At 42.9% G+C, this 144,179-nt stretch overlaps 5 protein-coding genes across 9 annotated transcripts; 1 reads left to right on the top strand and 4 right to left on the bottom strand.

Moving 5' to 3' along the window:
• Positions 1-34,773: 34,773 nt before the first annotated feature.
• LOC139402662 (vascular endothelial growth factor D-like) lies at positions 34,774-43,253 on the bottom strand. The gene is made up of 7 exons (XM_071146551.1): positions 41,941-43,253; positions 37,687-37,936; positions 37,067-37,257; positions 36,276-36,409; positions 36,062-36,180; positions 35,306-35,494; positions 34,774-35,097 (listed from the first exon to the last, which is right to left on the bottom strand). Exons 1-6 carry the CDS (start codon positions 42,040-42,042, stop codon positions 35,358-35,360), a joined length of 933 nt encoding a protein of 310 aa, XP_071002652.1. The 5' UTR covers positions 42,043-43,253; the 3' UTR covers positions 34,774-35,097; positions 35,306-35,357.
• A 1,288-nt stretch (positions 43,254-44,541) lies between these two features.
• Positions 44,542-68,284, bottom strand: LOC139402666 (pirin-like). 4 transcript variants are annotated; one of them, XM_071146556.1, is made up of 10 exons: positions 68,088-68,284; positions 67,631-67,787; positions 67,406-67,498; positions 62,283-62,363; positions 54,844-55,050; positions 50,708-50,792; positions 49,764-49,808; positions 45,177-45,259; positions 45,027-45,093; positions 44,542-44,923 (listed from the first exon to the last, which is right to left on the bottom strand). In XM_071146556.1, exons 2-10 carry the CDS (start codon positions 67,721-67,723, stop codon positions 44,805-44,807), a joined length of 873 nt encoding a protein of 290 aa, XP_071002657.1. In that variant the 5' UTR covers positions 67,724-67,787; positions 68,088-68,284; the 3' UTR covers positions 44,542-44,804. The 4 variants fall into 4 exon arrangements, with proteins under 4 accessions (XP_071002657.1, XP_071002658.1, XP_071002659.1 ...); XM_071146557.1 differs by lacking the exon at positions 49,764-49,808 and having other exon boundaries at positions 68,088-68,274; XM_071146558.1 differs by lacking the exon at positions 62,283-62,363 and having other exon boundaries at positions 68,088-68,263.
• Positions 68,285-68,950: 666 nt separating this feature from the next.
• On the bottom strand, positions 68,951-86,111 carry LOC139402664 (uncharacterized). 2 transcript variants are annotated; one of them, XM_071146553.1, is made up of 10 exons: positions 85,920-86,111; positions 84,641-84,828; positions 83,942-84,132; positions 83,308-83,523; positions 78,184-78,514; positions 77,511-77,647; positions 75,493-75,732; positions 74,998-75,168; positions 69,673-69,762; positions 68,951-69,227 (listed from the first exon to the last, which is right to left on the bottom strand). In XM_071146553.1, the coding sequence occupies exons 2-10, from the start codon at positions 84,819-84,821 to the stop codon at positions 69,051-69,053; spliced, it is 1,734 nt and encodes a 577-aa protein (XP_071002654.1). In that variant the 5' UTR covers positions 84,822-84,828; positions 85,920-86,111; the 3' UTR covers positions 68,951-69,050. The 2 variants fall into 2 exon arrangements, with proteins under 2 accessions (XP_071002654.1, XP_071002655.1); XM_071146554.1 differs by having other exon boundaries at positions 77,511-77,644.
• Positions 86,112-93,399: 7,288 nt separating this feature from the next.
• On the top strand, positions 93,400-121,766 carry LOC139402660 (uncharacterized). The gene is made up of 8 exons (XM_071146547.1): positions 93,400-93,641; positions 93,864-93,985; positions 97,964-98,060; positions 107,713-107,864; positions 108,598-108,815; positions 111,076-111,213; positions 111,445-111,584; positions 120,725-121,766. The coding sequence occupies exons 1-8, from the start codon at positions 93,630-93,632 to the stop codon at positions 120,944-120,946; spliced, it is 1,101 nt and encodes a 366-aa protein (XP_071002648.1). The 5' UTR covers positions 93,400-93,629; the 3' UTR covers positions 120,947-121,766.
• LOC139402659 (angiotensin-converting enzyme 2-like) lies at positions 121,559-138,332 on the bottom strand. Its single transcript, XM_071146546.1, has 18 exons — positions 138,141-138,332; positions 137,678-137,836; positions 136,797-136,890; positions 135,798-135,944; positions 134,093-134,205; positions 129,581-129,686; positions 129,307-129,404; positions 128,948-129,120; positions 127,100-127,326; positions 126,061-126,205; positions 125,739-125,837; positions 123,998-124,120; positions 123,715-123,893; positions 123,410-123,468; positions 123,201-123,301; positions 122,905-123,021; positions 122,427-122,621; positions 121,559-121,665 (listed from the first exon to the last, which is right to left on the bottom strand). Exons 1-18 carry the CDS (start codon positions 138,330-138,332, stop codon positions 121,569-121,571), a joined length of 2,424 nt encoding a protein of 807 aa, XP_071002647.1. The 3' UTR covers positions 121,559-121,568.
• Positions 138,333-144,179: the final 5,847 nt, after the last annotated feature.

Here is a 144,179-nt window from a genome sequence, read left to right as displayed (position 1 = left end):
CAGGTAGCAGGTAGCCTAACAGTTAAGAGCAATGAGCCAGTAGCCAAAAGGACGCTCGTTTGAATCCCGAGCTGGCAAGGTGGAAAAATCTGCCGTTCTGCCCTTGAGCAAGGCAACCCCAAATAACTGCTCCCTGGGCGCAGTTGACGTCAATTAAAGCAGCCCCCCGCACCTCTCAGAGAGTTTGGGTTAAATGCTGAAGACACATTTTAGTTGAATACATTGTTGTACAACTGACTAGGTATCCCCCTTTCCCTTTTATATACAGACCCCATTAATACCTGAGTCACATGATCTGATACAGACACCATGAATACCTGAGTCACATGATCTGATACAGACCCCATTAATACCTGAGTCACATGATCTGATACAGACCCCATTAATACCTGAGTCACATGATCTGATACAGACCCCATTAATACCTGAGTCACAGGATCTGATACAGACCCCATTAATACCTGAGTCACATGATCTGATACAGACCCCATTAATACCTGAGTCACATGATCTGATACAGACCCCATTAATACCTGAGTCACATGATCTGATACAGAAACCATTAATACCTGAGTCACAGGATCTGATACAGACCCCATTAATACCTGAGTCACATGATCTGATACAGACCCCATTAATACCTGAGTCACATGATCTGATACAGACCCCATTAATACCTGGATCACAGGATCTGATACAGACCCCATTAATACCTGAGTCACATGATCTGATACAGACCCCATTAATACCTGAGTCACATGATCTGATACAGACCCCATTAATACCTGAGTCACATGATCTGATACAGACCCCATTAATACCTGGATCACAGGATCTGATACAGACCCCATTAATACCTGAGTCACATGATCTGATACAGACCCCATTAATACCTGAGTCACATGATCTGATACAGACCCCATTAATACCTGAGTCACATGATCTGATACAGACCCCATTAATACCTGAGTCACATGATCTGATTCAGACCCCATTAATACCCGAGTCACATGATCTGATACAGACCCCATTAATACCTGAGTCACATGATCTGATACAGACCCCATTAATACCTGAGTCACATGATCTGATACAGACCCCATTAATACCTGAGTCACAGGATCTGATACAGACCCCATTAATACCTGAGTCACATGATCTGATACAGACCCCATTCATACCTGAGTCACATGATCTGCTACAGACCCCATTAATACCTGAGTCACATGATCTGATACAGACCCCATTCATACCTGAGTCACATGATCTGCTACAGACCCCATTAATACCTGAGTCACATGATCTGCCACAGACCCCATTAACACCTCAGTCACATGATCTGATACAGACCCCATTAATACCTGAGTCACTGTGTATAATGATTGGAGACAGGCGCAGGAATACGAAATAGTAATAAAAAAAAAATCACTACCCAAAATAGACCATAACAGGGATGTTAGCTGATAGGTAATCAGACTGTTGGATTTAAAGAGACACCGCTTCAATCTTCAATCATTTATTACGTTTTAAGAATTCTGAAGAATTATTCTCAGGAGAAGATATTTCTTCCAAATCTTGTATTTTGTTGATTTGTAATCTGGCACTCCAGGCCTGCTTTGAATCTAATGCACCTTGATAGGACACTCCAGGCCTGCTATGAATCTAATGCACCTTGATAGGACACTCCAGGCCTGCTATGAATCTAATGCACCTTGATAGGACACTCCAGACCTGCTATGAATCTAATGCACCTTGATAGGACACTCCAGGCCTGCTATGAATCTAATGCACCTTGATAGGACACTCCAGGCCTGCTATGAATCTAATGCACCTTGATAGGACACTCCAGGCCTGCTATGAATCTAATGCACCTTGATAGGACACTCCAGGCCTGCTATGAATCTAATGCACCTTGATAGGACACTCCAGGCCTGCTATGAATCTAATGCACCTTGATAGGACACTCCAGGCCTGCTATGAATCCAATGCACCTTGATATGACACTCCTTTCAGCATATGGTAGTGGCTGATTAGAGGTGATGCGTCTTATTTATACACAGCTGTCATAAATAGGACTAAACATATAGCTAGCTACATCAAGCATTAACACATTGTGGACATCTAATCTGGAATATATCTACTGCTGTACATATCATCAAATCTAGAATATATCTTCTGCTGTACATATAATCTAATCTAGAATATATCTACTGCTGTACATACCATGTTATCTAGAATATATCTACTGCTGTACATACCATGTTATCTAGAATATATCTACTGCTGTACATATCATGTTATCTATAATATATCTTCTGCTGTACATATAATCTAATCTAGAATATATCTACTGCTGTACATATCATGTTATCTATAATATATCTTCTGCTGTACATATCATCTAATCTAGAATATATCTACTGCTGTACATATCATGTTATCTATAATATATCTTCTGCTGTACATATCATATAATCTAGAATACATCTACTACTGTACATACCATGTTATCTAGAATATATCTACTGCTGTACATATCATGTTATCTATAATATATCTTCTGCTGTACATATAATCTAATCTAGAATATATCTACTGCTGTACATATCATGTTATCTATAATATATCTTCTGCTGTACATATCATGTTATCTATAATATATCTTCTGCTGTACATATCATCTAATCTAGAATATATATACTGCTGTACATATCATGTTATCTAGAATGCCTTAATGTAAGTACAGGGGAACCCTCCTCTCCTCTATTCTCTTCTCCTCAACCCCCTTCTCTCCTCTTAAAATCTTCATACCCTGTCTGTCCTGAAAGCAAGAAGCCTGAATGAACCCCTCATACTTAAGGACCAAATGTACTATAAATATACAGGGAGGGATTCAGGTAACGCTTTGGAAGAAGTAAAATATAGAATAAATTGTCTGAGTCAGTGAAGGAGCAGCAGAAATCTTTGTTTGTGCCAGAAAATGAACCAAATTGTAATTGTGTTCCCAATCAAAAATAAGAACCTGAGACAATGAGGAACGTGTTTCTCATCAGCAGGGACTCTTATACTTGGACAATAACATGCAGAAAACACAACCAGCTATTCAGATGGTGATACTGCACATGGGCAAAATAACCATAACTTGGAAGAGGCCATATCCAAAGTTTCATTATAAACTGGGTTGTATGAGTCCTGAATTCTGATTGGCTGACAGCCGTGGTATACCATAGATATGATAAAACATTTATTTTAACTGCTCTAATTACGTTGGTAGCCAGTGTATAATATCAATAAGGAACCTCGGGGGTTTGTGGTATATGGCCACTATACCACGGCTAAGAGCTGTGTCCAGGCACTCTGCGCTGCGTCGTACGTAAGAACAGCCCTTAGCCGTGGTATATTGGTCATCTACCACACCCCCTCAAGCCTTATTGCTTAACTATATCAGGGCTGTTTTGTTAGCTCAGATGAGATAGAATTAATTGTGTATAGGTATAGCTTGTCGTAAAGATAAATACGCATGTAGCTACATCAAGCATTAGCACATAGTGGACATCATATCTGGAATGCCTTCATGTCAACACAGAGGTAGAGTTAGGAGAAAACTGGGGTTATATAAAGTAACTCCCTTCAATGTGCTGATGTCATGACTCTAGGACCAAGAAAATGGATTCAAAATAGCTTCTGAAGTTGGGTAATTGTATGTTCGTTAATGGGAAAATATGGCCGTTTTTTTTCTCCATTCCCTGAAAAGTGGAGATAAGAGGTTTTCACCTGACAGGGTTGAATAAATGGTCTGTCTCTCTCAGTGAAGCAGTAGAGGAACCTCAGGATGTTAGTGCCAGAAAAGGAACAAAGTTGTAAATGTGTTCCCAATCAGGCAAGAGGCTACAGGGAAAGCAGTTGGAGAGGAAGGTGTGTTATATGGAATATGAGACAATAGGAAACAGATAGTACAGCATTTCAAGCTCAGACACAAGTAGGAAATATAAAGCTCTCCTTACCTATTCTCCTCTCCTCCTCTCATCTGCTCCTCTATTTTCCTCTCGTCTCCTCTTTTTTTCCCTCTCGTCTCCTCTTACACTCCTCTCGTCTTGTCTCCTCTATTTCCTTTCCTCTCCTCGTCTCCTCTATTTCCTTTCCTCTCCTCTCCTCCTGTCTCCACTATTTTCCTCTCTTATCTCCATACCTGTCTGTTCTGAAAGCATGGAGCCCGAACAAAACCTGTAAAACCTAGAAGTTGGCTGAAGGGCCTTGTGGACTAATATATATATATATATATATATATATATATATATATATATATATATATATATATATATATTAAAATGACCATCAGTCACTGTTGTGGGTTACAATAACTAATGGGGATGCTCACATCACATTTTCTGATGTATCAAATACTTATGTCATGCAATAAAATGCAAATTAATTACTTAAAAATCATACAATGTGATTTTCTGGATTTTTGTTTTAGATTCCGTCTCTCACAGTTGAAGTGTTCCTATGATAAAAACATTACAGACCTCTACATGCTTTGTAAGTAGGAAAACCTGCAAAATCGGCAGTGTATCAACTACTTGTTCTTCCCACTGTATATATACACAAACATTGATGATTTTCAGGTAACGTTTTCCAAGTAGGAAACTTTAGAAATGAATTGTCAGTCTCAGTGAAGGACAGCAGCAGAAGAGGTTCTTCGTGCCAGAAAATGAACCTAATTGTGTTCCCAACAAAAATAAGAACCTGAAAAGGGTTTGTCATCAGCATGGACTCTTATATTCATAACTGAATATATTTTATTTGTCGTCATGGTAGACCTTTGTTCCCCCAGTTTCCCTTAAAGAGAATGACTAATGGAACGTCGTCTCTTTGATTCAGTACCATTTGTAAAAAGAATAGTCTGTTGCTATAGCTACAGGTTTCCCATGAATGAACCTATCCAGGCAATAATGACTTCAAATGGAACGCACTGCTGGGCTTTTAATGGGAATAGGTCAGGGTCTAGTGGTTTTCAAGCACTGCTGGGCTTTTAATGGGAATAGGTCAGGGTCTAGTGGTTTTCAAGCGCTGCTGGGCTTTTAATGGGAATAGGTCAGGGTCTAGTGGTTTTCAAGCGCTGCTGGGCTTTTAATGGGAATAGGTCAGGGTCTAGTGGTTTTCAAGCGCTGCTGGGCTTTTAATGGGAATAGGTCAGGGTCTAGTGGTTTTCTAGCGCTGCTGGGCTTTTAATGGGAATAGGTCAGGGTCTAGTGGTTTTCAAGCACTGCTGGGCTTTTAATGGGAATAGGTCAGGGTCTAGTGGTTTTCAAGCACTGCTGGGCTTTTAATGGGAATAGGTCAGGGTCTAGTGGTTTTCAAGCACTGCTGGGCTTTTAATGGGAATAGGTCAGGGTCTAGTGGTTTTCAAGCACTGCTGGGCTTTTAATGGGAATAGGTCAGGGTCTAGTGGTTTTCAAGCACTGCTGGGCTTTTAATGGGAATAGGTCAGGGTCTAGTGGTTTTCAAGCACTACTGGCTTTTAATGGGAATAGGTCAGGGTCTAGTGGTTTACAAGCACTGCTGGGCTTTTAATGGGAATAGGTCAGGGTCTAGTGGTTTTCAAGCACTGCTGGGCTTTTAATGGGAATAGGTCAGTGTCTAGTGGTTTTCAAGCACTGCTGGGCTTTTAATGGGAATAGGTCAGGGTCTAGTGGTTTTCAAGCGCTGCTGGGCTTTTAATGGGAATAGGTCAGGGTCTAGTGGTTTTCAAGCGCTGCTGGGCTTTTAATGGGAATAGGTCAGGGTCTAGTGGTTTTCAAGCGCTGCTGGGCTTTTAATGGGAATAGGTCAGGGTCTAGTGGTTTTCTAGCGCTGCTGGGCTTTTAATGGGAATAGGTCAGGGTCTAGTGGTTTTCAAGCACTGCTGGGCTTTTAATGGGAATAGGTCAGGGTCTAGTGGTTTTCAAGCACTGCTGGGCTTTTAATGGGAATAGGTCAGGGTCTAGTGGTTTTCAAGCACTGCTGGGCTTTTAATGGGAATAGGTCAGGGTCTAGTGGTTTTCAAGCACTGCTGGGCTTTTAATGGGAATAGGTCAGGGTCTAGTGGTTTTCAAGCACTGCTGGGCTTTTAATGGGAATAGGTCAGGGTCTAGTGGTTTTCAAGCACTGCTGGGCTTTTAATGGGAATAGGTCAGGGTCTAGTGGTTTTCAAGCACTGCTGGGCTTTTAATGGGAATAGGTCAGGGTCTAGTGGTTTTCAAGCACTACTGGCTTTTAATGGGAATAGGTCAGGGTCTAGTGGTTTACAAGCACTGCTGGGCTTTTAATGGGAATAGGTCAGGGTCTAGTGGTTTTCAAGCACTACTGGGCTTTTGATGGGAATAGGTCAGGGTCTAGTGGTTTTCAAGCACTGCTGGGCTTTTAATGGGAATAGGTCAGGGTCTAGTGGTTTTCAAGCACTGCTGGGCTTTTAATGGGAATAGGTCAGGGTCTAGTGGTTTTCAAGCACTGAAAAACCTACAAAAAGAAATGCAAACTAAATATGAATTGAATGCCATTTTATTTGACAAGAATGAATCATTTTCATGTCTGAACTTCCTTTAACCAACCTAGAGTATAGAATCATCTCAGCAGATGGACTTCATTTAACCAACCTAGAGTACAGAATCATCTCAGCAGATGGACTTCATTTAACCAACCTAGAGTACAGAAACATCTCAGCAGATGGACTAGATTTAACCAACCTAGAGTACAGAATCATCTCAGCAGATGGACTAGATTTAACCAACCTAGAGTACAGAATCATCTCAGCAGATGGACTTCATTTAACCAACCTAGAGTACAGAATCATCTCAGCAGATGGACTACATTTAACCAACCTAGAGTACAGAATCATCTCAGCAGATGGACTACATTTAACCAACCTAGAGTACAGAATCATCTCAGCAGATGGACTACATTTAACCAACCTAGAGTACAGAATCATCTCAGCAGATGGACTACATTTAACCAACCTAGAGTACAGAATCATCTCAGCAGATGGACTAGATTTAACCAACCTAGAGTACAGAATCATCTCAGCAGATGGACTTCATTTAACCAACCTAGAGTACAGAATCATCTCAGCAGATGGACTACATTTAACCAACCTAGAGTACAGAATCATCTCAGCAGATGGACTAGATTTAACCAACCTAGATTTAACCAACCTAGAGTACAGAATCATCTCAGCAGATGGACTTCATTTAACCAACCTAGAGTACAGAATCATCTTAGCAGATGGACTAGATTTAACCAACCTAGAGTACAGAATCATCTCAGCAGATGGACTAGATTTAACCAACCTAGAGTACAGAATCATCTCAGCAGATGGACTAGATTTAACCAACCTAGAGTACAGAATCATCTCAGCAGATGGACTAGATTTAACCAACCTAGAGTACAGAAATCAGAATCTCAGCAGATGGACTACATTTAACCAACCTAGAGTACAGAATCATCTCAGCAGATGGACTAGATTTAACCAACCTAGAGTACAGAATCATCTCAGCAGATGGACTAGATTTAACCAACCTAGAGTACAGAATCATCTCAGCAGATGGACTAGATTTAACCAACCTAGAGTACAGAATCATCTCAGCAGATGGACTTCATTTAACCAACCTAGAGTACAGAATCATCTCAGCAGATGGACTACATTTAACCAACCTAGAGTACAGAATCATCTCAGCAGATGGACTAGATTTAACCAACCTAGAGTACAGAATCATCTCAGCAGATGGACTTCATTTAACCAACCTAGAGTACAGAATCATCTTAGCAGATGGACTAGATTTAACCAACCTAGAGTACAGAATCATCTCAGCAGATGGACTAGATTTAACCAACCTAGAGTACAGAATCATCTCAGCAGATGGACTAGATTTAACCAACCTAGAGTACAGAATCATCTCAGCAGATGGACTAGATTTAACCAACCTAGAGTACAGAAATCAGAATCTCAGCAGATGGACTACATTTAACCAACCTAGAGTACAGAATCATCTCAGCAGATGGACTAGATTTAACCAACCTAGAGTACAGAATCATCTCAGCAGATGGACTAGATTTAACCAACCTAGAGTACAGAATCATCTCAGCAGATGGACTAGATTTAACCAACCTAGAGTACAGAATCATCTCAGCAGATGGACTAGATTTAACCAACCTAGAGTACAGAATCATCTCAGCAGATGGACTAGATTTAACCAACCTAGAGTACAGAATCATCTCAGCAGATGGACTAGATTTAACCAACCTAGAGTACAGAATCATCTCAGCAGATGGACTTCATTTAACCAACCTAGAGTACAGAAACATCTCAGCAGATGGACTACATTTAACCAACCTAGAGTACAGAAACATCTCAGCAGATGGACTACATTTAACCAACCTAGAGTACAGAAACATCTCAGCAGATGGACTACATTTAACCAACCTAGAGTACAGAAACATCTCAGCAGATGGACTACATTTAACCAACCTAGAGTACAGAATCATCTCAGCAGATGGACTATTTAACCAACCTAGAGTACAGCATCTCAGCAGATGGACTAGATTTAACCAACCTAGAGTACAGAATCATCTCAGCAGATGGACTAGATTTAACCAACCTAGAGTACAGAATCATCTCAGCAGATGGACTAGATTTAACCAACCTAGAGTACAGAATCATCTCAGCAGATGGACTAGATTTAACCAACCTAGAGTACAGAATCATCTCAGCAGATGGACTAGATTTAACCAACCTAGAGTACAGAATCATCTCAGCAGATGGACTAGATTTAACCAACCTAGAGTACAGAATCATCTCAGCAGATGGACTAGATTTAACCAACCTAGAGTACAGAATCATCTCAGCAGATGGACTAGATTTAACCAACCTAGAGTACAGAATCATCTCAGCAGATGGACTAGATTTAACCAACCTAGAGTACAGAATCATCTCAGCAGATGGACTAGATTTAACCAACCTAGAGTACAGAATCATCTCAGCAGATGGACTAGATTTAACCAACCTAGAGTACAGAATCATCTCAGCAGATGGACTAGATTTAACCAACCTAGAGTACAGAATCATCTCAGCAGATGGACTAGATTTAACCAACCTAGAGTACAGAAACATCTCAGCAGATGGACCAACCTAGATTTAACCAACCTAGAGTACAGAATCATCTCAGCAGATGGACTAGATTTAACCAACCTAGAGTACAGAATCATCTCAGCAGATGGACTAGATTTAACCAACCTAGAGTACAGAAACATCTCAGCAGATGGACTAGATTTAACCAACCTAGAGTACAGAATCATCTCAGCAGATGGACTAGATTTAACCAACCTAGAGTACAGAAACATCTCAGCAGATGGACTAGCATTTAACCAACCTAGAGTACAGAATCATCTCAGCAGATGGACTAGATTTAACCAACCTAGAGTACAGAATCATCTCAGCAGATGGACTAGATTTAACCAACCTAGAGTACAGAATCATCTCAGCAGATGGACTAGATTTAACCAACCTAGAGTACAGAATCATCTCAGCAGATGGACTACATTTAACCAACCTAGATTTCTCAGCACCAACCAACCTAGAGTACAGAATCATCTCAGCAGATGGACTAGATTTAACCAACCTAGAGTACAGAATCATCTCAGCAGATGGACTAGATTTAACCAACCTAGAGTACAGAATCATCTCAGCAGATGGACTACATTTAACCAACCTAGAGTACAGAATCATCTCAGCAGATGGACTAGATTTAACCAACCTAGAGTACAGAATCATCTCAGCAGATGGACTAGATTTAACCAACCTAGAGTACAGAATCATCTCAGCAGATGGACTAGATTTAACCAACCTAGAGTACAGAATCATCTCAGCAGATGGACTAGATTTAACCAACCTAGAGTACAGAATCATCTCAGCAGATGGACTAGATTTAACCAACCTAGAGTACAGAATCATCTCAGCAGATGGACTAGATTTAACCAACCTAGAGTACAGAATCATCTCAGCAGATGGACTAGATTTAACCAACCTAGAGTACAGAATCATCTCAGCAGATGGACTAGATTTAACCAACCTAGAGTACAGAATCATCTCAGCAGATGGACTAGATTTAACCAACCTAGAGTACAGAATCATCTCAGCAGATGGACTAGATTTAACCAACCTAGAGTACAGAATCATCTCAGCAGATGGACTAGATTTAACCAACCTAGAGTACAGAATCAGCAGATCTCAGCAGATGGACTACATTTAACCAACCTAGAGTACAGAATCATCTCAGCAGATGGACTAGATTTAACCAACCTAGAGTACAGAATCATCTCAGCAGATGGACTAGATTTAACCAACCTAGAGTACAGAATCATCTCTAGATTTAACCAGCAGATGGACTAGATTTAACCAACCTAGAGTACAGAATCATCTCAGCAGATGGACTAGATTTAACCAACCTAGAGTACAGAATCATCTCAGCAGATGGACTAGATTTAACCAACCTAGAGTACAGAATCATCTCAGCAGATGGACTAGATTTAACCAACCTAGAGTACAGAATCATCTCAGCAGATGGACTAGATTTAACCAACCTAGAGTACAGAATCATCTCAGCAGATGGACTAGATTTAACCAACCTAGAGTACAGAATCATCTCAGCAGATGGACTAGATTTAACCAACCTAGAGTACAGAATCATCTCAGCAGATGGACTAGATTTAACCAACCTAGAGTACAGAATCATCTCAGCAGATGGACTAGATTTAACCAACCTAGAGTACAGAATCATCTCAGCAGATGGACTACATTTAACCAACCTAGAGTACAGAATCATCTCAGCAGATGGACTAGATTTAACCAACCTAGAGTACAGAATCATCTCAGCAGATGGACTAGATTTAACCAACCTAGAGTACAGAAACATCTCAGCAGATGGACTAGATTTAACCAACCTAGAGTACAGAATCATCTCAGCAGATGGACTAGATTTAACCAACCTAGAGTACAGAATCATCTCAGCAGATGGACTAGATTTAACCAACCTAGAGTACAGAATCATCTCAGCAGATGGACTAGATTTAACCAACCTAGAGTACAGAATCATCTCAGCAGATGGACTAGATTTAACCAACCTAGAGTACAGAATCATCTCAGCAGATGGACTAGATTTAACCAACCTAGAGTACAGAATCATCTCAGCAGATGGACTAGATTTAACCAACCTAGAGTACAGAATCATCTCAGCAGATGGACTAGATTTAACCAACCTAGAGTACAGAATCATCTCAGCAGATGGACTAGATTTAACCAACCTAGAGTACAGAATCATCTCAGCAGATGGACTAGATTTAACCAACCTAGAGTACAGAATCATCTCAGCAGATGGACTAGATTTAACCAACCTAGAGTACAGAATCATCTCAGCAGAATCATCTCAGCAGATGGACTAGATTTAACCAACCTAGAGTACAGAATCATCTCAGCAGATGGACTAGATTTAACCAACCTAGAGTACAGAATCATCTCAGCAGATGGACTAGATTTAACCAACCTAGAGTACAGAATCATCTCAGCAGATGGACTAGATTTAACCAACCTAGAGTACAGAATCATCTCAGCAGATGGACTAGATTTAACCAACCTAGAGTACAGAATCATCTCAGCAGATGGACTAGATTTAACCAACCTAGAGTACAGAATCATCTCAGCAGATGGACTAGATTTAACCAACCTAGAGTACAGAATCATCTCAGCAGATGGACTAGATTTAACCAACCTAGAGTACAGAATCATCTCAGCAGATGGACTAGATTTAACCAACCTAGAGTACAGAATCATCTCAGCAGATGGACTAGATTTAACCAACCTAGAGTACAGAATCATCTCAGCAGATGGACTAGATTTAACCAACCTAGAGTACAGAATCATCTCAGCAGATGGACTAGATTTAACCAACCTAGAGTACAGAATCATCTCAGCAGATGGACTAGATTTAACCAACCTAGAGTACAGAATCATCTCAGCAGATGGACTAGATTTAACCAACCTAGAGTACAGAATCATCTCAGCAGATGGACTAGATTTAACCAACCTAGAGTACAGAATCATCTCAGCAGATGGACTAGATTTAACCAACCTAGAGTACAGAATCATCTCAGCAGATGGACTAGATTTAACCAACCTAGAGTACAGAATCATCTCAGCAGATGGACTAGATTTAACCAACCTAGAGTACAGAATCATCTCAGCAGATGGACTAGATTTAACCAACCTAGAGTACAGAATCATCTCAGCAGATGGACTAGATTTAACCAACCTAGAGTACAGAATCATCTCAGCAGATGGACTAGATTTAACCAACCTAGAGTACAGAATCATCTCAGCAGATGGACTAGATTTAACCAACCTAGAGTACAGAAACATCTCAGCAGATGGACTAGATTTAACCAACCTAGAGTACAGAATCATCTCAGCAGATGGACTAGATTTAACCAACCTAGAGTACAGAATCATCTCAGCAGATGGACTAGATTTAACCAACCTAGAGTACAGAATCATCTCAGCAGATGGACTAGATTTAACCAACCTAGAGTACAGAATCATCTCAGCAGATGGACTAGATTTAACCAACCTAGAGTACAGAATCATCTCAGCAGATGGACTAGATTTAACCAACCTAGAGTACAGAATCATCTCAGCAGATGGACTAGATTTAACCAACCTAGAGTACAGAATCATCTCAGCAGATGGACTAGATTTAACCAACCTAGAGTACAGAATCATCTCAGCAGATGGACTAGATTTAACCAACCTAGAGTACAGAATCATCTCAGCAGATGGACTAGATTTAACCAACCTAGAGTACAGAATCATCTCAGCAGATGGACTAGATTTAACCAACCTAGAGTACAGAATCATCTCAGCAGATGGACTAGATTTAACCAACCTAGAGTACAGAATCATCTCAGCAGATGGACTAGATTTAACCAACCTAGAGTACAGAATCATCTCAGCAGATGGACTAGATTTAACCAACCTAGAGTACAGAATCATCTCAGCAGATGGACTAGATTTAACCAACCTAGAGTACAGAATCATCTCAGCAGATGGACTAGATTTAACCAACCTAGAGTACAGAATCATCTCAGCAGATGGACTAGATTTAACCAACCTAGAGTACAGAATCATCTCAGCAGATGGACTAGATTTAACCAACCTAGAGTACAGAATCATCTCAGCAGATGGACTAGATTTAACCAACCTAGAGTACAGAATCATCTCAGCAGATGGACTAGATTTAACCAACCTAGAGTACAGAATCATCTCAGCAGATGGACTAGATTTAACCAACCTAGAGTACAGAATCATCTCAGCAGATGGACTAGATTTAACCAACCTAGAGTACAGAATCATCTCAGCAGATGGACTAGATTTAACCAACCTAGAGTACAGAATCATCTCAGCAGATGGACTAGATTTAACCAACCTAGAGTACAGAATCATCTCAGCAGATGGACTAGAGTACAGAATTTAACCAACCTAGAGTACAGAATCATCTCAGCAGATGGACTAGATTTAACCAACCTAGAGTACAGAATCATCTCAGCAGATGGACTAGATTTAACCAACCTAGAGTACAGAATCATCTCAGCAGATGGACTAGATTTAACCAACCTAGAGTACAGAATCATCTCAGCAGATGGACTAGATTTAACCAACCTAGAGTACAGAATCATCTCAGCAGATGGACTAGATTTAACCAACCTAGAGTACAGAATCATCTCAGCAGATGGACTAGATTTAACCAACCTAGAGTACAGAATCATCTCAGCAGATGGACTAGATTTAACCAACCTAGAGTACAGAATCATCTCAGCAGATGGACTAGATTTAACCAACCTAGAGTACAGAATCATCTCAGCAGATGGACTAGATTTAACCAACCTAGAGTACAGAATCATCTCAGCAGATGGACTAGATTTAACCAACCTAGAGTACAGAATCATCTCAGCAGATGGACTAGATTTAACCAACCTAGAGTACAGAATCATCTCAGCAGATGGACTAGATTTAACCAACCTAGAGTACAGAATCATCTCAGCAGATGGACTAGATTTAACCAACCTAGAGTACAGAATCATCTCAGCAGATGGACTAGATTTAACCAACCTAGAGTACAGAATCATCTCAGCAGATGGACTAGATTTAACCAACCTAGAGTACAGAATCATCTCAGCAGATGGACTAGATTTAACCAACCTAGAGTACAGAATCATCTCAGCAGATGGACTAGATTTAACCAACCTAGAGTACAGAATCATCTCAGCAGATGGACTAGATTTAACCAACCTAGAGTACAGAATCATCTCAGCAGATGGACTAGATTTAACCAACCTAGAGTACAGAATCATCTCAGCAGATGGACTAGATTTAACCAACCTAGAGTACAGAATCATCTCAGCAGATGGACTAGATTTAACCAACCTAGAGTACAGAATCATCTCAGCAGATGGACTAGATTTAACCAACCTAGAGTACAGAATCATCTCAGCAGATGGACTAGATTTAACCAACCTAGAGTACAGAATCATCTCAGCAGATGGACTAGATTTAACCAACCTAGAGTACAGAATCATCTCAGCAGATGGACTAGATTTAACCAACCTAGAGTACAGAATCATCTCAGCAGATGGACTAGATTTAACCAACCTAGAGTACAGAATCATCTCAGCAGATGGACTAGATTTAACCAACCTAGAGTACAGAATCATCTCAGCAGATGGACTAGATTTAACCAACCTAGAGTACAGAATCATCTCAGCAGATGGACTAGATTTAACCAACCTAGAGTACAGAATCATCTCAGCAGATGGACTAGATTTAACCAACCTAGAGTACAGAATCATCTCAGCAGATGGACTAGATTTAACCAACCTAGAGTACAGAATCATCTCAGCAGATGGACTAGATTTAACCAACCTAGAGTACAGAATCATCTCAGCAGATGGACTAGATTTAACCAACCTAGAGTACAGAATCATCTCAGCAGATGGACTAGATTTAACCAACCTAGAGTACAGAATCATCTCAGCAGATGGACTAGATTTAACCAACCTAGAGTACAGAATCATCTCAGCAGATGGACTAGATTTAACCAACCTAGAGTACAGAATCATCTCAGCAGATGGACTAGATTTAACCAACCTAGAGTACAGAATCATCTCAGCAGATGGACTTCATTTAACCAACCTAGAGTACAGAATCATCTCAGCAGATGGACTAGATTTAACCAACCTAGAGTACAGAATCATCTCAGCAGATGGACTAGATTTAACCAACCTAGAGTACAGAATCATCTCAGCAGATGGACTAGATTTAACCAACCTAGAGTACAGAATCATCTCAGCAGATGGACTAGATTTAACCAACCTAGAGTACAGAATCATCTCAGCAGATGGACTAGATTTAACCAACCTAGAGTACAGAATCATCTCAGCAGATGGACTAGATTTAACCAACCTAGAGTACAGAATCATCTCAGCAGATGGACTAGATTTAACCAACCTAGAGTACAGAATCATCTCAGCAGATGGACTAGATTTAACCAACCTAGAGTACAGAATCATCTCAGCAGATGGACTAGATTTAACCAACCTAGAGTACAGAATCATCTCAGCAGATGGACTAGATTTAACCAACCTAGAGTACAGAATCATCTCAGCAGATGGACTAGATTTAACCAACCTAGAGTACAGAATCATCTCAGCAGATGGACTAGATTTAACCAACCTAGAGTACAGAATCATCTCAGCAGATGGACTAGATTTAACCAACCTAGAGTACAGAATCATCTCAGCAGATGGACTACATTTAACCAACCTAGAGTACAGAATCATCTCAGCAGATGGACTAGATTTAACCAACCTAGAGTACAGAATCATCTCAGCAGATGGACTAGATTTAACCAACCTAGAGTACAGAATCATCTCAGCAGATGGACTAGATTTAACCAACCTAGAGTACAGAATCATCTCAGCAGATGGACTAGATTTAACCAACCTAGAGTACAGAATCATCTCAGCAGATGGACTAGATTTAACCAACCTAGAGTACAGAATCATCTCAGCAGATGGACTAGATTTAACCAACCTAGAGTACAGAATCATCTCAGCAGATGGACTAGATTTAACCAACCTAGAGTACAGAATCATCTCAGCAGATGGACTAGATTTAACCAACCTAGAGTACAGAATCATCTCAGCAGATGGACTAGATTTAACCAACCTAGAGTACAGAATCATCTCAGCAGATGGACTAGATTTAACCAACCTAGAGTACAGAATCATCAGCAGATCTCAGCAGATGGACTAGATTTAACCAACCTAGAGTACAGAATCATCTCAGCAGATGGACTAGATTTAACCAACCTAGAGTACAGAATCATCTCAGCAGATGGACTAGATTTAACCAACCTAGAGTACAGAATCATCTCAGCAGATGGACTAGATTTAACCAACCTAGAGTACAGAATCATCTCAGCAGATGGACTAGATTTAACCAACCTAGAGTACAGAATCATCTCAGCAGATGGACTAGATTTAACCAACCTAGAGTACAGAATCATCTCAGCAGATGGACTAGATTTAACCAACCTAGAGTACAGAATCATCTCAGCAGATGGACTAGATTTAACCAACCTAGAGTACAGAATCATCTCAGCAGATGGACTAGATTTAACCAACCTAGAGTACAGAATCATCTCAGCAGATGGACTAGATTTAACCAACCTAGAGTACAGAATCATCTCAGCAGATGGACTAGATTTAACCAACCTAGAGTACAGAAATCATCTCAGCAGATGGACTAGATTTAACCAACCTAGAGTACAGAATCATCTCAGCAGATGGACTAGATTTAACCAACCTAGAGTACAGAATCATCTCAGCAGATGGACTAGATTTAACCAACCTAGAGTACAGAATCATCTCAGCAGATGGACTAGATTTAACCAACCTAGAGTACAGAATCATCTCAGCAGATGGACTAGATTTAACCAACCTAGAGTACAGAATCATCTCAGCAGATGGACTAGATTTAACCAACCTAGAGTACAGAATCATCTCAGCAGATGGACTAGATTTAACCAACCTAGAGTACAGAATCATCTCAGCAGATCTAGATTTAGCAGATGGACTAGATTTAACCAACCTAGAGTACAGAATCATCTCAGCAGATGGACTAGATTTAACCAACCTAGAGTACAGAATCATCTCAGCAGATGGACTAGATTTAACCAACCTAGAGTACAGAATCATCTCAGCAGATGGACTAGATTTAACCAACCTAGAGTACAGAAACATCTCAGCAGATGGACTAGATTTAACCAACCTAGAGTACAGAATCATCTCAGCAGATGGACTAGATTTAACCAACCTAGAGTACAGAATCATCTCAGCAGATGGACTAGATTTAACCAACCTAGAGTACAGAATCATCTCAGCAGATGGACTAGATTTAACCAACCTAGAGTACAGAATCATCTCAGCAGATGGACTAGATTTAACCAACCTAGAGTACAGAATCATCTCAGCAGATGGACTAGATTTAACCAACCTAGAGTACAGAATCATCTCAGCAGATGGACTAGATTTAACCAACCTAGAGTACAGAATCATCTCAGCAGATGGACTAGATTTAACCAACCTAGAGTACAGAATCATCTCAGCAGATGGACTAGATTTAACCAACCTAGAGTACAGAATCATCTCAGCAGATGGACTAGATTTAACCAACCTAGAGTACAGAATCATCTCAGCAGATGGACTAGATTTAACCAACCTAGAGTACAGAATCATCTCAGCAGATGGACTAGATTTAACCAACCTAGAGTACAGAATCATCTCAGCAGATGGACTAGATTTAACCAACCTAGAGTACAGAATCATCTCAGCAGATGGACTAGATTTAACCAACCTAGAGTACAGAATCATCTCAGCAGATGGACTAGATTTAACCAACCTAGAGTACAGAATCATCTCAGCAGATGGACTAGATTTAACCAACCTAGAGTACAGAATCATCTCAGCAGATGGACTAGATTTAACCAACCTAGAGTACAGAATCATCTCAGCAGATGGACTAGATTTAACCAACCTAGAGTACAGAATCATCTCAGCAGATGGACTAGATTTAACCAACCTAGAGTACAGAATCATCTCAGCAGATGGACTAGATTTAACCAACCTAGAGTACAGAATCATCTCAGCAGATGGACTAGATTTAACCAACCTAGAGTACAGAATCATCTCAGCAGATGGACTAGATTTAACCAACCTAGAGTACAGAAACATCTCAGCAGATGGACTAGATTTAACCAACCTAGAGTACAGAATCATCTCAGCAGATGGACTAGATTTAACCAACCTAGAGTACAGAAACATCTCAGCAGATGGACTAGATTTAACCAACCTAGAGTACAGAATCATCTCAGCAGATGGACTAGATTTAACCAACCTAGAGTACAGAATCATCTCAGCAGAATCATCTCAGCAGATGGACTAGATTTAACCAACCTAGAGTACAGAATCATCTCAGCAGATGGACTAGATTTAACCAACCTAGAGTACAGAATCATCTCAGCAGATGGACTAGATTTAACCAACCTAGAGTACAGAATCATCTCAGCAGATGGACTAGATTTAACCAACCTAGAGTACAGAATCATCTCAGCAGATGGACTAGATTTAACCAACCTAGAGTACAGAATCATCTCAGCAGATGGACTAGATTTAACCAACCTAGAGTACAGAATCATCTCAGCAGATGGACTAGATTTAACCAACCTAGAGTACAGAATCATCTCAGCAGATGGACTAGATTTAACCAACCTAGAGTACAGAATCATCTCAGCAGATGGACTAGATTTAACCAACCTAGAGTACAGAATCATCTCAGCAGATGGACTAGATTTAACCAACCTAGAGTACAGAATCATCTCAGCAGATGGACTAGATTTAACCAACCTAGAGTACAGAATCATCTCAGCAGATGGACTAGATTTAACCAACCTAGAGTACAGAATCATCTCAGCAGATGGACTAGATTTAACCAACCTAGAGTACAGAATCATCTCAGCAGATGGACTAGATTTAACCAACCTAGAGTACAGAATCATCTCAGCAGATGGACTAGATTTAACCAACCTAGAGTACAGAATCATCTCAGCAGATGGACTAGATTTAACCAACCTAGAGTACAGAATCATCTCAGCAGATGGACTAGATTTAACCAACCTAGAGTACAGAATCATCTCAGCAGATGGACTAGATTTAACCAACCTAGAGTACAGAATCATCTCAGCAGATGGACTAGATTTAACCAACCTAGAGTACAGAATGGACATCTCAGCAGATGGACTAGATTTAACCAACCTAGAGTACAGAATCATCTCAGCAGATGGACTAGATTTAACCAACCTAGAGTACAGAATCATCTCAGCAGATGGACTAGATTTAACCAACCTAGAGTACAGAATCATCTCAGCAGATGGACTAGATTTAACCAACCTAGAGTACAGAATCATCTCAGCAGATGGACTAGATTTAACCAACCTAGAGTACAGAATCATCTCAGCAGATGGACTAGATTTAACCAACCTAGAGTACAGAATCATCATCTCAGCAGATGGACTAGATTTAACCAACCTAGAGTACAGAATCATCTCAGCAGATGGACTAGATTTAACCAACCTAGAGTACAGAATCATCTCAGCAGATGGACTAGATTTAACCAACCTAGAGTACAGAATCATCTCAGCAGATGGACTAGATTTAACCAACCTAGAGTACAGAATCATCTCAGCAGATGGACTAGATTTAACCAACCTAGAGTACAGAATCATCTCAGCAGATGGACTAGATTTAACCAACCTAGAGTACAGAATCATCTCAGCAGATGGACTAGATTTAACCAACCTAGAGTACAGAATCATCTCAGCAGATGGACTAGATTTAACCAACCTAGAGTACAGAATCATCTCAGCAGATGGACTAGATTTAACCAACCTAGAGTACAGAATCATCTCAGCAGATGGACTAGATTTAACCAACCTAGAGTACAGAATCATCTCAGCAGATGGACTAGATTTAACCAACCTAGAGTACAGAATCATCTCAGCAGATGGACTAGATTTAACCAACCTAGAGTACAGAATCATCTCAGCAGATGGACTAGATTTAACCAACCTAGAGTACAGAATCATCTCAGCAGATGGACTAGATTTAACCAACCTAGAGTACAGAATCATCTCAGCAGATGGACTAGATTTAACCAACCTAGAGTACAGAATCATCTCAGCAGATGGACTAGATTTAACCAACCTAGAGTACAGAATCATCTCAGCAGATGGACTAGATTTAACCAACCTAGAGTACAGAATCATCTCAGCAGATGGACTAGATTTAACCAACCTAGAGTACAGAAACATCTCAGCAGATGGACTAGATTTAACCAACCTAGAGTACAGAATCATCTCAGCAGATGGACTAGATTTAACCAACCTAGAGTACAGAAACATCTCAGCAGATGGACTAGATTTAACCAACCTAGAGTACAGAATCATCTCAGCAGATGGACTAGATTTAACCAACCTAGAGTACAGAAACATCTCAGCAGATGGACTAGATTTAACCAACCTAGAGTACAGAATCATCTCAGCAGATGGACTAGATTTAACCAACCTAGAGTACAGAATCATCTCAGCAGATGGACTAGATTTAACCAACCTAGAGTACAGAATCATCTCAGCAGATGGACTAGATTTAACCAACCTAGAGTACAGAATCATCTCAGCAGATGGACTAGATTTAACCAACCTAGAGTACAGAATCATCTCAGCAGATGGACTAGATTTAACCAACCTAGAGTACAGAATCATCTCAGCAGATGGACTAGATTTAACCAACCTAGAGTACAGAATCATCTCAGCAGATGGACTAGATTTAACCAACCTAGAGTACAGAATCATCTCAGCAGATGGACTAGATTTAACCAACCTAGAGTACAGAATCATCTCAGCAGATGGACTAGATTTAACCAACCTAGAGTACAGAATCATCTCAGCAGATGGACTAGATTTAACCAACCTAGAGTACAGAAACATCTCAGCAGATGGACTTCATTTAACCAACCTAGAGTACAGAATCATCTCAGCAGATGGACTTCATTTAACCAACCTAGAGTACAGAATCATCTCAGCAGATGGACTAGATTTAACCAACCTAGAGTACAGAATCATCTCAGCAGATGGACTAGATTTAACCAACCTAGAGTACAGAAACATCTCAGCAGATGGACTAGATTTAACCAACCTAGAGTACAGAATCATCTCAGCAGATGGACTAGATTTAACCAACCTAGAGTACAGAATCATCTCAGCAGATGGACTAGATTTAACCAACCTAGAGTACAGAATCATCTCAGCAGATGGACTACATTTAACCAACCTAGCGTACAGAAACATCTCAGCAGATGGACTAGATTTAACCAACCTAGAGTACAGAATCATCTCAGCAGATGGACTAGATTTAACCAACCTAGAGTACAGAAACATCTCAGCAGATGGACTAGATTTAACCAACCTAGAGTACAGAATCATCTCAGCAGATGGACTAGATTTAACCAACCTAGCGTACAGAAACATCTCAGCAGATGGACTAGATTTAACCAACCTAGAGTACAGAATCATCTCAGCAGATGGACTAGATTTAACCAACCTAGAGTACAGAATCATCTCAGCAGATGGACTAGATTTAACCAACCTAGAGTACAGAATCATCTCAGCAGATGGACTAGATTTAACCAACCTAGAGTACAGAATCATCTCAGCAGATGGACTAGATTTAACCAACCTAGAGTACAGAATCATCTCAGCAGATGGACTAGATTTAACCAACCTAGAGTACAGAATCATCTCAGCAGATGGACTTCATTTAACCAACCTAGAGTACAGAAACATCTCAGCAGATGGACTAGATTTAACCAACCTAGAGTACAGAATCATCTCAGCAGATGGACTAGATTTAACCAACCTAGAGTACAGAATCATCTCAGCAGATGGACTAGATTTAACCAACCTAGAGTACAGAATCATCTCAGCAGATGGACTAGATTTAACCAACCTAGAGTACAGAATCATCTCAGCAGATGGACTAGATTTAACCAACCTAGAGTACAGAATCATCTCAGCAGATGGACTTCATTTAACCAACCTAGAGTACAGAAACATCTCAGCAGATGGACTAGATTTAACCAACCTAGAGTACAGAATCATCTCAGCAGATGGACTAGATTTAACCAACCTAGAGTACAGAATCATCTCAGCAGATGGACTAGATTTAACCAACCTAGAGTACAGAATCATCTCAGCAGATGGACTAGATTTAACCAACCTAGAGTACAGAATCATCTCAGCAGATGGACTAGATTTAACCAACCTAGAGTACAGAATCATCTCAGCAGATGGACTAGATTTAACCAACCTAGAGTACAGAATCATCTCAGCAGATGGACTAGATTTAACCAACCTAGAGTACAGAATCATCTCAGCAGATGGACTAGATTTAACCAACCTAGAGTACAGAATCATCTCAGCAGATGGACTAGATTTAACCAACCTAGAGTACAGAAACATCTCAGCAGATGGACTACATTTAACCAACCTAGAGTACAGAATCATCTCAGCAGATGGACTTCATTTAACCAACCTAGAGTACAGAAACATCTCAGCAGATGGACTAGATTTAACCAACCTAGAGTACAGAATCATCTCAGCAGATGGACTAGATTTAACCAACCTAGAGTACAGAATCATCTCAGCAGATGGACTAGATTTAACCAACCTAGAGTACAGAATCATCTCAGCAGATGGACTAGATTTAACCAACCTAGAGTACAGAATCATCTCAGCAGATGGACTAGATTTAACCAACCTAGAGTACAGAATCATCTCAGCAGATGGACTAGATTTAACCAACCTAGAGTACAGAATCATCTTAGCAGATGGACTAGATTTAACCAACCTAGAGTACAGAATCATCTCAGCAGATGGACTAGATTTAACCAACCTAGAGTACAGAATCATCTCAGCAGATGGACTAGATTTAACCAACCTAGAGTACAGAATCATCTCAGCAGATGGACTAGATTTAACCAACCTAGAGTACAGAATCATCTCAGCAGATGGACTAGATTTAACCAACCTAGAGTACAGAATCATCTCAGCAGATGGACTAGATTTAACCAACCTAGAGTACAGAATCATCTCAGCAGATGGACTAGATTTAACCAACCTAGAGTACAGAATCATCTCAGCAGATGGACTAGATTTAACCAACCTAGAGTACAGAATCATCTCAGCAGATGGACTAGATTTAACCAACCTAGAGTACAGAATCATCTCAGCAGATGGACTACATTTAACCAACCTAGAGTACAGAATCATCTCAGCAGATGGACTACATTTAACCAACCTAGAGTACAGAATCATCTCAGCAGATGGACTAGATTTAACCAACCTAGAGTACAGAATCATCTCAGCAGATGGACTAGATTTAACCAACCTAGAGTACAGAATCATCTCAGCAGATGGACTAGATTTAACCAACCTAGAGTACAGAATCATCTCAGCAGATGGACTAGATTTAACCAACCTAGAGTACAGAATCATCTCAGCAGATGGACTAGATTTAACCAACCTAGAGTACAGAATCATCTCAGCAGATGGACTAGATTTAACCAACCTAGAGTACAGAATCATCTCAGCAGATGGACTAGATTTAACCAACCTAGAGTACAGAATCATCTCAGCAGATGGACTAGATTTAACCAACCTAGAGTACAGAATCATCTCAGCAGATGGACTAGATTTAACCAACCTAGAGTACAGAATCATCTCAGCAGATGGACTAGATTTAACCAACCTAGAGTACAGAATCATCTCAGCAGATGGACTAGATTTAACCAACCTAGAGTACAGAATCATCTCAGCAGATGGACTAGATTTAACCAACCTAGAGTACAGAATCATCTCAGCAGATGGACTAGATTTAACCAACCTAGAGTACAGAATCATCTCAGCAGATGGACTAGATTTAACCAACCTAGAGTACAGAATCATCTCAGCAGATGGACTAGATTTAACCAACCTAGAGTACAGAATCATCTCAGCAGATGGACTAGATTTAACCAACCTAGAGTACAGAATCATCTCAGCAGATGGACTAGATTTAACCAACCTAGAGTACAGAATCATCTCAGCAGATGGACTAGATTTAACCAACCTAGAGTACAGAATCATCTCAGCAGATGGACTAGATTTAACCAACCTAGAGTACAGAATCATCTCAGCAGATGGACTACATTTAACCAACCTAGAGTACAGAATCATCTCAGCAGATGGACTAGATTTAACCAACCTAGAGTACAGAATCATCTCAGCAGATGGACTAGATTTAACCAACCTAGAGTACAGAATCATCTCAGCAGATGGACTACATTTAACCAACCTAGAGTACAGAATCATCTCAGCAGATGGACTAGATTTAACCAACCTAGAGTACAGAAACATCTCAGCAGATGGACTAGATTTAACCAACCTAGAGTACAGAATCATCTCAGCAGATGGACTAGATTTAACCAACCTAGAGTACAGAATCATCTCAGCAGATGGACTAGATTTAACCAACCTAGAGTACAGAATCATCTCAGCAGATGGACTAGATTTAACCAACCTAGAGTACAGAATCATCTCAGCAGATGGACTACATTTAACCAACCTAGAGTACAGAATCATCTCAGCAGATGGACTAGATTTAACCAACCTAGAGTACAGAAACATCTCAGCAGATGGACTAGATTTAACCAACCTAGAGTACAGAATCATCTCAGCAGATGGACTACATTTAACCAACCTAGAGTACAGAATCATCTCAGCAGATGGACTAGATTTAACCAACCTAGAGTACAGAATCATCTCAGCAGATGGACTAGATTTAACCAACCTAGAGTACAGAATCATCTCAGCAGATGGACTAGATTTAACCAACCTAGAGTACAGAAACATCTCAGCATACAAATTACTATTGTTGTCCATTGAATTTCAACTTGAACTCTATTATTAGCTGATTAAATGCACTGGAGGAGCAAATAAAAAGGACCATTTCAACGATATCCCAGATGTTGTCCATGATGCTCAGCTACCTCAGCACCAGAATGTAGAGAGACTGGACTAGATAGACCATGACCTTTTCACTTTCTCTTTGACAACTGGAGGAGTGGGGGCTAAAGACCCAGTCTCTTGTCACAGCGTGACAGAGAATAAAGATCACACAGTCCCTTGTCACAGCCCTCCTTCCCTCCCTCTCTCCCTCCCTCCATCCATCCCTCCAAAGTGACCTCTGCTACAGCCCATATTGTAATATCTCTGGTCAGGAACCAACAGAGGAAGGTGGCATGCATCTCATCATACCTCACACTCCTTTAGCAACAGCAGCCAAATCTTCATTTCCTTTCTTTCTTTCTTTCTTTATTTCATTTAATTTCCTTCATTCCTTCCTTCCTTCCTTCCTTCATTCCTTCCTTCTTTCCTTCCTTCCTTCCTTTTCATTTCATTTAATTTCCTTCCTTCCTTCCTTCGTTTCATTCCTGCCATCCTTCCCTCCCTTCAGACACGGGACCCCTGCAGTCCAAAATCACGCTCGTCTCATAAACATAGCCCACACCTCAAACCTAGCTGAATGTAACATAGCCCACACCTCAAACCTAGCTGAATGTAACATAGCCCACACCTCAAACCTAGCTGAATGTAACATAGCCCACACCTCAAACCTAGCTGAATGTAACATAGCCCACACCTCAAACCTAGCTGAATGTAACATAGCCCACACCTCAAACCTAGCTGAATGTAACATAGCCCACACCTCAAACCTAGCTGAATGTAACATAGCCCACACCTCAAACCTAGCTAAATGTAACATAGCCCACACCTCAAACCGAGCTGATTGTAACATAGCACACACCTCAAACCGAGCCGATTGTAACATAGCCCACACCTCAAACCTAGCCGAATGTAACATAGCCCACACCTCAAACCTAGCCGAATGTAACATAGCCCACACCTCAAACCTAGCTGAATGTAACATAGCCCACACCTCAAACCTAGCTGAATGTAACATAGCCCACACCTCAAACCTAGCCGATTGCTTTGGGGTGACTCAGATGCATGGAGGGAGGGTTTGACGTGAAGGATCTGACAGTGTTGGTGGTAGTGGTGTGAAGGCTCACCTCCCTCACACCATCTCCACTGCCCTCAGCGCCCAGCACATTAGTGCTGTCTGTCCTTCAGTCTGATTGGACCTCAAAGCACCCTCCCATGGCCAGCAGGGGTCTCCGGGCAGAGATGCAAGGGGCTTGTTAGGAGAAGGTCACTGACTCACTGCTCATTGGCTGACAGCTGGTCTCACAACAGAACAATAACCAGGGGAAAAGGAGGGAGATGGAGAGAGAGAGGGAGAAATGGCTGGAGGACGAGTCAACAGAACAACAGCTCTGATATCACTAACCCGCAGTGCGTGGCTGGTCTTAAAGCAGAACAGAGCAGCTGCTAATATTGCTCAATCTATCTGTGAGGAGCGTATAAAGCCACATAAGTTCACACAGGGAGTGTTTGAGAGGATGTTCTGGATGCTAAGGCATGTTCCATGCGACCCCAAACTGTTCACACCCCTCTTTGTTGGCGGAGAGAACATGTTGCAAGTTTTAAAGTTCCCGTAATTTGTTTGTTTTTGTTTTAAAGCACATTTCCTGCAATTCTACTCCTTCCTCCATGTCTTGTGTGTTTAAATGATCCGAGGGTGAGTCAATCGACTCCAGGGGGTTAAAGTCTTGACTTATAAGAATAACTAGTCTGGATAAAGCTTTAATTTTCCAAGACTGGTGAAAACAATGCACACCGCGAAAACCAAGAAATTAGCTTCCCAAATTATGTTCATTTATGACATACTGTAATTAAGACATGATTATGACTTAAACAAGAATCTCCTCACCAGGAATCTAAGGAAAAGAGAGCATGTCCAGGCTACCGTAAACATCAAGGTCTCCTCTGGTTCAGACAACTAAAACACATCAGTCGTATATGGTATAATACACACAATCTATACAGTAGAAATCCATGTGTTATCTGGTTTAGACAGCTGAACATATCAGTCATGTATAAATCAAATCAAATTTTATTTGTCACATACACATGGTTAGCAGATGTTAATGCGAGTGTAGCGAAATGCTTGTGCTTCTAGTTCCGACAATGCAGTAATAATTAGGAACATATCTACAATCTATACAGTAGAAATCCATGTGTTATCTGGTTTAGACAGCTGAACATATCAGTCATGTATAGGAACATATCTACAATCTATACAGTAGATACATGTATGTCTCCTACTCCCCTGTTGTAACCTCTAACACCATAACCAGCTATGGATGCTGGAAGTACAGTGGTTTCTCTAAGCTATCACAGACATTGGCTTGCTATAGGTGCGACTGAGCACAGACACATTCAGAAAACACACACACAGTGATTTTAATGCAGGGAAACTGAAATCCGTTTAACCTCATTTTGACCAGCATGTCACCTGTGCAACTAGAAGGAAAAAACTCTAGATCACTTTACTCCACACACAGAAATGCATAAACTCTAGATCACTTTTCTCCACACACAGAAATGCATAAACTCTAGATCACTTTTCTCCACACACAGAAATGCATAAACTCTAGATCACTTTACTCCACACACAGAAATGCATACAAGGCACTTCCTCACCCTCCCTTTGGCAAATTAGACCATAACTCCAGTTTACAAGAAAACTCTAATAGGAAGAACCAGTGACACGCTCAATATGAAAGTCTGATAAAGAAGGAAGCTTCAGGACTGTTTCGCTAGCACAGACTGGACCCGTAAGGAACCAATCACTGTTAGTCTACACCTGTTGTTTACCAAGCATGTGACACATACAGTTTGATTGGACCTAGCCATATCTGAACAGAGGGGGACTTTATATCTATATATTTCAACAGAGGGGGACATTAGTAGTCTGTACCAGTCTCTTCAGCTAACATTTCAGTCCTTGCTACTCCTTGTCATTGCCAATGAGACTGGCCTTTCGGCAATCTCAACGTTCAATATGCGCTGGATTTACCTCAGAGTTGCTCATTGGTTGATTGAAATAACATTCATATTTTCCAGGACAACATGTGGAGCTTCAAATATAATAAGAATTTATAACAATTTCAAAAACAAACATTTAGCTGTTAGCTAGGTAAGTTGTTGTATTTTGAGGCTTAACATTTTGTTCTGTGGTTGGAATTGCAATATGTATTTTGTTAGAGAATTTTAGATATGAGCTAGCAACTATTGATGTACTGGTTTTCTCTGGATCAAACAAAAAAATTGTTGCTGAGCAACCGGATACCAAGGTGTTCTGGGGAGAAAAAAAAAGGATAGAGTTCCAAAATTTGCATAAAATCATTGTGATTGGAGGATAGCTGTGAGGGTGATCAAATCAGGATCAACTCCTCTATTCTCCTCGAGCTCATTAATGATAAAATACTCATATTTCAAGATGGCAGTAAAGCCATTCACTTTGGCACAATGACACGGAGTACAGGGAGTGGATTAACTAAAGAGACTAGTACATTAGACCTATAGTTGAACAGAGTGGGACATTATTACTATATTTGGACAGATGAGATGACTAGGAGCAGAACAAAGTGTCTCCATCCTCGGTTTCTAGCTAGTCACGTTTGGCATAGGATAAAGAGTACAACGAGTGGAATGTTAGCACAAACAGACTGGTACCCAGGCTAGTTTCTAGATACCTGGAGCAACATTCCACAAATTTGTTCAGAGAAGTGGTGTGTTGGTAAATTCAATATGGAGTGCCAGAGTGCGCTCTGGACGTTTGTATATTCAGAGCGTTGTCAGATTGTCCATTTGGCTAGTTTGCGAGCTACTTCCAGACACAAATGAGAGAACACCTCACTCTGACCATGTTACTCATCGGCTGTTTTCGTGTTATCTAGAGCGTTGGTGACTGTAACCGCGCTGGCAACAATTTAATTACGCTTTTTTTTGCCAACGTTTACTGACACCGGCCATATTCGACAGGTGTTGAGCATTTGTAAATTCATAATTTATTCTGCACGTTGGCAGACAGACGAGAGTGCTCTGAAATCCTCTCTGTGAAATAATTGGTTGCCGTAGCAACATAAAAATGTTTATTCTATTTAAAAAAAATATATATTAAAAAATGCTGTATCGCGGAGGCATGAACAACACCATTGAATGGTTGTTATGTCATCTCTAAATCAGGGGTTCTTGAACTTTTTCAGCCTGGGACCCAATTTACGCTTATGAAAACATGCAACTATACATACTTATTGGTACTTTTCCCTGCCCTTATGCATACAACACATGCAATATAGACAAATAGCAAATAACAATTAAATAATTAAATATAATAATATAAATAGATATTCATGTTTATTTTTCCCCATTAAAAACACTCTTACAGCGCATTCTGAAATAATTCAGACCCCTTGACTTTTTCCACATTTGTTAAGTTACAACCTTATTCTAAAATGTATTACATTGTTTTTCCCCCTCATCATTCTACACACAATACCCCATAACGACAAAGCAAAAAAACGGTTTTAGAAATGTTAGCAAATGTTTTTAAAAATTACATAAGCATTCAGACCCTTTACTCAGTGCTTTGTTGAAGCACCTTTGGCAGCGATTACAGCCTCAAGTCTTTTTGGGTATGACGCTACAAGCTTGGCACACCTGTATTTGGGGAGTTTCTCCCATTCTTCTCTGCAGATCCTCTCAAGCTCTGTCAGGTTGGATGGGGAGCATCGCTGCACAGCTACAGTTGAATTCAGAAGTTTACATACACTTAGGTTGGAGTCATTAAAACTCGATTTTCAACCACTCCACAAACTTCAAATTATAGTTTTGGCAAGTCGGTTAGGACATCTTCGTTGTGCATGGCACAAGTACTTTTCCCAACAAATGTTACAGACAGATTATTTCACTTAGAATTCACTGTATCACAATTGCAGTGGGTCAGAAGTTTACATACACTAAGTTGACTGTGCCTTTAAACAGCTTGGAAAATTCCAGAAAATTATGTCATGGCTTTAGAAGCTTCTGATAGGCTAAGTGACATCATTTGAGTCAATTGGAGGTGTACCTGTGGATGTATTTCAAGGTCTACCTTCAAACTCAGTGCTTCTTTGCTTGACACCATGAGAAAATCAAAAGAAATCAGCCAAGACCTCAGAATATTTTTTTGTAGACCTCCACAAGTCTGGTCATCCTTGGGAGCAATTTACAAACACCTGAAGGTACCACCTTCATCTGAACAAACAATAGTACACAAGTATAAACACCATGGGACCATGCAGCCATCATACCGCTCAGGAAGAAGACACATTATTTATCCTAGAGATGAACACACTTTGGTGCAAAAAGTGCAAATCAATCCCAGAACAACAGCAAAGGACCTTGTGAAGATGCTGGAGGAAACAGGTACAAAAGTATCTATATCCACAGTAAAACGAGTCTTATATCAACATAACCTGAAAGGTCGCTCAGAAAGGAAGAAGCCACTGCTCCAAAACCGCCATAAAAAGCCGGACTACAGTTTGCAACTGCACATGGGGACAAAGATCGTACTTTTTGGAGAAATGTCCTCTCGTCTGATGAAACAAAAATTGAACTGTTTGGCCATAATGACCATTGTTATGTTTGAGGGAAGAAGGGGGAGGCTTGCAAGCCGAAGAACACCATCCCAACCGTGAAGCACGGGGGTGGCAGCATCATGTTGTGGGGTGATTTGCTGCAGGAGGGACTGGTGCCCTTCACAAAATAGATGGCATCATGAGGCAGGAAATGTATGTGGATATATTGAAGCAACATCTCAAGACATCAGTTACAGTTACAGCTTGGTCTTCCAAATGGACAATGACCCCAAGCATACTTCCAAAGTTGTGGCAAAATGGCTTAAGGACAACACAGTCAAGGTATTGGAGTGGCCATCACAAAGCCCTGACCTCAATCCTATAGAAAATGTGTGGCCAGAACTGAAAAAGCCTGTGCGAGCAAGGAGGCCTACAAACCTGACTCAGTTACACCAGCTCTGTCAGGCAGAATGGGACACAATTCACCCATCTTATTGTGGGAAGTTTGTGGAAGGCTACTCGAAACGTTTGACCCAAGTAAAAACATTTAAGGCAATGCTACCAAATACTAATTGAGTGTATGTACACTTCTGACCCACTGGGAATGTGTTGAAAGAAATAAAAGCTGAAATAAATCATTCTGTCTACTATTATTCTGACATTTCACATTCTTAAAATGAAGTGGTGATCCTAACTGACCTAAGACAGGTAATTTTTACTAGGATTAAATGTCAGGAATTGTGAATAACGGAGTTTAAATGTTTTTGGCTAAGGTGTGTGTAAACATCTGACTTCAACTGTATTTTCAGGTCTCTCCAGAGATGTTCAATCGGGTTCAAGTCAGAGCTCAGGCTGGGCCACTGAAGGACATTCAGAGACTTGCCCCGAAGCCACTCCTGCGTTGTCTTGGCTGTGTGGTTAGGGTTGTTGTCTTGTTGGAAGGTGAACCTTCGCCCCAGACTGAGTTCCTGAGCGTTCTGGAGCAGGTTTTCATCAAGGATCTCTCTGTACTTTCCTCTCTTTACCTTTGCCTTGATCCTGACTAGTCTCCCAGTCTCTGGGATGCTTCCACCACCATGCTTCACCGTAGGGATGGTGACGCTTGTCATTCAGGCCAAAGAGTTCAATCTTGGTTTCATCAGAGAATCTTGTTTCTCATGGTCACCTTTAGGTGCCTTTTGGCAAACTAAGCGAGCTGTCATGTGCATTTTACTGAGGAGTGGCTTCCGTCTGGCCACTCTACCATAAAGGCCTGATTGATGGAGTGCTGCAGATATGGTTGTCCTTCTGGAAGGTTCTCCCATCTCCACAGAGAAATTCTGAAGCTCTGTCAGAGTGACCATCGGGTTCTTGGTCACCTCCCTGACCAAAACCCTTCTCCCCTGAGGCGGCAGGTAGCCTGGCGGGTAGGAGCTTTGGGCCAGTAACAGAAAGGTTGCTGGATTGAATCCCAGAGCTGATGATATTCCCCAGGCACCGATGATGTGGATGTCGATTAAGGCAGTCCCCCCACACCTCTCCGATTCAAAGGGGTTGGGTTAAATGTGGAAGACACATTTCAGTTGAATGCATTCAATTGTTCAACTGACTATCCCCCTTTCCAAACTTCTTACATTTAAGAATGATGGAGGCCAATGTGTTCTTGTAAGGTGTACGTGTTGGTGGCAGGGAAGTCAGGTGCAGGAGAACAAACTTGGTATAAACAGAGTCATTTAATAAGAACTCACAAACAAACTCCAAAAACCAAAATATACAAAAATTAATAAAATGGGTACAAAACCCGTCGCGCACCAACACATACTAGCACCAACATACAATCAAACAATCTCCAACAAGGACATGAGGGGAAACAGAGGGTTAAATACACAACATGTAATTGATGTGATATGAACCAGGTGTGAAGGAAGACAAGACAAAACCAATGGAAAATGAAAAATGGATCAGTGATGGCTAGAAGATCGGTGACGTCGCCCGCCGAACACCGCCCGAACAAGGAGCGGGACCGACTTTGGCAGAAGTTGTGACAGTACCCCTCGCTGATGCCTGGACCGACTTCGGGGAAGCCCCTCAGGGCGAGGCGCAGGGCGATCCGGATGGAGACGGTGGAAATCTCGCAGCATAGAAGGATCCAACACGTCGTCCACCGGAACCCAACAGTTCTTGGGGACCTTCAATGCTGCAGACATTTTTTGGTACCTTTCCTCAGATCTGTGCCTCGACACAATCCTGTCTTGGAGTTCTACAGACAATTCCTTTGACCTCATGGTTTGGTTTTTGCTCTGACATGAACTGTGGGTCCTTAGATATAGACAATTGTCCAATCAATTGAATTTACCACAGGTGGACTCCAATCAAGTTGTAGAAACATCTCAAGGATGATCAATGGAAACAGGATGCAACTGAGCTCAATTTCGAGTCTCATCGCAAAGGGTCTGAATATTTATGCAAATAAGATATTTCCATTGGGTTTTTTTTATACCTTTGCAAAAACCTGCTTTTGCTTTGTCATTATGGGGTATTGGGTATAGATTGATGAGGATTTTTATTTATTTAATCAATTTTAGACTACGGCTGTAACTTAACAAAATGTGGAGAAAGGGAAGGGGTCTGAATACTTTCCGAATGCTCTGTACTCAACTGTCTAGGTTGGAACTGTTGCTGTTAAAATATAATAAATAATTGTAATTCTGAACTGGAATAAGCTGATTGATCACATCACACAGATGTAGAGCAGAAAACACACACAGTCCTAATGAGAGGTGTGTGGCTGGTTGATGCTTTCAACAAGCATTTCTATTCTGGGTTCAGTTTTTAACAGTGCAACCCTGAGGTCATGCTCAGCATGGAGTCTGTTTCTGTACTTGTTTTTTTTAAGTACGCCAGAGATACAAAACCTGACTCATATAGGTATGTGGTGCCAAACTGGACCAGAACATCTACTGCTTTCTCAGTCAGGCACGAGACCGCTTCCTGCTGTAGATGAGCAAAAAAAAAAAAAAAGAAGCAATCAATAATTTTATTCCAGTTCAGAATAAAAATGATAACTTGTATTTTAACAGCAACAGTTCCAACCTCGACTTGTTTTCAACAATCATTTCTACAGTAAGTTGTGCAGTAGGCCTGAATTTTATATTCTAAATATACAGTACTGTAACTTAAGGGTAGCACAGTAGCTAGCTAGCTTGCTTGCTTTGGCTAATATTAGCAATCTAACTAATGTTAATAGCTGTGTACAATGTAATTGTTTGAAAGGGAAACTCACATCTAAGTTACTACTTTGAGAGATTGTACTCCCTTATTTCTGCTTACCTATTATAAAATGACAACAAGCTAGTTAACTTACTTTTCCACTGTCAAAGCGATGTTTCCTGAAGCATTCAGCCCTGCTCTGAAAGAACTCCCTGGGTTTACCATCATGCTGTGGATGTTTGGTCAGAATGTGTTGTTTTAATGTGAGAGTCTCATTACTAAGCACTTCCCTGGACAAAAGACATTGTGTGCGCTCCTCGTTATTTCTCAAAGTTGGTATGAAACCAAGAGAAAGAAACGTATCGCTGTATTTCAGTTTAATGACGATTGAGCTGTCAGAATTTATGGCTAGCTTGACTACATTTGATGACAGCTGGCGAGTGAGAATACCGAGTCATTGGCTGACGGCGCATCATCTGCTGCTGAACTACAGCGCTGCATCGTTGTTGGTCGCGGAGTGATCTTCAATTAAAACTGCAGAAAAAAAGATCCGGTAAACCGCGAAGCACACAGGCTTCTCACTCTCAGTCGCGCAGCTGCCGAACTGACACGACTGCTTAGCAGACAGAGCGCAATGAACACAGACCATTTGTACTTGGCCAAATCAATTCCAGGAATTAATGAAATAATGATACATTTGCTCTAACACGTCGCGACCCGCCGTTAACAGGTCTGGTCGCGACCTATACTTTACAAGGTGAGAGAACTTTGAACAAAACGGTTAAAACTTTAATTATAAATATGAAGGATAGACACCGAAAGGACAAACTTCGATTATATTTACAAAATGTTGGCAGTAATTATTACAAAAATATTGTTCTTTAGCGTAAAATACATGTTCAGTGCATATAAATACTAATTATTTACATATGTAAATAAAACATGTAAAACGTCATGTATGTAGGTTATAAAGATAAACTATTTTATTTGAAGTTAGATATATAAATTAAATTATGAACTTTTTCACTGCTTCCAAACTTCAAAGCCAAGCAGATGTCAAAGGTTATATTCTTTTTAGTAATCACTGGCATCTGCGGATCAAAAGAATGAAAATATGTTATTACATGTGTTGTGGTATGGCTGTTCAACCACGGTCTCTGAGGACCCAAACATTCCTGATGTACATCAGGGACTGATTCATTCAGACCTTGAACGTCAGCTGATACATTTATCAATGAACTACTATCAAAACGATCAAACTAACTAGTCGAAAGGGGCGTGTCTCAAGTTGCATTCTACCTGCGAGAGGCTTGGTTGAAGTGCTGTTTGTTGTTAGCACGGGCAGTATGGTTCAGGTGACATGCAGGGTAGGATGGTCTGGGTCCTGGGTTAAGGTGGGCTGTGGGGACAGTGTAGTGCGGTCTGGGACACAGTCACACCTGTCAACATCTATGTCACAGTCCACCGTTCTCATACTGGGAGAGAAGTCTGGAACAAACAGAGAGAAAAACATAGGAATGACTTAATATTACTACAGGGACCAGACCAGGGAAAATGGAGCGAGAACAAAACATCAGAATAACCACTTCCTACAGAGGCTATATAATATCCTGAATAACACCCTGATTTAGCATCCCCAGCGCATTACAATGGAATGGTCCCCAAAGTGCAAACACTGCCCAAACCCGGTGCTGCATACCAGCTAAATCTAGTGCATCTACTGGGCTGGATAGTTGATACATCTACCAGTGGTAGACTAACCTGGTTGTTTAGTGGAGGGGTAGGATACAGTGGTAGACTAACCTGGTTGTTCAGTGGAGGGGTAGGACACAGTGGTAGACTAACCTGGTTGTTCAGTGGAGGGGTAGGACACAGTGGTAGACTAACCTGGTTGTTCAGTGGAGGGGTAGGACACAGTGGTAGACTAACCTGGTTGTTCAGTGGAGGGGTAGGACACAGTGGTAGACTAACCTGGCTGTTCAGTGGAGGGGTAGGACACAGTGGTAGACTAACCTGGTTGTTCAGTGGAGGGGTAGGACACAGTGGTAGACTAACCTGGTTGTTCAGTGGAGGGGTAGGACACACATCGGTCGGCCATGCAGTCCCAGATCAACCCACTGGCACACAGACGCCTGGAGTCCTCTGATTTAAAAAGCTGACGCATCGGAGAGCACCTGCAACCAAACACACAGCCTGGTTAGTGCTAAGGGTACGACTAGCGAGAGTGTGTGTGTGTGTGTTGTGTGTGTATCTGTACATCTGGACTCACCCGTTCCTCCTGTGAGAGCGTATATGGGCTTGCCGTCGGATCAGGGGTGGTTCCATACACTTACACTCTGTGTGATTGGCTACCTTTATCAACACCGGCTCAGGTCCGTATTTGAACGGTATCACACTCAGCAGCTGCAGGACGGAAAGTGTCAGAACACATTAGTCCGGTTCTGGAGTCAGAGATCCACTTTGTAGAGAGAGATGTATTTTATTTGACTCATTCATGGCCCAATGATGTGCATAGTGTACATTACGTAGTCTGGACGTTCTGTATATATTCACATTCTCCAAAATCCTTGTCATTTAGGAGCACTTATCATAATCACAATTGTCTTAAAACATAAATCAGGGGTCCCCAACTATAGCCGCAGGTGATTTTTGTTGGAGCGGATGGTCAGGGGGCCGGAACATTGTTACAATCATTTGTACACCGCAAACATCCAAAAAGAGGTTGTATTTGAAAATAGACATAATTTCATATATTGATTACACTGAGACATGATTAAATATCTCTTTTTTTAATTAGTAGTACTTGGGAACAGATTTACTAAATTAAACTCATTTTTAGCTGAATTCCTGGGGATTTTAAAGGTATTTTTTTGACCAAAAACTAAAATCATATTTAAAAAAAAATGATATTTATTTACTAAAAACTTTGGGCCCGCGGGGCTGCCTGTTGCCCTTTGCCGACCCCTGCCAGAAATGATTGCCATTTATTAAGAATAATATTAATAATGTGTATTATTTGTAATACACCTTCTAACAGATATTTAAAGAGGAAATGCTCACTGTTTTATTAACATAGGCAGTACTTGTGTTTCTGCACGATACACCCTCTTTGTTACAGCATCCGTTGCACCTGAAGACGGACACGCAGGGGGGCTTGAAGAACATGGAGGTCGTGGTGCCCAGTTCCTTTGCCACGTCTACACACGTCTCTCTGGGCGTGCACTGGGTCTTCTGCCATTCATCATCTATGGCTAATGATCACATACACACAACACCAACAGTTACACACAGAACAAAACTAATAGCAACCATAGAGACTTGCTTTGGCTACCGTCTGGGTACACTCACATTCTAACCACAAAACATGCATTAGCAACCTGGAATTAATGTCTTGGCTTTTGCTTGGAGGGTTAACACAGTCTCGAGAAGACCCAGGGTTCAAACCCGTCTGTCTCATACTTTATGACCATCTCCAGGGAGAACATTGAATAATGCCCAGCCTTTAGCTCAGAGGTCTAACACATTCTTGCAGTGCACAGTAGACGCAGATATCAAACCCACATACCTTTGAGTATCCCGAGGCTGTATGAGCCAGCAGCATAGCTCAACAAACAATACCAAAACTTTAGCTTAGAGAGCCAACACAGTTTTGAGGAGACCCAGGTTTCGAACCCACATACCTTTGAGTATCTCCAGGCTGTAGGATGCTACAGCGTAGCGCGTGGAGCGGTGTGACCCAGATCCAGCGGAGGAGGAGGAGGAACGGTAGTTGGGCTGCTGAGAGGAAGAGGATGAGGGAGACGTCTCCAGGTGTTTGAGTTTTAGACGACACTTCCACAGCTTCCAGTCAGGGAAATCTGTCAGCATGAGCAGCTCGTCCAGACTGGAGGCCGAACGCACATCCCTCTCCCACTTCTCCTGGTTGATCACCTGCAGGGAGCAGAGGAGGAGGACACAAAACATTTAATGGTATATGTTGTTTTAAAGACAGGATAGAAAATAAGCTCCAACACGCTGGTAAAATATTGTTAGTTGGTTTGTGAGAGTCAACAGTCTCACCACAAGAGGGCAGCACTCTTACATCCAAGTCAGGATTAACTTTCGATGCGATTGAGGCCGGTTTACAAGGACTGGACTGAGCTGATGATTCATGCAAGTCAGTCTGATTCCTCACACTCACATCCACCTCTGACTGTGCTATTATTGCCCAACGCCAGGTCCCACAGACCATTAACAGCTGTCCTGGGATTTAAGACTATCATCATTTAGATCACAACAGATACAAAAACAATCAGTGCTTCTGTGTATTATAGTATTATATCACTACAGTATTAATAGTACCACTGTATTGTAGTATTAAAGTACTACAGTATTATAGCACTACATAGTATAGTACTACAGTATTATAGTACTAAGGTAGTGTATTATTATAGTAGTACAGTATTAGAGTACTATGGTAATGTAGTATTATAGTACTACAGTATTATAGTACCACAGTATTGTAGTACTACAGCATTATAGTAGTATAGCACTACAGTAGTATAGTACTACATTATCGTAGTATTATAGTACTACAGTATTGTAGTATTATAGTACTACAGTATTGTAGTATTATAGTTCTGCAGTATTGTGGTATTATAGTACTACAGTATTGTAGTATTATAGTACTACGGTAATGTAGTATTATAGCATTACAGTATTATAGCACCACAGCATTGTAGCACTACAGTATTATTGCACTAAAGTATTATAGTACTGCTGTATTGTAGTATTATAGTACTGCAGTATTGTAGAACTACAGTATTATAGTACTACAGTATAATAGTACTACAGTTTTATAGTACTACAGTATTGTAGTATTATAGTACTACATTATTATAGTACTACAGTATTGTAGTACTACGTGTGTAATCATTACTTCTTCTCATTCCCATGACTGTTCATAGCTGGGATGAGAGGATGCCCATTGTACCCCAAATGCACAGTAGATCCCCTGGCATCAGCCCATAGACAACATAACAGCTGCGAATGTGGAGTTGGCTGGGGTGGCATTAAGGGATAGTGGGGGGCAGGAGTTCCCAGGGTCCACCTGTTGAGGAGCTCTAGGAGCTATGAGAAGACAAGCCTCCTCCTTCCCATGGAGCAGAGGATGGAGGAGAGACACAGAATATTAGGAGACCTAGCTACTGTTTCCCACAGAGACAAGCTTACAACTGCTGCTGCACATGCTAGTGCAGATAACAAGCAGGTAGGCCACAAACTAACTAATATACAGTACTACTGCAGATAATAAGCAGGTAGATCACTAACTAATATACAGTACTACTGCAGATAATAAGCAGGTAGATCACTAACTAATATACTGTGTTACTGCAGATAATAAGCAGGTAGATCACTAACTAATATACTGTGTTACTGCAGATAATAAGCAGGTAGATCACTAACTAATATACTGTGTTACTGCAGATAATAAGCAGGTAGATCACTAACTAATATACAGTACTACTGCAGATAATAAGCAGGTAGATCACTAACTAATATACAGTACTACTGCAGATAATAAGCAGGTAGATCACTAACTAATATACTGTGTTACTGCAGATAATAAGCAGGTAGATCACTAACTAATATACTGTGTTACTGCAGATAATAAGCAGGTAGATCACTAACTAACATGCTATGTTACTGCAGATACTCCACAATAATTGATAGACGTGTGTTGTGTGATCTCTCTCAGTGCCCTACAGGCCAACATGGAGAAAGGGAACAGTCATGTGTACAACTCCAAACACACTGGAGGAGACCGGTCTGGTGTTACAGCTGACCAGTCCTATGGAGCTGTGGCTTCTTCCCTTCCTCCATGTGTACAACTCCAAACACACTGGAGGAGACCGGTCTGGTGTTACAGCTGACCAGTCCTATGGAGCTGTGGCTTCTTCCCTGCCTCCACTTATAGTGTTCAAATCATATTTACACTAAATTCACTCTCTGCACACTATTACCCCCCAAAAAAACGAAGACATTACATTATGACTGTGTTGGTGTAATGTCAATGTAACAACAAAATGTTGCAATTTAAATAGTCTATTGTTGCCAATTGTAAAAGTTCAAAATCATAAAAACCTTTTAAACATTTACAATATAAAAAGGGTGCGGTCGGATTTGTTGAGACAAATAACGAGGGAATAAGGGACTTCCATTCATTTACGAGACGGGAAACCCACAGAACAGATGGAGAGTTGAATAAACAACGGAGAGGAGAGGGGCCGGGTCAGAGGCGGGGCCGGGTCAGAGGCGGGGCCGGGTCAGAGGCGGGGCCGGGTCAGAGGCGGGGCCGGGTCAGAGGCGGGGCCGGGTCAGAGGCGGGGCCGGGTCAGAGGCGGGGCCGGGTCAGAGGCGGGGCCGGGTCAGAGGCGGGGCTGGGTCAGAGGCGAGGCTGAGGAAAAGGACTGTCGTGTAATATGAAACATGTCAAACAGAAACAGTTTGCTTTCATTTCTTCCAGTCGTTGTAACGACATGAGCCGCCACTGATCTGTTCAATATGTGAAGATTGTGACGTTAGGGTGTAGCTGGATGCTTCCTCTATGTGAGGATTGTGTCGTTAGGGTGTAGCTGGATGCTTCCTCTATGTGAGGATTGTGACATTAGTGTGTAGCTGGATGCTTCCTCTATGTGAGGATTGTGTCGTTAGTGTGTAGCTGGATGCTTCCTCTATGTGAGGATTGTGACGTTAGTGTGTAGCTGGATGCTTCCTCCATGTGAGGATTGTGTCGTTAGTGTGTAGCTGGATGCTTCCTCTATGTGAGGATTGTGACGTTAGTGTGTAGCTGGATGCTTCCTCTATTTTAGGATTGTGTCGTTAGTGTGTAGCTGGATGCTTCCTCTATGTGAGGATTGTGTCGTTAGGGTGTAGCTGGATGCTTCCTCTATGTGAGGATTGTGACGTTAGTGTGTAGCTGGATGCTTCCTCTATGTGAGGATTGTGACGTTAGGGTGTAGCTGGATGCTTCCTCTATGTGAGGATTGTGTCGTTAGGGTGTAGCTGGATGCTTCCTCTATGTGAGGATTGTGACGTTAGTGTGTAGCTGGATGCTTCCTCTATGTGAGGATTGTGTCGTTAGTGTGTAGCTGGATGCTTCCTCTATGTGAGGATTGTGACGTTAGGGTTTAGCTGGATGCTTCCTCTATGTGAGGATTGTGTCGTTAGGGTGTAGCTGGATGCATCCTCTATGTGAGGATTGTGACGTTAGGGTGTAGCTGGCTGCTTCCTCGTAAACCAGACAGACAAGGAGTTTTCTTTTCCCTCTTCTGCAATTTAGACCCAGGGGAAAGCAGGGCCCCAAGGGGAGAGATATCGGGAGATTGAGTGAGGGGGGGGAGACAGACAGCGAACAAGAGAGAGGAGAGAGCGAAGAAGAGCAAGAGAAAGAGAAAGAAGTGATTGATAATTTAGGAAGTTGAAACGCTCCTCTTTCCAGGTCGGTAAGATTTTGTTAATGGTGACGCATGCATTTGCACTTCCAATACATTTGCACCGTTTACATAAGAGGCACACACACACACACACACTGCTCATTAGACCATGTCAGCTCTGATCTTCATGGACAGCTCACAGGTGGTGTGTGTGTGTGTGTCTCCACGCCCCCTGCCAACTGGTCAGCGCTTGTTTTATTAGAGTTGTGAGTTGTAAGGAGAGTTGATTCAGTTCATAAGAACACAAAGATGGACTCAAACCTGGTGCCTCCAGTGGGAGACATGTGTCCCCATTTGATGACATACCGGTTATTAATAAATAGCTTCTTGATGACGATGACTCGTGCATTTAATCCACAGAATAAGAGCCTGAGCAGAACATGAGTTGCAGATGAAACAGTGCCTGGTCTGGACATTGAAGCCACACAGAAATGAAGTGCATAGACACCGGACACTTACCCTGAGAGAGCTGGGATCATCTTGAACCTTGTTTGGCATTCCCAAGTTCAACCTCACCAACACCAGCATCATTCCAACACCGGCAGCAAGCATCCTCTGCATCCTCTGGTTCAATGCTGTATCTCAGTCCCTTTTGTGTTCAAAGTTCTCCTTCTGTCTCTGTACGGTGAATTTTCAGTCTCTGGACAGAAGTTGTATAACAGAGAGCCGTTTCTCTCAGGGTAATCCCCTGTAACAGAGAGATGTTTCTGTATTGGGTAATCCTCTATAATAGAGAGCAGAGCCAGAGGAAGGAGTCTCCTCTCTACAGACCAGCCCCTCTCAGACCGGCGCTGACTCCTCAGACCACACACAAGCTCCTGTCACAGTCCCTGTGGTTACGGACACCTCTCCCTCTCTCCCCCCGGGTCACAGACTCTCTCTCTCTCCCTGGTCACAGACGCCTCTCCCTCTCTGTCTGGCCACAGACACCCCAGAGCAAATGGAACAGCTAAAGAGGATTTAAAACACCTCTACCTCTCTCTCTATCCCCCCAACTACACACAGCAAGGACACTTAGAGTTTCACTCAGTCACTTGAGACTGCCTCAAGGACTCTTAAGACTGTCTCTCTATTGGTCCAACTACAAGCAAGGACTCTTAAGACTCTCTCTATTGGTCCAACTACAAGCAAGGACTCTTAAGACTCTCTCTATTGGTCCAACTACAAGCAAGGACTCTTAAGACTGTCTCTCTTTCTTTTGCCTGTCTTGACTATCCCCTCTCTTCTCTTCTCCCCAGTTAGTCCAGACCTCTTCAGATCTCATTATCTACTGTGTCTCAGCCTCTGCGTTAAAGGGCCTGCTTGTCACATCGAGCGAGCATGGCGCCGCACTTAGTTCCCGTCCTTCAGGGTTGAGAGGGCTGTCTGTCTGTCTCTCTGTCCCCACCATGTCATCCTGGCTCTGTCTGTCCCTGCCTTGTCTCCCTGGTTCTGTCTGTCTGTCTGATGATGCCTTGCTCTGTCTGTCTGTAAGTCTGTTCTGTCTGTCCCTGCCTTGTCTCCCTTGTTCTGTTTGTCTGTCTGATGATGCCTTGCTCTGTCTGTCTGTAAGTCTGTTCTGTCTGTCCCTGCCTTGTCTCCCTTGTTCTGTTTGTCTGTCTGATGATGCCTTGCTCTGTCTGTCTGTAAGTCTGTTCTGTCTGTCCCTGCCTTGGCTGTTAAATCCAAAGCCACTGTATTTCCACAGAGTTCAGCTTATCTGGAGCAGCATGAACATGTGTTTTAAATGTGATCCAGACCTCAGCTACGCAGCATGGATACATGGGCCAGGGAGGGACGCTCCCACCCTCCACCCCACCCCTATCCCATCCCAGCCAAAACTCACTTCCCACTGGGCACAGACCTCATTTCAACGTCTAATTACGAGGAAACATTGATTCAACCAGTGTGTGCCCAGGGGTTTGATTGTCTGCGGAGGGAGGGATGGAGGGAGAGGAGATGTGATAGAGAGGGAGGAATGGAGGGAGAGGAGAAAGAGGAGATGTGATAGAGAAGGAAGGAGGAGGGAGAGGAGAAAGAGGAGATGTGATAGAGAGGGAGGGAGGGAGGAGGAGGGAGAAACATGAGATGTGATAGAGAGGGAGGGAGCGAGGAGGAGGGAGAAACAGGAGATGTGAGAGGGAGGGAGGGAGGGAGGAGGAGGGAGAAACAGGAGATGTGATAGAGAGGGAAGGAGGGAGGAGGAGGGAGAAACAGGAGATGTGATAGAGAGGGAAGGAGGAGGGAGAGGAGAAAGAGGAGATGTGATAGAGGAGATGTGATAGAGAGGGAGGAATGGAGGGAGAAACAGGAAGAAAGGAGATGTGATAGAGAGGGAGGGAGAAACAGGAGATGTGATAGAGGGAGGGAGGAGGAGGGAGAAACAGGAGATGTGATAGAGAGGGAGGAATGGAGGGAGAGGAGAAAGAGGAGATGTGATAGAGAAGGAAGGAGGAGGGAGAGGAGAAAGAGGAGTTGTGATAGAGAGGGAGGGAGGGAGGAGGAGGGAGAAACATGAGATGTGATAGAGAGGGAGGGAGGGAGGAGGAGGGAGAAACAGGAGATGTGAGAGGGAGGGAGGGAGGGAGGAGGAGGGAGAAACAGGAGATGTGATAGAGAGGGAAGGAGGGAGGAGGAGGGAGAAACAGGAGATGTGATAGAGAGGGAAGGAGGAGGGAGAGGAGAAAGAGGAGATGTGATAGAGGAGATGTGATAAGAGAGGGAGGAATGGAGGGAGAAACAGGAAGAAACAGGAGATGTGATAGAGAGGGAGGGAGAAACAGGAGATGTGATAGAGGGAGGGAGGAGGAGGGAGAAACAGGAGATGTGATAGAGAGGGAGGGAGGAGGAAGAAACAGGAGATGTGATAGAGAGGGAGGAGGAGGGAGAAACAGGAGATGTGATAGAGAGGGAGGGGAGACCCGCTGTTTCGCAGTACGAGACGTCATTCTGCCAGATGCAAATGGCCCTGAAATGTGAGACGTGGTTGGTTTCCCTCCTTCTCGTAACAGATACCTGCATCTCCTCTGAGGTCTGTCCAAGGACATAATGACTGGAACTAATCAGTGGTTCCATTAGATCGCTTCTGGAGACATCACGGCAGGATAGTTTTATTGAGGTTAAATTAAAAGTGCCTTTTTCATCATTTACATTTCAGTTTAATGGCTTGGAGGCACAGTAACAAAACATCTATTTCAGAAAAAAAAAATCAGTATAAAATGACAACTTAATGATTTAAAAAGAGACAAATACACATCAAGCTGGTTCATGATTAAAATACACTTGGGTCACATGACCATAACAAGACAAGACCTATAACATGATTAGAAGATGTCTGCCGATTCTTAGAAGGAATCCCTGATCTTAGACCTCCAAGCCGTAGCCCTCTCGAACCCATTGGTCCCTGTCCTGTAGTCTCTGACTGCCTGGTTGATCTCCTCTTCTGTGTTCATCACAAACGGACCTGGAGAGAACAAGGAAAGTGTAGTGTGTCACGTGACACATGAACGATCCAATACTGTGGTAACTGACTGGAGTTCAGTGATGTAAAGAAATGAAGGTCTTACCATGCTGGACCACCGGCTCATTGATCGGCTGTCCCGCAATCAAGACAAAATGGCAAACCTCTGATGTCTGGAGAAAGGAGTTTGAGTTGTAGTGAATTTACAATTCCTGAAAACTGTGTTAAGAGTCTGTAAGAAGTTCAGACAGCCTACCTTGTTTTCTACGGCTATGCAGTCTCCATCATCAAACACGATGGTGTGATGTGGCTCCACTTTCTGCTGCTCTGCATCTGGACCTGAAAGAGCAATGGAAAACAGAATAAACTCTACAGACGGGCCCCTGGGATGAAAACAAGATTATTACCTCAAAAGAAATGGCAAACAATACAACTTTAATTTGAGGAATTTTTGTCAAGATTTTAACCCGAGGGAAACACTGCAATCAAGAACCAAAGAAAATGTGCATTTCCTCTCCATCTGACATGGTGAAGTCTGCTTCCTTCATCTGAATACTAAGGTCAAAAGAAATGCTGAAACGCCAAACGCTTCAAGTTGTGGTGGATGTATTTTTCAGACACAGCTGTGCTTGATTTGCCTTACAGACTACACACTCTGTCGATTCAGTGGCATCTCGGTTCAAACCCACCTTAATCTTAGTTACAGCGAACGGTTCAACTTGATTCTGGTTTCAAAACATCTGTCTACAATTAAAAAGGAGCTTTCCGTGAGATCCTACGAAGCAACGATTCCATTTAATCAGATCATAATGCAACTTCCTGTAGAAACAAATATCAACTATGTGCGAAATGTAACAAAAGCCCTTTCTAAATGAGTGAAGAGCACGCTAGCTCTTCTCACGCTAGCTGACATCTATCATAATGAAAATACAACTCCTCCTACTCACGCTAGCTAACATCTATCATAATGAAAATACAACTCCTCCTTCTCACGCTAGCTGACATCTATCATAATGAAAATACAACTCCTCCTTCTCACGCTAGCTGACATCTATCATAATGAAAATACAACTCCTCCTTCTCACGCTAGCTAACATCTATCATAATGAAAATACAACTCCTCCTTCTCACGCTAGCTAACATCTATCATAATGAAAATACAACTCCTCCTCCTCACGCTAGCTGACATCTATCATAATGAAAATACAACTCCTCCTTCTCACGCTAGCTGACATCTATCATAATGAAAATACAATTCCTCCTTCTCAAATATGTGCTTCCCATTGACAAACAAAAGAAACGTAACATTTTTACACGTGAAAAAGGACAGGCTTAACGTGTCCTGTATAGACAAACACTGTAGGGAACAGTTCAACTCTGTATAGCAGGGTGTCACAGGACTGTAGGGAATAGTTCAACTCTGTATAGCAGGGTGTCACAGGACTGTAGGGAATAGTTCAACTCTGTATAGCAGGGTGTCACAGGACTGTAGGTGAAACCATTTGTTACAGGTATAGTACCACAAGACATACATCTATTCCTGCGTCCCATATGGCACCCTATTCCCTACATAGTGCACTACTGTTGGCCAGGCCCCATAGGGCACTATATAGGGAAAGGTTGCCCTGGAACATGAATCACAACATGAAGGGTTCAAGTGGGATTTTGTCCCATTCCTAAACCATTACTAGAGTTGCTATTGGCTTCAGATCAGAAGACTACATCCCAACGTTGACATGACATCCCAGAGAGGACGGAGGAGAGGAGGAAGGGAACATCCCAGAGAGGACGGAGGAGATGAGGAAGGGAACATCCGAGAGAGGACAGAGGAGAGGAGAAGAGGAAGGGAACATCCCAGAGATGACAGAGGAGAGGAGAAAGGGAACATCCCAGAGAGGACAGAGGAGAGGAGGAAGGGAACATCCCAGAGAGGACGGAGGAGAGGAGAAAGGGAACATCCCAGAGAGGACAGAGGAGAGGAGAAGAGGAAGGGAACATCCCAGAGAGGATGGAGGAGAAGAGGAAGGGAACATCCCAGAGAGGACAGAGGAGAGGAGAAGAGGAAGGGAACATCCCAGATAGGACGGAGGAGAGGAGAAGAGGAAGGGAACATCCCAGAGAGGACGGAGGAGAGGAGAAGAGGAAGGGAACATCCCAGAGAGGAAGGAGGAGAGGAAGGGAACATCCCAGAGAGGACGGAGGAGAGGAGAAGAGGAAGGGAACATCCCAGAGAGGAAGGAGGAGAGGAAGGGAACATCCCAGAGAGGACGGAGGAGAGGAGAAGAGGAAGGGAACATCCCAGAGAGGAAGGAGGAGAGGAAGGGAACATCCCAGAGAGGACGGAAGAGAGGAGAAGAGGAAGGGAACATCCCAGAGAGGAAGGAGGAGAGGAAGGGAACATCCCAGAGAGGACGGAGGAGAGGAGAAGAGGAAGGGAACATCCCAGAGAGGACGGAGGAGACGAGGAAGGGAACATCCCAGAGAGGACGGAGGAGATGAGGAAGGGAACATCCCAGAGAGGACAGAGGAGATGAGGAAGGGAACATCCCAGAGAGGACAGAGGGGAGGAGATGAGGAAGGGAACATCCCAGAGAGGACGGAGGAGATGAGAAGAGGAAGGGAACATCCCAGAGAAGACAGATGAGAGGAGAAGAGGAAGGGAACATCCCAGAGAGGACGGAGGAGAGGAGAAGAGGAAGGGAACATCCCAGAGAGGACAGAGGAGAGGAGAAGAGGAAGGGAACATCCCAGAGAGGACAGAGGAGAGGAGAAGAGGAAGGGAACATCCTAGAGAGGACAGAGGAGAGGAGATGAGGAAGGGAACATCCCAGAGAAGACAGAGGAGAGGAGAAGAGGAAGGGAACATCCCAGAGAGGACGGAGGAGAAGAGGAAGGGAACATCCCAGAGAGGACAGAGGAGAGGAGAAGAGGAAGGGAACATCCCGGAGAGGAGAAGAGGAAGGGAACATCCCAGAGAGGACAGAGGAGAAGAGGAAGGGAACATCCCAGAGAGGACAGAGGAGAGGAGAAGAGGAAGGGAACATCCGAGAGGAAGGAGGAGAGGAAGGGAACATCCCAGAGAGGACAGAGGAGAGGAGAAGAGGAAGGGAACATCCCAGAGAGGACGGAGGAGAGGAGAAGAGGAAGGGAACATCCCAGAGAGGAAGGAGGAGAGGAAGGGAACATCCCAGAGAGGACAGAGGAGAGGAGAAGAGGAAGGGAACATCCCAGAGAGGACAGAGGAGAGGAGGAAGGGAACATCCCAGAGAGGACAGAGGAGATGAGGAAGGGAACATCCCAGAGAGGACAGAGGAGATGAGGAAGGGAACATCCCAGAGAGGACGGAGGAGACGAGGAAGGGAACATCCCAGAGAGGACGGAGGAGATGAGGAAGGGAACATCCCAGAGAGGACGGAGGAGATGAGGAAGGGAACATCCCAGAGAGGACGAAGGAGATGAGGAAGGGAACATCCCAGAGAGGACGGAGGAGATGAGGAAGGGAACATCCCAGAGAGGACGGAGGAGAGGAGAAGAGGAAGGGAACATCCCAGAGAGGACGGAGGAGAGGAGAAGAGGAAGGGAACATCCCAGAGAGGACGGAGGAGAGGAAGGAAACATCCCAGAGAGGACGGAGGAGATGAGGAAGGGAACATCTCAGAGAGGACAGAGGAGATGAGGAAGGGAACATCCTAGAGAGGATGAAGGAGAGGAGAAGAGGAAGGGAACATCCCAGAGAGGACAGAGGAGATGAGAAGAGGAAGGGAACATCCCAGAGAGGACAGAGGAGAGGAGAAGAGGAAGGGAACATCCCAGAGAGGAAGGAGGAGAGGAAGGGAACATCCCAGAGAGGACAGAGGAGAGGAGAAGAGGAAGGGAACATCCCAGAGAGGATGGAGGAGAGGAGAAGAGGAAGGGAACATCCCAGAGAGGAAGGAGGAGAGGAAGGGAACATCCCAGAGAGGACAGAGGAGAGGAGAAGAGGAAGGGAACATCCCAGAGAGGACAGAGGAGAGGAGGAAGGGAACATCCCAGAGAGGACAGAGGAGATGAGGAAGGGAACATCCCAGAGAGGACAGAGGAGATGAGGAAGGGAACATCCCAGAGAGGACGGAGGAGACGAGGAAGGGAACATCCCAGAGAGGACGGAGGAGATGAGGAAGGGAACATCCCAGAGAGGACGGAGGAGATGAGGAAGGAAACATCCCAGAGAGGACGAAGGAGATGAGGAAGGGAACATCCCAGAGAGGACGGAGGAGATGAGGAAGGGAACATCCCAGAGAGGACGGAGGAGAGGAGAAGAGGAAGGGAACATCCCAGAGAGGATGAAGGAGAGGACAAGAGGAAGGGAACATCCCAGAGAGGACAGAGGAGATGAGAAGAGGAAGGGAACATCCAGAGAGGACAGAGGAGAGGAGATGAGGAAGGGAACATCCCAGAGAGGACGGAGGACGGAGGAGAGGAAGGGAACATCCCAGAGAGGACGGAGGAGATGAGGAAGGGAACATCCCAGAGAGGACGGAGGAGATGAGGAAGGGAACATCCCAGAGAGGACGGAGGAGAGGAGAAGAGGAAGGGAACATCCCAGAGAGGACGGAGGAGAGGAGATGAGGAAGGGAACATCCCAGAGAGGACGGAGGAGATGAGGAAGGGAACATTATTAAATAAATGCACCTGCTCTGTTTGATTGTCTCTCTCTCTGGACGAGGGACAGCAACAAGATGCAGAGTGTTTCTGAACCACTACCAAACACAACACTGTTCTGGGTGACCATCAACATGAGGCTGCAGGGCAGTTAGGAACTAATGGAAAACTGTTCAACAGAAACTAAATAGAGGAAACTCACCAACACAGACAGATCCTGCCAGTGTGTAGATAAACGAGGTCCATCCTAGCAGAGATGATAGAAAAACTGTTGTTTTGGACTGGCATTGATAATGCATTTTGTTACCTCATTAACAAGTTAACTGTCACAGTATACACAACAATCACGACATTTATAAAGCCTCATATTCTAAATGATGTGACTTGGTGGGCGAGTCTGACCACTTGGTATACCGACGTCTTGCCATGTGAGCTGTGGGCCATAACACTGAGATGGCCTCATTTCTAATCCACCATAGGGCCCTGTAATACGATGACGTGGGAGCCATCCATTCAACGCACCAACCCTGACTGTGTACACACACACACACACACACACACACACACGTAATGGACTACTGAACATCTTACGTATGGTATAATGTGACCATTCAACACAGCACCACCGACTCCCTAGCAACCACACAGCACCACCGACTCCATAGCAACCACACAGCACCACTGACTCCATAGCAACCACACAGCACCACCGACTCCATAGCAACCACACAGCACCAGACTCCATAGAGAACAGGCAGGGTGACCATGGAAACCAAGCCAGTTGTATAAACTTTAGAAGACTCCTAACCCCTGGAGTCTGTTCTGTTTGTCACAGACAGTAGATAGCAACTTTCTCCCACCACAAACCAATGTCAGGTACAGTACAGTTCCCACAATGAGAAAGCGTGTGTCATACACACCACACAGCACTTAGCTAGGGTTTGAGTTGAAAGGTTCTGCTAACTTTACTGAAAAGGTTAACAGATTTAGTGCCAGATTGTGGATGAATGGAGCACACAGAACAATATCGCTACAGTAGACCAAGCTCTGGTCCATGGTGTTACATGCAGCTAGAGCTTTCTTCAAGGAGCACGTAACGCCCTGGACCAGAGCCACAGAAGGCCTATTCAGTAAAGATAGTTTTACCTGAAGGAACTGGTTGTACATGCTTGGCTCCTCCATCCAGCTTGAAGTCCAGATACAGTGTTGGAGTCCTGGTGAAGATTTTTGACTGGACAAAAAAAAGGACAAGACATTTATAGTATTTCCCTGACCCCCAACATTCCAGGCAGCACCCCTTTAAACACCTAGCACCCTGATCTGTTGGTGTTACCCTTCCCACTCCCTCTTTTAACACCTAGCACCCTGATCTGTTGGTGTTACCCTTCCCACTTCCTCTTTTAACACCTAGCACCCTGATCTGTTGGTGTTACCCTTCCCACTTCCTCTTTTAACACCTAGCACCCTGATCTGTTGGTGTTACCCTTCCCACTTCCTCTTTTAACACCAAGCACCCTGATCTGTTGGTGTTACCCTTCCCACTTCCTCTTTTAACAGTATATTTTAGAATTTTTTAAGTCTATTTTAGTATACTATAAACAAACAGTATCCTTTCAGTTGAGTGTAGTAGCGCTTCGCCTGTCTACCGGAAGTTGATGCTGTTGCTATGTAACTCCTTGCTAGTTTGTTAGCATAGACATCTTACGACTTCAGAACGCACCAAGAATATACCACTTAGCTAAGCTAAGAATGACGTGAATAATCAAGTTAATAAATGTTGGGTAGGTAGTTAGATAGCATATAGTTAATATACTGGAAAGTTCAATGTATTAGTAGCCAACTAACATTACGTAGCTAGCTAACATACCAGTACATACAAGCAATTGTTGTAATGATGTGCGGTTCGTAAGGCTAGCGTAGCTAACAATTTGTAAGCCAGCATAACGTGTAACGTAACTTATTTGAAAAGTCATTACTTTATTACATCGCTCAACATTTCTTTAACATTTGTCATAATTAGTTTAAAGCAATGAATTTGTATCCGCTCTCATCAGACTTCTGCTGCTCATGTCTCTGTCACTAACAGATACAGGCATGGGTCGTAACTCAACAAGTCACTGGAAAGGCAAGGCACTCTGGAGAATAAGGCTTTACACTAAGCAGTGTGTTCATGTAACACTGAAAGTGTGGACCAGTATAGACACTGGACCAGTGTTAAATGTAACACTCTCAGTGTTTATTTAACACTGAAGAATATGCTGTGACGGTATCAGTGATCACCATAACAGTGAGTTAGTGTAACATTTTAATGCCACTGGTGTTGGAAAGTATCAGTGTTAAAAGGGCAACACTTTGAAAAGCGTAAATTCAACACTTTCTGGTGGTTCTCATATAAACACTTAAAAAGTGTGAAATTGAACAATCACAGTGTGTTTTACCAATCAAATTTAGCTGCTCAGCTCCAGTCCCACCCAGCCCAGTCCCACTCCCAGCCCCACCCAGCCCCACCCCCAGTCCCACCCAGTCCCAGCCCCACCCAGCCCCAGTCCCAGTCCCACCCAGTCCCAGCTCAGTCCCACCCCCAGTCCCAGTCCAGTCCCACCCCCAGTCCCAATACATTTACATACAGATAACCGCCAAAATGAAGGAAACACAAATGAGGAATACAAAATATATTGAAAGCAGGTGCTTCCACACAGGTGTGGTTCCTGAGTTAATTAAGGAATTAACATCCCATCATGCTTAGGGTTCTGTATAATGTGTGTTGTGTCTCAGTCACCAGATCTCAATCCAATTGAACACTTACGGGAGATTATGGACCAGCGCCGGAGACAGCGTTTTCCACCACCATCAACAAAACACAAAATGATGGAATTTCTAGTGGAAAAATGGTGTCGCATCCCTCAGCTTGTAGAATCTACGTTGCATTGAAGCTGTTCTGGCAGCTCGTGGTGCCCAATGACATGTTAAAACACTTTATTTTGGTGTTTCCTTTATTTTGGTGTTTCCTTTATTTTGACAGTTACCTGTCTATTACCCTGTTGGACATCGTTAGCCTCTCTGCCGGTCTGTAGTGTCTCCCCCTGCCCTGTAGTAACCAGAGGCAACCCGTTTCCCAGCTTCAACACATTTTCATCTGTAAAATGACAAACCTTATGGACGTCATTAGAAACTCTGTCTGTCTCCACTCCTGCCCTAGAGTAACCCCGCCAGGCAATACGGTCCCAGCGATGCCCCGCCCCTTTCTTAGCTTCAACACATTTTCATCTGTAAAATGACAAATCTTATAGACGTCATTAGAAACTCTGTCTGTCAGTCTCCACTCCTGCCCTAGAGTAACCCCAAACCCAACCGGCCCTGGTCAAATTTACATCTGAAACATGACAAACCCACTTCCCCAGAAACCTGCAACTCATTTCCTGTCTCGTCTAACTCAGCAGACAGACACAGAGAAAATAAGGAGGAGAAGGAGGGGGGGGGGAAAGAGGATGGATACTCGTGAAGACGTAATTGCCTGCAAACGTCACATGATGAAGCTGAATGTCTTGTGGTTGGTTGGGATTTCTGGCGAGTCATATCTAGGCCTGAGGCTTTCAACATCTCAGTCATTGTATTGTATAAAGTTTTCTGGCTTTGATATGGGCAAGACCCCAGCACATCATATCAACAGCCGACACTAAGTATTCATTCTGTATAATACAGTGACAAAGGAACAATGATGATGACAATGATGGAGATGATAAACTCCCCCCCCCCTTTTCATCCACTGTGGTTTTGGGCCTGTGACTACAAATGCGTTACATTGTAGGGTGAGAAATATATAAATCTATACATGTTCTTATGGCTGTTTGTTATGACTTCCACATGACATCAACCAGTGTTTCTCCTAAATGCGTTTAGTAGCGGCGTACTGCCGTTGCTAATTCGTGGACGCCACCGAAAAACGTATATAAAAATAAGAAATGATTTTACCATCCCGTGGTGCACCGCTGCTAAGCACATATAGGGGAAACACTGGTTGATGCCATGTGGAAGTCAGAACAAACATCCATAAGAACTTGTATAAACTTAAATAACTAAAACCCAGATAAAATATGTAGAAAATATAATAGAGCAATATATATATATATTTTAATGATTACCTTTGAGAACTAACAATCCCCCCAAATAAAAAATAAACAGTCGGGGAGAATCCAAAATGTAAGAAATATCATGTCATGGGGCCTCCATTGATTTTATTATAATGTCTGAGTCATTCAGATAGCATAAGAACAAGGCATAAACCACTGCAAAATGTGTAGAATTGAAGGAATTTAGCTTTAAAATCTTCTCTCAGCCCTATGGCACATTTTTTTTGAATGGCATGAAATTAGCTTTAAAAAAAATAGCACAATGTTCTCTCTGCCCCGCGGCAAAATGTATAGAATTGCAGGAAATTTGCTTTAAAACAGCAGCAGTTTGTCTCTGCGGCCAAGAAGAGGGTCTCTAAAACCGCACAACTGGCCACACCCACTACCACATGGTTAGTATGGTGCTCCTCACCTGTACCCCCAGGGTTATGGTTAGTATGGTGCTCCTCACCTGTACCCCCAGGGTTATGGTTAGTATGGTGCTCCTGACCTGTACCCCCAGGGTTATGGTTAGTATGGTGCTCCTCACCTGTACCCCCAGGGTTATGGTTAGTATGGTGCTCCTGACCTGTACACCCAGGGTTATGGTTAGTATGGTGCTCCTCACCTGTACCCCCAGGGTTATGGTTAGTATGGTGCTCCTCACCTGTACACCCAGGGTTATGGTTAGTATGGTGCTCCTGACCTGTACACCCAGGGTTATGGTTAGTATGGTGCTCCTGGCCTGTACACCCAGGGTTATGGTTAGTATGGTGCTCCTCACCTGTACCCCCAGGGTCATGGTTAGTATGGTGCTCCTGGCCTGTACACCCAGGGTTATGGTTAGTATGGTGCTCCTGGCCTGTACCCCCAGGGTCATGGTTAGTATGGTGCTCCTGGCCTGTACCCCCAGGGTTATGGTTAGTATGGTGCTCCTGGCCTGTACACCCAGGGTTATGGTTAGTATGGTGCTCCTCACCTGTACCCCCAGGGTTATGGTTAGTATGGTGCTCCTCACCTGTACACCCAGGGTTATGGTTAGTATGGTGCTCCTCACCTGTACACCCAGGGTTATGGTTAGTATGGTACTCTCACCTGTACACCCAGGGTTATGGTTAGTATGGTGCTCCTGACCTGTACACCCAGGGTTATGGTTAGTATGGTGCTCCTCACCTGTACCCCCAGGGCCTGTCCAGAGATGACGGCCACAGTGACCCCCTCCCTGCTGGGCTTGGGGACCTGGCTGTCCTTCAGCTCCTGGTACTGGGGCTCCACCATCTTGTCCTCCCTCCTCAGGTTGACCCACAGCTGCAGGCCCTGGACGGGCTCCTCAGACACGGGCATCTCTGCATGGACCACCCCTCGACCTGCCGTCATCCACTTATGAAGAGACAAGGACACACAGAGACAGACACAGAAACACACACACACAGATACAGAGAGGCATAGACACACAGAGACGGACACAGAAACACACATACAGAGAGGGACAGACACACACACACACACACACACACACACAAAACACAATTACTAACCACATAAAGGAGAATTGTACAGTATAATATACATGAAATCAGTGTTGTCTGATATGATTTCCATAATAAATCACCCATGTGGATTTAATACTGGAACTAACTGGTTTCCAGGAGGAAATTAACTTCACATTTACACATTTCCTTCCCCAGTGCTGTGATATGTACCTAGTGGATGTCTATCTTCCCCAGTGCTGTGATATGTACCTAGTGGATGTCTATCTTCCCCAGTGCTGTGATATGTACCTAGTGGATGTCTTATCTTCCCCAGTGATGTGATATGTACCTAGTGGATGTCTATCTTCCCCAATGCTGTGATATGTACCTAGTGGATGTCTATCTTCCCCAGTGCTGTGATATGTACCTAGTGGATGTCTATCTTCCCCAGTGCTGTGATATGTACCTAGTGGATGTCTTATCTTCCCCAGTGCTGTGATATGTACCTAGTGGATGTCTATCTTCCCCAGTGCTGTGATATGTACCTAGTGGATGTCTATCTTCCCCAGTGTACCTAGTGGATGTCTATCTTCCCCAGTGCTGTGATATGTACCTAGTGGATGTCTATCTTCCCCAGTGCTGTGATATGTACCTAGTGGATGTCTATCTTCCCCAGTGCTGTGATATGTACCTAGTGGATGTCTATCTTCCCCAGTGCTGTGATATGTACCTAGTGGATGTCTATCTTCCCCAGTGCTGTGATATGTACCTAGTGGATGTCTATCTTCCCCAGTGCTGTGATATGTACCTAGTGGATGTCTATCTTCCCCAGTGTACCTAGTGGATGTCTATCTTCCCCAGTGCTGTGATATGTACCTAGTGGATGTCTATCTTCCCCAGTGTACCTAGTGGATGTCTATCTTCCCCAGTGTACCTAGTGGATGTCTATCTTCCCCAGTGCTGTGATATGTAGCTAGTGGATGTCTATCTTCCCCAGTGCTGTGATATGTAGCTAGTGGATGTCTATCTTCCCCAGTGCTGTGATATGTACCTAGTGGATGTCTATCTTCCCCAGTGCTGTGATATGTACCTAGTGGATGTCTATCTTCCCCAGTGCTGTGATATGTACCTAGTGGATGTCTATCTTCCCCAGTGTACCTAGTGGATGTCTATCTTCCCCAGTGCTGTGATATGTAGCTAGTGGATGTCTATCTTCCCCAGTGCTGTGATATGTACCTAGTGGATGTCTATCTTCCCCAGTGCTGTGATATGTACCTAGTGGATGTCTATCTTCCCCAGTGCTGTGATATGTACCTAGTGGATGTCTATCTTCCCCAGTGCTGTGATATGTACCTAGTGGATGTCTATCTTCCCCAGTGCTGTGATATGTACCTAGTGGATGTCTATCTTCCCCAGTGCTGTGATATGTACCTAGTGGGTGTCTATCTTCCCCAGTGCTGTGATATGTAGCTAGTGGATGTCTATCTTCCCCAGTGCTGTGATATGTACCTAGTGGATGTCTATCTTCCCCAGTGCTGTGATATGTACCTAGTGGATGTCTATCTTCCCCAGTGCTGTGATATGTACCTAGTGGATGTCTATCTTCCCCAGTGCTGTGATATGTACCTAGTGGATGTCTATCTTCCCCAGTGCTGTGATATGTACCTAGTGGGTGTCTATCTTCCCCAGTGCTGTGATATGTAGCTAGTGGATGTCTATCTTCCCCAGTGCTGTGATATGTACCTAGTGGGTGTCTATCTTCCCCAGTGCTGTGATATGTAGCTAGTGGATGTCTATCTTCCCCAGTGCTGTGATATGTACCTAGTGGGTGTCTATCTTCCCCAGTGCTGTGATATGTACCTAGTGGATGTCTATCTTCCCCAGTGTACCTAGTGGATGTCTATCTTCCCCAGTGCTGTGATATGTAGCTAGTGGATGTCTATCTTCCCCAGTGTACCTAGTGGATGTCTATCTTCCCCAGTGCTGTGATATGTAGCTAGTGGATGTCTATCTTCCCCAGTGTACCTAGTGGATGTCTATCTTCCCCAGTGCTGTGATATGTAGCTAGTGGATGTCTATCTTCCCCAGTGTACCTAGTGGATGTCTATCTTCCCCAGTGCTGTGATATGTAGCTAGTGGATGTCTATCTTCCCCAGTGCTGTGATATGTACCTAGTGGATGTCTATCTTCCCCAGTGCTGTGATATGTACCTAGTGGGTGTCTATCTTCCCCAGTGCTGTGATATGTACCTAGTGGATGTCTATCTTCCCCAGTGTACCTAGTGGATGTCTATCTTCCCCAGTGCTGTGATATGTAGCTAGTGGATGTCTATCTTCCCCAGTGTACCTAGTGGATGTCTATCTTCCCCAGTGCTGTGATATGTAGCTAGTGGATGTCTATCTTCCCCAGTGCTGTGATATGTAGCTAGTGGATGTCTATCTTCCCCAGTGCTGTGATATGTACCTAGTGGATGTCTATCTTCCCCAGTGCTGTGATATGTACCTAGTGGATGTCTATCTTCCCCAGTGCTGTGATATGTACCTAGTGGATGTCTATCTTCCCCAGTGCTGTGATATGTACCTAGTGGATGTCTATCTTCCCCAGTGCTGTGATATGTACCTAGTGGATGTCTATCTTCCCCAGTGCTGTGATATGTACCTAGTGGATGTCTATCTTCCCCAGTGCTGTGATATGTACCTAGTGGATGTCTATCTTCCCCAGTGCTGTGATATGTACCTAGTGGATGTCTATCTTCCCCAGTGCTGTGATATGTACCTAGTGGATGTCTATCTTCCCCAGTGTACCTAGTGGATGTCTATCTTCCCCAGTGCTGTGATATGTACCTAGTGGATGTCTATCTTCCCCAGTGCTGTGATATGTACCTAGTGGATGTCTATCTTCCCCAGTGCTGTGATATGTACCTAGTGGATGTCTATCTTCCCCAGTGCTGTGATATGTAGCTAGTGGATGTCTATCTTCCCCAGTGCTGTGATATGTACCTAGTGGATGTCTATCTTCCCCAGTGTACCTGGTGGGTGTCTATCTTCCCCAGTGCTGTGATATGTACCTAGTGGATGTCTATCTTCCCCAGTGTACCTAGTGGATGTCTATCTTCCCAAGTGTACCTAGTGGATGTCTATCTTCCCCAGTGTACCTAGTGGATGTCTATCTTCCCCAGTGCTGTGATATGTACCTAGTGGATGTCTATCTTCCCCAGTGCTGTGATATGTACCTAGTGGATGTCTATCTTCCCCAGTGCTGTGATATGTACCTAGTGGATGTCTATCTTCCCCAGTGTACCTAGTGGATGTCTATCTTCCCCAGTGTACCTAGTGGATGTCTATCTTCCCCAGTGCTGTGATATGTAGCTAGTGGATGTCTATCTTCCCCAGTGCTGTGATATGTACCTAGTGGATGTCTATCTTCCCCAGTGCTGTGATATGTACCTAGTGGATGTCTATCTTCCCCAGTGTACCTAGTGGATGTCTATCTTCCCCAGTGCTGTGATATGTACCTAGTGGGTGTCTATCTTCCCCAGTGCTGTGATATGTACCTAGTTGATGTCTATCTTCCCCAGTGTACCTAGTGGATGTCTATCTTCCCCAGTGTACCTAGTGGATGTCTATCTTCCCCAGTGCTGTGATATGTACCTAGTGGATGTCTATCTTCCCCAGTGTACCTAGTGGATGTCTATCTTCCCCAGTGCTGTGATATGTAGCTAGTGGATGTCTATCTTCCCCAGTGCTGTGATATGTACCTAGTGGATGTCTATCTTCCCCAGTGCTGTGATATGTACCTAGTGGATGTCTATCTTCCCCAGTGCTGTGATATGTACCTAGTGGGTGTCTATCTTCCCCAGTGCTGTGATATGTACCTAGTGGATGTCTATCTTCCCCAGTGATGTGATATGTAGCTAGTGGATGTCTATCTTCCCCAGTGCTGTGATATGTACCTAGTGGATGACTATCTTCCCCAGTGCTGTGATATGTACCTAGTGGATGTCTATCTTCCCCAGTGTACCTAGTGGATGTCTATCTTCCCCAGTGCTGTGATATGTAGCTAGTGGATGTCTATCTTCCCCAGTGCTGTGATATGTAGCTAGTGGATGTCTATCTTCCCCAGTGCTGTGATATGTAGCTAGTGGATGTCTATCTTCCCCAGTGCTGTGATATGTAGCTAGTGGATGTCTATCTTCCCCAGTGCTGTGATATGTAGCTAGTGGATGTCTATCTTCCCCAGTGCTGTGATATGTACCTAGTGGATGTCTATCTTCCCCAGTGCTGTGATATGTACCTAGTGGATGTCTATCTTCCCCAGTGCTGTGATATGTACCTAGTGGATGTCTATCTTCCCCAGTGCTGTGATATGTACCTAGTGGATGTCTATCTTCCCCAGTGCTGTTATATGTACCTAGTGGATGTCTATCTTCCCCAGTGCTGTGATATGTAGCTAGTGGATGTCTATCTTCCCCAGTGCTGTGATATGTACCTAGTGGATGTCTATCTTCCCCAGTGCTGTGATATGTAGCTAGTGGATGTCTATCTTCCCCAGTGCTGTGATATGTACCTAGTGGATGTCTATCTTCCCCAGTGCTGTGATATGTAGCTAGTGGATGTCTATCTTCCCCAGTGCTGTGATATGTACCTAGTGGATGTCTATCTTCCCCAGTGCTGTGATATGTAGCTAGTGGATGTCTATCTTCCCCAGTGCTGTGATATGTACCTAGTGGATGTCTATCTTCCCCAGTGCTGTGATATGTACCTAGTGGATGTCTATCTTCCCCAGTGCTGTGATATGTACCTAGTGGATGTCTATCTTCCCCAGTGCTGTGATATGTACCTAGTGGATGTCTATCTTCCCCAGTGCTGTGATATGTACCTAGTGGATGTCTATCTTCCCCAGTGCTGTGATATGTACCTAGTGGATGTCTATCTTCCCCAGTGCTGTGATATGTACCTAGTGGATGTCTATCTTCCCCAGTGCTGTGATATGTACCTAGTGGATGTCTATCTTCCCCAGTGCTGTGATATGTACCTAGTGGATGTCTATCTTCCCCAGTGCTGTGATATGTAGCTAGTGGATGTCTATCTTCCCCAGTGTACCTAGTGGATGTCTATCTTCCCCAGTGTACCTAGTGGATGTCTATCTTCCCCAGTGTACCTAGTGGATGTCTATCTTCCCCAGTGTACCTAGTGGATGTCTATCTTCCCCAGTGCTGTGATATGTAGCTAGTGGATGTCTATCTTCCCCAGTGCTGTGATATGTACCTAGTGGATGTCTATCTTCCCCAGTGCTGTGATATGTACCTAGTGGATGTCTATCTTCCCCAGTGCTGTGATATGTAGCTAGTGGATGTCTATCTTCCCCAGTGCTGTGATATGTAGCTAGTGGATGTCTATCTTCCCCAGTGCTGTAATATGTACCTAGTGGATGTCTATCTTCCCCAGTGCTGTGATATGTACCTAGTGGATGTCTATCTTCCCCAGTGCTGGGATATGTACCTAGTGGATGTCTATCTTCCCCAGTGTACCTAGTGGATGTCTATCTTCCCCAGTGCTGTGATATGTACCTAGTGGATGTCTATCTTCCCCAGTGCTGTGATATGTACCTAGTGGATGTCTATCTTCCCCAGTGCTGTGATATGTACCTAGTGGGTGTCTATCTTCCCCAGTGCTGTGATATGTACCTAGTGGATGTCTATCTTCCCCAGTGCTGTGATATGTAGCTAGTGGATGTCTATCTTCCACAGTGCTGTGATATGTACCTAGTGGATGTCTATCTTCCCCAGTGCTGGGATATGTACCTAGTGGATGTCTATCTTCCCCAGTGCTGTGATATGTACCTAGTGGATGTCTATCTTCCCCAGTGTACCTAGTGGATGTCTATCTTCCCCAGTGCTGTGATATGTACCTAGTGGATGTCTATCTTCCCCAGTGCTGTGATATGTACCTAGTGGATGTCTATCTTCCCCAGTGCTGTGATATGTACCTAGTGGATGTCTATCTTCCCCAGTGCTGGGATATGTACCTAGTGGATGTCTATCTTCCCCAGTGCTGTGATATGTACCTAGTGGATGTCTATCTTCCCCAGTGCTGTGATATGTACCTAGTGGATGTCTATCTTCCCCAGTGTACCTAGTGGATGTCTATCTTCCCCAGTGCTGTGATATGTAGCTAGTGGATGTCTATCTTCCCCAGTGCTGGGATATGTAGCTAGTGGATGTTCATTGTTCTTCTCAAAGCTCCGCTAACATTAAAAGAACACACTGGAAGGTTTTGTTCAAAATGGCCGCTACTACTTTTGGTCCAGGGGCTAAGCTGTGCACTTTGTCTCTCCCGCTCTCTCTCTCTCCCTGTTCCACTGTGAGGAAACCCGTCTGCCCTGGGTTAGTAGCTCCAGCCCCCCCCCCCCCATGGTGTTTGTCTATACCTCTCTCTCTCTCCCTGTTCCACTGTGAGGAAACCCGTCTGCCCTGGGTTAGTAGCTCCAGCCCCCCCCCCCCCCCCCCCCCCCCAATGGTGTTTGTCTATACCGCTCTCTCTCTCTCGCTGTTGCACGCACACACACACACCAAGTCTCTTGTAATAGTATCTTGGTATTTTATTAGGATCCCTGTTAGCTGTTGAGAAAGAAGCAGCTCCTCTTACTGGGTCCACACAAAACATGACATAATTTAGTGTCCTCAACTTGTTCAACAGCCACACCATTCATGACCAGATTCAGCTGAGGTCTAGAACTTAGGGAATGATTTGTACCAAATATAATGCTCTTAGTTTTAGAGATGTTCAGGACCAGTTTATTACTGGCCACCCATTCCAAAACAGACTGCAACTCTTTGTTAAGGGTTTCCGTGACTTCATTAGCTGTGGTTTCTGATGTGTATACGATTGAATCATCAGCATACATAGACACACATGCTTTGTTTAATGCCAGTGGCATTAGTGTCTATTTAGTGCCTATTAAACCACTTCCTGGTTGATGCTGACTGACTGACCAGGGACAACAGCTTTACGACTGCTGCATGGGAAAAACACAGGAAATGCTCCTGAAGGCACGATGCTTCATTGGTTCTGGTGGGAGTATGGTGAAGAGTAGGAACCTACATACCGTACTGTGAGTGCCCACTAGGTGTTTCTCTACCTGTAAATCCCCTGGTTTCAGTAGTCCAGAGTGGCCACAGAAATCCTCATGGGCTGAAACGCCTTTCAGAACGTAGGTCACCTAAACAAAGACGAAACAGATCCAAATATATTCACAAACCCACAGATGAGCCATTGCTGATTTTATATAACAGCTTGAGAGGCAAAACAAAACATTAACTGTGCTCTGCAGTTACCCCTCCCCGAAATACCAACCATGTCTAGAGAAGTGGAAAACAACTTTCTCTAAGTCTTTGCCAATTGAGGTTGAGATGAGGAAAGAGATGAATGAATCTCGGTTGTAAACATGAATGGTTTTGGGAAGGAAATCTCATCATAAAGGTTGTAAGACTGGAAAGCATAGTATGGTAAATCATTGATTTCATATTTTCCTCGTGCAAGTCTAACAGATGAAATATGTACAGTGTGTGTGTGTGTGTGTGTGTGTGTGTGTGTGTGTGTGTGTGTGTGTGTGTGTGTGTGTGTGTAATGCAGTGTCCGTTGAGCAGGACAGACAAGAGCACGTGTTCACTCCCCGTGTCCATACCACTGCCACATGGACTGAGGTCAAAACGGACAGGAAGTAGAAAGCTATAGAGGTTAGAGGTAAACATCTGTCTCTCAGAGAGGCTTCTAAACCTCCAGCCAGGGGGGCGAGAGCCTCTCTCTGATCTGGCAGCGCACGCGGCTTTGAGCTCTGAGATGTAACAGTGAGCCAACACACCTGCTGCATGGAATGCTGGGCCGTGGGCGCTTCAGCCCCGCCCCCGTCAGGTCTGGTCCAGTCCGCGGCCAGATGGACACTAAGCTACACAGATACAGTATCGGCTGGGCCTATGGCCTCATCTGGTCTGGGCCATGGTATGTTAGGTTACACATGTATATACAGTGTCAGCTGGTCTGGGCCATGGTAGACGGTATGTTAGGTTACACATGTATCTACAGTATCGGCTGGGCCTATGGCCTCATCTGGTCTGGGCCATGGTAGACGCTAGGCTAGGTTACACATGTATCTACAGTATCGGCTGGGCCTATGGCCTCATCTGGTCTGGGCCATGGTATGTTTGGTTACACATGTATCTACAGTATCAGCTGGGCCTATGGCCTCATCTGGTCTGGGCCATGGTAGACGCTAGGCTAGGTTACACATGTATCTACAGTATCGGCTGGGCCTATGGCCTCATCTGGTCTGGGCCATGGTATGTTTGGTTACACATGTATCTACAGTATCAAAAACAGGCCGAGACTTTTCTATTAAAAACACTTGTTTTGACTCTATAAATTCCCACTGTGGACCATCGCCTTTATGGTTGAGGAAACCGTGATTCACCAACACCACTTCCAAAGCAGAAGTTTAATTTCCCTCCTCCCCTCTGTCTAAATATGTGATATTGGTGGGTTTTCATTCAAACCCCAGTATACAAAAGCAAGCTAATGCTATGTATAACAAACCTATTGAGAAGCTTTCTCTGGACGAGGCTTACACTACAGTAGGCCTGTTAGTGTCATCTGCTGGTCGTTAGCAGGAAGTGCATCAATGGTGTATGTGCCTCACCCTCCCGCATCACTAAGGGTGTATGAGCCTCACCCTCCCTCGTCATTAATGGTGTATGTGTGCCACACCCTCCCTCATCATTAATGGTGTATGTGCCACACCCTTCCATATCATTAATGGTATATGTGCCACACCCTCCATCATTAATGGTGTATGTGCCACACCCTCCATCATTAATGGTGTATGTGCCACACCCTCCCTCATCATTAACGGTGTATGTGCCTAATCCTCCCTCGTCATTAATGGTGTATGTGCATCACCCTCCCTCATCATTAATGGTATATGGCGAGCAGGCCTTTCTAATTGACCTGGCCCGGGTATCCTGGAAGGATATTGACCTCATCCCGTCAGTTGAGGATGCCTGGTCATTCTTTAAAAGTAACTTCCTCACCATCTTACATAAGCATGCTCCGTTCAAAAAATGCAGTACTAAGAACAGATATAGCCCTTGGTTCACTCCAGACCTGACTGCCCTCGACCAGCACAAAAACATCCTGTGGCGGACTGCAATAGCATTGAATAGTCCCTGCGATATGCAACTGTTTAGGGAAGTCAGGAACCAATACACGCAGTCAGTCAGGAAAGCAAAGGCCAGCTTTTTCAAGCAGAAATTTGCATCCTGTAGCTCTAACTCCAAAAAGTTCTGGGACACTGTAAAGTCCATGGAGAACAAGAGCACCTCCTCCCAGCTGCCCACTGCACTGAGGCTAGGTAACACGGTCACCACTGATAAATCCATGATAATCGAAAACTTCAACAAGCATTTCTCAACGGCTGGCCATGCCTTCCGCCTGGCTACTCCAACCTCAGCCAACCGCTCCGCCCCCCCCGCAGCTACTCGCCCAAGCCTCTCCAGGTTCTCCTTTACCCAAATCCAGATAGCAGATGTTCTGAAAGAGCTGCAAAAGCTGGACCCGTACAAATCAGCTGGTCTTGACAATCTGGACCCTCTATTTTCTGAAACTATCCGCCGCCATTGTCGCAACCCCTTTACCAGCCTGTTCAACCTCTCTTTCATATCGTCTGAGATCCCCAAGGATTGGAAAGCTGCCGCAGTCATCCCCCTCTTCAAAGGGGGAGACACCCTGGACCCAAACTGTTACAGACCTATATCCATCCTGCCCTGCCTATCTAAGGTCTTCGAAAGCCTAGTCAACAAACAGATCACTGACCATCTCGAATCCCACCGTACCTTGTCCGCTATGCAATCTGGTTTCAGAGCTGGTCATGGGGGCACCTTAGCCACGTTCAAGGTACTAAACGATATCATAACCGCCATCGATAAGAGACATTACTGTGCAGCCGTATTCATCGACCTGGCCAAGGCTTTCGACTCTGTCAATCACCATATTCTTATCGGCAGACTCAGTAGCCTCGGTTTTTCTAATGACTGCCTTGCAAAATAGCTTCCAATACTCTACTCAGCAAACTGGATGCAGTTTATCACAGTGCCATCCGTTTTGGTACTAAAGCACCTTATACCACCCACCACTGCGACCTGTATGCTCTAGTCGGCTGGTCCTCGCTACATATTCGTCGCCAGACCCACTGGCTCCAGGTCATCTACAAGTCCATGCTAGGTAATGCTCCGCCTTATCTCAGTTCACTGGTTACGATGGCAACACCCACCCGTAGCATGCGCTCCAGCAGGTGTATCTCACTGATCATCCCTAAAGCCAACACCTCATTTGGCCGCCTTTCCTTCCAGTTCTCTGCTGCCTGTGACTGGAACGAATTGCAAAAATCGCTGAAGTTGGAGACTTTTATCTCCCTCACCAACTTTAAACATCTGCTATCTGAGCAGCTAACCGATCGCTGCAGCTGTACATAGTCCATCGGTAAAAAGCCCACCCAATTTACCTACCTCATCCCCATACTGTTTTTATTTATTTACTTTTCTGCTCTTTTGCACACCAGTATCTCTACCTGTACATGACCATCTGTTCATTTATCACTCCAGTGTTAATCTGCTAAATTGTAATTATTTGCCCAACTCCTCATGCCTTTTGCACACAATGTATATAGACTTTTTTTCTACTGTGTTATTGACTTGTTTATTGTTTACTCCATCTGTAACTCTGTGTTGTTGTCTGTTCACACTGCTATGCTTTATCTTGGCCAGGTCGCAGTTGTAAATGAGAACTTGTTCTCAACTAGCCTACCTGGTTAAATAAAGGGGAAATAAAAAATAAAATAAAAAATAAAAAAATCCTCCCTCATCATGAATGGTGTACGTGCCTCACCCTCCCTCATCATTAATGGTGTACGTGCCTCACCCTCCCTCATCATTAATGGTGTACGTGCCTCACCCTCCCTCATCATTAATGGTGTACGTGCCTCACCCTCCCTCATCATTAATGGTGTACGTGCCTCACCCTCCCTCATCATTAATGGTGTACGTGCCTCACCCTCCCTCATCATTAATGGTGTACGTGCCTCACCCTCCCTCATCATTAATGGTGTACGTGCCTCACCCTCCCTCATCATTAATGGTGTACGTGCCTCACCCTCCCTCATCATTAATGGTGTACGTGCCTCACCCTCCCTCATCATTAATGGTGTACGTGCCTCACCCTCCCTCATCATTAATGGTGTACGTGCCTCACCCTCCCTCATCATTAATGGTGTACGTGCCTCACCCTCCCTCATCATTAATGGTGTACGTGCCTCACCCTCCCTCATCATTAATGGTGTACGTGCCTCACCCTCCCTCATCATTAATGGTGTATGTGCCTCACCCTCCCTCACCATTAATGGTGTATGTGCCTCACCCTCCCTCACCATTAATGGTGTACGTGCCTCACCCTCCCTCATCATTAATGGTGTACGTGCCTCACCCTCCCTCATCATTAATGGTGTACGTGCCTCACCCTCCCTCATCATTAATGGTGTACGTGCCTCACCCTCCCTCATCATTAATGGTGTACGTGCCTCACCCTCCCTCATCATTAATGGTGTACGTGCCTCACCCTCCCTCATCATTAATGGTGTACGTGCCTCACCCTCCCTCATCATTAATGGTGTATGTGCCTCACCCTCCCTCATCATTAATGGTGTACGTGCCTCATCCTCCCTCATCATTAATGGTGTACGTGCCTCACCCTCCCTCACCATTAATGGTATGTGCCTCACCCTCCCTCACCATTAATGGTATGTGCCTCACCCTCCCTCACCATTAATGGTATGTGCCTCACCCTCCCTCACCATTAATGGTGTATGTGCCTCACCCTCCCTCACCATTAATGGTGTATGTGCCTCACCCTCCCTCACCATTAATGGTGTATGTGCCTCATCCTCCCTCATCATTAATGGTATGTGCCTCACCCTCCCTCATCATTAATGGTACGTGCCTCACCTTCCCTCAACGGCCTCATATGAACCTGTTATTCCACATGACGGTCCGATCTGCCAGGGCTTCAGTCAGAACACAACATTGTATCACTCCAGATAGAGAGAGACAGTGTAGATGCTGCATCGCGCTAGCTAGACAGGCAGAGAGAGACAGAGAGAGAGAGAGAGAGAGAGAGAGAGAGAGAGAGAGAGAGAGAGAGAATAGATAGCCTACTCACGGTCTCAAATCCTCTGTGGGGGTGATCGGGGAAGCCAGATGGCTTTTGGACTTTGAACTCATCCAACATCAAAAAAGGATCCAGGTTAATCAGCTGAAATACATGGATGGACAAGATATCAGCCTACCATGTCATAATATGTGGTTTAGTTTGGTATTTTAAAAGGATATTATTAAACATGATAAACTAGGCAGATGTAAGACAGACAGTATGACAGTAACTCACCTCCTTTCTTCCTATGCTTCTGCGGACATGGGCTCCCACACCTTCTACCTGCTCCACACTCAACACCGTCTTCACAACTCTTCTTATCCTCATTGTAGAGGATGGGGTTATTTACTAGTAGTACCTTATTTATTATGGTACACCTTGAACAAAAATACTGAAGAGAAAAGGAAAAATAACTGCACTGAATATATAGCCTAAGCCTTCAAATACCCACCGTTATTGTTCAACGTCAATACAAAACATCACGTTAATACCAAACACCATAACGAGTGTTTTGTTATTAGATGTTACAATATTTCTTATTTGGCTAAGACTTTTATTGGGATAATATGGAGTAAAAATACAACATGACAGAGCAATAACAGCATCGGTCTCTAGCTAGGATAAATTAAGTTAAGCGGACTTCTCCGTGGAGTAGAGTTTACTTTGATACACGAAACTCAATGTCACTAACCTTGCAGAAGTTGGATGTGGACTCAACAAGACTAATTTACTCCGAATATCAACTAGAATCAGACAAGCACGTATTGTAGGCTGTCAAATCCTCCCAGTGTGTAGGCAACAACAGAAATATAAACCTATCATCTTCCAAGCGCAGTCATGTTGTTGTCGCGGTTGCCAACACTGCATCTGTTGCGCATGTACGGACATGAAGGGCGTGATTGACCGTACGGGATTAGTTTGAATAAAAAAAGAGGGAGGGTTATTTTTCATTCTCAGATAAAAAGGGTGAGGTGCAGTTTATTAGGAAGGGGGGAGTTTATTCTGAGCTCGGAAGGGGTGAGGTGTAGGTTATTCTCAGATAAAAAGGGTGAGGTGCAGTTTATTAGGAAGGGGGGAGTTTATTCTGAGCTCGGAAGGGGTGAGGTGTAGGTTATTCTCAGATAAGAAGGGGTGAGGTGCAGTTTATTAGGAAGGGGGGGGGGGGGTTATTCTGAGCTAGGAAGGGGTGAGGTGTAGGTTATTCTCAGATAAGAAGGGGTGAGGTGCAGTTTATTAGGAAGGGGGGGGGGGGTTTATTCTGAGCTAGGAAGGGGTGAGGTGTAGTTTATTAGGAGGGGGGGGGGTTATTCTGAGCTAGGAAGGGGTGAGGTGTAGGTTATTCTCAGATAAGAAGGGGTGAGGTGCAGTTTATTAGGAAGGGGGGGGGGGAGTTTATTCTGAGCTAGGAAGGGGTGAGGTGTAGGTTATTCTCAGATAAGAAGGGGTGAGGTGCAGTTTATTAGGAAGGGGGGGGGGGGGTTTATTCTGAGCTAGGAAGGGGTGAGGTGTAGTTTATTAGGAGGGGGGGTTTATTCTGAGCTAGGAAGGGGTGAGGTGAAGTTTATTCTCAGCTAGGAAGGCAGCTGAATCCATGATCTATCGCTGCGTAAATCTCCCTTTGACATCAAAACATTACTTGCGCTAAGGTCTTTAATCATAACCACATCAGCCCGTGCATCTGCTGAATGTATTCTTCTGTGTGTGCTCTCTCCACGGTGGTTTGTGTCCCTGTCCCTCCGTAACCACTCCGGTTGTGCTGGAATATTATGTCCTTCGCGATGCGCGCGCTCGCAGCCTGTCCTCCTGCCAGATTCAGCGCGTGCGGACCAACCTGTTTGTGACAACAAAGGGAATACAGCTGAGTCACACTGACTGTACAGTATTACATAACCAACTGAGTCTCTATCGACAAGTACCCTACAAAAGAGATTCTCACATAGGTCTACTTTCCAAGCCATATGTTGCCTATATTTCAGAGCCTATATTGCGGCCTTGAAAGACTAAAGAAAATACAAGCTTATAAATATATCAAAAGGCTGTCCCTGCTCTGCTGCGTTTTTGCCAACACTCCATTGGGTTATCATTCCACCCCTCCAAAACCCTGAAAAGCTACTTCTTTTTTAATCCATTACCATTTTTTTCATTACTTGTGTCTGTCAATGCTTTGACAAATTCCCAGCAATATGAATTAATGAAATATTCTCCCTTTGACATTCCATTCTATTATTTCTACAAAATGTTTTCATTTGTGTGATTAGCAAAAAATACCAATATACCTGAAGTGCTGTGTACTGTCCCATCAGGTACAGAGGACAGCCTGGAGCCCACTGCAAGCTCTCAGATATACAAGGCCAGCCATCCAGGACCTAAAGTTGAGATACAGAGATATAGTATAGTGGTATAACATAGTATAGTAGTATAATAGTAGTCTATAGTAGTACAGTAGCCATCTGTAGTATAGTAGTATAGTATAGTAGTAACTCATAGTAGTATAGTTGCAGCCTATAGTATAGTAGTATAGTAGCAGCCTATAGTATAGTAGTATAGTAGCAGCCTATAGTATAGTAGTATAGTAGCAGCCTATAGTATAGTAGTATAGTATAGTAGCAGCCTATAGTAGTATAGTAGTAGCCCACATCAGTATAGTTGCAGCCTATAGTATAGTAGTATAGTAGCAGCCTACAGTATAGTAGTATAGTAGCAGCCTATAGTAGTATAGTAGTAGCCCACAGCAGTATAGTAGCAGCCTATATTACTATAGTATAGTAGGAACCTATAGTATAGTAGTAGCCTATAGTATTATATAATAGTAGGAGCCTACAATAGTATAGGAGAAGCCTATAGTATAGTAGTAGCATATAGTACTATGGTATAGTAGTAGCCTATAGTATAGTATAGTAGCACAGTATAGTTGTAACCTATAGTATAGTAGTATAGTATAGTAGTAGCCTATAGTTGTATAGTAGCAGCCTATAGTATAGTAGTAGCCTATAGTATAGTAGCTTAGTATAGCAGTAGCCTATAGTAGTATAGTATGGTATAGTGTGGCATAGTATAGTAGTAGCTTATAGTATTATGGTATAGTATAGTAGTAGGCTATAGTAGTATAGTATAGTAGCCTAGTAGTAGCCTAAAGTATAGTACAATAGTAGCCTATAGTAGTATAGTAGCATAGTAGTAGCCTATAGTAGTATAGTATTATAGTAGTAGCCTATAGTAGTTTAGTATTATAGTAGTAGCCTATATTAGTATATTAAAGTAGTATAGTATAGTAGTAGCCAATAGTATAGTTGTATTGTGGCATAGTATAGTAGTAGCCTATATAATGATAGTATATGTGTAGCCTATAGTATAGAAGTATAGTATAGTAGTAGCTTATAGTATAGTAGTATAGTATAGAGGTAGCCTATAGCATAGTAGTAGCCTATAGTAGTATAGTATAGTAGTATAGCATAGCATAGTAGTAGCCTATAGAATAGTGGTTTAGTATAGTAGTAGCCTATAGTATAGTAAAAAAGGCTATCCCTGCTAGCCTATATTATATTAGTATAGTAGTAGCCTATAGTATAGAAGTATAGTATAGTAGTAGCTTATAGTATAGTAGTATAGTATAGAGGTAGCCTATATCATAGTAGTAGCCTATAGTAGTATAGTATAGTAGTATAGCATAGTAGTAGACTATATAATAGTGATTTAGTATAGTAGTAGCCTATATTATAGTAGTATAGTATAGTAGTAGCATATATCATGGTAGTATAGTATATTAGTAGCCCATAATATAATATATATATGTATATGTACATATATGTACCCAGGTGGTGAGGGTAGGCAACAACATCTCCTCCCCGCTGATCCTCAACACTGGGGCCCCACAAGGTTGCGTTCTGAGCCCTCTCCTGTACTCCCTGTTCACCCACGACTGCGTGGCCACGCACGCCTCCAACTCAATCATCAAGTTTGCGGACGACACAACAGTGGTAGGCTTGATTACCAACAACGATGAGACGGCCTACAGGGAGGAGGTGAGGGCCCTCGGAGTGTGGTGTCAGGAAAACAACCTCACACTCAACGTCAACAAAACTAAGGAGATGATTGTGGACTTCAGGAAACAGCAGAGGGAACACCCCCCTATCCACATCGATGGAACAGTAGTGGAGAGGGTAGCAAGTTTTAAGTTCCTCGGCATACACATCACAGACAAACTGAATTGGTCCACTCACACAGACAGCATCGTGAAGAAGGCGCAGCAGCGCCTCTTCAACCTCAGGAGGCTGAAGAAATTCGGCTTGTCACCAAAAGCACTCACAAACTTCTACAGATGCACAATCGAGAGCATCCTGGCGGGCTGTATCACCGCCTGGTATGGCAACTGCACCGCCCTCAACCGTAAGGCTCTCCAGAGGGTAGTGAGGTCTGCACAACGCATCACCGGGGGCAAACTACCTGCCCTCCAGGACACCTACACCACCCGATGTCACAGGAAGGCCATAAAGATCATCAAGGACATCAACCACCCGAGCCACTGCCTGTTCACCCCGCTATCATCCAGAAGGCGAGGTCAGTACAGGTGCATCAAAGCTGGGACCGAGAGACTGAAAAACAGCTTCTATCTCAAGGCCATCAGACTGTTAAACAGCCACCACTAACACTGAGTGGCTGCTGCCAACACACTGACACTGACTCAACTCCAGCCACTTTAATAATGGGAATTGATGGGAAATGATGTAAATATATCACTAGCCACTTTAAACAATGCTACCTTATATAAATGTTACTTACCCTACATTATTCATCTCATACGCATACGTATATACTGTACTCTATATCATCGACGGTATCCTTATGTAATACTTGTATCACTAGCCACTTTATACCATACTATGCCACTTTGTTTACATACTCATCTCATTTGTACATACTGTACCCGATACCATCTACTGTATCTTGCCTATGCTGCTCTGTACCATCACTCATTCATATATCCTTATGTACATATTCTTTATCCCCTTACACTGTGTACAAGACAGTAGTTTGGAATTGTTAGTTAGATTACTTGTTATTACTGCATTGTCGGAACTAGAAGCACAAGCATTTCGCTACACTCGCATTAACATCTGCTAACCATGTGTATGTGACAAATAAAATTTGATTTGATTTGATTTGATTTGATTTGATTTGTATGTATATATGTATAGTAGTGTAGTAGCATATAGCATGGTAGTATAAAATAGTAGTAGCCTATAGTATTATAGTAGTAGCCTATAATATAATAGTATAGTAGGGTAGTATGGTATAGGATAGTAATAGCCTATAGTAGTGGGGTGTAGTAGCGTAGTGTAGTAGTCACCTATAGTATAGTAGTGTAGTATAGTATAGTAGTAGCCTATAGTATAGTGGTAAAGTATAGTAGTAGCCTAAAGTGTAGTGGTAGCCTATATTAGTATAGTAGTATAGTGTAGTAGTAGCCCATACCATAGTAGTATAGTATAGTATGGTAGCACCCCATAGTATAGCAGTATAGCATAGTATGGCGGTATAGTAGTATAGTATAGTGTGGTAGTATAGTAGTATAGTATGGTAGTATCCCATAGTATAGTGGTATAGTAGTATAGTATGGTGGTATAGTATAGTAGTAGCCTATATTAGTATAGTATGGTGGTATAGTATAGTAGTAGCCTATATTAGTATAGTATGGTGGTATAGTATAGTAGTAGCCTATACTAATATAGTATGGTGGTATAGTGTAGTAGTAGCCTATATTAATATAGTATGGTGGTATAGTATAGTAGTAGCCTATATTAGTATAGTATGGTGGTATAGTATAGTAGTAGCCTATATTAGTATAGTATGGTGGTATAGTGTAGTAGTAGCCTATATTAGTATAGCATGGTGGTATAGTATAGTAGTAGCCTATATTAGTATAGTATGGTGGTATAGTATAGTAGTAGCCTATATTAGTATAGTATGGTGGTATAGTGTAGTAGTAGCCTATATTAGTATAGTATGGTGGTATAGTATAGTAGTAGCCTATATTAGTATAGCATGGTGGTATAGTGTAGTAGTAGCCTATATTAATATAGTATGGTGGTATAGTATAGTAGTAGCCTATATTAGTATAGTATGGTGGTATAGTATAGTAGTAGCCTATATTAGTATAGTATGGTGGTATAGTATAGTAGTAGCCTATATTAGTATAGCATGGTGGTATAGTATAGTAGTAGCCTATATTAGTATAGTATGGTGGTATAGTGTAGTAGTAGCCTATATTAGTATAGTATGGTGGTATAGTGTAGTAGTAGCCTATATTAATATAGTATGGTGGTATAGCAGTGGTGGAAAAAGTACCCAACTATCATACTTGAGTAAAAGTAAAGATCCCTTAATAGAAAATGACTCAAGTAAAAGTCACCCAGTAAAATCTACTTGAGTAACGGTATAAAAGTATTTGGTTTAAAATATACTTAAGTATCAAAAGTAAAAGTGTAAATCCTTCTAAATTCCTTATATTAAGCAAACCAGATGGCACCATTTTCTTGTCCAACATTCAGTCATAATTTACAAACAAATCATGTGTGTTTAGTGAGTCTGTCAGATCAGAGGCAGTAGAGATGACCAGGGATGTTCTCTGTTTAGTGAGTCCACCAGATCAGAGGCAGTAGAGATGACCAGGGATGTTCTCTGTTTAGTGAGTCTGCCAGATCAGAGGCAGTAGGGATGACCAAGGATGTTCTCTGTTTAGTGAGTCTGACAGATCAGAGGCAGTAGGGATGACCAGGGATGTTATCTGTTTAGTGAGTCCTCCAGATCAGAGGCAGTAGAGATGACCAGGAATGTTCTCTGTTTAGTGAATCCTCCAGATCAGAGGCAGTAGAGATGACCAGGGATGTTCTCTGTTTAGTGAGTCTGTCAGATCAGAGGCAGTAGAGATGACCAGGGATGTTCTCTGTTTAGTGAGTCTGCCAGATTAGAGGCAGTAGAGATGACGAGGGATGTTCTCTGTTTAGTGAGTCTGTCAGATCAGAGGCAGTAGGGATGACCAGGGATGTTCTCTGTTTAGTGAGTCTGTCAGATCAGAGGCAGTAGAGATGACCAGGGATGTTCTCTGTTTAGTGAGTCTGCCAGATCAGAGGCAGTAGAGATGGCCAGGGATGTTCTCTGTTTAGTGAGTCTGCCAGATCAGAGGCAGTAGAGATGACCAGGGATGTTCTCTGTTTAGTGAGTCCTCCAGATCAGAGGCAGTAGAGATGACCAGGGATGTTCGGTTGATAAGTGTTGGACTATTCTCCTGTCCTACTAAGCATTCAAAACAAGTAACAAGTACTTTTGGGTGTCAAGGAAAATGTGGAGTAAAAAGTACAATATTTTCTTAAGGAATGTAGTGAAGTAAATATAAAAGTAGTAAAAAAATATAAATAGTAAAGTAAAGTACACACACACCAAAAAACTACTTAAGTATTACTTTAAAGTATTTTTACTTAAGTACTTTACACCACTGTCGTATAGTATAGAAGTATAGTCATTTTGTGGACACAGATTTGATTAAAGATACATGAAAGATTCTTGCAGAGGTTGAGATATGATATGATATGATAGCAGCACACCTGAATAGGGAATTCCTTGATGACAGAAGAGAGCATAGGGTCTTGGTTGACGTCCAGTTTGCATCCTGTAGCCAGCCATATTCTGTCCCCAGTCCAAGTCTCACAGCCATTCTGTCCACACAGTGACAGTCTCCACACCTGGCTTTCATAGCACCACTTAGCTTCAGTCACCTGTAGAACACAACAGGTCATGAATACCTTGGCTCTGCTTTCTCTCTTTCACCAGATTGTGTTGTTTTATGTTTCCAAATGTTAGTTCCAAATGTTAGTTCCAAATGTTAGTTCTCTACTGTGACCCCCAGGCCCACACAGCCTCTGTGTAGAGAGGTTGGACAGAGGTTGTGTGTGCCTGGGGGGGGGGGGGGGGGTCGCAGTAGAGAGGGTGAACAGAGGTTGTGTGCCTGGGGGTCACAGTAGTATGAATATTATTGATATCTATTTACTAGCAGTATTATTCTGACTAGCAGCATTACTATATTATTGTTATTTCTGTACCTGGCAGTATGCTCGGACAGACAGCTGTCCAGTCTGGATGTAGGGCTGCAGGGCTGCGTAGGCCTCAGGTGTAACTGCCCCTCCCTTCCTGGCCTGTCTGATCATGGCCAGTCTCTTATGGACGCTGCTCTCGTTGTAGAACTGCCGCAGGTAGGCCAGGCCGTCCATCTTGATGCCATGCTCCACATGGGAGTACCGGCCCACCAGGCTTTCCACGTCACCCACGTCAAACTGCTTCAGCTGGGGGAAGAGGACCGAGGCAGAGGGGTTTGGGGTTGGAGATCATGGTGGTCTGACTATAACATTCTCTTAACATCAAACTGCTTCAGCTGGGGGAGAGGACCGAGGCAGAAGGGTTTGGGGTTGGAGATCATGGTGGTCTGACTATAACATTCTCTTAACATCAAACTGCTTCAGCTGGGGGAGAGGACCGAGGCAGAAGGGTTTGGGGTTGGAGATCATGGTGGTCTGACTATAACATTCTCTTAACATCAAACTGCTTCAGCTGGGGGAGAGGACCGAGGCAGAGGGGTTTGGGGTTGGAGATCATGGTGGTCTGACTATAACATTCTCTTAACATCAAACTGCTTCAGCTGGGGGAGAGGACCGAGGCAGAAGGGTTTGGGGTTGGAGATCATGGTGGTCTGACTATAACATTCTCTTAACATCAAACTGCTTCAGCTGGGGGGGGGGGGGGGGGGACTCTGGAAATGTGACGTATTTCCAGAGTATATATTTAAACAACATGTCTACAAATGAACAAAATCTGAAAGGGTACTTTTGAGGTATTGATATTATTAGTTATAATGTTGAATAAATTAATGTGTAAAATTGTAGTTCACAATATAGACATACTATATTAAATACGTATATAAATACTCCATATTTTAGAGCACTCTACGAAGAGAGTAATGACACCAAGATGTTGTCTATCTGTCAGTATCTCCCTAGGAGAGGTGGGTGTGGAGTCAGGAGCAGGAGAGCAAGATGTTGTCTATCTGTCAGTATCTCCCTAGGAGAGGTGGGTGTGGAGTCAGGAGCAGGAGAGCAAGATGTTGTCTATCTGTCAGTATCTCCCTAGGAGAGGTGGGTGTGGAGTCAGGAGCAGGAGAGCAAGATGTTGTCTATCTGTCAGTATCTCCCTAGGAGAGGTGGGTGTGGAGTCAGGAGCAGGAGACCAAGATGTTGTCTATCTGTCAGTATCTCCCTAGGAGAGGTGGGTGTGGAGTCAGGAGCAGGAGAGCAAGATGTTGTCTATCTGTCAGTATCTCCCTAGGAGAGGTGGGTGTGGAGTCAGGAGCAGGAGAGCAAGAATTTCAAGAAGGGCGTTTTATTTACTGGTCCACCAACAAGGTAGAGGACCACAAAAGCAGCCACTAGAAAACAGGAACCCAGTCTAGTCGAAAACGGAGGAACACACTCCTCTGACTAAACTAACGTATTGGAAAAACAGTCCTGTGAAATAAACCTGCTTAACAGAGAAAACCGCAACCCAAGCCAACGACGGTAACACAAACAATCTTGCACAAAACTTAGCGGGTAGGGCGAGATGAAATACCCCACTGATTAGCCTAAACTAGACACAGGTGAACACAAGACAGACAAAACCTAGAGGGTAGGGCGAGATGAAATACCCCACTGATTAGCCTAAACTAGACACAGGTGAACACAAGACAGACAAAACCAAACGAAAAAGAAAAGGGATCGGTGGCAGCTAGTAGGCCGGCGACGACGACCGCCGAGTGCCTCCCGAACAGGGGGAGGAGCCACCTTCGGTGGAAGGCGTGACAGTATCATGTACGGTTCACAGATCATAGGGTCTTACAGGAGGCATGTGTACATTTTCACCATGGTTTTCAAAACAATGGTTTGTGCTACAAATGTAAAAGCATATTAAAACCTCCTAGATCCTCCAAATGAAGTTCCTATGTGATAATTCCCAGAACTAACAAGTTTCCACTTCGGGAGGAAGGAAAGATAATTGGGACATATGGCCATAGATTTAAACAGAAACAGACCTGTAAGTGTTTGCGCATCACCCAGGTCACATGACTGGCTCCTTGCTGCAGAGCGATGGAGATGACGTGAGCGCTGGTCAGGCCTCCACCAACCACCACCACCCTCTGGCCACGCTCACACACCACATAGAGACCTGCTGGATGGAGACAGAGTTAGTGACACCCCATAGAGACCTGCTGAATGGAGACAGAGTTAGTGACACCCCACTGACTCTTAACAGGAACAGAATGTCCAACACAAATAAGTACTAAGTAATTAAGTTAATTTATACATTTGATAACTCAAACAGATGCCCAGTCAGTGTGATATTACAGTATTGCAGCCTTTGGCTTGACAGCATGTCATGTCACCTCAACACCAGGAGAGGGCGTTATAGTACAGTGTCATGTCATGTCACCTCAACACCAGGAGAGGGCATTATAGTACAGTGTCATGTCATGTCACCTCAACACCAGGAGAGGGCATTATTGTACAGTGTCATGTCACCTCAACACCAGGAGAGGGCATTATTGTACAGTGTCATGTCACCTCAACACCAGGCGAGGCCATTATAGTACAGTGTCATGTCACCTCAACACCAGGAGAGGCCATTATAGTACAGTATCATGTGGAGACATATGGTCCATCTATACAGATAGCTATCAATAGCAGAGTATTCTCATCTCAACCGACCTGATGAGAGAGAAGAAGAACTCTCTTCCTGTTCCTGGTTCTGGCTTCTTGGTTCCTGTTGCCGTGTTGACCGTGAGTGGTGGTGCATGAGCTGCACGGTGTGCTGCAGGCGTTCCTCAGGGTAGCTCTCCGCTATGGACGACACCCAGAAAGGAATGTTGGCCATCTGGGCACGGGTCGGCCCGGTCGCCATGACTACCCGCCTTGCCTCGAGGACGTCCCCGTTCTGAAGGAATACCCTGAATGATGTCACAATTCCTTCTGACATCACAGGGGTCAGTCTGTCCACTGTGCCCTTTGTCAGGACACTGTCCAGGCCATATTTGTCCACCTGGATAGAGTATTGTTGTTGTATAGTTATTTTGCTCTGGGTGATTTGAGTTGATGGCTAATAGATTACATGCACACACATGTTACATTATATATCACAAGTTCATAGATTTTAATGAACAACTACAGTGGCAAGAAAAAGTATATGAACCCTTTGGAATTACAGTTGAAGTCAGAAGTTTACATACACCTTAGCCTAATACATTTACACTCAGTTTTTTCACAATTCCTGACATTTAATACTAGTAAAAATGTCCTGTCCTAGGTCAGTTAGGATCACCACTTCAAGAATGTGAAATGTCAGAATAATAGTAGAGAGAATTATTTATTTCAGCTTTTATTTCTTTCATCACATTCCCAGTGGGTCAGAAGTTTACATACACTCAATTAGTATTTGGTGGCATTGCCTTATTTTTCTTGGGTCAAACGTTTCGGGTAACCTTCCACAAACTTCCCACAATAAGTTGGCGGAATTTTGGCACATTCCTCCTGACAGAGCTGGTGTAACTGAGTCAGGTTTGTAGGCCTCCTTGCTCGCACATGCTTTACCAGTTCTGCCTACAAATATTCTATAGAATTGAGGTCAGGGCTTTGTGATGGCCATTCCAATACCTTGACTTTGTTGTCCTTAAGCCATTTTGCCACAACTTTGGAAATATGCTTGGGGGTCATTGTCCATTTGGAAGACCCATTTGCGACCAAGATTTTACTTCCTGACTGATGTCTTGAGATGTTGCTTCAATATATCCACATCATTTTCCGTCCTCGTGATGCCATCTATTTTGTGAAGTGCACCAGTCCCTCCTGCAACAAAGCACCCCCACAACATGATGCTGACACCCCCGTGCTTCACGGTTGAGATGGTGTTCTTCGGCTTGCAAGCCTCCCCCTTTTTCCTCCAAACATAACGATGGTCATTATAAACAAACAGTTCTATTTTTGTTTCATCAGACCAGAGGACATTTCTCCAAAAAGTACGATCTTTGTCCACATGTGCAGTTGCAAACCGTAGTCTGGTTTTTCTATGGTGGTTTTGGAGCAGTGGCTTCGTCCATGCTGAGCGGCCTTTCAGGTTATGTCGATACAGGACTCGTTTTACTGTGGATGTAGATACTTTTGTACCTGTTTCCTCCAGCATCTTCACAAGGTCACTTGCTGTTGTTCTGGGATTGATTTGCACTTTTCGCACCAAAGTAAGTTCATCTCTAGGAGACAGAACGCGTTTCCTTCCTGAGTGGTATGACGGCTGCGTCGTCCCATGGTGTTTATACTTGCGTACTATTGTTTGTACAGATGAACGTGGTACCTTCAGGCGTTTGGAAATTGCTCCCAAGGATGAACCAGACTTGTGGAGGTCTACAATTCTTTTTCTGAAGATTTTCTGAAATCTTGTCTGATTTCTTTAGATTTTCCTATGATGTCAAGCAAAGAGGCACTGAGTTTGAAGGTAGGCCTTGAAATACATCCACAGGTACACCTCCAATTTACTCAAATGATGTCAGTTAGCCTATCAGAAGCTTCTAAAGATATTACATAATTTTCTGGAGTTTTCCAAGCTGTTTAAAGGCACAGTCAACTTAGTGTATGTAAACTTCTGACCCACTGGAATTGTGATACAGTGAATTATAAGTGAAATAATCTGTCTGTAAACAATTGTTAGAAAAATGATCTGTGTCATGCACAAAGTAGATGTCCTAACCGATTTGCCAAAACTATAGTTTGTTAACAAGAAATGTGTGGAGTGGTTGAAAAATTAGTTTTAATGACTCCAACCTAAGTGTATGTAAACTTCCGACTTCAACTGTACCTGGATTTCTGCATAAATTGGTCATCAAATTTGATCTGATCTTCATCTTAGTCACAACAACAGACAAACATAGTGTACTTAAACTAATAACACAAATTATTGTATTCATCTTGTCTATATTGAATACATCATTTAAACATTCACAGTGTAGGTTGGAAAACGCTAGGTTAAAACCTTTTACGGCTAGGGATTCCGCTAGCGGAATGTTTCGACAACATCCGGTGAAATGGCAGAGCTCGAAATTCAAAAAAATATATTAAAAATATTTAACTTTCATACATTCACAAGTCCAACACACCAAATTAAAGCTGAACTTTTTGCTAATCTAATTGCCACTGTGTCAGATTTCAAAAAGGCTTTGCGGCGAAAGCAAACCATGCGATTATCTGAGGATAGCATCCCATCAAACAAACACAGACAATCATATTTCATCCCGCCAGGCGCGACACAAAACTCAGAAATAACTATATAATTCATGCTTACCTTTGAAGATCTTGTTCTGTTGGCACTCCAATATGTCCCATAAACATCATAAATGGTCCCTTTGTTCTATTAATTCTGTTGTTATATCTCCAAAATGTCCATTGATTAAAAAAAAACACGGGTTCCAACTTGCATAACATGACTACAAAATATCTAATAAATTACCTGTAATCTTGATTCAAACAACTTTCCTAATACAACTTTAGGTATTTTTTAACGTAAATAATCGATACAATTTAAGACGGGATAAACTGTGTTCAATAGCGGATAAAAACAATGTGAAGCGAGCTTTTGGGTCACGGGCCCCAACCACAACAGTACACTAGACTCGACCCTCGATCTGAACAGCCCTACTTCTTCATTACTCAAAGGAAAAACATCAACCAATTTCTAAAGACTGTTGACCTCCAGTGGAAGCGATAGGTACTGCAAGCAAGTGCCTTAGAAATGTAGATCCACATAGAAACCCCATTGAAAAGAGAGTGGCCTCTAAATAAAACATCCCTGGATGGTTTGTCCTATGGGTTTCGCTTGCCAAATAAGTTATGTTATACACAGACATCATTTTAACAGTTTTAGAAACTTTTAGAGTGTTTTCTATCCAAATCTACCAATTATATGCATATCCTAGCTTCTGGGCCTGAGTAACAGACAGTTTACTTTGGGCACGCTTTTCATCCGGACGTGAAAATACCGCCCCCTACCCCGAAGAGGTATTAATGACTTCTCCAAAAGCTAATTGGAGTCAGGAGTCAGCTAACCTGGAGTCCAATCAATGAGATGAGATTGGAGATGTTGGTTAGAGCTGCCTCGCCCTATAAAAACACTCATAAAATTTGAGGTTGCTTGTTATTCACAAGAGGCATTGCTTGATGTGAACCATGTCTCGAACAAGAGAGATCTCAGATGACCTAAGATTAAGAATTGTTGACCTGCATGAAGCTGGAAAGTGTTCCAAAAGTATCTCTAAAAGCCTTGATGTTCATCAGTCCACTAAGACAAATTGTCTATAAATGGAGAAAGTTCAGTACTGTTGCTACTCTCCCTAGGAGTGGCCGTCTTGCAAAGATTACTGCAAGAGTACAGCTCAGAATGCTCAATGAGGTTATGAAGAATCCTAGAGTGTCAGCTAAAGACTTACAGAAATCTCTAGAACATGCTAACATCTCTGTTGACGAGTCTACGATACATAAAACACTAAACAAGAATGGTGTTCATGGGAGGACTCCACTGAAGAATCCACTGCTGTCCAAAAAAAACATTGCTGCACGTCTGAAGAGCACCTGGATGTTCCACTGTGCTTCTGGGAAAATATTCTGAGAACAGATTCAACTAAAATTGAGTTGTTTGGAACGAACACACAAACACTATGTGTGGAGAAAAAAAGGCACAGCACACCAACATCAAAATCTCATCCCAAATGTAAAGTATGGTGGAGGGAGCATCATTGTTTGGGGCTGCTTTTCTGCCTCAGGGCCTGGACAGCTTGCTATCATCGACGGAAAAATGAATTCCCAAGTTTATCAAGACATTTTGCAGGACAATGTAAGGCTCTGTTCACCAATTGAAGCTCAACAGAAGTTTGGTGATGCAACAGGACAACGACACAGAACACAGAAGTAAATCAACAACAGAAGAAAATACGCCTTCTGGAGTCCTGACCTTCTGGAGTGGCCCAGTCAGAGTCCTGACCTCAACCCGATTGAGATGCTGTAGCATGACCTCAAGAGAGCGGTTCACACCAGACAGCCCAAGAATATTGCTGAACTGAAACAGTTTTGTAAAGACGAATGGTCCAAAATTCCTCCTGACCGTTGTGCAGGTCTGATCCACAACTACAGAAAACGTTTGGTTGAGGTTATTGCTGCCAAAGGAGGGTCAAACAGATATTAAATCCAAGGGTTTACATACTTTTCCCACCCTGCACTGTGACTGTTCACACGATGTGTTCAATAAAGACATGAAAACGTATCATTGTTTGTGTTTTATTAGTTTAAGCAGACTGTGTTTGTCTGTTGTTGTGACCTAGATGAAGAGCAGATCACATTTTATGACCAATTTATGCAGAAATCCGGGAATTTCCAAAGTGTTCACAAACTTTTTCTTGCAACTGTACATAAACCCTACAATAGAGCAAGCATTCACTGTAAAACACATTCACTATCATTAGTAGTCATCAAGTGTATTAGTGCAGGTCTGGAACAAAAGCCTGCAACCCCAGTAGCTCTCCAGCAGGAGGGTTAGTTGACCACTCCCAGGTAAGTCCTTCTTGTGTCACACAGAGAAGCATCACTGTTATTGCACAATTTTGTGTAGTGGAGGGACTCACATAGTATGTTTAGTATGGTGCAGGGTTGGGGTCAATTCCATTTCAATTCCAATTGGAAGTTCAGTTTACTTCCTGAATTGACTGAACTGAAATGGAATTCACCCCAATGATGGTATGGTGCCTTTTCACTTCAACTCAACTCAAGCCACGGCCAGCGTGCATCTCCATCTCCGACCTGCTGCATGAAGAAGTCCACACTGAGCCTGGTGCCTGGCAGGCTAAAGTACAGGCTCTTCTGTAGGCCTCTGCTGCTGCTCAGTCTCCTCCTGTCCTTCTGGCCCAGACGCATGTCGTTGAAGAAGGCGTTCTCATCCAGAATGAAGGTGTGATCAGGGAGGCAGTGTAGCTCCGCTGTCCGATCCTTCTCCAGAACAAACTCCTGCAAAGCCCTCTGGGAGGAACCAAGACAAAGGGCTTATAGGCAAAAACAAGTACACTGCCTGAATTGACTGGATTGAAAACTGAAGTGACCTCAACTCGCGTTGTCCAGAAGGAACCATTCATTCAACCCTACAGCAGGGACCATCAACCTTGTTGAGTGTGTGTGTGTGTGTGCACCAGGGTGTGTGAGCGAAGGTGAGGGATGTACCTTATTGAGTGGGTCTGTGTGCACCAGGGTGTGTGAGCGAAGGTGAGGGATGTACCTTATTGAGTGGGTCTGTGTGCACCAGGGTGTGTGAGCGAAGGTGAGGGATGTACCTTATTGAGTGGGTCTGTGTGCACCAGGGTGTGTGAGCGAAGGTGAGGGATGTACCTTATTGAGTGGGTCTGTGTGCACCAGGGTGTGTGAGCGAAGGAGAGGGATGTACCTTATTGAGTGGGTCTGTGTGCACCAGGGTGTGTGAGCGAAGGTGAGGGATGTTGAGTGCTCTGAACTGGCTCTCCCACAGCGAGGTCCATGCTCCGTATGAGTCCACCACTCTGAAGGCCAGCGGAGGGCAGGATGTAACTGACTCTGGGTCTGGAGCGGCCTGCTCCTCGGGCTCGGCTGTCTGCTGTCCTGGGAGATATTACACACCTGTCAACCAGACAGCATCGCCAGCAGAACGGTGTGAACTGGAGAGACTCAAATACAGTCTATACAGTCAAATTAAGCCTACACCTTCAACCTCGACTAAAAACCACTTTCAATGGAGATTTTCTTTTTAGTCTAGAGACTGGATCTGGGCCCGGCTTGGAGTGGCCTGCTCCTCAGCTGGCTGTTGTCATGGGGATGGGGAGAGATTAGAGACATGTCAAACAGAGAGCACCAACAGCATGCTGTACACTATATGTGTAGGGAGATTAGAGAGGAATGTCTCTCCTAACTGAAATCAAGAAAGGCCAAAATGTGAGGAAAAACATTGGTCTACTTTCTGGGATGTTTTCCTGGACCAGATCACGCCGACGTCGAGCCCCTGACGATCCTTTTAATAAACATTCACTCTTTAGTCTGGGAACAGGCTTCATCTGGGCCCTTTATGAAAAGCCCACGTTAAAACATTGAGCTGCAGTGTAGTTATCCTCACTGGTAGCTCCTCTTCTCTTGCTCTTAGAGCGGCTGGTCTTGGCCCTGCCCTGGCTGAGCTGGATCCCCTGGAGGATGTCTGTGTTGGGGGGAGGTGGGGACAGGGCCTGGTCTGGACAGGACAGCAGGGTGGCCAGGGTCAGGGCCTGGGGTCCTCCGCCTATTATCAGGACGTCCAACATCACACGGCTGGCATGAGACAAACACCAGCACAGAAAAAAAGTTACAAAATCTAAATCAAATTTTAAAAAACATTATAGTCCTTGGTAAACAACAGGTGTAGACTAACAGTGAAATGCTTCCTGACGGTCCTTCCCAACCATACGGAGAAACAGAAAGAGAAATAACAGAAAGATAATAACACAAGGAATAAATCCCCAATGAGAAACTTGGCTGAGTACCAGTACTGAGTCAATGATAACTTGGCTGTATACACTGAGTACCAGTACTGAATCAATGATAACTTGGCTGTATACACAGAGTACCAGTACTGAGTCAATGATAACTTGGCTATTTACACAGAGTACCAGTACTGAATCAATGATAACTTGGCTGTATACACTGAGTACCAGTACTGAATCAATGATAACTTGGCTGTATACACAGAGTACCAGTACTGAGTCAATGATAACTTGGCTGTTTACACTGAGTACCAGTACTGAGTCCATGTGCACAGGTACAAGGTAATTGAGGTAGATATGTACATATAGGTAGGGATACAGTGACTAGTCAACAGGATAGATAATAAACAGTAACAGCAGTATACTGTAGGTAGGGGTAACAGGATAGATAGTAAACAGTAGCAGCAGTGATGAGTCAAGAGTTAGTGTAAAGATAGTCATTGCAGATAGTCCAGGTAGCTATTTGGTTAACACTTCAACTAACAATTTAACTAACTATTTAGCAGTCTTATGGCTTGGGAGTAGAAACTGTTCATATAACACACACATATGCAGGCACACACACACACACACACACACACACACACAATGTCAATCTCTAACTCTCCACTGCAAAGTACTACCGAGCAAAACAGTGAGTGATTTTGAGACCACAAAGCCTTCCAGAAGGATCTCTACCCTACAGGAATGTGTGGCAGTTTAAGATTTCATGCCAACACTACAAGCCTACTGCTTCAGATATATTTTCACTTACCATAGGCTAGTTAGTCATTTAGCTACCTAAAAAGTACCAAGACCAAGTAAACACATAACAGTACCTCGTTGAACTTTCAGTATCTGTCAACTCAGTTTGTCAAACACAAAAACAAAACACAGTACCTTATTAAGATTCCAGTATCTGTCAATTCAGTTGGTCAAAATATGCAAATCCTCCAACAGTCACAGTGTGTCAACATAAAACAGTCAACATATACTAAGGCTGAAAACAATGAATACTTGGGCTGAAAACAATGAATACTAAGGCTGAAAACAACATATACTAAGACTGAAAACAATGAATACTAAGGCTGAAAACAACATATTCTAAGGCGGAAAACAACATATACTAAGGCTGAAAACAACATATACTAAGGCTGAAAACAACATATACTAAGGCTGAAAACAATGAATACTAAGGCTGAAAACAACATATTCTAAGGCGGAAAACAACATATACTAAGGCTGAAAACAACATATACTAAGGCTGAAAACAATGAATACTAAGGCTGATAACAATTAATACTAAGGCTGAAAACAATGAATACTAAGGCTGATAACAATGAATACTAAGGCTGAAAACAATGAATACTAAGGCTGAAAACAATGAATACTAAGGCTGAAAACAACATATACTAAGGCTGAAAACAATGAATACTAAGGCTGAAAACAACATATACTAAGGCTGAAAACAACGAATACTAAGGCGGAAATCAATTAAGGCTGAAAACAACTGAAGATGAAAATGGTGGTAGCCAGCCCACAGCTGGTCAGGGCTGTAACCCTATCTACCTCAGGCATCTATAGACACAGTTGAGTGTCATTGGCTACCAGGAGGGCTCTCAAAATAGCCTTGCCGTAAAGGTGGGGGGTGGGGGTGGGGGTGGGGGGTGCTCTGAACTCTCTCACACTCTCACAGCTTAGTACCACTGTTATCTAAACTGACTTGATACTGTCCACCAATGGTGCTCCCTGAACCTATAATATCATAGGATTGATATTGAAAAAAGATATAACAGCACTTTAGTCATTTTTTAGACCACTAGACTTGAACCAGCAACCTTCTGGCTATTAGTCCTTCGCTCTAACCTCTAGGCTACCTACCAATTGCACTATAGAGACGTCCTATAAATGTGATAAATGTGTAAACACACAACCTGGTCTCAGAGCATTTCATATTATTCTTTACGTAAGTCCGAGACATTCCATTTAGCATGATATTTTAGGTTTCGTATGGTATGTATTATTTTGTGGATGTCCAGCGCCCATTTTGTATGATATGTTACGCATTACAACTTGTATGACTTGTTACGAATTTGCTAAACGTATAATATGTTACGAATTTGCTAAGCGTACAATATGTTACAAATTCCAATTTGTTGTGACTAATGTTTGCTAGGTGGCTAATGTTAGCTAGGCTAGGGGTTAGGGTTAAGGTTAGGGGGAAAGGATAGCTAAAAGCATTATGGTTAGGGTTAGGGTTCGGGGGAAAGGATAGCTAAAAGCATTAGGGTTAGGGTTAGGGTTGGGGTAAGGGTTAGGGTTAGGGTTATGGTTAGGGTTGGGGTTAGGGTTCGGGGGAAAGGATAGCTAAAAGCATTAGGGTTAGGGTTGGGGTAGGGGTTAGGGTTAAGGTTAGGGTTCGGGGGAAAGGATAGCTAAAAGCATTATGGTTAGGGTTGGGGTAAGGGTTAGCTAGAATGCTAAGCAGTTGAAAAATAGCAACAAAGTCGTAAGTGCTTGAAAAGTTCCTTATTGGCTAAAATGCTGAAGTTGTCCGTAATTACAGTATATTCAAACACGTAACCTTTGAGTTGCTCGACATTCTCGTTATAAAAAACGACCCATCCACCCCGACCGACCACCCTCATATTGTTTTGCCTTAAGTAACCTTCTGTTTTAAGTAACTATACCAAACGTAACATATCATACTAATTTGAGTGTCCCAGATTTAGCTTGACTATGTTACGCCTCATAAGTCCTCAACTCGCAGCTTCATTAAATAGTACCCGTAAAACACCAGTCTCAACGTCAACAGTGAAGAGGCGACTCCGGGATGCTGGCCTTCTAGGCAGAGTTGCAAAGAAAAAGCCATATCTCATACTGGCTAATAAAAAGAAAAGATTAAGATGGGCAAAAGAACACAGACACTGGACAGAGGAACTCTGCCTAGAAGGCCAGCGTCCCGGAGTCACCTCTTCACTTTTGACGTTGAGACTGATGTTTTGTGGGTACTATTTAATGAAGCTGCCAGTTGAGGACTTGTGAGGGGTCTGTTTCTCAAACTAGACACTAATGTCCTCTTGCTCAGTTGGGGACCGGGGCCTCCTAATCCTCTTTCTATTCTGGTTAGAGCCCGTTTGCGCTGTTCTGTGAAGGGAGTAGTACACAGTGTTGTACGAGATCTTCAGTTTCTTGGAAATTTCTCACATGGAATAGCCTTAATTTCTCAGAGCAAGAATAGACTGAAGAGTTTCAGAGGAAAGTGCTTTGTTTCTGGCCATTTTGAGCCTGTAATCGAACCCACAAATGCTGATGCTCCAGATACTCAACTAGTCTAAAGAAGGCCAGTTTTATTGCTTCTTTAATCAGAACAACAGTTTCCAGCTGTGCTAACATAATTGCAAAAGGTTTTCTAATGATCAATAAGCCTTTTAAAATGATTAACTTGGATTAGCTAACACAACGTGCCATTGGAACACAGGAGTGATGGTTGCTGATACTGGGCCTCTGTACGCCTATGTAGATATTCCATAAAAAATCAGCCGTTTCCACCTACAATAGTCATTTACAACATTAACAACGTCTACACTGTATTTCTGATCAATTTGATGTTATTTTAATGAACAAAACATTTGCTTTTCTTTAAAAAACAAGGACATTTCTAAGTGATCCCAAACTGTTGAACAGTAGTGTAAGTATCTTACACAGACACACACACCGTGAACGGTCAACATGGTCAAGTTAATCTGGGAGAACCTCATATTTTCAGTTGACTTCACAGAGGAAGCTGCGATTGTGATGTGATTTCCTGTCTACAGGGTCATCATCTCAGTTCCCCTCGATGTTCCCCTTTCTAGGCTTTCCCATGGAGGTGAAGGACCATGTGTCTGTCTGTATGGTGTTAGTGTGGCAGTGTGTCATTGTGTTTGTATGTGTTAGTGTATGTGCGCGCGTGTGTGTTCACTCACCTGTATGCATAAACCTTTCATTGTTTAAATCAACATCCCTAATCTTCACTTCTGTACTTAAATTCAGCCACCATCTGTACCTTCAATGATCTAGAACTTCAAATGCTTCTGCTTTTTAATATTCCACTTCTGGAAATAACAACAACGCACTCTACTTTCAAACAGCCAACGTCTAGTTACTAAAGGGATGCATTTCAATGTATAAACAACTCTAATCGGAAGCTCGGTCAAACAAAAACATGTGGTCTTTCATGGGTTCACTTCAACAGCCATCTATCTATTGTGATGTACAGTTGAAGTCTGAAGTATACCTACAGTAACGTTCTTCGAAATGAGCGGACCAAGCCATATCTATTGTGATGTACAGTTGAAGTCTGAAGTTTACCTACAGTAACGTTCTTCGAAATGAGCGGACCAAGCCATCTCTATTGTGATGTACAGTTGAAGTCTGAAGTTCACCTACAGTAACGTTCTTCGAAATGAGCGGACCAAGCCATCTCTATTGTGATGTACAGTTGAAGTCTGAAGTTTACCTACAGTAACGTTCTTCGAAAGCGGACCAAGCCATCTCTATTGTGATGTACGGACCAAGCCATCTCTATTGTGATGTACAGTTGAAGTCTGAAGTTTACCTACAGTAACGTTCTTCGAAATGAGCGGACCAAGCCATCTCTATTGTGATGTACAGTTGAAGTCTGAAGTTTACCTACAGTAACGTTCTTCGAAATGAGCGGACCAAGCCATCTCTATTGTGATGTACAGTTGAAGTCTGAAGTTTACCTACAGTAACGTTCTTCGAAATGAGCGGACCAAGCCATCTCTATTGTGATGTACAGTTGAAGTCTGAAGTTTACCTACAGTAACGTTCTTCGAAATGAGCGGACCAAGCCATCTCTATTGTGATGTACAGTTGAAGTCTGAAGTTTACCTACAGTAACGTTCTTCGAAATGAGCGGACCAAGCCATCTCTATTGTGATGTACAGTTGAAGTCTGAAGTTTACCTACAGTAACGTTCTTCGAAATGAGCGGACCAAGCCATCTCTATTGTGATGTACAGTTGAAGTCTGAAGTTTACCTACAGTAACGTTCTTCGAAATGAGCGGACCAAGCCATCTCTATTGTGATGTACAGTTGAAGTCTGAAGTTTACCTACAGTAACGTTCTTCGAAATGAGCGGACCAAGCCATCTCTATTGTGATGTACAGTTGAAGTCTGAAGTTTACCTACAGTAACGTTCTTCGAAATGAGCGGACCAAGCCATCTCTATTGTGATGTACAGTTGAAGTCTGAAGTTTACCTACAGTAACGTTCTTCGAAATGAGCGGACCAAGCCATCTCTATTGTGATGTACAGTTGAAGTCTGAAGTTTACCTACAGTAACGTTCTTCGAAATGAGCGGACCAAGCCATCTCTATTGTGATGTACAGTTGAAGTCTGAAGTTTACCTACAGTAACGTTCTTCGAAATGAGCGGACCAAGCCATCTCTATTGTGATGTACAGTTGAAGTCTGAAGTTTACCTACAGTAACGTTCTTCGAAATGAGCGGACCAAGCCATCTCTATTGTGATGTACAGTTGAAGTCTGAAGTTTACCTACAGTAACGTTCTTCGAAATGAGCGGACCAAGCCATCTCTATTGTGATGTACAGTTGAAGTCTGAAGTTTACCTACAGTAACGTTCTTCGAAATGAGCGGACCAAGCCATCTCTATTGTGATGTACAGTTGAAGTCTGAAGTTTACCTACAGTAACGTTCTTCGAAATGAGCGGACCAAGCCATCTCTATTGTGATGTACAGTTGAAGTCTGAAGTTTACCTACAGTAACGTTCTTCGAAATGAGCGGACCAAGCCATCTCTATTGTGATGTACAGTTGAAGTCTGAAGTTTACCTACAGTAACGTTCTTCGAAATGAGCGGACCAAGCCATCTCTATTGTGATGTACAGTTGAAGTCTGAAGTTTACCTACAGTAACGTTCTTCGAAATGAGCGGACCAAGGCGCAGCGTGGATTGAGTTCCACATCTTTTTAACACAAAGTGAAACTAGAAACAAAAACAACAACTACAAAGACCGTGACAACGTAGTGGCCAAACACAAACAGTATCCCACAACCCAGGTGGGAACAATGGAGAACTTAAGTATGATCCCCAATTAGAGACAACGATAATCAGCTGCCTCTACTTGGGAACAATACCAAGCTCACCAACATAGAAATAGGAAAAACTAGAACACCCCCCAAGTCACGCCCTGACCTACAACACTATAGAGAACCAAGGGCTCTCTATGGTCAGGGTGTGACACATACACCTTAGCCAAATACGTTTCAACTCAGTTTTTCACAATTGTTGACATTTAATCCTAGTAAAAATTCCCTGTCTTAGGTCAGTTAGGATCACCAGTTTATTTTAAGAATGTGAAATGTCAGAATAATAGTAGAGAGAATGATTTATTCCAGCTTTTATTTATTTCATCACATTCCCAGTGGATCAGAAGTTTACATACACTTAATTAGTATTTGGTAGCATTGCCTTTAAATTGTTAACTTGGGTCAAATATTTTGGGTAGTCTTCCACAAGCTTCCCACAACAAGATGGGGAAATTTTGGCCCATTCCTCCTGACAGAGCTGGTGTAACTGAAAGTCAGGTTTGTAGGCCTCCTTGCTCGCACACGCTTTTTCAGTTCTGCCCACACATTTTCTGGGATTGAGGTCAGGGCTTTGTGATGACCATTCCAATACCTTGACATTGTTGTCAAATTGTTGCCAAATGGTCAAGCCATTTGGCCACAACTTTGGAAGTATGCTTGGGGTCATTGCCCATTTGGAAGACCCATTTGCGACCAAGCTTTGACTTCCTGACTGATGTCTTGAGATGTTGCTTCAATATATCCACATAATGTGACCTCATGATGCCATCTATTTTGTGAAGTGCACCTGGCCCTCCTGCAGCAAAGCACCCCCACAACATGATGCTGCCACCTTCGTTCTTCACTTTTGGGATGGTGTTCTTCGGCTTGCAAGCCTCCCCCTTTTTCCTTCAAACATAACAATGGTCAATATGGCCAAACAGTTCTATTTTTGTTTCATCAGACCAGAGGACATTTCTCCAAAAAGTACGATCTTTGTCCACATGTGCAGTTGCAAACCGTAGTCTGGCTTTTTTATGGCGGTTTTGGAGCAGTGGCTTCTTCCTTGCTGAGCGGCCTTTCAGGTTATGTTGATATAGGACTCCTTTTACTGTGAATACAGATACTTTTTTACCTGTTTCCTCCAGCATCTTCACAAGGTCCTTTGCTGTTGTTCTGGGATTGATTTGCACTTTTCGCACCAAGGTGCATTCATCTCTAGGAGACAGAACGCGTTTCCTTCCTGAGTGGTATGACGGCTGCGTGGTCCCATGGTGTTTATACTTGCGTACTATTGTTTGTACAGATGAACATGGTACCTTCAGGCGTTTGGAAATTGCTCCCAAGGATGAACCAGACTTGTGGAGGTCTACAATTTTTTTTCTGAGGTCTTGGCTGATTTCTTTTGATTTTCCCATGATATCAAGCAAAGAGGCACTGAGTTTGAAGGTAGGCCATGAAATACATCCACAGGTACACCTCCAATTGACTCAAACAATGTCAATTAGCCTATCAGAAGCTTCTAAAGCCATGACATCATTTCCTGGAATTTTCCAAGCTGTTTAAAGGCACAGTCAATTTACTGTATGTAAACTTCTGACCCACTGGAATTGTGATACAGTGAATTATAAGTTAAATAATATGTATGTTAACAATTGTTGGAAAAATGACTTGTTATGCACAAAGTAGATGTCCTAACCCATTTGCCCAAACTATAATTTATTAACAAGAAATGTGTGGAGTGGTTGAAAAACGAGTTTTATTGACTCCAACTTAAGTGTATGTAAACTTCCGACTTCAATTGTATGAAGTGAGTCATTTCTTCCTATTGCAACAGAGAGCTAGCCTGCTTCCAGGTCTGTGTGTGGTGTCTTGCCAAACAATGACCATAGGAGTTGGGCCTGACGGCACACAGTAATCAGGGACCAGGCTAACAAGGAGCTACCGAAGCCACAGAACTGTGTGTGGTGATGACGTTGATGCCATGTCATACCTGGAAAGCCAACATTTTCAACATAGGCAGGAGTTTAATGAGTGGATAGCTAGTACACAAGCAGACTGTGAATTGTCCATTTAACACTCAAACAGCTGTGTTCTTGTAATCTATTGTTTTTCCATTTTACAACTCATGACCAGTTCCTCGTTCTGCAGAAGATCCTCTTTTGGCAAAATAATAGTCCCTCTTGTGTGCGTGTACCTACTTCCTCTCTGGCTGCTCGGTTCACATGATGCAGAAGTGCCTGGTCAACCCTCCTATACAAAGCTATTTAAGTCAGGACTTGTGGTACTGCCCACACACTACCAGTAGGAAGACTGCTAACGCTCACTACCAGTAGGAAGACTGCTAACACTCACTACCAGTAGGAAGACTGCTAACACTCACTACCAGTAGGAAGACTGCCTACACACTACCAGTAGGAAGACTGCTAACACTCACTACCAGTAGGAAGACTGCCTACACACTACCAGTAGGAAGACTGCCTACATACTACCAGTGGGGAGACCTAGAGAAGGATATGGATATCACAGTAAGTGATATGACTGCATCACTTCCCTTCCAGTTTATGTTGTAGTTTTCTATTTGAATTGTAACAATGTAGGGTAGGGTAGTAGAAATGTGAGGGATCAGGGATATGCTCTTTGGTCTTTTCAACAATGTATACAGTAGTAGTCGTCACGTGGAGGCTAAGGCTTTGTTTTCAACTATGTATGGTAATGTGAGTTGCTATGATTTCCATTCCGGTCCATAGGATTCACCTGTGAAGGGAGGTATCTCTATACTTCACACAGAGGAGGATGGGAAACACCACTATGAAGTGGAGAAGATCCTCAAGTTCAAGAAAGGAGGACAAAGAGGAGGAGCCTTCGCCAGGTAACCTCTGATAACCTCTGTTTTTCTGTGAAGAATTTGAATATACTGTAGGTTGAAACCTTTTAAGGATAGAGGAGTTGAGACATTTTAGAGGGAAACAAGAGGGACTTCCCATAGTAAAACTCCTTTATGATGTAAGGAAATAGTTTTTGATCTAATGTCAGGGGTGAGGTCACAGAGTTATTTAATTTGGTAATTCCACCCCTGAATGTCATAAAAAGCTGTATTGTTTTTCTCCAGGTCCGTGTAGATTGAACCACGGGGTCTGTGTAGATTAAACCACGGGGTCTGTGTAGATTAAACCACGGGGTCTGTGTAGATTAAACCACGGGGTCTGTGTAGATTGAACCACGGGGACTGTGTAGATTGAACCACGGGGTCTGTGTAGATTGAACCACGGGGTCTGTGTAGATTGAACCACAGGGTCTGTGTAGATTGAACCACGAGGTCTGTGTAGATTGAACCACGAGGTCTGTGTAGATTGAACCACTGGGTCTGTGTAGATTGAACCACTGGGTCTGTGTAGATTGAACCACGGGGTCTGTGTAGATTGAACCACGGGGTCTGTGTAGATTGAACCACGGGGTCTGTGTAGATTGAACCACGGGGTCTGTGTAGATTGAACCACGAGGTCTGTGTAGATTGAACCACGGGGTCTGTGCAGATTGAACCACGAGGTCTGTGTAGATTGAACCACGAGGTCTGTGTAGATTGAACCACGAGGTCTGTGTAGATTGAACCACGAGGTCTGTGTAGATTGAACCACGAGGTCTGTGTAGATTGAACCACGAGGTCTGTGTAGATTGAACCACGAGGTCTGTGTAGATTGAACCACGAGGTCTGTGTAGATTGAACCACGAGGTCTGTGCAGATTGAACCACGAGGTCTGTGCAGATTGAACCACGGGGTCTGTGTAGATTAAACCACGAGGTCTGTGTAGATTGAACCACGAGGTCTGTGTAGATTGAACCACGGGGTCTGTGTAGATTGAACCACGAGGTCTGTGCAGATTGAACCACGAGGTCTGTGTAGATTGAACCACGGGGTCTGTGTAGATTGAACCACGAGGTCTGTGTAGATTGAACCACGAGGTCTGTGTAGATTGAACCACGGGGTCTGTGTAGATTGAACCACGAGGTCTGTGTAGATTGAACCACGAGGTCTGTGTAGATTGAACCACGGGGTCTGTGCAGATTGAACCACGAGGTCTGTGTAGATTGAACCACGGGGTCTGTGTAGATTGAACCACGGGGTCTGTGCAGATTGAACCACGAGGTCTGTGTAGATTGAACCACGAGGTCTGTGTAGATTGAACCACGGGGTCTGTGCAGGGCCATATTAAGAAATCATAGGCCCCAGGGCTTTGTTTTTTTTTTTTATTGAGATCCCCTTTAAAAAAATCTGCCTTTTTAAAAATGCATATCATGCAAATCTACATAATTTACATGCCAGAAGACATTAGCTGAATCTTTTTTAATACCACACAAATGACCGAAATGACCGGCTACTCTGACACTGACAAACTGAGATCAATCTGGTCATGAATTCAAGCAAACAATAGCCCCAGCCAATGAAGCGACACACAGATTGTACAATATTTGGAGGCAATGTACAGTATATATATATATATATATATATCATAGGCTACAGTAGGCTGCTAAATACAATTTCCAGTGGCACACTGACTTTCCTAATGATGAAGATGAAGCCATAGGCTACTCACGGTGATGACCGATGCGCCCGTCGTAGCAAACGCCTGTCTCAAGATGAGCTACACGTTGGGTGTTGTTCTATTGGTTCTACAGAAAGCCTGTCTCAAGATGAGCTACACGTTGGGTGTTGTTCTATTGGTTCTACAGAAAGCCTGTCTCGAGATGAGCTACACGTTGGGTGTTGTTCTATTGGTTCTACAGAAAGCCTGTCTCAAGATGAGCTACACGTTGGGTGTTGTTCTACTGGTTCTACAGAAAGCCTGTCTCAAGATGAGCTACACGTTGGGTGTTGTTCTATTGGTTCTACAGAAAGCCTGTCTCGAGATGAGCTACACGTTGGGTGTTGTTCTATTGGTTCTACAGAAAGCCTGTCTCGAGATGAGCTACACGTTGGGTGTTGTTCTATTGGTTCTACAGAAAGCCTGTCTCGAGATGAGCTACACGTTGGGTGTTGTTCTATTGGTTCTACAGAAAGCCTGTCTCGAGATGAGCTACACGTTGGGTGTTGTTCTACTGGTTCTACAGAAAGCCTGTCTCGAGATGAGCTACACGTTGGGTGTTGTTCTATTGGTTCTACAGAAAGCCTGTCTCGAGATGAGCTACACGTTGGGTGTTGTTCTATTGGTTCTACAGAAAGCCTGTCTCGAGATGAGCTACACGTTGGGTGTTGTTCTATTGGTTCTACAGAAAGCCTGTCTCGAGATGAGCTACACGTTGGGTGTTGTTCTATTGGTTCTACAGAAAGCCTGTCTCAAGATGAGCTACACGTTGGGTGTTGTTCTACTGGTTCTACAGAAAGCCTGTCTCAAGATGAGCTACACGTTGGGTGTTGTTCTATTGGTTCTACAGAAAGCCTGTCTCGAGATGAGCTACACGTTGGGTGTTGTTCTATTGGTTCTACAGAAAGCCTGTCTCGAGATGAGCTACACGTTGGGTGTTGTTCTATTGGTTCTACAGAAAGCCTGTCTCGAGATGAGCTACACGTTGGGTGTTGTTCTATTGGTTCTACAGAAAGCCTGTCTCGAGATGAGCTACACGTTGGGTGTTGTTCTATTGGTTCTACAGAAAGCCTGTCTCAAGATGAGCTACACGTTGGGTGTTGTTCTATTGGTTCTACAGAAAGCCTGTCTCGAGATGAGCTACACGTTGGGTGTTGTTCTACTGGTTCTACAGAAAGCCTGTCTCGAGATGAGCTACACGTTGGGTGTTGTTCTATTGGTTCTACAGAAAGCCTGTCTCAAGATGAGCTACACGTTGGGTGTTGTTCTATTGGTTCTACAGAAAGCCTGTCTCAAGATGAGCTACACGTTGGGTGTTGTTCTACTGGTTCTACAGAAAGCCTGTCTCGAGATGAGCTACACGTTGGGTGTTGTTCTATTGGTTCTACAGAGAGATGAGTCTTCTCTTTTCAGCACTTCTCTTTACATTTGCTTTCCAAACTGTACGTTTTTGTTTTTCCCGCAATATTGTATTTTGAAATGTGCAAAAAGGGCAAACCGACATCCGGAACCAAACATAGAAATATAATCCATAGATGAAGTTCCCATTTTAGTCAGGACTGGCATCCATTGCTAGTGTACCCATGAGTTTAAATTGCCAGGGTAAGAGGTTATAAAATCCTTCTATGGATTGTATGTCTATGGCCACAAGCAACAATCTGTAGCCTATAGTTTGCTACAAATGACATGTTATGGCGTCAGGTGCAATTTCCTGACGTGGTTTAGGTCCACTTGTAGAATCTATGCCAAGGCACATTGAAGCTATTCTGGCAGCTCGTGGTGGCACAACACCCTTCAAGACATTTTATGTTGGTGTTTCCTTTATTTTGGCAGACACCTGTATGTGCTTGTGATAAAACTTAATTCACAGTTTAAAAAATAAATAATAATCTATCGATTTTCATCGCTAAATCTCTGGTGTATTTTTAACATTGAGATCGGGCTCTGGTGGTTGGATAAAAAAATTTTTTTTTAAATTATAAGAATACAAAAATGTCATACCGACATATTGACCAGTCACATTTATTGATTGTGCAGTTTATTTTAATTATTTTATTAATAAGTTACCCAATCAAGGCAGGGCACCCACAGTTGCCCACGTGGGCCCTCTACCTCCTCTCCTTCCCCGTCTGATGATTAGCAGAGCGGCAGCAGGCAGTTTACACTCATTGAGAGTCCTCCTGTGGTTGGCAGTTGCAATGAAAAAACATAATAAATATATACAAATATATATAAAACAGGTATGTGGTGGTGTTGTTGTTCCTCAGTGAAGGAGACAAGCTCCTGACGATCAATGGAGTGGACCTACAGGATCTATCCCCAGAGGCCTTCGCCAAGATTCTGACGGAAGGAAACCCCATGTTGGTGAGTGATATAGCTGGAGGAGAGTTCTTATATCACTCCACTCTCTTCATGGGTTGCATGTTTCATCACAATATTGTTTTGAACTAATGCCCAACTGAGCATTCTACTAAAATGTATTGTCAATGAGCACGGATTAAGATTTCATCAAAAGTTAGAAATACAATGCCATTCAAAAGGATGCAAATAATTAGTAGCAAAACCTTTTGTCCTCATTTTGATGTCGCCAGATTGACTTTAGATGCAGTATAACGTTAGCTAAAATTGAGGTAGCTGCCGTTAGCATTGCTAGCTATTTTTTGACGAACTTTGCTAGCTAATGACAACATTGCCATCTGTCTAAAGTAAATTTGACGACATGATAATGCTGGAAAAGTTGTTTCTTACAAAAAATTGTCATCTTATTTCCAGTCACTATAGTGTAATTTAGACTAAACAGCCGTACCCTCCGTCCAGAATGACTGGGCTTATCACGACTTTAGGGCACCACTATTACGCCGCCGGTCAGGGTTGCCAGGTCTGGCAGAAATGGATTACTCAAAACCCACCCACAAGGCCTAAACACTAACAATTGTTAGTTTTTTTCGCAGCAAGAAAGGAGTTGGCACAATTAGCCAATAAACCATTTTTTTCAATAACGTTATCGAGTGAATATCGACTTAACTTCTAAAGACTTAAGAAACAACATTCTGTTTTCCATCAAATACTAATTATTGTGAACTAATATGACTAGCTAAGGAATTTGAATATCAAATCTAATTGTATTTGTCACATGCGCCGAATACAACAAGTGTAGACTTTACCGTGAAATTCTTACTTACAAGCCCTTAACCAGTGCAGTTCATGAAGAAGAAAATATATAAGCCGTCTTATTGCTTGGGGGTAGAAGCTGTTGAGGAGCCTTTTGGTCCTAGACTTGGCGCTCCGGTACCCGCTTGCTGTGCGGTAGCAGAGAAAACAGTCTATAAAATTAGGGTGACTGGAGTCTCCTACAATTTTATGGGCTTTCTTCTGACACTGCCTGGTATATAGGTCCTGGATGGCAGGAAGCTTGGCCCCAGTGACGTGTTGGGCCATACGCACCAGCTTTGTATATAATAAAAAAAATATTTAACCAGGTAGGCCAGTTGAGAACAAGTTCTCATTTACAACTGTGACCTGGCCAAGATAAAGCAAAGCAGTGCGACAAAAACAACACAGTTACACATGGGATAAACAAACGTACAGTCAATAACACAATAGAAAAATCTGTGTACACGGTGCGCAAATGAAGTAAGGAGGTAAGGCAATAAATAGGCCATGGAGGTGAAGTAATTACAATTTAGCAACTTACACTGGAGTGATATGTGCAAGTAGAAATACTGGTGTGCAAAAGAGCAGAAAAACAAATATGGGGATGAGGTATGTAGTTGGTTGGATGGGCTATTTACAGATGGGCTGTGTACAGCTGCAGCGATCGGTAAGCTGCTCTGACAGCTGACACTTAAAGTTAGTGAGGAAGATATGTCTCCAACTTCAGTGATTTTTATTTTTGTAATTAGTTCCAGTCATTGGCAGCAGAGAACATGAAGGAAAGGCGGCCAAAAGAGGTGTTGGCTTTGGGGATGGCCAGTGAAATATACCTGCTGGAGCACGTGTGACGGTTGGGTGTTGCTATGGTGACCAGTGAGTTGAGATAAGGCGGAGCTTTACCTAGCAAAGATTTATAGATGACTTGGAGCCAGTGGGTTTGGCGACGAATATGTAGCGAGGACCAGCCAACAAAAGCATACAAATCGCAGGGGTGGGTAGTATATGAGGTTTTGGTGACAAAACGGATGGCACTGTGATAGACTGCATCCAATTTGCTGAGTAGAGTGTTGGAGGCTATTTTGTAAATGACATCGAAGTCTGGGATTGGTAGGATAGTCAGTTTTACGAGAGTATGTTTGGCAGCATGAGTGAAGGGAGGCTTTGTTGCGAAATAGGAAGACGATTCTAGATTAAGCATGTCCAATTTTGGATTGGAGATGCTTAATGTGAGTCTGGAAGGAGAGTTTACAGTCTAGCCAGACACCTAGGTATTTATAGTTGTCCACATATTCTAAGTCAGAACCGTCCAGAGTAGTGATGCTAGTCGGGGGTGCGAGCCGCGATTGGTTGAAGAGCATGCATTTCGTTTTACTAGTATTTAAGAGCAGCTTGAGGCCACGGAAGGAGTGTTGTATGGCATTGAAGCTCGTTTGTTAAGTGTCCAAAGAAGGGCCAGATGTATACAGAATGGTGTCGTCTGTGTAGAGGTGGATCGAAGAATCACCCGCAGCAAGAGCGACATCCTTGACATATACAGAGAAAAGAGTCGGCCTGAGAATTGAACCCTGTGGCACCCCCATAGAGACTGCCAGAGGTCCGGACAACAGGCCCTCCAATTTGACACACTGAACTCTATCTGAGAAGTAGTTAGCGAACCTGTAGCGCCTTACGGTCAGATGCCGAGCAGTTGCCATACCAGGCGGTGATGCAACCGGTCAGGATGCTCTCGAAGGTGCGGCTGTAGAACTTTTTGAGGATCTGGGGACCCAAATCTTTTCAAATCTTGTCGTCAGCGAACTTAATGATGGTGTTGATGTCGTGTTTAGCCACGCAGACGTGGGTGAACAGGGAGTACAGGGGGGGACTAAGTACACACCCCTGAGGGGCCCCAGTGTTGAGGATCAGTGTGGCAGATGTGTTGTTGCCTACCCTCACCACCTGGGGGCAGCCCATCAGGAAGTCCAGGATCCAGTTACAGAGGGAGGTGTTTAGTCCTTAGCTTAGTGATGAGCTTCGTGGGCACTATGGTGTTGAATGCTGAGCTGTACTCAATGAGCAGCATTCTCACATGTGTTCCTTTTGTCCAGGTGGGAAAGAGCAGTGTTGATTGAGATTGCGTCATCTGTGGATCTGTTGGGGCGGTATGTGAATTGGAGTGGCGATATGTGAATTGGAGTGGGTCTAGGGTATCTGGGTGGATGCTATTGATGTGAGCCATGACCAGCCTTTCAAAGCACTTCATGGCTTCTGATGTGAGTGCTACAGGGCGGTAATCATTTAGGCAGGTTACCTTCACTCCCTTTGGCACAGGGACTATGGTGGTCTGCTTGAAACATGTAGGTATGACAGACTCTGTCAGGGAGAGTTTGAAAATCTTAGTGAAGACACTTGCCAGTTGGGCCATGCATGCTTTGAGTACACGTCCTTGTAATCCATCTGTCCCGCAGCTTTGTGAATGTTGACCTGTTTAAAGGTATTGCTCACATCGGCTACCGAGAGCGTTATCGCACAGTCATCCAGAACAGCTGGTGCTCTCGTGCCTACTTCAGTGTTGCTTACCTCGAAGCGAGCATAAAAGGCATTAAGCTCGCCTGGTAGGCTCATGTCACTGGGCAGCTCTCGTCTGGGTTTCCCTTTGTAGTAGTATCTGTAAAGTGCGTAGAAAGATGTCAAATGTTTTTTATAATCAATCCTCAGGTTGTTTTTACAATATATAATCGATAATATGTCAACCGGAATGTAGCTTCTTCCATAGGCGAAAGAGAGAAAATGGCTGTTGCGCATGAAAAACTCTGCTGGCACCCAGCCATCCACTGACACGATGGGTTCTTTCTCGCTAATTTTTCTAAATAAAAGCCTGAAACTATATCTAAAGACTGTTCACAGCTTGAGGAAGCCATAGGAAAAGGAATCTGGTTGATATCCCTTTAAATGGAGGCAAGGCATCCAATGGAACAGAGAGCTTTCAGGAAAAACAGCACCTTTCTTGTTGGATTTTCCTCAGGTTTTCGCCTGCAATATCAGTTCTGTTATACTCAGACAATATTTTGACAGTTTTGGAAACTTTTTAGAGTGTTTTCTATCCTAATCTGACAATTATATGCATATTCTAGTTTCTGGGCCTGAGAAATAGGCAGTTTCAAATGGGTATGTTTTTTTTTTTGCCCAAAAACTGAAATACTGCCCCCTACACTCAAAGTTAATCTTGTATTGATGCTTTACTTGTTTGATGGTTCGTCTGAGAGCACAGTGGAATTTCTTATAAGCGTCCAGATTAGTGTCCCGCTCCTTGAAAGCGGCAGCTCTAGCCTTTAGCTCGATGCGGATGTTGCCTGTAATCCATGGCTTCTGGTTGGGGTATGTATGTACAGTCACTGTGGGGGACGACGTCGTCGATACACTTATTGATGAAGGCGATGACTCCTCAACGCCAATGGATGAATCCTGGAACACTTCTGTATTGAGCGAGTCACCGGTACTTCCTGCTTTAGTTTTTGTTTGTAAAGCAGGAATCGGGAGGATAGAATTCTGGTCAGATTTGCCAAATGGAGGGCGAGGGGGAGCTTTGCATCTCTGTGTGGAGTAAAGTTGAGTTTTTTTAAATGTATTTTATTCCCACCTCTGGTTGCACATGTGACATGCTGGCAAAAAATTGGTACAACTGATTTAAGTTTACCTGCATTAAAGTTCACGCCCACTAGGAGCGCCGCTTCTGGATAAGCATTTCCTTGTTTGCTTATGGCCTTATAGAGTCGGTTGAGTGCGGTCTTAGTGCCAGCATCGGTCTGTGGTGATAAATAGATGGGTACGAATAATATAGATGAGAATTCTCTTGGTAGATAGTGTGGTCTACAGCTTATCATAAGGTACTCTACCTCAGGCAAGCAATACCGCGAGACTTCTTTAATATTTTAGACATCGTGCAACAGCTGTTATTGACAAAAAGACACACACCCCCACCCCTTCTCTTACCAGACGTAGCTTCTTCTCTGTTCTGCCGGTGCATGGAAAATCCCACCAGCTCTATATTGTCCGTGTCGTCATTCAGCCACGACTCGGTGAAACATAAGATATTACCATTTTTAATGTCCCGTTGGTAGGATAAACGTAATCGTAGGTCATTAATTTTATTTTCCAATGATTGCATGTTAGCAAGTAGAACAGATAACAGTGGGAGTTTACTCGCTCGGTCTACGGATTCTCAGCACCTTCTTTTCCTCCATCGTTTCTTCACGCAAATGACGGGGATTTGGGCCTGTTCCCGGGAAACCAGTATATCCGTCTCGTCAGACTCGTTAAAGGAAAAAGCTTCTTCCAGTTCGTGGTGAATAATCGCAGTTCTGATGTCCAGAAGATATTTTTGGTCGTAAGAGACGGTAACATTATGTACAAAATAAGTAAAAAAAACAAGTAACAAACAACGCAAACAAACGAACAAAATAGCTCAGTTGGTTAGGAGCATGTAAAACGTTCATCTTATATTTTGTGAGAGAAAAGATAATTTGCCCTTATTAAACTTAAAAAACGAATGTAGGGCTATTTTCTGGAAAATGTGCCAGATGTTAAGACTACAAACCATTATAAATGGCCTATTTGCGAGATTGACTTGTCATTTCAATCAGCGTAGGCTAGGCCTAATGACTAAAATCCAGGTTTATGATTGTAATTCAACTTCGTCATGGTTTGGGTAGCTGGATGCAGGTAGCTTATAGCCCCTGATAGGCCTACATCTCATTTCAGATAACCTACAGTAGCCTAGGCAAGATGTAACATGAACGATTTAGCAGCTTGCTTAGTTCGAATTGACAGACTAATTCATTCAACATGAATATCGAGGCGATTTCAAGGTAATAAGTGCTTCAGTTGCCGAATAGGCTACTGAGGATGGGGTCGTAATTTCAATCACTGAACCAAATGTGAACGATAGACCTATGCTTGTCAACAACAGCCAGTGTTTTTATTTATTTACCTGTAGTCTAATCTGACTGACTTACTTTCAATATAATCAATTCCAACAAACAGCTGATTGGCAATTGAGTTAGTACTGTGACCATGATCACAATTGAGTTAGCACTGTGACCATGATCACAATTGAGTTAGCACTGTGACCATGATCACAATTGAGTTAGCACTGTGACCATGATCACAATTGAGTTAGCACTGTGACCATGATCACAATTGAGTTAGCACTGTGACCATGATCACAATTGAGTTAGCACTGTGACCATGATCACAATTGAGTTAGCACTGTGACCATGATCACAATTGAGTTAGCACTGTGACCATGATCACAATTGAGTTAGCACTGTGACCATGATCACAATTGAGTTAGCACTGTGACCATGATCACAATTGAGTTAGCACTGTGACCATGATCACAATTGAGTTAGCACTGTGACCATGATCACAATTGATAACATCCAATTTCATTATCTAAACATGGCCATTCATAATTGTATAACAACAATAAACTGAAGTTATAATATAGCCTATTTATTAAATCCAGTGGTTTAAAGTACTTAAGTAAGAATACTTCAGTATTACTTTGTTTTTTAGGGTATCTGTACTTTACTATTTATGTTTTTGACAACTTTTACTTTACTACATTCTTTAAAAAAAAAGTAGGTACTTTTACACCATATATTTTCCCTGACAAAAGTACTCTTTACATTTTGAATGCTTTAAGGACAGAAAGTGTCTAATTCACACATTTATCGAGAGAACATCCCTGGTCATCCCTACTGCCTCTGATCTGGCAGACTCACTAAACAGAGAACATCCCTGGTCATCCCCTGCCTCTGATCTGGCAGACTCACTAAACAGAGAACATCCCTGGTCATCCCCTGCCTCTGATCTGGAGGACTCACTAAACAGAGAACATCCCTGGTCATCCCTACTGCCTCTGATCTGGCAGACTCACTAAACAGAGAACATCCCTGGTCATCCCTAATGCCTCTGATCTGACAGACTCACTAAACAGAGAACATCCCTGGTCATCCCTAATGCCTCTGATCTGACAGACTCACTAAACAGAGAACATCCCTGGTCATCCCTAATGCCTCTGATCTGGTGGACTCACTAAACAGAGAACATCCCTGGTCATCCCTACTGCCTCTGATCTGACAGACTCACTAAACAGAGAACATCCCTGGTCATCTCTACTGCCTCTGATCTGGCAGACTCACTAAACAGAGAACATCCCTGGTCATCCCTACTGCCTCTGATCTGGCAGACTCACTAAACAGAGAACATCCCTGGTCATCCCTACTGCCTCTGATCTGGCAGACTCACTAAACAGAGAACATCCCTGGTCATCCCTACTGCCTCTGATCTGGTGGACTCACTAAACAGAGAACATCCCTGGTCATCTCTACTGCATCTGATCTGGCAGACTCACTAAACAGAGAACATCCCTGGTCATCCCTACTGCCTCTGATCTGGCAGACTCACTAAACAGAGAACATCCCTGGTCATCCCTACTGCCTCTGATCTGGTGGACTCACTAAACAGAGAACATCCCTGGTCATCCCTACTGCCTCTGATCTGGCAGACTCACTAAACAGAGAACATCCCTGGTCATCCCTACTGCCTCTGATCTGGTGGACTCACTAAACAGAGAACATCCCTGGTCATCCCTACTGCCTCTGATCTGGCAGACTCACTAAACAGAGAACATCCCTGGTCATCCCTACTGCCTCTGATCTGGCAGACTCACTAAACAGAGAACATCCCTGGTCATCCCTACTGCCTCTGATCTGACAGACTCACTAAACAGAGAACATCCCTGGTCATCCCTACTGCCTCTGATCTGGCAGACTCACTAAACAGAGAACATCCCTGGTCATCCCTACTGCCTCTGATCTGGTGGACTCACTAAACAGAGAACATCCCTGGTCATCCCTAATGCCTCTGATCTGGCAGACTCACTAAACACACGTGCTTTGTTTCTACATTATGTCTGAATGTTGGAGATAACCCCTGGCTATCCATAAATGTAAAAAACTAATTGATTTGCAATGACTCCAGTCATATTGTCATTTCAACATATTTATTGTATAAAATGGTAGGCTACAGTAGCCTACATAGGCATTTTAAAAGTAGCCCAAAAAACCTGCAACCAATACGTTTTACCCATGACATCATTTTCATTGTAGCCCAATTTAGAAGGAAAACGCTGATGGTAGAGGGCTGATGGTAGAGGGCTGATGGTAGAGGGCTGATGGTAGAGGGCTGATGGTAGAGGGCTGATGGTAGAGGGCTGATGGTAGAGGGCGGCTTGATCATTTTCATAACAATGGTGTGACTGAGGTGCAACCTGTGAATAAGATATTTACCAGAAGTGACTAACATTGATTGATGTTTTGAGTCACCGTTTGAACCCATTAATCTGAATATTAGTCAGAGAGAGAGAGAGAGCGAGCGACAGGGGAATTTTGTCAGACCTGGGCCCTGACAGTAAATCTCAGTAAGACAAAAAATAATGGTGTTCCAAAAAAGGTCCAGTCGCCAGGACCACAAATATAAATTCCATCTAGACACTGTTGCCCTAGAGCACACAGGAAACTATACATACCTCGACTTAATCATCAGGACCACAGGTCACTTCCACAAAGCTGTGAACGATCTGAGAGACGAGGCGAGGAACGTGTGCCATCAAAGGGAACATAAAATTCAACATACCAATTAGGATTTGGCTAAAAATACTTGAATCAGTTATAGAACCCATTACCCTTTATGGTTGAGAGGTCTGGGGTCTGCTCACCAACCAAGAATTCATAAAATGGGACAAGCACCAAATTCAGACTCTGTATGCTTAATTCTGCAAAACTATCCTCAGTGTACAACATAAAACACCAAATAATGCCTGCAGAGCAGAATTAGGCCGATACCCGCTAATGATCAAAATTCAGAAAAAAGCAATGAAAAGGATACAAAGCAAACCACTACAGAGAGAAGAGTCCCCTAAGCAAGCTGGTCCTGGGGCTCTGTTCACAAACCCACCCCACAGAGCCCCAGGACAGCAACACAATTAGACCCAACCAAATCATCAGACAACAAAAAGATAATTACTTGACACATTGGAAATAATTAACAAAAAAACTGGGCAAACTAGAATGCTATTTGGCCCAAAACGGAGAGTACACAGTGGCAGAATACCTGACCACTGTGACTGACCCAAACTTAAGGAAAGCTTTGTACAGACTCCGTTAACATAGCCTTGCTATTGAGAAAGGCCGCCGTAGGCATACCTGGCTCTCAAGAGAAGACAGGCTATGTTCACACTGCCCACAAAATGAGGTGAAAACTGAGCTGCACTTCCTAACCTCCTGCCAAATGTATGACCATATTAGAGACACCCTCAGATTGTACAGAACCATAAAGATTTTTGAAATCAAACCCAATGTTGATAAACTCCCAAATCTACTGGGTGAAATACCACAGTGTGACATCACAGCAGCAAGATGTGTGACCTGTTGCCACAAGAAAAGGGCAACCAGTGAAGAACAAACACCATTGTAAATACAACCCATATTTATGCTTATTTATTTCCCTTTTGTACTTGAACTATTTGCATAACATTACAACACTGTATACAGACATCATGACTTTTTAAATGTCTTTATACTTTTGGAACTATTGTGAGTGTGATGTAAATGTTTTATTGTTTATTTTAATTGTATCTATTTCACTTGCTTTGGCAATGTAAACATATGTTTCCCATGTTAATGAAGTCCCTTAAATTGACAGCGGTGATGCCGTTGTTTATGGTGCACAGGTTTCTTCACCTCTCCAGGGAGGAAGAGGAAGGACATCAGTGTTGTTATTCAGATAAGTATTGTCTGTTATCTTCCCATCTCTCTAGACTGTCCACCAAGCCAGCAGGGCTCCTCCACCAGAGAGATGCCCAGAGGATGGGGCTGAGGCCAGGGCTCTCCACCCGGTCTCCAAGGAGAACACCATACTCAGCTTCAGCCTGGAGATGAGACGAGAGGATGACCTGGACGACCTGGAGAGGTGGGCTCAGTCAGTCAGTCAGTCAGTCAGTATCACTCAATCAGTCAGTATCACTCAATCACTCAATCAGTCAGTCAATCATCCATTAACTGTTTTTTGTACATAGTCCCCACATTTTAGGGGGCCAAAAGTATTGGGACAAATTTACTAAACTTTTTACTACTTTAATACATATTTAAGTATGTGGTCCCATATTCACAGCACGTAATGATTTACATGAAACTTGTGACTCTACAAATTTGTTGGATGCATTTGCTGTTTGTTTTGGTAGTTTTTTTAGATGACTTTGTGCCCAGTAGAAATGAATAGTAAATAATAGATTAGCTGTATTAAAGCTGACAGTCATTGTATCATCTAAAATCCAAAGTGCTGGAGTACAGAGTCAAACTCCCCCAAAAAATATGTTACACTCCAATATTTTTAGAGCTCACTGTATATTCCTGGAATGTGTGTTGACACGCATATTATATTTAGTGTAGAATGTAATTTAATGTTTCCCAAACCCCGAGCACGTTTAGGTTTCTGCCGTAGCATAACACAGCTGATTCAAATACCCAACTCATCGTCAAGCTTTCATTATTTGAATCAGCTGTGTAGTGCTGGGGTAAAAACCAAAGCGTTCACCCAGGGGGCCCCGGGACCTAGTTTGGGGAAACCCTGTTTTAATGGACCGCTGGCCTCACACGAATCTCCATATAAAATGTATAACGTCATGTATCGTCCCTGAACAAAGTGACTCCTACCGCCCCATGGAAGACCTCACAGAAGAGGATGTCAACAAAGCCGATGGGGAGGTTGATGATCTGTTCCTGGTTGCCATGACGAACACCAGAATCTCTGTGGTGAGGGGGCGTGGCTGCGGTGACGGGAGCTCTTGTCACAACTGTGGCAAGTCGGATTGTAACTTCAACGAGGTTGTCATGGTCGCAGAGTCCAGCAAAGTCACCTTGGGTAAGTTTTAATAATATGTATTTGTAAGCAGTGGGGGCAGTTCCCAGCACACTTGTATTTTTGACTTTTAATTGATAGGACAGTGAGTAGAGGGGACAGGAAAGACAGGAGAAGATTGTGTTCAATAGATAGTGGGATGGTTTCGTACCCAGGCAGACACGATACATGAGCACTGGGGAGTGGCAGCATATAACCACAAGCTAGACCACAGCAGGCCACCCTTCATTTTCATCTAACCAGGGTGTACCCTGGGTATGTTCTGGTGCTGACTTCAGAAGATTCAACCCGTCTGGTTGGTAAGTAGGCTGTTCCTTTTATTAACAGTATCGGTACTGCCAACCGACCAGTGCTTCTGGAGCATTTTATTCTACTGTTGTAACTGGTTTTTGCCTGGCATTTAAGAAGACATTGTATGGTGACAACAGATACTTTCTGGTACTTACTGAACTCTACCTGGTTCCAAATCGTGGCTAGTGGTGCTTATAGAAGCTATATTTTATTACAGTATAATTACAATGTATTTAACTCTAACTGGTTCCAAATCGTGGCTAGTGGTGCTTGTAGAAGCTATATTTTATTACAGTATAATTACAATGTATTTAACTCTAACTGGTTCCAAATCGTGGCTAGTGGTGCTTATAGAAGCTATATTTTATTACAGTATAATTACAATGTATTTAACTCTAACTGGTTCCAAATCGTGGCTAGTGGTGCTTATAGAAGCTATATTTTATTACAGTATAATTACAATGTATTTAACTCTAACTGGTTCCAAATCGTGGCTAGTGGTGCTTATAGAAGCTATATTTTATTACAGTATAATTACAATGTATTTAACTCTAACTGGTTCCAAATCGTGGCTAGTGGTGCTTATAGAAGCTATATTTTATTACAGTATAATTACAATGTATTTAACTCTAACTGGTTCCAAATCGTGGCTAGTGGTGCTTATAGAAGCTATATTTTATTACAGTATAATTACAATGTATTTAACTCTAACTGGTTCCAAATCGTGGCTAGTGGTGCTTATAGAAGCTATATTTTATTTTCATATTTATTACTGTGAATGAACCATTTAATCACATAATTTCTGAGTAAATACAGGTTATTTTGTGTAATGTAAAATACACTTCCCTCATTACTGGCTCCCATGACCTTTCCGACAGAGAAGTGAAACCCTGGTCATGAATACCATATCACAATCACCATGTCCACGTATTTATAAACTAGACTGGATCCCTTCCACTCCTCCACATAGTTATAAACTAGACTGGATCCCTTCCACATAGTTATAAACTAGACTGGATCCCTACCACATAGTTATAAACTAGACTGGATCCCTTCCACATAGTTATAAACTAGACTGGATCCCTTCCACATCTCCTCCACGTAGTTATAAACTAGACTGGACCACTTCCACATCTCCTCCACATAGTTATAAACTAGACTGGACCTCTTCCACATCTCCTCCACATAGTTATAAACTAGACTGGATCCCTTCCACTCCTCCACATAGTTATAAACTAGACTGGATCCCTTCCACATCTCCTCCACATAGTTATAAACTAGACTGGATCCCTTCCACATCTCCTCCACATAGTTATAAACTAGACTGGTTCCCTTCCACATCTCCTCCACATAGTTATAAACTAGACTGGATCCCGTCCACATCTCCTCCACATAGTTATAAACTAGACTGGATCCCTTCCACATCTCCTCCACATAGTTATAAACTAGACTGGATCCCTTCCACATCTCCTCCACATAGTTATAAACTAGACTGGATTCCTTCCACATCTCCTCCACATAGTTATAAACTAGACTGGATCCTTTCCACATCTCCTCCACATAGTTATAAACTAGACTGGATCCCTTCCACGTATTTATAAACTAGACTGGATCCCTTCCACATCTCCTCCACATAGTTATAAACTAGACTGGATCCCGTCCACATCTCCTCCACATAGTTATAAACTAGACTGGATCCCGTCCACATCTCCTCCACATAGTTATAAACTAGACTGGATCCCGTCCACATCTCCTCCACATAGTTATAAACTAGACTGCATCCCTTCCACATCTCCTCCACTCTCAGCACCATGGGATTATTTCATTGTGCTGCTTCACCAATGCTCTGCCATGGGTCCCAAACAATGACGTCATCCAAACGAAGAGCTTGTTGAGGTGTGCTTCCTCATCTTCTTCATTGTATTTTCTGATGACCGTTTTGTGTGTTTTGTTTCTCTCTCTTTGTGTTCAGTGTCACGGGGAATGGGCAACTTGGAGAAAGTACAACAGTTGGACAACCTCTTTATTGAAAACTATTTATGCCGCATGTACCTTCGGCGTAGACTGACACGTATGATGTGGAGTATTCCTAGTTTGTCAGCAACTCCAGGTTTGTTATAAAACATTGTGTTTTTGTATTATGTCGTCGATTTTCTTATTCTTTTATCATAATAACAATTATAAAACTGTTTATTAAACGTTGCCATGGCAATTAGTGTACAAATATTAACTTGATGATGGACAGTCTGGACTACAGACTGCGAACGCTAACTTTATCCCAATGTTTTTTGTTACTATGGTAATAACTGATTACTGATTTTTGTTTATTGATTTATTCCAGAGAAGATCACCATCTATCACTACAAGTCTGACTGTGTGGACGGAGAGTTTCGGGGGGTCCCTGTGGTGCTCAACTTCACCAGCTCTAACTGTTTCCTCAAGTGTGTTAAGGACGGAGAGCGAGTCTCTCTCTGTGTTGGGGTGAGCACATACCCTTCTGCTTTCTGCTGCTAAGACTAATGTTAGCAAGGCCCTGACAAACCAAACTATAAAAGGAGAGTATCAAGTTGGGTTCTCATACTGTATTTATTGCAGGGCAGCAAAACAGTACAACAGACTCTCAATACTACTTCCCTAAAGAGAGAATATTTTTTACAGATACACAAATAACTCCTCACAAGGTCACAGCATACACTGACTATACCCTGACTATACCCTGACTATACCCTGACTATACCCCGACTATACCCCGACTATACCCCGACTATACCCCGACTATACCCCGACTATACCCTGACTATACACTGACTATACCCCGACTATACCCCGACTATACCCCGACTATACCCCGACTATACCCCGACTATACCCTGACTATACCGAACATTAGGAACACCTTTCTAATACTGAGTTGCACCCCCAGTCCCCCCCCTTTGCCCTCAGAACAGCCTCAATTTGTCGGGGCATGGACTCAACAAGGTGTCAAAAGCGGGGTTAGGTGGTTCAAGGCCTTCTAATATACATTGGGGTCAGGTGGTTCAAGGCCTTCTAATATACATTGGGGTCAGGTGGTTCAAGGCCCTCTAATAGACATTGGGGTCAGGTGGTTCAAGGCCCTCTAATATACATTGGGGTTAGGTGGTTCAAGGCTCTCTAATAGACATTGGGGTCAGGTGGTTCAAGGCCCTCTAATAGACATTGGGGTCAGGTGGTTCAAGGCCCTCTAATAGACATTGGGGTCAGGTGGTTCAAGGCCTTCTAATATACATTGGGGTCAGGTGGTTCAAGGCCCTCTAATATACATTGGGGTTAGGTGGTTCAAGGCTCTCTAATAGACATTGGGGTCAGGTGGTTCAAGGCTCTCTAATATACATTGGGGTCAGGTGGTTCAAGGCCTTCTAATATACATTGGGGTCAGGTGGTTCAAGGCCCTCTAATATACATTGGGGTTAGGTGGTTCAAGGCTCTCTAATATACATTGAGGTTAGGTGGTTCAAGGCCCTCTAATAGACATTGGGGTCAGGTGGTTCAAGGCTCTCTAGACATTGGGGTTAGGTGGTTCAAGGCCCTCTAATATACATTGGGGTTAGGTGGTTCAAGGCTCTCTAATAGACATTGGGGTTAGGTGGTTCAAGGCCTTCTAATATACATTGGGGTCAGGTGGTTCAAGGCCCTCTAATAGACATTGGGGTCAGGTGGTTCAAGGCTCTCTAGACATTGGGGTTAGGTGGTTCAAGGCCCTCTAATATACATTGGGGTTAGGTGGTTCAAGGCTCTCTAATAGACATTGGGGTTAGGTGGTTCAAGGCCTTCTAATATACATTGGGGTCAGGTGGTTCAAGGCCCTCTAATAGACATTGGGGTCAGGTGGTTCAAGGCCCTCTAATAGACATTGGGGTCATGTGGTTCAAGGCTCTCTAATAGACATTGGGGTCAGGTGGTTCAAGGCCCTCTAATAGACATTGGGGTCAGGTGGTTCAAGGTCCTCTAATAGACATTGGGGTCAGGTGGTTCAAGGCCCTCTAATAGACATTGCGGTCAGGTGGTTCAAGGCCCTCTAATAGACATTATGGTCAGGTGGTTCAAGGCCCTCTAATAGACATTGGGGTCAGGTGGTTCAAGGCCCTCCAATAGACATTGGGGTCAGGTGGTTCAAGGCCCTCTAATAGACATTGGGGTCAGGTGGTTCAAGGCCCTCCAATAGACATTGGGGTCAGGTGGTTCAAGGCCCTCCAATAGACATTGGGGTCAGGTGGTTCAGGGCCCTCTAATAGACATTGGGGTCAGGTGGTTCAGGGCCCTCTAATAGACATTGGGGTCAGGTGGTTCAAGGCCCTCTAATAGACATTGGGGTCAGGTGGTTCAAGGCCCTCTAATAGACATTGGGGTCAGGTGGTTCAGGGCCCTCTAATAGACATTGGGGTCAGGTGGTTCAGGGCCCTCTAATAGACATTGGGGTCAGGTGGTTCAAGGCCCTCTAATAGACATTGGGGTCAGGTGGTTCAGGGCCCTCTAATAGACATTGCGGTCAGGTATTTCAGGCGAGCTATAGTCCTCTGGCTCCTTATTGTAGTGGTACAAGGTAGGGAGTGACGTCTCGGTCCATCGTCGAAGGGGTCACTTTTACCAGCATTTTCACAATCAGTAGTGACATCATCATACCTGCCCTCTGTACCGCCCGGCACTAGGCAGCACAGACATCGGGTCATAACCCATATGAAAGGTACGGAGCACAACTACAGTCAGTTTACAGGCATTCACCAACAGTGAGTCATCCCAGGATTGTTGTTTACCAGAGGTCAGTCTGTTCACCAGTCCCCCTTTCACTGCTAAAGGAACCAATTGCAGCTTTCACCTTGACATTTTACAGAGGAATGTATAATGGTGGTTAGCCTTCAACTGGGTGATATGGGCACGGCAGACTCAGTCAATTCATGCAACTCAGTGAGTTCTTTAAGGATAGTGGGAATATACAGAACAGGTATGTTCAGTTGTTCTAGGGAAGGTAGCCTAGTGGTTAGTGCATTGGGCCAGTAACCAAAAGGTTGCTATTTTATTTAACCTTTATTTAACTAGGCAAGTCAGTTAAGAACACATTCTTATTTACAATGACAGCCTAGGAACAGTGGGTTTACTGCCTGTTCAGGAGCAGAACGACAGATTTGTACCTTGGCTACCCTGCCGCTAGATCGAATCCCTGAGCTGCCAAGGTAAAAATCTGTCGTTCTGCCCCTGAACAAGGCAGTTAACCCACTGTTCCTAGGCTGTCATTGTAAATAAGAATTTGTTCTTAACTGACTTGCCTGGTTAAACAAAGGTTAAATAAAAAATGTGTCGTCGTTGGGAAAAGAGAACTTCAACACCGTAATCAATAGGGACTTGACATGTCTGCTCTGTGTTCATTACCAGCTGAGGGGCTCTCCCATGTCCAAGATACAGCTGAGATGAGTTCCTTCATGAGAGACAGCTGGTGGTTTGAAATAGAACACTGGATGTCAGACCGTGTGGTTATAGCATCTGGTCATGAGTAGCGTTGCTGAAAGGTACAGGAGTGATTAGAGTCAAGCCCTCCTCTGTGACCACTTCCCCAGGAGTCTATCTCCAATAGGAACTTCTACCATAGACTCCCTCAGCAGCCTCCACTATCTCCAATAGGAACTTCTACCATAGACTCCCTCAGCAGCCTCCACTATCTCCAATAGGAACTTCTACCATAGACTCCCTCAGCAGCCTCCACTATCTCCAGTAGGAACTTCTGCTGAGGGGAGAACGGCTCATAACAATGGCTGGAACGGAGCAAACGGAATGTGTGTTTTAAATGTATTTACACTTTATTTATTGAACCTTTATTTAACTGGGCAAGTTAGTTAAGAACAAATTCTTATTTACAATGACAGCCTACCCCAGCCAAACCCGGACGACGCTGAGCCAATTGTGCGCCGCACTATACTATATATTACCCCCCCGTGCCTTATTGCTTAAATATACCACGGCTGTCAGACAATTAGAACCACCCAGTTTATAATTGTCCGTGTCATACGTGGTAACAGACCACGATCACTTGCTGCGTCACAACTGAAGAGAATGGCGGTGTTAACAGTTTTAGCATTTTTCACATTTTTAAAATAATAATTTTACCCCCTTTTTATCCCCAATTTCAGGGAATGCAATTGTTGTTAGTAGTTACTATCTTGTCTCATCGCTACAACTCCCGTACGGCTCAGGAGAGACGAAGGTCGAAAGTCATGCGTCCTCCGAAACACAACCCAACCAAGCCGCACTGCTTCTTAACACAGTGTGCAAGCCAGCCACACCAATGTGTCGGAGGAAACACCGTGCACCTGGCAACCTTGGTTGACGCGCGCTGGTGTGCGATGAGACAAGGATATCCCTACTGGCCAAGCCCTCCCTAACCCGGACGACGCTAGGCCAATTGTGCGTCATCAAACTCACAGGAGAAAGACAAGTCCTCCGTTTGGTTTTCAATCACACATCAAACTCACAGGAGAAAGACAAGTCCTCCGTTTGGTTTTCAATCACACATCCAACTCGCAGTTCATCTGTTTATCAGTCATAAATTCCGGGCCCTGGTCACTTTCCAGGTGCCCAGGCACTCCCCATCTGGGAATATAGTCTCTCAACAGGGTTTTAGCTTCGGTGGTAGCAACATTCCTCCTAGTGGGGGGGGGGCGACTTCAACCCACTTGGAGAACGTATCTAATACAAACAATATTTTTGACCCTTCACTTGGTGGTAAACAGATGACATTGATTTGAAGCTTTCCAAAGGGTTCCCATGGTAGTGATCTGGTTCCCATCCCAGTAACTGGAGTGGTTGTTTTCATGTTGTGTTTCAGATCTTTTTAACCATTTTGTTTTTGCAAATTGGGCCAAATTTGGGACAATACCATTCTTTCCTACACATTCCTAACATCTCTCCTTGGACTCATGCGTCGTTCCATGATACTATACGTATGTGTGCAAGATGGGGAAGTAGTATGAGTGGCGTGCGGCCGTCTGGGGGGCGCCAGACGTCGTCGTCGTCGGGTTTTCAGCCTGAAGACATCAAACACCACTTTTCAACGGTATCAGCATTGTTTTGCATATTAACAGCATCAGTAGAAGTATGTACAGTCACCATGGGTGAGGGGAGGAGTCACCATGGGTGAGGGGAGGAGTCACCATGGGTGAGGGGAGGAGTCACCATGGGTGAGGGGAGGAGTCGGAACCATGGGTGAGGGGAGGAGTCGGAACCATGGGTGAGGGGAGGAGTCGGAACCATGGGTGAGGGGAGGAGTCGGAACCGTGGGTGAGGGGAGGAGTCGGAACCGTGGGTGAGGGGAGGAGTCGGAACCGTGGGTGAGGGGAGGAGTCGGAACCGTGGGTGAGGGGAGGAGTCGGAACCGTGGGTGAGGGGAGGAGGAGGAACCATGGCCGCTGCTGCTTTCGCAGCCATGTCAGCGCTGGCATCCCCTTTCGTAACAGAATTGGCCCTAAAAGTGGGCGGCACATTTAATAATGGCACCAGCGTTGGGTAACGCCGCCGCTCCTAACAATGCCGCTACCGTCGTGTTTAACAACGTCATAAACCCACGCCGTTTCCACAACCTCCTGAAGTCCTGGCAAACACCACATGCATACCTTGAATCAGTATAGATTGTCACCTTCTTACGCCTCCATCACACCGACGGCGTCATGACGTTTTGGTACATCAGAAGTACATTCATTTCCAATGGAACGCTGCGTTTGCCTTGCTGCAGTGCGTTGCAGTGCGTTCTGTGTGGTGGTGTATGTTGGTGTAAAACTGCATGTGTAGACGACTTGACAGAAGTGGTAGCAGAAGGGGAATGTTGAATTGTTGTTGCACACATCCAGATGATGCTGCGTACCTTTTTGCGTAATAACGCTGATGGTGAAGATCGAGGCACCATCCCTCTGTCAGCATCAACGCGTGTGTCAGCGTCGTAACCCCTCTGCCAACTGTGCTGAGGTACCAGGATGTAACGGAGCAGACCCTAGCCGTGTGTGGTCTGTGACTACCGCGGGCCCCGCCCATCTATTTCCCATTTGGTCCAGGTAGGATGACCCATCTGAATATGACACTAAGTCAGCATTTAACAGAGGCACGTCACACAAGTCCTGGTTGGCAGTGACGTTGTCACCATCACGTCTAGACAGCAGGGATGGATGGTGTCGTTGGGATAGGTAGGAGAGTTGCGGGGTTTAGCCTAGCACATTTCACTACATGTCCCCTGACAGCAGTTTCGCTTCCCAACCGGTGAACCTGGTCGACGTCACCTGGTTAGTTTTCCCCTACTACGGAGCGTGTTCTGTCGGGGTTGGATGAGGTCTTGAATTTGAGATCTTTGTGACTCCAGTTCCTCATCTAGTTGATGCATGTTGTGTTTGAGATTCAACCACTGAAGTCTGGTGTTTTCAAATTAGCCAAACTGGAAAATAATGTTAATGTCAGGAGGCATTGGTCACGGTCCCGACCGTGTTTCATTTCAAATGACTTTTTGTGGCGGCGTTTGATTCTTGCTCGGTCCAGGGAACCACCCTTTGGCCAGATGGTGTCCGTGAACTTGTGATTTAGGAAAGTACTCCATTTACTCATCTTGAGAGAACTCCTACAACTCTGAGCTACTTGGTAGTCCAGAGACCATTTGTCTTCAGTCTCAACAGCCTGCTCTTTACAATTAAGAGGCTCCCATATTTTTTTAACAGATTTTTAAAAATATATATATTTTACAAGTTTGGTGAGATCTTCAGGTGTATTTTCACTATTTCAGTTCAATGAGACCTACAGATGGCACTATATTGTTGGTGAGCGCTTCGGGTATATTTGCATTTTGAAACTCACATAATTTGCATGTATTTAGGTTCAGGTCATAAAATTATTTCTAAACAGTATAATAAAGGGATATTTACCACAGGTCTAGTGCCCAAAATACACAGTAATACTTGTTAAACTCATAATCTGACATGTATTACCTTGAGTTCTCACCCAGATGGACCTTACTTTATCATTCCTGGGTTTAACTTAACACAACATTTAGTCCAGGATCTACTAAACTAACATATGGTCATACCATGGATCATTTAGCTATTGGATGTAGAGTTTTAGGACCCCTAAAATAAAATAAAAATGCATATATTTGACTAGGGTTAGAGTTAGCTACTAGGGTTAGCTAATAGGGTTAGGGTTAGCTACTAGGGTTAGCTAATAGGGTTAAGGTTAGCTACTAGGGTTAGCTAATAGGGTTAGGGTTAGCTACTAGGGTTAGCTGTTAGGGTTAGCTACTAGGGTTAGCTGTTAGGGTTAGCTACTAGGGTTAGGGTTAGCTACTAGGGTTAGCTAATAGGGTTAGGGTTAGCTACTAGGGTTAGCTACTAGGGTTAGCTGTTAGGGTTAGCTACTAGGGTTAGGGTTAGCTACTAGGGATAGGGTTAGGGTTAGCTAATAGGGTTAGGGTACTAAGTTAACATATGGAATTGTTTTAAGATGGTCATACCATGGATCATTTAGCTATTGGATGTAGAATTTTAGGACTTCTTTAGGTTTATTTGATAAAATATTGAATTTGTCCTTTACTATTATAGCCCAAAGAAACACATGGACTAACATTCAGAAATGGTCAAAATGACAGTCAAAAAACATCATAAGGAAGAAGGTTTTGATAGTTTTAACCTGTACACGTCCTTTCAGTCTTGTGACAGACTGAAAAGCATCAGGAAGGATGATGAGGAGATCCAGGCGTTTTTGTCTTCTACATGAAGGCTGAAATGAGCAAACAGCGCCGGTTTGAGTCCGCCTACTGCCAGGGCTGGTTCATCCACACTTCTAACGAGACCAAAGTAGTTTTGGGGGAACCCCAGGGGATGACGGGGGACCAGTCATTCTTCTTTGTCATCCATAAATGATGAAGAGTGTTTGTTGTTTCTGCATGTTATGTTTCTCTAGTTTTTTATATACCATCATTTTATAACGTGGTTGTTTTGAAGTGATCTGTCCTATATCAACGAGATGTCAGAAAGCTTAGGAAATATTTTAGTTTTTTTGGACACACATTTAACCCCTTATTTGTGTTGGCACAAAGCTAATTCCGTTCCATTTATTTGTATGAGTTCCCTTCAGACGATTCTCAAAGACTCTTGTGGGGGTCGTAAAGCAAAACGGAGAACACCATCGTGTTTGTGAGAGTCATCTTTCCATAGAGTTAGTTGGCCAAACCGTTCGGATGCTACAGACGTTTTTCGTGCGAGAACTGATTTTCGGGATGGCTCATGGTCTGACAAACACAGCTGGAGCTCGGCCACCTTCCACCGCATACGCAGAAGGGCAACATAGGCGGATGTGGGGGATCGAGACTCAGCCCATGCAAATATCTCTATCTTAAGCTGACGGATTTAGATGGGGATTTTTTAAAATTACGTTCACTAGCTTGACACACAGATGTGCATCAATAGACTCTTAAGGATTAAGACTTTAAGATGTGTTCAATATAATTGCTACTATATGTATTTTTAGTTAACCACTAATTGCATATTTTTCAAATAACTTCATAGTAGTCAGTAAAGGAAATGAGACCAAGGACTATTGTTATTCCCTGTTGTGTTATTGTTGTTCCATGTTGTGTTATTGGTATTCCCTGTTGTGTTATGGTTATTCCCTGTTATTGTTATTCCCTGTTGTGTTATTGGTATTCCCTGTTGTGTTATTGGTATTCCCTGTTGTGTTATTGGTATTCCCTGTTGTGTTATTGGTATTCCCTGTTGTGTTATTGGTATTCCCTGTTGTGTTATTGTTATTCCCTGTTGTGTTATTGTTATTCCCTGTTGTGTTATTGTTATTCCCTGTTGTGTTATTGGTATTCCATGTTGTGTTATTGGTATTCCCTGTTGTGTTATTGGTATTCCCTGTTGTGTTATTGGTATTCCCTGTTGTGTTATTGGTATTCCCTGTTGTGTTATTGGTATTCCATGTTGTGTTATTGGTATTCCCTGTTGTGTTATTGGTATTCCCTGTTGTGTTATTGGTATTCCATGTTGTGTTATTGGTATTCCATGTTGTGTTATTGGTATTCCATGTTGTGTTATTGGTATTCCATGTTGTGTTATTGGTATTCCATGTTGTGTTATTGGTATTCCCTGTTGTGTTATTGTTGTGTTATTGGTATTCCATGTTGTGTTATTGGTATTCCATGTTGTGTTATTGGTATTCCCTGTTGTGTTATTGGTATTCCCTGTTGTGTTATTGGTATTCCATGTTGTGTTATTGGTATTCCCTGTTGTGTTATTGGTATTCCATGTTGTGTTATTGGTATTCCATGTTGTGTTATTGGTATTCCATGTTGTGTTATTGGTATTCCATGTTGTGTTATTGGTATTCCCTGTTGTGTTATTGGTATTCCCTGTTGTGTTATTGTTATTCCCTGTTATTGTTATTCTCTGTTGTGTTATTGTTATTCCATGTCCATGTTGAATTTGAGTCGTGAATAGTGTTCCCAATACTGCACAGGTCCATTCAGGCTTTAAAAGCAGATTTCGGTAGATATGCACAAGGACTAAAAGGAATTGTTGAATAATAATAATATCTTTAACCTGTACATATCCTTTCAGACTTGTGACCAACACAGACTGAAAAGCATCAGGAAGGATGATGAGGAGATCCAGGCGTTTGTCTTCTACATGAAGGCTGAAATGAGCAAACAGCGCCGGTTTGAGTCCGCCTACTGCCAGGGCTGGTTCATCCACACTTCTAACGAGACCAAAGTAGTTTTGGGGAAACCCCAGGGGATGACGGGGGACCAGTCATTCTTCTTTGTCATCCATAAAGGATGAGGGTTTGTTGTTTCTGCATGTTATGTTTCTCTATGTAGTTTCTGTAGTGTATTTTTATACCACCATTTTATACCACCATTTTATACCACCATTTTATACCATCATTTTATACCACCATTTTATACCATGTAATTTTTTATTGATCCTATGAGTCCCTGGAAAACAATGATGATTGCTGAGTGGGCTATACTGGCTACCATAAATGTACTGTAGATTCATTGAATGTAGAGAAACAGAGCCCAGGAAAAGAATGGATGTGTACTGATATTACTGTGTGTGTGTGTGTGTTTGTAATACAATAATGCAGCAGTGGCCTGTTATTCTGCTATTGCAGAGAGAAGTAGCTATGTATCATACACAAATAATTAGCATTTGTTTGTAGTTTTCAGTTATTGATCGTTTAGTCAGACGAGTAATGCTTTTATATTTTTCTGTGACTTAAGTCTTTTTTTATTTAGAATAAAAATATATTCTAAAACTCTACAAATGTCTTGAATTTATACATAATTTAAACGAATGATCCAACTTCTAATGTGGTCTTCTTGAAAGAGCTGTTGTTGTTGTAGGGGGTTTTCAGATCTGTCAAGTCGTCTGTCAAACTTTCACACTGACAATCAGCGACTCAGAACCCTGTCTGTTCATCCTCTTCCCTCTCAAATGTTTTGTTGGTCACGCCGTAGGGGTTCTCTGCATTCTCTTCAGCTTTCGCTGCAGATTTCCTGGAGATGTAGAAGAGAAAGAACTGTCATGTGTCTTTAAAAATTGCTTAAATTAACATTTTGCAAATTGTGAGGTTGTTAATTAAACATGTAGCAATTAATTAGTCTCTTCCAGACCTGGGTCGAATACGTGTCAAATACTTGAAGTTGTTGATTTAGGTCGACTAGATTTTAGGATTAAGTTTGGTTCAAACTGTATTTGAACCTCTACTCTTTTCATTCCTTAAAACAACACAAAGCATCTCACAGTTGGCGCTGACCTAGGATCAGGTTTGCCTTTTAGATCATGATGAATATCTGATTACATGGACAGGGAGGACCTGATCCTAGATCAGCACTCTTATTCTGGTATGCTTTATGAATAGGGTTGCAATCCTATAATGAATACGGCCCAGACTCACTTCTTCCTGTCTCTGAAACCAGAGATGATCAACCCTGTTATGAATACGGCCCAGGCTCACTTCTTCCTGTCTCTGAAACCAGAGATGATCAACCCTGTTATGAATGCGGCCCAGACTCACTTCTTCCTGTCTCTGAAACCAGAGATGATCAACCCTGTTATGAATACGGCCCAGGCTCACTTCTTCCTGTCTCTGAAACCAGAGATGATCAACCCTGTTATGAATATGGCCCAGACTCACTTCTTCCTGTCTCTGAAACCAGAGATGATCAACCCTGTTATGAATATGGCCCAGACTCACTTCTTCCTGTCTCTGAAGCCAGAGATGATCAACCCTGTTATGAATATGGCCCAGACTCACTTCTTCCTGTCTCTGAAGCCAGAGATGATGAGGTAACAGCCCATGCAGACCACCAGTCCCATGACCACCCCAAACACCACCAGCCAGACGGTGACCGGCTGCTCCACGGGCGGGGCCAGCGTTGCTAAGAGACCCTCGAACTCCAGAGTTTTATCGTCCAGTTTGAATGCGTCATTGATTCGACCTCTGGACATCCTAGTGAGATGAACAATGGCTTGAGTCATGGGGTTATGGGTAATGTTTCATGTACAAATACTGGAATAAAACATCCATAAGAGGATTTACTGAATGCTGGTTGGAAAATGCAACTTTGTTTATGGCTTTAGTTTCAGAAACCACATCACGAATGCTACACAACGTGTTATTACTCTGTTTCAGACAGTCTTGTGGTGTCGCTCACTCAGTTTGGCAGATATGATCGGGCAAGGTTTGTTTTAGCATGTGTAATCAGCTCACGTTCAAGGGTTGACTCCTTTACCTGATAGCAGCCTCTACCTCAGCTTTGGGAATGACCACGGCAGAGTTGGCAGGGTCAGTCACCACAAAGTAGAAAGAGATTCTGGCTGTCTCCTTGTAGGTGTGGATGTTCTCTGTCCTGGAACAAAGATAATAAAATGATGTGATGTCACAAGAAGATTCTAATAAATAATACTGATACAATATATATATATATATACATTTTCACTCTGGAATGTGATGGGAGTGACTGATACAAAGAGAAGCAAAGCTGAGAGTGAGTGACGTCTAGGTGGACTTTTATTGTGAAACACTTACGTGAAAAGAGCTGCCGTCTTGTTGACCTCAAGGTAATACTGTCTCATGGCGTAGGCCATGTTGGCTTTGAACAGGTACATCTCGTTGGCGTTCCACATGTACTGGAAGAGAAACAATTAAAGTCAGTTCAACTGGATTATATGAAGAGATCGTCCAAACGAAAAGGTAGTGGAGCCGTTTTACAACCACGTTCAGCTTAGTGTACTCACTGCCTTGTCACCCATAGCTGCTTTCAGACTCAACCTCACTTTGTAGGCATTCGCTGAGACTGTTGAACAGATAGGAAATATGCATTATTTATAGAATATATCACTTTTAACTATATCTAAAATGTCATAGAACATAGTATGGAGCGATGTATTGACTATGCATACTGGATAGTGAGCTAGATACAGAATCTGGACTCACATGGGTCCACTGTACTTTTGTACTACTTGGTGTGAAGCGATATATTGGCTATGCACACTAGATAGTGCCCTAGTATGGATAGGGACACTACTATATAGGTACTCACATGGGTCCTCAGCTGCTCTCCATCCTGGCTTCCTGTTGTTCTTCCTGTTTTCTTCTATGAGCCAAACGTGGAGGTCCTTGAAGTAGTCCAGGAGAGGGGCGGAGTCCATCTTGGCATTTCCTGAAATCGTCTCCAGGGCTCTGGTCCACGACTTTGACCTCCCGAACTCCAGCATCGTCCTGTAAAATGAGATTAGTTAGTTTGTTTACTTGTTCATTGGCAAATCTGCATTCTTAGAAGTAGACATGACAGACGCAACAACAAACAGATTTGGTAGGAGCACCTGAGCTTGTCCCCGGCTGCTGTAGAGTTGGTGATGTCACACTTGAATAAGGGTCCAGAGTGGCCAGCTGCCTCACAGAGAGCCTTCTGGAACTGGAACTGATAGACAGTCCTGGTGAAGTATCTATGACAGAGACAGTCCTGGGTCAAGTACAGTACATGTCCTGGTGAAGTATCTATGACAGACAGAGACAGTCCTGGGTCAAGTACAGTACATGTCCTGGTGAAGTATCTATGACAGACAGAGACAGTCCTGGGTCAAGTACAGTACATGTCCTGGTGAAGTATCTATGACAGAGACAGTCCTGGGTCAAGTACAGTACATGTCCTGGTGAAGTATCTATGACAGAGACAGTCCTGGGTCAGATACAGTACATGTCCTGGTGAAGTATATATGACAGACAGAGACAGTCCTGGGTCAAGTACAGTACATGTCCTGGTGAAGTATCTATGACAGACAGAGACAGTCCTGGGTAAAGTACAGTACATGTCCTGGTGAAGTATCTATGACAGACAGAGACAGTCCTGGGTCAAGTACAGTACATGTCCTGGTGAAGTATCTATGACAGAGACAGTCCTGGGTCAAGTACAGTACATGTCCTGGTGAAGTATCTATGACAGACAGAGACAGTCCTGGGTCAAGTACAGTACATGTCCTGGTGAAGTATCTATGACAGAGACAGTCCTGGGTCAAGTACAGTACATGTCCTGGTGAAGTATCTATGACAGAGACAGTCCTGGGCCAAATACAGTACATGTCCTGGTGAAGTATCTATGACAGACAGAGACAGTCCTGGGCCAAATACAGTACATGTCCTGGTGAAGTATCTATGACAGACAGAGACAGTCCTGGGTCAGATACAGTACATGTCCTGGTGAAGTATCTATGACAGAGACAGTCCTGGGTCAAGTACAGTACGTGTCCTGGTGAAGTATCTATGACAGACAGAGACAGTCCTGGGTCAGATACAGTACATGTCCTGGTGAAGTATCTATGATAGAGACAGTCCTGGGTCAGATACAGTACATGTCCTGGTGAAGTATCTATGACAGACAGAGACAGTCCTGGATCAAGTACAGTACATGTCCTGGTGAAGTATCTATGACAGACAGAGACAGTCCTGGGTCAAGTACAGTACGTGTCCTGGTGAAGTATCTATGACAGACAGAGACAGTCCTGGTGAAGTATCTATGAAGTATATATGACAGACAGAGTCCTGGGTCAGATACATGTCTATGCTTCATCATTTCCCACCACCTAAAGCTAAATGACTGGATGTGAGGGGTAGTGAGAATGGCTGGATGTGAGGGGTAGTGAGAATGGCTGGATTTGAGGGGTAGTGAGAATGGCTGGATGTGAGGGGTAGTGAGAATGGCTGGATGTGAGGGGTGTTGAGAATGACTGGATGTGAGGGGTAGTGAGAATGACTGGATGTGAGGGGTAGTGAGAATGGCTGGATGTGAGGGGTAGTGAGAATGGCTGGATGTGAGGGGTAGTGAGAATGGCTGGATGTGAGGGGTAGTGAGAATGGCTGGATGTGAGGGGTGTTGAGAATGGCTGGATGTGAGGGGTGTTGAGAATGGCTGGATGTGAGGGGTAGTGAGAATGGCTGGATGTGAGGGGTAGTGAGAATGGCTGGATGTGAGGGGTGTTGAGAATGGCTGGATGTGAGGGGTGTTGAGAATGGCTGGATGTGAGGGGTAGTGAGAATGGCTGGATGTGAGGGGTGTTGAGATGAGACCTGATGAAGGAGTAGTCTCCGGACACGTGGAACAGAGCAGGCGGGTCACAGTATGTCTCATCTCTGGGTAAGGGCTCCACTACACCGACCATATCCCTCCTGGTAACAGAATTAGCATCAATAGTTAGCATTGTAATGTCCCTATAGTGTATTGCGAAACCAACTATGAGGTAAAAACACTAAACCTCCACTAGAGCTGCTTCTTTACATTGATATACAACACTGATATATTGTTAGCGATTCTTTATCTCCCATCAGCTAAAGCTAAATCAACTGTGACCTATGACAAGCTGAAGAAGCTCCAGAAGAGGTCCTTCCTTACTTCATCTCCCACCAGCGCTGCATCCACTGGTCCTTGGGGATGGTCCCCAGGAAGACCTGCCACCTCCACTCCTCCAGCATGTAGGTGAAAGGCAAGGTGGCCACGATGGTCAGGGCCTGCTTCATCAGGAAGTTGATCTCAGTCTCTGCGTTGGAGCGGGAGGAAGAGGAAGAAGTGCTGTTTGAGAGAGGGTACATCTAGAATGATGACACTGTATAGAAAACAGAGTGTAGTGGTCTCTGGTCAAAGAGTAGGGCACTTCTCGGGTGTTATCCGAGACAGGGAGTCACTAGAGGAGCCATTTTGATGAAACAACATGAAACAAAACCTACAACACGGTCTGACTCAGTGTCAATTATCCCCATCAGATATACATGTAGATTTGCTCATACCTGCCCTGGCCTTGGCCCTGTCCCTGACCCTGTCCCTGTCCCTGTCCCTGTCCCTGTCCCTGACCCTGACCCTGTCCCTGACCCTGTCCCTGACCCTGTCCCTGTCCCTGTCCCTGTCCCTGTCCCTGTCCCTGTCCCTGACCCTGGCCCTGACCCTGTCCCTGGCCCTGTCCCTGGCCCTGGCCCTGACCCTGTCCCTGGCCCTGACCCTGTCCCTGGCCCTGGCCCTGGCCCTGACCCTGTCCCTGATCCTGACCCTGGCCCTGTCCTGACCCTGGCCCTGTCCTTTGCCCTGTCCTGACCCTGGCCCTGACCCTGGCCCTGTCCCTGACCTTGATCCTGTCCCTGTCCATGACCCTGTCCCTGACACTGACCCTGTCCCTGACCCTGGCCCTGGCCCTGAACCTGACCCTGTCCCTGACCCTGTCCCTGACCCTGTCCCTGGCTCTGTCCTGACCCTGACCCTGTCCCTGACCCTGACCCTGACCCTGTTCTTGACCCTGTCGCTGACCCTGATTCTGTTCAGGTGTAACTCAGGTATTCCGTAGACCAGCTATAACAACAACAACAACTGTTGTCTAACTGTTATCCTCAGATCTAGATCTGCTTCTACCACTACCTGCCCCTACCCCTTACTCAGGTATCACCTTTATCCTCGACGAAGTCGTCTGGCAGGAGTCCCAGGGCCTTCAGGTGTTTGGGGGTGGCAGCGGACAGGGACATGATCTCCCCCACGGCCTCGTGGAAGCCCTCGTTAGCCCCGTCTCTCAGCAGGTAGGACAGGTTCCTGTAGGCCATCTGGTATTGGTTGTGTCCCATCTCATGGTGCGCTGTCAGGAAGTGGTCCATGTTCACCTCCGTACACATCTTGATCCTGGAAATGGGGAAAATTTAAGAAGTAGACAAAGTCAGGGAAGTACAGTATAATAGAGTATAATACATTATAAAACAGTATAATACGTTATAATACATAATACATTATAAAACAGTATAATACAGTATAATAATACATTATAAAACAGTACAATACAGAATAATACAATATACTACAGTATAATGCATTATAATACGTATAATACAATATAATATGTTATAATACATAATACAGTATAATACAGTAATACAGTATATAATACAGTATAATACGTTATAATACATAATACACTATAATACAGTATAATACGTTATAATACATAATACAGTATATAATACACTATAATACAGTAATACAGTATATAATACAGTATAATACAGTAATACAGTATATAATACAGTATAATACGTTATAATACATAATACAGTATAATACAGTATATAATACAGTATAATACAGTATAATACGTTATAATACATAATACAGTATAATACAGTAATACAGTATATAATACAGTAAAACAGTATATAATACAGTATAATACAGTAATACAGTATATAATACAGTATAATACAGTATAATACAGTATATAATACAGTACAATACTGTATAATAAGTTCATATTTATGATGAATATTTTATCATTACAATTGATGCTGAGTGTAAGGAGGTATAGCCTACAAAATCAGATCAACTCCCTCAGATGTAATTCTACATGTGTGTACAGCATTTTGAAAAGCAGTTCAACGTGCTGTGGATTTTTACCTTGATGACTTATGTTTCACAACAGAATTCCTTCATATCTTTATGACATGCTGCTGTGACTAACAGGAACTGAATTCTATATCAGTAGTTAGTGCCTGCAATCTCTCTGTCCCTCCCTAAGGCTCTACTTACTGCGTGTCCAGGGATAAATACAGTACGGACATGATTCCTGTTACCTGAAGTCCTCTCTGTCCCTCCCTGAGGCTCTACTTACTGCGTGTCCAGGGATAAATACAGTACGGACATGATTCCTGTTACCTGAAGTCCTCTCTGTCCCTCCCTGAGGCTCTACTTACTGCTTGTCCAGGGATAAATACAGTACGGACATGATTCCTGTTACCTGAAGTCCTCTCTGTCCCTCCGTAAGGCTCTACTTACTGCGTGTCCAGGGATAAATACAGTACGGACATGATTCCTGTTACCTGAAGTCCTCTCTGTCCCTAAGGCTTGTCACTCTGCATGTCCTGGGCTAAATACAGTACGGACATGATTCCTGTTACCTGAAGTCCTCTCTGTCCCTAAGGCTTGTCACTCTGCATGTCCTGGGCTAAGTAAAGGGAAAGTGAGATACCTAGTTTGTTGTACAACTGAATGCATTCAACCAAAATGTGTCTTCCGCATTTAACCCAACCCCTCTGAATCAGAGAGGTGCGGAGGGCCGACCTTAATCGCCGTCCACGTCATCAACACCCGGGGAGCAGTTGTTGTCGGAGGTTAAGTGCCTTGCTCAAAGGCAGAACAGCAGAGTTTTCCACCTTGCCTGCTCAGGGAGTCAAACCAGCAACCTTTTGGTTACTGGCCCAATGCCCTTACCTGCTAGATTAGTTAAATGCAGGATGAATACGATTCCTGTTACCTGAAGTCCTCTCTGTTCCCCATGTCCCAGGCTGTAGGGTGGCACACTACCTTCCTGCCATCAGTAGGTTTCTCCAGCATAGAGTCCTTCCAGAAGTTATCAAACATCTTGTATAGACCCACCGACATGAAAAACTTCTCTGCTTCTTGGAACAGTCTGTCCTTAGGCCATTTCTGGGAATTACAGAAAAGGTGTTTAACTCACAGGGTATTTTAGGAGGTAAGAATTGAAGGTAACAGAAGTCACTATTACAGTCACACTTGTTTCCTTCAGAATCCAACCCACGATTCCTAGTCTACAATTTTCAACGTTTATGTTGGATACATACAATAGTAGATCATGATTTGTTTTCGCTCAACCTGTGCAATCATAGCGTTCGTCACATCAATATCGGTTTTCTCTGGAAAAGGGGTTGAGATGGGGTAAAGACCTGTCCAAAACCTTCCCCACATGTCACCTGAAAAAGGTAATTAGAGAGAGAGAGACAGAGAGAGAGAGAGAGAGAGAGAGAGAGAGAGAGAGAGAGAGAGAGAGAGAGAGAGAGAGACAGAGAGAGAGAAGACCTTCATAAACTGACTCAGTCATGTTCCAGCAGTGTTGGAGCGAAAGCTGAGCCCTGTCCAGTGACCTTACCCAGTAGATGTGCGGGTAGGCCCCCCTCTGGGTGGATGTGTTCAGGGTGTTTGGCCTGCAGCTTAGACCTCACATAGGCATGCAGCTCTTTGTAGAGGGGGAGGATCTGGAAAGACACAATAGAGTTGATGGTGTGCAATAAAATATAAAAACACAATATCTTTGATGTGGCAAGTCCGATTTGCATAATGCAAATAATGCACACTGGTTGGGGAGTAAAGGATGACATATAACGGATTCCAAACATCTAACTCTAATTCGTTGCGTTACCAGCAAAAATAGTGTAATCAGATTACAGATGCAGATATGATTACTTCTAGTATTACTTTTAAATTCAGAAACGAAACAAACAAATCATTTGACACCTTTCTGTTTCTCAATGACATTCAAATCAGCATTGGGAAAAAAAGGGACACTTTTTTTTATACCGAGGTTAAGACAGTTTCAGGCTGGATATTCGACAGATATTCATTCGCCTGTAGTTTTCCTTACGTCCACCAACAGAAAGTTAGGGACCGTCAACATAGTGACAAATCAGATTTTTCACATTTCAATAGCTTTTTAACCATTACTCCTAAAACTTTCAAAACTGATTGTAGCTAACCCGATGGCATAGACACACATTGCACACACTTTTTTTTGTCCATTTTCATCTCACATGATTTTACATACATTTTTCTAAATTTCAAATTTCAATAGCTCCTTGGTCATGTGACCTACTGACTTCAAACAAGGTTCAGAATGGACAGGAGAGGTGTTCGAACAGAGGTGCTTAAAACTTCCTCGGGATCAGTGTCCCTTCCGCGGGTCGGTTGAGCTAACGTAGGCTAATGCGATTAGCATTAGGTTGTAAGTAACAAGAACATTTCCCAGGACAGCACTGATCCCGAAGAAGTTTTAAAGGAAGGCGCACAGGTAGGCCTCATGAAAAACAATGTTTCATATGCTCTTTTTAATCACAGTAATAGGCAGTGATTTGTCAGTCAGAGTGAGCTTGATAACGTGAAAGAATCCTTTTCATAGCATCACTTTCATATACTGTACATTAAGACAAATCCTTCTACGTTGCACACAGTTTACATAACCTAATAATGACTTGATATTTGAGAGCATTCACAACAAGCCACCTGCAGACAACTTATACAAAATGCAATAGTGCATTTGAGGGTTTGTTTTTCGGATGAAAATAGTTATTTGATGCATGGCCTACTATTTCTAACTGGTAAAATACATTCCTATGTCTTTTTGTGTGACACCAAAATGTATAACATTCACACCACAACTACACGTTGAAACTACAGTTTTTTTCCTGTGCAGTGATCAACTTACATTCTGATAGCTTTGTGTATTGAGTGACGGAAATGTATTGACATAGTGATGAATTAACTTTAATGTCATTACAGAAAGCATACAACAACAACAACAACAACAACAACAACAACAACAACACGGTGACTTAACAACACATTGGAAACAGAGCGTGTCATGAAACTGGCAAATAAAGACGACAATGGAAAGAGAAATATTGATGATGGCCAGAAATTCAGTCAACACCATCTAGATCCTTACACCAGAGACAGAGGGACAGAAGGTGAGGAAGAGACTCTAGAGGACAGGAAAGATGACAGACAAGCACAAAGTGATGAAGAGTACTACGGAGACAGAGGGACAGAAGGTGAGGAAGAGACTCTAGAGGACAGGAAAGATGACATACAAGCACAAAGTGACGAAGAGTACTACGGAGACAGAGGGACAGAAGGTGAGGAAGAGACTCTAGAGGACAGGAAAGATGACATACAAGCACAAAGTGATGAAGAGTACTACGGAGACAGAGGGACAGAACAAGTGAGCCGTGCTAAAAGAATGACCAGACCAGGGGCAAAGTCATTTTCCATTTCTATTAAGATGGACAGGTGGCAGGAAATAAAGCCTTTACCAGGTACCTGAAATCTGCACCAGCCACACCAGCCACGGACAGACGTGCTGTATTCTGAATGTAATAAGGTCAACCCATGTTGCACCTTGACATTCAAATACAAGCATATCAAAGCTAGTCACAGCCTGAAAAAAGCCTCACCTTACCTCTGTGCTTCGGCACCTTTCAGTCATGTAAGGCCAAATACATGTTTAGACGACAAAAAGTCCTAGCAAATATAGCAAATATGTCAACATCATGGTATTCAGATTTGGTGAGGTGACACACCAACGAAGTGAGAGAAGATGTAGGCCTGTAAGGTATACATTTTTAATTTAGAAAAATGTATGTAAAATCTTGTGAGATGAAAATGGACAAACTAAAGGGTGTGCAATATAGAAGGGTAGTCAGTGGACATTCTGAACCTTGTTTGAAGTCATTAAGTCACATGACCAAGGAGCTATTGAAATTCAAATGTAAAAAAAAGTTTGTACTTTGTTTATGCTCCCTAACTAATCCAACTAGGAATACAAAATGCTGCTCACATTTCCACATGTTTATTAGCTTTGGAAAGCGAATCAATGTCCAAATCTGGTGCGCGCAATTTTTCCAACATCATGACACTTATTTGGAGGTCTGTGGCTCAAATGGTTTGAAAGCCATTGAAGTTTGAAAGCGCGAATATCCAACTTTAAACTGTCTTTACCTCGGTCATTTTTATTTGTTCTGCCTGAGCGAGTCTGTCCACAAATTAGAGACCACTATGATGACACAACAAATGCGTTTGATGGATCGCAGGAATATGTTTTTGTAGGCTACAGTCCAAACTATGTCTTCTGATGGAGTGAATGCTGTCGGCATTCAAATGTTATCCAATTTCAATAGACACTTGGAGGTAAGGACGACAGTAGTGGTGTAGCTCAACGGGCGATATGGACATCACTTATTACTGTTATCTAGGCTGCGTAGCGCGTGGATGTGAATCACACTGCAGCGCTCTCATTTAGCTATTTGCGCCTTACGGATTGTGGATGTTGTGAATGTGGGTGGCTGTTCACAAATTTAAATGTGTATTTTAACCCAATAATGGTTGAATATGAGAAGTTTAAGCTGCCTATCAATGGTGGTTTTTGTGACAGAACCAAACGGAAGCAAACAGAGCAAAACAATAGTTTCTATTGGACAAATTGAGGTAGGTCCCTCCCCGTTATGTCCAGTTTGCTTCCGTTTAAGAAACGTTTTGCAACAGAATCGGCGTAATGAACATGCCAGTATAAAATGCGTTCTTGCAACCACTTCATAGTGCGGATCCCAGCCTATGGAATAACAGTTTGAGGCAGTTCCTCCCTTCTCAACGCCCCCGTCGTATTTTTCTACATATTGGCAAAAAATGTAAAATAATAATTAAGTGGACCACGAGAAAGCCCAATCAGTCGTCGATGACAACAAAATCATAAACAACAGAGTAGGCTAATTAGTCCTTAGTTATTGGGTTATACTCGGGTAAAACTATTTGACTAATCTATATTTCCATATTTCCAAGTCCTCTTCTTGAAGATCAAGGGGTATTACATGAATTGGAACGACTGGAAATCTGACACACTCTGGTGTTTAATGTAAAGATACAGCCTAATGGTATTATTATCTGTAGTAGAAAGCGATGGGTTAGCAGAAGCCTACATAACCAACCCATTAAGTCAAATGTAACATCCATATATGGCCAGCTATGTAAACTTTAACATGAACTTATCCTGCAGTAGATGTTGTTCAATTGGTAATATTATTGTTTGTCTTCTTCTAATGCCTCTTAAGCAGATTGACGTTAATAAAATGGTTGACGTTTATTGGGATGAGTCTTGTCCTGGAGGCAGAACTGAGCGATTTCAGCTAGATGGGCCAGCTGCAGAGTCAAAATTGGCTATATTCTTAATTTAAGGTTACGGCTATGCATAATATGGGTTAACAGTGTGGTTATGTTTAAAATCAGATTTGATGACTTTGTGGCTGTGCCAGCTAGTGGCCACTTTGCAGCGCTGCCTCCATCATGACGAAAAAACGCTAACCTGTGCTTCTTAAGTGTCTAAAAGTAACTGAAAGTATTCGCATTACGTTACTGAGTTTGTGTAACAGTATAACTTTAGGGCGCGAACCAGGGACCCCCTGCACACATCAACAACAGTCACCCACGAAGCATCGTTACCCATCGCTCCACAAAAGCCACGGCCCTTGCAGAGCAAGGGGAACTACTACTTCAAGGTCTCCGAGCAAGTGTCGTCACCGATTGAAACGCTATTTAGCGCGCACCACCCGCTAACTAAGCTAGCCGTTTCACATCCGTTACACTTGGGTAATCCAAAGTTTGCATTACTGATTACAATTTTGGACAGGTAACTAGTAACTGTAACTGATTACAATTAGAAAGTAAAACCCATAACTTGTACAATACAGTAATATATACAATAACAAATGCATCCAATAATACAAAATAGTATCAATAATATTTTATTAAAAGTGTTTTTTTGCTACACACAATACATTTCATTTGTATGTGAGAAAAGCTCAGTGTAGTTGAAGCACCACAACAGTCGACAACGTACCTCTTTGTAAATGCGCCTCACATCGGTCATCAGTTGGCCCCTGGCGTAGTTGTATGGGCTGTCATCGATAGTTTCATAGTTGGACCGCCAATAATCTCCGTAGTCCTCATAATCTGTGGCGATAGATATAGTAGTAGTAGTTGGACAGGTTTGTAGTAGTAGTATAGTAGTTGTGCAGTAGTAGTATAGTAGTAATATAGTAGTAGTATATTAGGAATATATTATTTGTAGTATAGTAAGATAGTAATAGTATAGTAGTAGTGGTATAGTAATATAGTAGTAGTGTAGTAGTAGTAGTAGTAGTAGTAGTAGTAATAATACACTAGCAGTAGTAGTAGCAGTAGTAGTAATATAGTAGTAGTAGTAGTAATATAGGAGTAATAGTATTAGTAGAAGTAGTAGTAGTAGTAGTACTAGTATAGTAGTAATAGTAGTAGTAGTAGCAGTAATATAGTAGTAATAGTATTAGTAGTAGTAGTACTAGTATAGTAGTAATAGTAGTAGTAATTATAGCAGTAGTAGTAGTAGTAGCACTATAATACTAGTAGTAGTGTAGTAGTAGTAGTACGGTAGTGTAGAAGTAGTACTCGTAGTAATAATAGCAGTATAGTAGTAGTAATAGCAGTATAGTAGTAGTGGTAGTAGTAGTAGCAGTATAGTAGTAGTACTCATAGTAATAATAGCAGTATAGTAGTAGTAGTAGCAGTATAGTAGTAGCAGTGGTAGTAGTCGTAGCAGTATAGTAGTAGTAGTAGTAGTAGTAGCAGCAGTAGTAGTAGTAGTAGCAGTATAGTAGTAGTAGTAGTAGCAGTATAGTAGTAGTACTCATAGTAGTAATAGCAGTATAGTAGTAGTAGCAGTATAGTAGTAGTAGTAATAGCAGTATAGTGGTAGTAGTAGTAGTAGTAGTAGTAGTAGTAGCAGTATAGTAGTAGTAGTAATAGCAGTATAGTGGTAGTAGTAGTAGTAGTAGTAGTAGTAGTAGCAGTAGTAGTAGTAGTAGTAGTAGTAGTAGCAGTAGTAGTAGTAGTAGCAGTAGTAGTAGTAGTAGTAGTAGTAGTAGCAGTATAGTGGTAGTAGTAGTAGTAGTAGTAGTAGTAGCAGTATAGTAGTAGTAGTAATAGCAGTATAGTGGTAGTAGTAGTAGTAGCAGTAGTAGTAGTAGTAGTAGTAGTAGTAGTAGTAGTAGCAGTAGTAGTAGTAGTAGCAGTATAGTAGTAGTAGTAGTAGTAGTAGCAGTATAGTAGTAGTAGTAGTAGTAATAGCAGTATAGTAGTAGTAGCAGTATAGTAGTAGTAGTAATAGCAGTATAGTGGTAGTAGTAGTAGTAGTAGTAGTAGCAGTATAGTAGTAGTAGTAATAGCAGTATAGTGGTAGTAGTAGTAGTAGTAGTAGTAGTAGCAGTAGTAGTAGTAGTAGTAGTAGTAGTAGCAGTAGTAGTAGTAGTAGTAGTAGTAGTAGCAGTATAGTAGTAGTAGTGGTAGTAGCAGTATAGTAGTAGTAGTAGTAGTAGTAGCAGTATAGTAGTAGTAGTAGTAGTAGTAGTAGTAGTATAGTAGTAGTAGTAGTAGTAGTAGCAGTATAGTAGTAGTAGTAGTAGTAGTAGCAGTATAGTAGTAGTAGTAGTAGTAGCAGTATAGTAGTAGTAGTAGTAGTAGTAGCAGTATAGTAGTAGTAGTAGTAGTAGTAGTATTAGTAGGTCTACCATTGAGTTTGGCAGCTTCGTTCTTAAGGTCCACATAGTCTTCATACAGAGGCCTCATCTTCTTCCCTACCTCCACTCTCCAGCCCTCCCATACATGCAGACGCTCATAGTAGTCACTGTCCATGTTGGCCATTACACTCTCCAGCCCTAGACGTTAGACACAGCAGTAAACCAGTTGACAAAAGGCTAGTTCATATTGGAAAGAGAAACTCCAGCACACCAGTATTCTTGTCCATTCCCTTGTATTTTTTTAAAATTATTTTATGTATCCTCGCATACAGGAATATCATTGAGCTGGGGTTCCTTTTTTCATACACAACATTAAACCACTATCTGACCTCAGATTTCTGAAGCCATCTCCCTCACCAAGACATCCAAAACATCCAAGACATCCAAGCACCAAAACATCCAAGACATCCAAGACATCCAAGACATCCAAGACATCCAAGACATCCAAGACATCCAAAACATCCAAGACATCCAAGACATCCAAAACATCCAAAACATCCAAGACATCCAAGACATCCAAAACATCCAAGACATCCAAGACATCCAAGACATCCAAGACATCCAAAACATCCAAAACCTGAAGTGAGGAGACACCTTTTACAATAAATACTATTCCTTCAAAACTAGGGGAGTTTTTCGGCTTTTTGTTGTTGAAGTATCTGACAGAGTGACTAGTAGTCTTGAGATATACCGTTTTTATTCAAGTCTAGGGTCTGCATCCCACTGGTACACAATCTAGTACACTACTTTTTACTCTATATTTTGCTCTACGTTTGACACTACTAAGGCCCTGGTCAAAAGTAGTGCCCTATGTAGGGAATAGAGTGCCGTTTGGGAGTGCCTTGGACATCCGTAAAAGGGCAGTCGGTCGTAAAGTCAGGTTGCCACAGCCGAGCTGACAGTTGGTACTTTGTACCCATACCAAATGGCACCCTATTCATTACTTAGTGTCCTACTTCTCCCAGGGCCATGTGGGACTCTGGCCTTTACCTGGTTCCAAGGTTTGACAGTCGAAGGGGTCTTCTCTCTTGCACACCGTGCCTGTACTGTAGATGGAGCTCATCTCATTCATCACTTTGTTCAGCTGACATGAAGTACAACAACAACAACAACAACAACATTAACAACAACATCAACAACATTAACAACAACAACATTAACAACAACAACATTAACAACAACAACAACATTAACAACATTAACAACATCAACAACAACAACAACATTAACAACAACAACAACATTAACAACAACAACAACATTAACAACAACAACAACATTAACAACAACATTAACAACAACAACATTAACAACAACAACAACATTAACAACAACAACAACATTAACAACAACAACATTAACAACAACAACAACAACATTAACAACATCAACAACAACAACAACATTAACAACAACAACAACAACATTAACAACAACAAGTTATGCTATGTTGCCTGTTCCCGTGAGTATTTGACTAGCCTGTAATAGAAATGATGAGGACAGTCAGACTAATAGAAGTGATGAGGACAGTCAGACTAATAGAAGAGATGAGGACAGTCAGGCTAATAGAAAAGATGAGGACAGTCAGGCTAATAGAAGAGATGAGGACAGTCAGGCTAATAGAAGAGATGAGGACAGTCAGACTAATAGAAGAGATGAGGACAGTCAGGCTAATAGAAGAGATGAGGACAGTCAGACTAATAGAAGAGATGAGGACAGTCAGACTAATAGAAGAGACGAGGACAGTCAGGCTAATAGAAGAGACGAGGACAGTCAGACTAATAGAAGAGATGAGGACAGTCAGACTAATAGAAGAGATGAGGACAGTCAGACTAATAGAAGAGAGGTAGCAGTGAAAGAATGTGTCTCACATGTGCCGCTTTGTCTGCGGACAAGGCCCCAGAGCCCTTGTCCTGGAGGGAAATCAGCTGGAGTTTGATCAATGGATCACTGATCTGATCGATTGGAAACTTCTCCGACTCCTTGGATACTGTGCTGTAGTATTCTCCCCAGATTGCGCTCTGTACACCCTGAAACCATTAACAAAACATTGACAGAAATTACATTTGATTCATAATATTAACAATACAATACAATAGACCATATCAAATAACTAGTTGTCTGTCTGGAGTTATGTGTTGAGATGTAGCCTACTAATTCAAAATTGACAGCAATATACCATTATTGACGTTGTTCAGAACCAGAACCATAGATCCACCGTGTTTCTCAATTCAGTCTTGTGGACCCCCAGCTATAGGCCATAGGAGGTCTCTGAAGATGGCTTTGAAACTCTGTCTTTCATTAGTGCCACTTTAAATCTACCAGAAAACTCACCAGTTTGTCTAAATTCTCCTGGGAAATATCTGTGTTGTACGCCCATGATGCCAGGGAATACTGATACATGAGATGAGTAGCGTTCCCATCAAACTGGTCCAGAAACTCCTGTGCCCTTCTCTCTAAGTCTGACTGTGCTGCCACACAGGCCACAGCAATCAGCCCCACTAGAAGAAGCCTGGTCATAGACATCCTGTATGAATGTCCTCCACGGTCACACTGAGACCGCTTCAGTTTCTTATTCACTTATATCTAACTATAAGAGCTGTCTTCGCCCTTTGGTCAGAGTCATAACTCCAGCGTGTATCTTGTCCTTTATACACAGATTGGTGGATAGAAGGGTACAGTGTACGTCAGAGGGCCAGCTATCGCACGGCAGATGGGCTACTATCTCAAACATAACATTGCCTTTGTTCTACAACTATAACATTGTCTTGAAGTTACTGACAGTTTCTAAGTCTTGCTGTAACTTAAAATAGAACAGAGTAGAGTAGAATTGAATAGAGTACAGTAGAGTAGAGTAGAGTAGAGTAGAATAGAACAGAGTAGAGTATAATTGAATAGAGTACAGTAGAGTAGAGTAGAATAGAACAGAGTAGAGTAGAATTGAATATAGTACAGTAGAGTAGAGTAGAATAGAACAGAGTAGAGTAGAATAGAACAGAGTAGAATAGAACAGAGTAGAATAGAGTAGAATAGAACAGAGTAGAGTAGAACAGAGTAGAGTAGAATTGAATAGAGTACAGTAGAGTAGAGTAGAATATAACAGAGTAGAGTAGAGTAGAATAGAACAGAGTAGAGTAGAGTAGAATAGAACAGAGTAGAGTAGAATAGAACAGAGTAGAGTAGAATAGAATAGAACAGAGTAGAGTAGAATAGAACAGAGTAGAGTAGAGTAGAACAGAGTAGAGTAGAACAGAGTAGAGTAGAGTAGAATAGAACAGAGTAGAGTAGAATAGAACAGAGTAGAACAGAGTAGAGTAGAGTAGAACAGAGTAGAGTAGAGTAGAGTAGAATAGAACAGAGTAGAGTAGAATAGAACAGAGTAGAGTAGAGTAGAATAGAACAGAGTAGAGTATAATAGAATAGAACAGAGTAGAATAGAACAGAGTAGAGTAGAATAGAACAGAGTAGAATAGAACAGAGTAGAGTAGAGTAGAATAGAACAGAGTAGAGTAGAATAGAACAGAGTAGAGTAGAGTAGAGTAGAATAGAACAGAGTAGAGTAGAGTAGAATAGAACAAAGTAGAGTAGAATATAATAGAACAGAGTAGAGTAGAATAGAACAGAGTAGAATAGAATAGAACAGAGTAGAGTAGAGTAGAGTAGAATAGAACAGAGTAGAGTAGAGTAGAATAGAACATAGTAGAGTAGAATAGAATAGAGTAGAGTAGAGTAGAATAGAATAGAACAGAGTAGAGTAGAACAGAGTAGAGTAGAGTAGAGTAGAGTAGAGTAGAATAGAATAGAATAGAACAGAGTAGAATAGAATAGAATAGAACAGAATAAAATAGAACAGAGTAGAGCAGAATAGAATAGAACATAATAAAATGGAACAGTGTAGAGTAGAGTAGAACAGAGTAGAGTAGAGTCGAGTAGATTAGAACAGAGTAGAGTAGAATAGAATAAAACAGAGTAGAGTAAAGTAGAGTATAATAGAGTAGAGTATAATAGAATAGAACAGAGTAGAATAGAACAGAGTATAATAGAATAGAACAGAGTAGAGTAGAGTAGAATAGAACAGAATAAAATAGAACAGAGTAGAGTAGAATAGAATAGAACAGAGTAGAATAGAATAGAACAGAGTAGAGTAGAGTAGAATAGAACATAGTAGAGTAGAATAGAATAGAGTAGAGTAGAGTAGAATAGAATAGAACAGAGTAGAGTAGAACAGATTAGAGTAGAGTAGAGTAGAGTAGAGTAGAGTAGAATAGAATAGAATAGAACAGAGTAGAATAGAATAGAATAGAACAGAATAAAATAGAACAGAGTAGAGCAGAATAGAATAGAACATAATAAAATGGAACAGTGTAGAGTAGAGTAGAACAGAGTAGAGTCGAGTAGATTAGAACAGAGTAGAGTAGAATAGAATAAAACAGAGTAGAGTAAAGTAGAGTATAATAGAGTAGAGTATAATAGAATAGAACAGAGTAGAATAGAACAGAGTATAATAGAATAGAACAGAGTAGAGTAGAGTAGAATAGAACAGAATAAAATAGAACAGAGTAGAGTAGAATAGAATAGAACAGAGTAGAATAGAATATAACAGAGTAGAGTAGAACAGAGTAGAGTAGAATAGAACAGAGTAGAGTAGAATAGAGTAAAGTAGAATATAATAGAACAGAGTAGAATAGAATAGAACAGAGTAGAGTAGAATAGAATAGAACATAATAAAATAGAACAGAGTAGAATATAATAGAACAGATTAGAGTAGAGTAGAATAGAACAGAATAAAATAGAACAGAGTAGAATAGAGTAGAATAGAACAGAGTAGAATAGAAAAGAGTAGAGTAGAGTAGAATAGAGTAGAATAGAACAGAGTAGAATAGAGTAGAGTAGAGTAGAACAGAGTAGAGTAGAGTAGAACAGAGTAGAGTAGAATAGAACAGAGTAGAATAGAGCAAAGTAGAATAGAGTAGAGTAGAATAGAACAGAGTAGAATAGAGTAGAGTAGAGTAGAGTAGAGTCTTTATTATCCACAGGGGCAATTCATTTTGCAGCACATAGTGGAAACACATTGAACACATGACAATAAATAAATATAAAAACAATATATACGGCAGGGTTCCCCAACTGGTGGCCCGCGAGCCGAATTTGGCCCACAGGGATTTTATATGTCCCCCCAAGTTCTCTCAGCCAATTATTATTTATTTTATTTTACTTAAAATACTGTCAAAGCACCAGCAAAACGGCTCCAAGTGATTTTAATTTTGGAAATCTATTCCCACGTATATGTCACGCCCTGACCATAGTAAGCTGTTTATTCTCTGTGTTGGTTGGGGTGTGATAGTGACTAGGCTGGGTCATCTAGGTTTTTTGTATGTCTATGTTGGCCTGATATGGTTCCCAATCAGAGACAGCTGTTTATCGTTGTCTCTGATTGGGGATCATATTTAGGTAGCCATTTCCCTCATTTGTGTTTGTGGGATCTTGTCTACATTGAGTTGCCTGAGTGCACACCAGTAGCTTCACGTTTCGTTTAAACTTTATTGTTTTTGTTTTGGTGAGTTTCTCTTTATTAAAAACATGTGGAACTCTGTTCACGCTGCACCTTGGTCTCCTCATTACGACGAACGTGAGAGATGTGATCTTATACTGTACAAATGTAAGCAAGGTTTGAAATGATTACGTTGTATTCAAATATTATATCTGGGATTCAAAATGCTGTCAATTTGCAGTCTACAAATGATGTGTCATTATGTTCTGACCCCCTGACCATCAGCTGAAGAAAAAAGCCTCCCGCGGCTGAATCTCGTGGTTATATACTACAATATCCACACAGCTACCAGTACTACTAGAGGTTATTGAGACAGCTGATGGCAGCTAGGTCGTATAACCCTGATCTCCTGGTCCAGCTGCACTAAAGTACATCAGTACTGTATGGTCATAAAAACATCCATTAAGACTTTGTCCCAAATTTGACCATGTTCCCTATGTGGTGCACTACTTTTGACCAGGGCCCTATGGCCCATAGTGCACTATGTAGGGAATAGGGTGCCATTTGGGACATGCCCTAAAAGGAACTCAAACCAAACTTAAAATGTATTAGGGAGTTTTTCCTAGCCACCGTGCTTCTACCGTGCTTCTACACCTGCTTTGCTTGCTGTTTGGGGTTTTAGGCTGGGTTTCTGTACAGCACTTTGAGATATCAGCTGATGTACGAAGGGCTATATACATACATTTGATTTGATTTGATATTAGCTCTGTTCAATGCAAGAAATGACTGCACAAATGTTTGGATTTTTAACAGTTAGTCATCTCAAATGCACCACTGCAAATGTTTAGCAAACTTTTCCCAAAACATAGATACTTTATAACACTTAACAAAAATACTTTATATTTATATAACAATATATTTATTGTTCGTCAATAAGCCTTTAGTTGATTGTTTATAAGGAACTACTTTATTAACACAGGGAAGGAAACTCATTTTAACAGATCAATTCCCAACGGTTTGGTTTCCTGTGTCCTTCAGCTGTACTTCAGCTGTACTTCAGCTGTACTTCAGCTGTACTTCAGCTGTACTTCAGCAGTACTTCAGCTGTACTTCAGCAGTACTTCAGCTGTACTTCAGCAGTACTTCAGCTGTACTTCAGCAGGGGAACATGATTTAAAAAATAAACGGCAGGTCTTAATTGGCCTCTTGGTTGTAGCTGACACCTTATCAGACTCAGGGACTGTTACAGGCAGCATGGAAACTGCAAGACATGCACCTTTGGGCCCTTAAGGGAGATAAGTATCGATCAGATCAAGGCAAAGTTGATTATTAAACTTGTTATTACAACAATATGATAACAGATATCTGACCCCAGTACCTGCAGTCCCCAGTATTGTATTTCTGTCTCAGTAAATGAATCAGCAGGAGAACAGCTGAAAGGGATTGTGGGGGGTTTTCCATCTTGTTCAACTCATTAATTTTAGATGTATATCACTATATCATCATATGCTTTGTGTTTCATTTTATTGGTCTACTAAAACCAAACAACGAATGGACTTTTTGTATTTTGTCAGTACACTATATATCTAAAAAAATATATATTTACCTCAGAACGCAGTTGTCGTTTATTTTGGACTGAATGTGTATTGCATGAGTATCCAGAGAGATGAAACTGCAAAAATGTGTTGCCTAGTGACCAAAAAGCCACATGGGTGTTTCTTTCTTCTATCTGTGTACAAGTTCCACTTCCTGTGTGGCCCCTAGGCCGTGGTGGAAGGATACCTGTTCAACCTGTTCAGGCTTTCAGTGCATCGCCCGCATAACCGTATCACTCCCTCCATGTCTGCCTCTGGATCAGGTGACAACTGCGTTCCTAATGACACCCTATGTCCTATTGAGTGCACTAGGTTACTTTTGACCAGAGCACTATGAACCCTAGTCAACGTTTGTGCACTCTATAGAGAATAAGAAGCCATTTGGGACACAGGCTGTTTACCCGAATATCAAGTGTCTGTGACTTCAGGCCAAAACACAGAGGAGTTCCCTCACTTCTCACTGTTACACCAGAGATTAATCTTCTAGTGTCATGACTGACAGGACAAACAATAACATCGTAAACCATCCCTTTTAATGTCCTTTCAGGAAATGGCTGTTTTTGAGTTGTTATCATTATGTAGCTGCTTGATATCATTGCAACTTAGATAACACCCTGAGAGAGCGAGAGAGAGAGAGAGAGAGAGAATGAGAGAGAGGAGAGAGAGAGAGAGAGAGAGAGAGAGAGAGAGAGAGAGAGAGAGAGAGAGAGAGAGAGAGAGATTCCAGGAAGATGAAGTTACGAGATCTGCCACAAGAGGGGGCTGCTCTATAGTCACAGAGGAATCAGCCTCTCTCTCTCTCTCTCTCTCTCTCTCTCTCTCTCTCTCTCATGTTCTGACATAACTATCAGGTATTCCAGGAATAGCTTTATCAGACAGAAATGTATATTTTTGCCTTTAGTACTAAAGCCTATAGAAACTAATTGAATAACACATTCAGACATGGAAAAAAAGTACTGTCAAAAAATCTATCATAAGAAACAAGATTTGGAAGTGTCAGTCCTAAATCACATACAGTTTCTAACCCCTTTTCGGGTGTAAGCACAAACTACCTTCGACTCCTATTAGTTGTTTTAATCCAGCATCGGTTACCTTCAGACGAGTCCCATCACGAACACATCATTGTGTTTGTGAGATAGAGTAGTCATAATCGTTTTTAATAGGTCAAACCGTTCAGATGCTCCAGGCGTTTTTTGGGGATGTCTCATGGTCTGACAAACACCTCTTTGTCACCTTTCACCACAGATGTGGAAGTGGTCTGACAAACACCTCTCTGTCACCTTCCAC

Source organism: Oncorhynchus clarkii, unplaced genomic scaffold (assembly GCF_045791955.1).
Source record: "Oncorhynchus clarkii lewisi isolate Uvic-CL-2024 unplaced genomic scaffold, UVic_Ocla_1.0 unplaced_contig_5436_pilon_pilon, whole genome shotgun sequence".
Taxonomy (NCBI): Eukaryota; Metazoa; Chordata; class Actinopteri; order Salmoniformes; family Salmonidae; genus Oncorhynchus; species Oncorhynchus clarkii.
Note: the sequence above shows the minus strand (reverse complement) of the source record. Positions and strands in the feature narration are given on the sequence as shown.

Coding starts and splice junctions, on each gene's coding strand:
- LOC139402664 (XM_071146553.1), bottom strand. CDS start 84,821: ATGTTGGACGTCCTGATAATAGGCGGAGGACCCCAGGCCCTGACCCTG. Junction 84,133..84,640: donor CAAGAGAAGAGGAGCTACCA/GTGAGGATAACT, acceptor AATATCTCCCAG/GACAGCAGACAGCCGAGCCC. Junction 78,515..83,307: donor TGGACTTCTTCATGCAGCAG/GTCGGAGATGGA, acceptor TACTCTATCCAG/GTGGACAAATATGGCCTGGA.
- LOC139402659 (XM_071146546.1), bottom strand. CDS start 138,332: ATGTCTATGACCAGGCTTCTTCTAGTGGGGCTGATTGCTGTGGCCTGT. Junction 124,121..125,738: donor GGAGACTACTCCTTCATCAG/GTCTCATCTCAA, acceptor TCTCTGTCATAG/ATACTTCACCAGGACTGTCT. Junction 123,894..123,997: donor GCAGCCGGGGACAAGCTCAG/GTGCTCCTACCA, acceptor CTCATTTTACAG/GACGATGCTGGAGTTCGGGA.
- LOC139402662 (XM_071146551.1), bottom strand. CDS start 42,042: ATGCAGAGGATGCTTGCTGCCGGTGTTGGAATGATGCTGGTGTTGGTG. Junction 36,410..37,066: donor CTGCCTATGTTAATAAAACA/GTGAGCATTTCC, acceptor TCCGTCCTGCAG/CTGCTGAGTGTGATACCGTT. Junction 35,495..36,061: donor CCCCTCCACTGAACAACCAG/GTTAGTCTACCA, acceptor TGTTTGTTCCAG/ACTTCTCTCCCAGTATGAGA.
- LOC139402666 (XM_071146556.1), bottom strand. CDS start 67,723: ATGAGGATAAGAAGAGTTGTGAAGACGGTGTTGAGTGTGGAGCAGGTA. Junction 50,793..54,843: donor GACAGGCCCTGGGGGTACAG/GTGAGGAGCACC, acceptor TTTTTTGTCCAG/TCAAAAATCTTCACCAGGAC. Junction 44,924..45,026: donor TGAGCCGGTGGTCCAGCATG/GTAAGACCTTCA, acceptor TGTTCTCTCCAG/GTCCGTTTGTGATGAACACA.
- LOC139402660 (XM_071146547.1), top strand. Junction 98,061..107,712: donor CGGAAGGAAACCCCATGTTG/GTGAGTGATATA, acceptor CCATCTCTCTAG/ACTGTCCACCAAGCCAGCAG. Junction 111,585..120,724: donor GAGTCTCTCTCTGTGTTGGG/GTGAGCACATAC, acceptor ATATCCTTTCAG/ACTTGTGACCAACACAGACT.